Raw genomic sequence first — 140,156 nt, forward strand, 5'->3', positions numbered from 1 at the left:
TGTGGCTCCTGCCACCCCAGACATATCCTGTTTGCAAGCAAGGCTTGTTCGAGCAGGTCTCCGTGCTGGATATGCACACGGGTCCACCAGCATAGCTCAGTCCCTTCTATGTCCTGTCCTTTATTGTAGAGAGTGGAAGATGTATTGTTCAGACAATACAGATGTATTGTTCAGAACTGTTTGCCAGCCAGGATCTTCTTTAGAGTCCAGTAATAACAGGCACTCACAGAAACCATATTCCTATGGGAGCGGTGGGCAGACTTGAGGCCAATTCTCAATCAGAAAGGCCCTCTATCCACCTGACTCCACCAGGTCCCTGGGCATGCTGGAGCCAGCCAATGACCAGAGCTGATGTCGGCAGTGTCAGCCCATCCCCCAAAGCCCACCTGGCACTGTCCTGGGACACCGGAAAAGGTGGTCATCCTCCTGGCACTGGGGAGGGATATCTCTGCTGCCAGGTGTCTTGGAGTTGAGGCAGGAGGGTGAGCAACAGAGAGTCCAGCACAGCGAGACCCTCCCAGGAACATCGAAGACCCCTGGAAAACCAAGATGTGTGGATGTGATGGCCTCATCATACCAATTTCAATCCCCACTCTCCACCATTGTCAAGCCCCCCACACCCACAGGTCCCTTTGTTTCATCTCTCTTGGGTTTGTGGATCTGTGGCCAGGGTTCCCTGGGGCCCCTAAACCACCCCAATATACCTATGATCCAGCAGCAATAGGCCTTGCTCCAGCAGCTCCTCCACCTCCTTGCTTGCTCCAAATATGTCCCAAAGGGTCAGCTGGGGCTCAAACTGCTTCCAGTGCTGGGGAAACCAGAAGGCTTAGGGGTGCAAAGGCCACAAGGTGGTTAGTTGGTAGGGCTACTCTAGGCAAAGGGGTGCAGGAGGGACAGCCCAGCATAAAGGTTGCAGGGCCAATGGGCCAGCAGGGAGGCAGGCACCTTTCCCTACTCCATAATCAGGAAGAAACCCAGCTCCCAACCAAGCCAGGTCTCCCCCTGATCCTCTGGTCAGAGTATGGCCAGCCCCAGCCAGGGTTTTATGGCCTGACTACTCCCAGAACAGCTCTGAGTTTAGTTGATCATTATCTATTATATTTCCTGCAGCTTAAAAACATTTGAAATCCCTTAATCTAGTCTGTCCTCCCCCATAGCTGGGAAAATTGAGGTTCAGAGAGATGTGTGCCTAAGGATACAGTAAGAAAGGGACTAGAACCCCAGTGTTTGCAGCCCTGGCCCAGGGTTCTCACCATTGCACCACATTGTCCAGTGCTTCTGCCCATCAGACTCCAGTTGGAGCAAAGCCCCAGAGAAACAGGAGGGGTGGTGTGTGTGTGTGTGTGTGTGTGTGTGTGTGTGTGTGTGTGTAGAAGCCCTTGACTTCTTACCTGGTGAGTGATTCCCATGTCTGTGCGTAGCCCCATGGCCAACACTTCCTCCAGCCTGAAAGGAAATGCAGCAAGGGCTCTTGGAGAGATCTGTGCCTGTCCCACTGCTCAGCTCCGAGACAGGGATATGCACTGGGGGGCTCATGAGGAGCATGCAGCACGAGGTAGGGTAGAGGTAGGGTATGGCAAGAAACAAAGGTGTGCATGTGGAGGTATTTTGGGGAATGCAGGGAAACCCCAGATGAAGACCCCTGTGCCCCTAGATGCTCACAGCTCCAGCTTGCCCAGAGGGACACGCTTCCGGGTGCCATGACCAAAGAGCTTCACCTCTTTCATCCAGTTGTCAGGCTCCAGGGTCTGGATCCGAGCCTCGCGGGTGTGGCCCCCGGCCCCCTGGGGTATAAATCGCCCATGGGCCCCTGACAACAACAACCATGCCCACTTTACTATCAGCCAACACTGTACGCTTGCCAGGTATTAAATCAGCAGTTCTCAGAGTGTGACCCCTGGTCTACCAGCATCTAATATGCTAGAAATGTGAATTCTTGGGCTCTACTCCAGCCTTGTCCAGTTGGAAATTCTGTGGGTGACCCAGAAATTGGGGTTTTAACATATCTTCCACATAATTCTGGTGCACACTGAAGATCAAGAACCACAGTGCCAGAGCCAGACACTATATTAAACACCTCAAAATACATATCCAACAGCGCTATGAAGTAGGTATTTATTTTTTGTCTCACTTTATCTATCAGAAAACGTGAAAATAAGAGTCCAAGTAAGTGACCCAAGAGAGCAGTGACATCGCTGTCCTGAGTCACCCCTTCTATGGTTCACGGGGTACTCACCAGGCCCAATGCCAAGGTACTGACCACACTGCCAGTAATTCCAATTGTGGGTACTAAGCGCCCCCTGTGGAGAGGGAGGGAATAGTCAGTGCAGAGTGAAGGAGTGGGCCGGTTAGAATGACCCACCAACACAGTCCTTGAAAGCACCAAGCGAGACCCTTCTCCCCAAAAAGGCCCTAACTCCCCAGTCACAACTCGGCTTGCCACTGCCCATTTCACCCTTCAGCCCAGGACTCACATTCCGGGCGAAGTTGGAGACCTCATACTGGCGGAAGCCGGCCTCCTGCAGAACTGCCCGTCCCTCCTGGTACATCTCGGCAGCCAGGTCAGGGGCAGGGGCAGGAAGGGAGCCCTGCTGCACTCGGGTGAAGAGCGTGGTGCCCCGCTCCAGGGTCAGCTGGTAGAGGGAGAGGTGGTCGTCACAGTGGCGAAGCAGCTCCCGCAGCTGCCACAGCCAGGGTGCAACCTGCTGTGTGGGCAGCCCCAGCATCAGGTCCACAGACACACGGCCGGGGAAGAGGCGCCGGGCCTCTGCCAGCGTCCGCAGAGCATCGCCAGCCGAGTGCGTCCGCCCTAGCAACTGCAGCTCAGCATCGTCCAGGGACTGAGGAGAGAGGGTCAAGTGTAAGCACGCAGGTCAGCACAGTCAACTGACTTTAGTGTCATGGACACACACCCGGGAAAAGTCGTGAACAGCAGGGAGCTGGAAGGCAGGTGATCAAGCCGGATCTAAGGGCTGAAGAGTCACATGTCCAAATGTTTTCCTGCAACATCCAATTCATTCTTCAAACTGTCCAGTATTAGCTCCATGTTATAGATGAGAAAAACGAGGTTTAGAAATCTTAGGTAGCTCACCCAAGGTTATACAATTGCCAAGATAGATTAAGAATTTAGGATGGATTTCAAAGCCACCAGCCTTAAAATTTTACTTGTAATTTTGAATATTTCAAATCTACAGAAAAGTTGGGGGGGGGAGTCACAATAAACACTTCATCTGGATTCATCAACTGACATTTGTCACTTTTGCTTCCAAATATTATGCTGACTCATATGAGAGCAACTTATAGACAAGAACTATTTGAAAGAACTTTTTCTGGTAATGGAATATTCTCTGTCTGCACTGCCCAACACAGTAAGCACTGGCCACACAGAGCTGTCTGTTAAGTTAATTAAATTTAAATAACTCCATTTTAGGAGGGTTTCCATGATTTCATCAGATGAAGGTGTCCTTCCGTCTGTACTCTGAAAGCCCTTTATAGGCAGCCTTTACCATGTTGATCACCTGTCTGCCTCCTCCTGTGTCTCCAATCACATAACAAATCCTTTTTGAGTACCTACTATGTGCTAGGCACTACGGTGGGTGCTTGGAATGCAGTGATGAATAAAGGTACAGGATCCCTGCCTCATGGAGCAAGTGGTCTAGCCCAGCAGCAGACAACTACATAGTGACAAAAGTGTCAAGACACATTTTTCAGTACCTCCTAGGATCTGGCACCCAAAAGGAATCAATAAATGTTTGTTCAATGAATGACTGAATCTGATCAGAGGAGAGACAGCACTGAAGGGCTCAGTGCTCTGGGAGTGGGTGGGTAAGTTGGGTTACCTGGAGGCCAATGGACAACCTGTTGACCCCTGCTGCCCCAAAAGCTGCCAGCCTGGAGCCTGGGGCTGAAGTGGGGTTGGCCTCCAATGTGACTTCCGTGTCTGCAGGCAGGTGGACTGCCTGGGCCACCGCCTCCAAGACAGCAGCCACAGTGTGAGGACTGGCCAGGCTGGGAGTGCCCCCACCAAAGAACACAGACTCCACCCTGGGAAAAGAGGATGGAGGTGAGTCTTGTGCTTATCCAACATCCACACCGCCCCCCCAATAATTCCCAAGACCCTGCTTCCAGCCTCCATACCCACCGCTGCACCCCACTGAGCCGCAGCAGTGTCTGAGCTTCAGTCACCAGACAGCTCCGCATGGCTGCCTCATCCACTCCCCGGAGGATGTACTTGTTAAAGTTGCAGTAACTGCAGCGCTTCTCACAGTACGGCCACTAGTGGGGAGTGGGGCAGGGGTCTCTGAGTGGGACAGGGGCTGACTCCAGGTGGCCCTAGCTACGTCCAGAGTTCAGTCACACACCTCCCGGCGGCGCTCTTCCAAGGTCCATCCACCGAGGCTATGCAATCTAACCCCCACCCCCCCAGGGCAAGCCGGAATGGGATTACTAAATCCACTGCAATATGGGAAAACGACGTGCAGAAGGGAAATCACTAGGTCAGGATCACGGAACCGGTGAGACTTCAGATCTCTGAACCAAGGCGTTCCCTGCCTGGGCACCGCGACCCACCCGCCTCGTCTGCGGGCAGGGAAGGCGGGTTCGCAGCGGCCTGACAGCCGCCACGTGGGTCCGGGCCGCGCGCCCCCCCCCCACTCACGTGCACGTAAAGCGCCGCGCGCCGGCCCGGGGGCTCGGAGCCGCAGGCCTCGCTCGCGCCCTCCACGCGGCGGCGCGTCTGGGCCGCTGTGAGCGCAGCCGCGCAGCCGCGAGCCCGGGCCCCGGGAAGCGCCATGGCGCGTTACGCGGCGGCGCGCGGCCTGGGGCACCGAGCAGGATCCGAACTCGAGACGCGCCCGAGACGCTCCGGCGCGCGCAGGGCCGGCTGGGTGGGTCACCCCGGCGGAAGGAAGCGGGGCTGCGTGACCGCGTGCCGCGTCCTCCGCGCCCGGAGGCCTGGAGCCTCGGGTCTGCAGCGCCACCTGCCGGACGCCGCTGGGCCCACCGCAGCCGCGGCTCGGTGCCTTCCCGGGCTGCCGGGGGCGAGTTCCCCACCCTTGCAGGACTGGCTTCATCCTGTCAGTTCCTTCCCATCTTATAAGCCTGGCTCAGAACTGGGCGCTGGGGACACCTAGATGCTTAAGTCCAGACCCCAGTACAGATGCACGAGACAGGGGAGAGGCAGAGCCAGAAGAGACAGACGGCCACAGGTATTAGTCAGCACCTGAGGCCGGTCTGATAGGACGGCATGGAGCCAGTGACGAAGGAGAGCGCGCTGGGGCTGGATGGTGAAGGAGCAGAAAATCCCAGGGGTAACTGGCTGGCCAGGAAAGCGAGCAATCTGCCATCTCCTGGGCAGGTCATCCTGGATGCCCTCTGGGAGGAGAGTCAGAGAGCGTGTCTGTGGGAGAGGCAAGATGCAGGTGAAGGCCTGGGAAGGCAGGCCGGTGAGGACCTGTCACACAGGTGGAAGGGCAGGTGCTTTAGAGTCAGGCAGCCTGCCTTTATTCAGGGCTGAGTGGCTTGGGGCAAGATGCTGAACTGTTTGGGCAGATTTTTCACTAGGGAAGCAGACAGCACTCAGAGAGGAGGAGGTTAGCTCTTTATTTACTCTGGTGGCCTCAGAGGAGATCTCTCGCCAAAGTCTGAGCCCAGAACAACTAAGTTACAGAGTATTTATTGACTAAAGCAAGGGGTACTGTCATCTGAAATGCATGACTCAGGGTGCCTGTGGCCTTGAGGGCACTTATTTATCAGTTGTTCCCTAAAACTTTCAGTCTACAGGCTGTGCCCCAACTTCAGCTCATCAACAGGTCAGCCTGACATTTTCCACTTCAGAACCTCTCTGAGTTTACTTCACCACTTGTGCTAGGATAGTGGGGAAGATTTCAAGAGAAAAGGTTGCATAGTGCTTGGCACTCGAGTTTCCTAAGATTATGCCCCCCCCCTTTTTTTTTAAACAAGTAAAGAGGAGGGCACTGCTGCCAGGGGCAGACACACTGTGGACAGGAAGGAGGTCTCTGTCTCCATGAACTGGAAATCTGTGTGCTTTCTGGAACCCAGGGTTTTTTGTTTTTTTGTTTTTTGTTTTTTAATTTCTTGGGTCAAGCTATAGCCTGCTTGAATCTGGCCCTGCCCATCAGGGGTTCATGGATTTAAAAAAAAAAAAAAAAGAATGGGTTGGTTGGGGGAGGAGGGGCAGATAGCTAAAGGGCATGGAGTTTCTTTTTGAGAATGAAAATATTTTAAATTTAGTGAGTGTTGTGCATATCTGTGAATATGAGCACTTTAAATGGGTGAATTGAATGGTATGTGAATTATATCTCATTAGAGCTGTTTAAAAGAATACTCCTTGCTGGGCTAATCTGACAACAATGTAGAAAAAGAAATGAGACTAGCCTAAGAAAAATTGGGTTGGGATCTCAGAGTGCTTGAGTGAGGGTTACATTAAGTAAATAATGCATGCCAAAGTGCTCCGCATCCTCACTGACAAGGACAAGGAATACGAGGTCGGAAAGTGCTAGTTCCCCTTCTGTCTTTCCCTTTCTCCACCCCACAGTAGTTGCCAAGAGAGCACCCAACAAAAGTCCAGTCAAAGAAAACATGAAGAAGCTCTTTATGCCAAATCACAAGTACAGACAGGGCAGTGTCAGGGGAGGGCAGAGAGGGCCCAGGAGGACACCCCTCCCCTCTTTATTTACAGGTTTAGGTGTTGTTCCATCTGTTCTCGAAGCTTGTATTTCTGGATCTAGAGGAAAGAGAAGGGATTGAGAGCCAGGCTTGGTGCCTGTGCCATTAAGGGTGACCAACCCCTTCAGTTTGCTGGGACTGAGCTGTTTCTTAGGCTAATTTTCTTAGGGCAAACCAGGATGAGCTGTCTAGTTGGTCACCCAGCTGCCAGCCACTGGCTAGACTCTTCTTTTTTTTAATAGAAGATTTATTTATTTATGTATACAATAGCTGGGGTACAGGTCAGAGGTGTGGGGGGTGAGGGGATTCACCAGAGACAGAGTAGGGAACAGAACAGGCAGGTTGACTGAAACACACTGCTGAGGGGAGCAGCAGGAGAGTTAGGAGAGGTCTGCTGCGCCATGTGGGCAGCTCCCTGGCTGGGGATCGAACTCGTGCTGCAGTAGCTGCAGATAGCTTCATAGGTTGCATCTCAACCCCTTGTGCAACCAGGGAGGCCCTGGATAGACTCTTGGGTCCACCGTGAAGAAAGCATGCTTGGGACCTCTTGGCTTTCTACACCTGGGGCCCCAGACCGCTTAGCCCTCCCTGGCCTCCTCCACCTGGCATACCTTTCCGGAGCCAGTGAGGGGGTAGTCTGTGACAAACACGATGTACCGGGGAATCTTGAAGTGTGAGATCTGCAGACCAGAAGGAGATAAAGTGCGCGGATGGGTGGGGGGTCATAAGGGGAGGGGAGGGTACAGCGGGCTGTAGGTTGGCAGGGAGAACCAAGTAACATCGGCTGGGGTGGATTAAGCTTCCCACCTTCCCTTTGCAGAAAGCCTTGATCTCCTCCGCTGTGGTCTTCTCCCCCTGCTTCAATCGAATGCAGGCACAGATCTCCTCCCCCATCCGGTCATCCTTCACTCCCACCACCTTCCAGGGTCAAAGGCCGATGTCAGACATCCCCATCCCCAGCCGTACCCCATGTTTCCTGCTCCTGGGGGCTCACCAGGACTGGTGCCTCACCTGTACTTCCTGCACCTGTGGGTGGTTGTGAAAGAAGTCCTCCAGCTCCGCGGGGTAGATGTTCTCACCACCTCGGATGATCATATCATTGGAGCGGCCCACAATCTTACAGAAGCCTTGCTGATCCAGCATGGCGATGTCTCTATAGGGAAAGTCCAGGAATGGCCTCTCACCTCCACCTCATCGGGCTAGCTCGCTCACTCACTCACTCACTCACTCATCAAACATTTATCAAGCACCTACAATGTGCCTGGCACTGTTCTAGACTTGGGGAGGCACAGCATCCACATGTCATGTGGAGCAGACAGACAAAAACAAATAAGCCAAAACCTGCCCTTCCTTCTCACCCAGTCCGATACCACTTGTCCTGTCCAATTGCTTCCTGCGTCTTCTGGGGCTCACCCCAATAGCCCAGCATGACGCAGTATCCTCGGATGAACAGCTCTCCGGGTGTGTTCAGCTCTACCAGGGCTCCATTCTGCGTGTTCAGGATCTGGGCCTGGGACCAGACAGCTTCAGGATGCAACCTCCCTCCCTCTCATTTCAGGATGGGGAGGGCCTCAGGAAGCGGGGGGGAGCTTTGCCTTCCCTCTCCCCAATAATGAGACCCCTTGGACCTGTCCATCCCAATTCAGGGCAGAGGGACAGGCTGGAGTAGATCCACCAGCAGCCTGGACAGGAAAGGATGGAGGAAGCCCAGGCCAGGAGGGGCGAAGGAAACTGAGCGGGCAGAGGCTGCTGCAGAGGAGGCCTGTGGAGGGCCAGGCCAACTGAAGAATTATAAACTGTGCAGAAATAAAGGAGCAAATAAAGAAGCCAAATAGGGTGGTGTGGCAGGGCCACGTGAATGGGAGTAGAGAAGAGGCAGAGATGAAAGCCCAGCAGAAAGATGAGCCACGGCCCACATGCAAGGAGAGTTTACTTGTGTCCCTCAGTGACTGCATCTGTGAGATGGGGAGAACTACCCTCGCCCCATCTACCCTACAAGTGGGCACCCCTGTGAGCAGCAGTGGGCTGTTGGGTACATGGAGGGGTACACTGCAGGGCACACTCGCTGCCAGGAGGAGGCCTAAAGAGATCTCAGCATGGTGGCCGTGAGCCCTAGGGAAAGCGAATTATCGGGCACATTGGCATTGGCAGTAACCCCAGAGGGGCGAGGATACAGGAGGCAGAGGATCCGGGGGGGGGGGGATGGCATAAAGCACCAGGAAAGGAATCACAGCTTTAAGCAAAGAGGAGTGCTGCAAAACGAGGGGGGGTGGCGGGGGGGGTAGGAAAATACAGGAGAAAAAGAGCTGTGTAGGAAAAAATCTCTGTACCCTGGCTCCTCTTTGAGGCTGTCCTGGCTGCCCCGAAACAGACAGTGGGCTTGGCAAAAACAGACCTCAGACAGGAAGGGAGGCTGTGGAGAAGTTCAGCTGGCCGCTGCTCAGGGCCACTGCTCCAGCTCTTCCCCTCAGGCCTCCACCCAGAGAGTCTCGGCCAGGCCCTTGACCCCGCAGTGTCTGGAGGGAGCTGTTCGGGTCTCTCATTGAAAGCAATAAATGTTCTGGGGCGGGGGCAACCCAGGTGATGGTGGGAGGTGGGGTCTGGAGGGCTGGGCTGGGCTCACCTCTGTGTCAGGCATAATTCTGCCCACAGTTTCTGCCTTCTGCTCCAGAGTGTCCTGAGCAAAGTTCATGAAGGTCACAGGACTGTTCTCTGTGGTTCCATAAGCCACCTAGGGAGTCCAGAAAGGGTGTTTGGAGGGAGCTCGAGGACTGTGTAGAGATGGGGTGAGCTACCCTGAGGGAACACCCTGGGAAGGAGCTTGGGGATAAGTGGAAGGGAGCTAGATGGTGGGAAGAGACTTGCACTCGACAGGTCAGGGGTCAGAGGTGCTGGGACTTTGAGTAGACTGGCAGACTAGCTCAATGAGCAGGAACCCCAGGCCTGCAATAAAATTCAAGCAGGGAAGCCATTCCCTTCCAGACAGGGTCGCCCAGCTTCTGGCCCAGCCACATGCTCCAGTGTTATCAAAGCCCCCACAACCTCCACTGCCCCTCCCTTCGAAGCCCTTCCCCCATGAACGTGATGAGAAAGCCAGCCTGGCCTGGCCCAGCTGGGGCACAGACACAACCCACCCACCCGGCCCTACCCCACCTCACCCTTCTGAAACTCAGAACAAGAGTCTATCTTTGGGTGGGTGTCCCCAAGCTCTGGAGAATTTCCTGTAAGTTTATTTCCATCAAAATAAAAAGACAGCCAAAGCAAGGATTTAAAAAGCCAGTGGCACCCCCGCCCCTTCCAGTGGTTGGAACATCCTGAGCAACAGAAAACCAGAAGCCAGCCTTGGAGGAGGCTAAATACCATCAGGGAATGTTCTGGGCAACCATGACCTCCATCTAGAGGCAAGGGGCTAAAGGAGCTTAGGAAAGGGGCCCCCATACCTGGGTACTGGAAGAAGGGTGAGGGGCTAGCTACCCTCTATTCTAGGTTCCTTCTGGTCCCCCCATCATTAAGCCCCCCCCACCTCATTTCTCTATGTTAGCTGGGGTGAGTCAAGCACAGAAGGGTCTGGTTCTTTCCCCCCCACCCCCCCAATACAGGCAACAACCCCTACCAGGCACCCCAGAGCTGAGATACTATCTGCCCACCCTCCACTTCCCACAGAAATGGGGACACCTTGGTTGGTAAGTAGACGCAGAGGCCTGGTCGACGGAGGCAGGGTTGCCCACAGGACCTGGAGCCTGGCTAGCAAGCTGTCCGGGGCCAGCTCCGTGTAGCCAGGAGACCTGCCCCCCTCCCCCTCCCTCACAGCCCTGGGGCCACTGCCCAGGTGTGGCCTCTGCCAAGTACACCTTGGCGCCACTCTGGCCGCCACCCTGAGAGCCCCCTCGGAGGCGCGTCCTGACCACTGGAGGTGGGGATGAGGAGATGGGGCTATTTTAGGAAGATTAAGTAAGGGGGAGAAAGGGAAGCTGTCGCCGCTGTCCTCGCGCAGTTGCCCTGGCCCTGCCTGCGGTCTTCAGGTGTGTTTACGAGTCCTGTGGGTGGCCCCACCCCCTCGCCGCCCCAGGTCCCAATTTTCTGGTTAGCGTTCGGCCCTGGAAAAGGGGGCTGGGGCGCAGGGGACAGGAACCCAAGCCCGGAGCCGGGAGAGAGGAGCCCCGCAGGGCCGGCGGGCGCGCCCTTCTCGTCAGGCCTGGCTCGGGGCGTCGAGCCCGAAGGGGGAGCCCGACGCCAGAGCTGCTCGCACGCTCCGCCGGCGGCGCACAAGAGCCCCATTAAAGCGCCGCGGCTGGCGGACCGCGGCGAGACTCGTGTCCGGCTGTCCTGCTCCGCTTCCTCTCGCCGGGTCCAGGCACCCAGCCGAGCGTCTATGGGGGGGGGGTGGGGGTGGGGAAGGGGGTGGTGGCTGGCGGCTCATGCTTGAGCAAACAAATAAGTTCAGGGAACGCCTCCCTCTCTTCGGTGTAAACTCGGGGCTCTCCACACACCCATCCTTCCCCTCCCCGAAAAGTCTGAGGGAAAGAAGGTAGGGGGCAGGGGGAGAAGCAGGGTCTGAGAGCGCAGAGAAAGGGGGCGAAGGATGGGGGACGAGGTCCGGCCGCCGTCCTGGCCCCACACAGTCGCCGCCGTCTGGGGGCAGGGCCCGCCCCCTCCCCACCGAGGGCGGGGGCGCATCTCTGGGCGCGAGGGAGTTAAGCTGGTGCCTCGATGCTCCACGTAGGAGCTGGCTCGGCTGCCGGCTGCGGTCAGGGCCACCGTATAAATAGGCCAGGAGCCCCGAGGAGCTCCGAGGACTTGCCGCTGCCCGCACCCTGCCGTCGTCGCTGCTGCCGCCGCTGCCCCCAGCCCTGGCCCCAGGCGTCCTGGCCATGGCCCGCCCGATACTACTGCTCAGCCTCGGCCTCCTGGCCGGCCTCCTGCCGGTGCTCACCGCCTGCCCCCAGAACTGCCACTGCCACGGCGACCTGCAGCACGTCATCTGCGACAAGGTGGGGCTGCAGAAGATCCCCAAGGTGTCGGAGAAGACCAAGCTGCTCAACCTACAGCGCAACAATTTCCCAGTGCTGGCTGCCAACTCGTTCCGGGCCATGCCGAACCTCGTGTCGCTGCATCTGCAGCACTGCCAGATCCGCGAGGTGGCGGCCGGGGCCTTCCGCGGCCTCAAGCAGCTCATCTACCTGTACCTGTCCCACAATGACATCCGCGTGCTGCGCCCAGGCGCCTTCGACGACCTGAGTGAGCTCACCTACCTCTACCTGGACCACAACAAGGTGACTGAGCTGCCCCGGGGGCTGCTCTCCCCGTTGGTCAACCTCTTCATCCTGCAGCTCAACAACAACAAGATCCGCGAGCTGCGTGCAGGGGCCTTCCAGGGCGCCAAGGACCTGCGCTGGCTCTACCTGTCGGAAAATGCGCTCACTTCCCTGCAGCCCGGTGCTTTGGATGATGTGGAGAACCTCGCCAAGTTCCACCTGGACAGGAACCAGTTGTCCAGCTATCCCTTGGCTGCTCTGAGCAAGCTGCGGGTGGTGGAGGAGCTGAAGCTGTCCCACAACCCCCTGAAAAGCATTCCAGACAATGCCTTCCAGTCTTTTGGCAGATACCTGGAGACCCTCTGGCTGGACAACACTAACCTGGAAAAGGTGAGCTCCCAGCTCCAGACCTGTGCCCTGGCTCCTCTGCCTGGAGGCCTAGAGGTGCATGGCCACAACTGGGCACTATCTCCTCTCCCCTAAAGTTGCTTTTCCTCTGGCTATCTCCAAAGCGAGGGCATTACCAAACTCTGTCCCTTGTCTTCTCACATCCACACCCTAAACCCTGCCCTGCTGCCCGGTCCCCAGTCTCAGCCACTGCACCCTAGGATTCCTACTTATAAACAGGGCTGGGTCTGCCCTGATCCAACAGATGGCCTGGCCCCTAAAAGGCATCTCCAGCGTGCCCACCCCCACCCCAACCCCTGCTGTGGGCAGCAGCCACCTCTTCCTGTTGGGCCTTCTGCCCCTCCTCTGCTGTTTTTTCCTGTCTCCAGTAAACCTACTACCCCATAAAGGAAGGTTTGTTTATTGAGGAGCCTTCTAGAGGAGCGGGTGAATCAGGCCCACAAAGAGACCCTGTTCCTGATGGGGAGCTAGGGAGTGAGCGGGGAGCATATACCTGGGGAAGACCTCCTCCATGCCCCCCAGAGGCCCTAGCGGATGCTCCTCCACCCCCCACCCACCCACACACTCCACTGCATTCTCGGGTCCATTTCAACTGAGTGGGGGCCAGGAACCAGGGGCTCCCTGGGGCTGTAGGCATGGCACCAATGGGCTCCTTGAAAAGGAAAAAGCAAGTGCTGTGCACCATTGTCAACCTTCAACACTAGACCGAGGGTCTCCCCACAGGGAAGACACGCTGTGCATCACTGTGCCCAGACCACTAGCTGCCTTTTGCTCACCAGAGCCACCAGACCCTCTCCTGGCTGCAGCCTCGCTTAGTCCTGCCTCCCCCACAGTACCCAGCCTGGCCAGCTGGAGCTGTTGGGCTGAGGACAGAATCCTCCTTGGGACTGGAAAATCATTCTGGTACAGGGGCTTTGGCCAGGCAGTTTGGGCAGGGATCATGGCAAGGTAAAGGCAAGATGGCCATCTGCATGGTCTGGTTACAAAGACCATGTCACACCAGTCCCTGGTCACAGGCCTGAAGATGCAGGATCAGCCCAGACAGCAGCCAGCCTTTGTTTGGGCAAATGGAAGCTGCCCCCCGCCCCCCAGCCCATCTCCAGCCCCAGCTTCTCCCCAGCTGAAATCGGAGACCCTGTGGCCTTTCAATGGGCAGCAGAGCAGGGCATCAGGGGCTGATCTGGGGCAGGGGAGTCCAGGCAGGAACTGTCAGTCCTGGGCCAGGATGTGGGCATCAATAGAACGTTTCCTCTGGAGGCTTCCAATCTGGCCAAACGCCCCACCAAGGTGTCTCCACAAATAGCTTTTGTCAGGCAGTGAGGGAGCAGTGAAGACAGAGCTGGGTTAACTCCCAGGACCCTGGGGGTGTCGGGAGCCCGGGCCCACAGCCCACCCCACCAAACACTGACTGACTTCACTGTGTGCCAGCTTGGGCCAAACTCAGGCTGCCTCCCCATCCCAGTATTTGTGCAGGGAGGGTGGAGCCAGGGAAGAGGAGGCTGATGTGGTGCTGCAGCCTCCCTAATGTGTCCCTGGGCACGGGGCTTTGTTTCTATTCCCCCACCCACTCTCTGGAAATAACGCTGCCTGCCTGCATCTCAAAAGGTGGCGGTGTGATTAGATCATCTGAGACAATTCAGTCCCCAGTCCCCGTGAAATGCCTCGAGGTGCCACCGCTTTTGTCCAGGGAAGGACCCTGCCCCTAGGCACCATGGAGCTGGAAAAGTCTGGACCCTGGTTCTGAGGTGCACACTCATGACCACTTTACCCCCCAGTTCTCGGACGGTGCCTTCCTGGGTGTGACCACGCTGAAACACGTCCATCTGGAGAACAACCGCCTGAGCCAGCTGCCTTCCAATTTCCCCTTCGACAGCCTAGAGACCCTCAACCTCACCAGCAACCCCTGGAAATGTACTTGCCAACTCCGGGGCCTCAGGAGGTGAGAACACCCCCGTGTGCTCCCCAGAAGCCACCCTCATGTGATGGAGTGGAGACACATCAGGCCCTGCACTAAGACCTCCAAGCATATGTGCTAGATCTGCTCCCGAGTAGGTTCCCTGCTTGGGGTGGGGGTGTGGTTCCCCATTTTTGAAATGAAGATGACAGTTCCCCACTAACCTGAAGCTAAGCCGATCCTGGCCCCATGGCTCACCATCCCTTCCCCAGTACTCCCACATCCCTCCTCCAACCCCAGCAACTCTCTGTCTCTCCAGGTGGCTGGAAGCCAAGACTTCCCGCCCCGATGCCACCTGTGCCTCTCCCGCCAAGTTCAGGGGCCAGCACATCCGTGACACAGATGCCTTCCGAAGCTGCAAGTCCCCCACTAAGAGGTCCAAGAAAGCCGGCCGCCATTAAACAGGTGGGGGCAGGGTGGACAGGTCCCCCATGCTCTCTCGGCACATGAGGAGGGGTGGCCCATGGGGAGGGGTGGGGAGACCCCCCATTTTGAGAGGGGAGGGCTAGGATGCCTCTCCCAGGGGACACATGCCTGGGACTCCCATCATGTCCTGACATGGCTCCTTGCCTCTCCACAGGTCCCGACCCAGCTGGTCCTGGTGACTGGCCTCTGCCTTCCGCCGGAGAGACTACTGACCTTCCCACTCTGACCCGGCCTTCTCCCCACAGCCTCTGCTGATGCACAGAGCTGTCCACACCTAGCTGCGTCCTGGCAGGGGGCTCAGGCACTCCAGCAGAAACCCAGCTCTACCCAGCAGTGAGAGCGCCATCACACCTGCCCCCGCCTCCCAGGCTCTTCTGAAAAAAGCTGTTACTGAGACCCCCCAAGGCCTTCAGAACCAGAACAGAGTGGTCATCAGGATGGCCACTTTCCAGAATCCTCCCCTCTGCTCCCCTTGCCCTGCCATTTGGAAACAAACATCAACCCCTTGCCCCACCCTTTCCTTCCAGAAAGGGTCTGAAGCCCATAGCCCAACTCTGCCAGCCCCACCTGCCAGGACACGCCAGCAGGACACTGGTGCTTTGCTACATACCCTGTGCTGCATTTCCTCCCCAGATTTCTATAAATATAAATGTATGTATGTATATTTACCCCCCCACCTGGCCCCTACCTCCATGATTCACCAACTGCTGAGGTCAGACTGTATTTTCTTACATCTGCTTACTGGAAGGAGGGGGGAGGAGAGGGTCTTCCTTGGAGACAGCAGATGATAGCTCAGCCTTCACTTGTCAGTCTGTCTTCACCCAGGCCTAGCCTGCCTCCCACTCCCAACCTGGGCCCAGCCCCTGTCCCGGAGGCCACTTACCACCAGCTCCTTCATGTTCAACTTGTTGCTCATGGCTCGGATCAGCTGTGGGGGTACCGAAGACCCACCAATCACACCTGAATCAGAGAGCAGGCTGACACAGCTCCCCCCTTCTCCAGGCACAGGAGACCCCCTTCACCTACAGCTCTTTCTAGGGAAGAAATTCCCTTCTCTCCCTGACCCTGGATCTGTTCCTACACTTGGCAGCAGACCTTGAACTGGGAACACTGGGGATTTGCCTCCTCCCCCACCCACCCCACCTTTCAGCAATAACCCTTTTGCCCCCTAAATAAGAGTGGGTCCAAATCAAGCTCACCCGGGCCAGTGCTGGCCTGGCCACCCCATCCCACCTCCACACATGGTTGAGATGTCATAACTGGAGAAGTCTGGCTGGTTCAGAATGTCCAAGTACATTGTGGGGGTGCCATAGAGGTGGGAGCCTCTGTATTGGGGGGAGGGGAGAATGCATCTCAAAATCAGTCTTGGAAGTAGAAGGGAGCTCCTCACCCACCACCCGGAATCTGCAGAAAGGACAAGTCTGCAACCTTGGGGAGCAGACAAAGAGCAGAGAGGGAAGAGACATCTTGGAAAGGGATGGGGCCCAGGAACGAGAACAGAAGGTTCCCATAAACCTGTGGGTAGCTGCCCTTGATGCCCACCTCTCTTTGCTGATGGCCTCCAGCACCTTCTTGCCATCAAAGGCTGGAGAGGACAGGATGAGGGTGAGGCCATATATCACGCTCACCATTGTGCCGCCCACAGAACCCAGGCAGTGGTACAGGGGAGTAGGCAGGACTGCCCGCAACTCCTCCGGCGGCTGGAGATGAAGACAGGAGGCTGAGTCTATATTGGAGCCAGAAGCCCAGGAAGCCATTTCTTCCACTCTGCAGGGGGAGCCCAGCAAGTCCCCACCCCTGCAGGGTGCCCGTCAGCCTTGGCCTGGGTCAGCACCCCTTTACCTTCAGGTGCAGTTTCATTCGCTCCCCTAGTAGGCTGGCGTTGTTGACAATATTGTAGTGGGAGAGGGTGGCCCCCTTGGGTTTGCCTGTTGTCCCCTGACAAGAGAAGAAAGTGACAGATTGGTCTCCTTCTTTGTCCTGCACACAGGTCTCCCGTGTGCCTGCCTGACGCTAGCCGCTAGGATCCAGAAATGTGGAAGATAAGGTCTCTGTCCTCATGCATAAGGCGACTCAGGGAGCTCTGTGGCCCACCGGCAGAGTCCCTCTCGGCTCAGTCCCCCCAAATGAGGGGACAGGCGGGACCAACTCTGACATGTTTGCCCAGGACATCTGCCCCCCAGGGCAGATGCTAGGGACGAAAGGCCTAGGGGGCGCAGCAAGTGACAAGCACCCAGTGCTGATGTTTTCCAGGGCAAAGAGGACAGCTAAGGCCACCCCATGGGGAAGGGTGCCTATACTCCTGACCACCTTCGCTACCCCCCTACACTTGGGGAAGGGTCACGGGGCCAAGGGTCAGCATGCCAGTGTGGGCTCGGGGCCTGAGCACTCAGCCCTACCGAGGTGAACTGGATGTTGATGGGGTCATGGCAGGACAGGAACTTCTGGACGTGCCGGAACTGGGCCAGATGCTGCTCGGCACTGCCAGCTGCTAACACGTCGTCCAGGAGCAAGGTCCCTGGCAGAGGGGCATCCACTGAGATGACGGTGGTCAGGTCTGGGAGCCTGGGGCAGGGAGATGGTGAGAGTAGAGGCTGAGGTGAGAGTAGAGGCTGAGGGAGGGTAAGAGGGTTCTGCGAGATCCCAGCTTCATCCCTGGGGTTGGATAGGAAATGAGGGGCCGGGATACTGCACAACACTCTCCTCCCAAACCGGAACACTCCCACCTCTGACTCTTCAAGGCCCCGGGCTGGGATGTCTCCAGCTCTGGACAGATCTGCTTCAAGATGTCGTAGTACTGTTGAGTCTTGAACTGCTTGGGGAACACGAGGGCTTTGCAGCCCACCTGTGGAAGCAGAGGCCCCCACTTCTAGTCAGCAGGAAGCCCCAGACTGGTCTTTGGGGGGTCCTCAGGAAGAGTTGCTGTCTCTCATACATATCACCACTACCCTGATACATGCACATCACTTCTGGTCACACACCCCAACTCACACATACTACCCCCTACACACATGCGCATGCACTACCATTTAACACGTATAGACAAAGCCCATAACTACCCCCACAGACGCGTGTCACCCTAAGCACATGCACCAGCTGGTGTGCCCTATCCTCCCACACACAGCCCAAAGACGCACTGGTTGTCACCCACCTGTGCATGCCCTCCCCATGCCCTCAGCCCTCTATGACAATCGGAAGACCCCTGTGCCAGGCAGTGGCCAGGCGCCTCTCCCAGCAATGGGACCTACCTTCTTGAGAGCATACTCAAGCTCTAAAGACTGGTAGGCTGGGTTCACAGACACCTGGAGGAGATAGCAAAAGAGTGCCAGTGTCCTCTGCAGCCCCTGTCCCCCTTGATGTGCCTCCACATCTGGAGGTTCAGATGCACTGTGTAGACACATTGTGTAGACAGAGGCAGTGCCTACACCCCAGGGCCTCCTGGGAAGACTTCAGGAGAAAGTACTATCTGGTCTGAAACCAGCCAGGCACTGGTTTGGTTCTGGGGCCAACAGCCTGCGGGCTCTCCCTGAATAAGACCCCCCAACTGTGCCAGGCTGCCCCTCCTCACCAGAATGATGCCCGCCTTGGCAGTGGCCAACTGTATGAGCACCCATGCGTAGGAGTTGGGGCCCCACATGCCCAGGCGGTCGCCCTTGCGGAGGCCGATACTTAGGAGTCCAGAAGCAGCTTTGTTCACCTGGTGTAAACAGACAGGATGGACAGGGGAGATGCAGGCAAAGTAGAAAGGAACCCAACCTCTCACGCCAGCCTTTGGCCCAGGGGTTCGCATCAATACCACCTAGGAAGAAGGCACAGACAATTCCAAGGCCTTGGCACCTCTGGAATGGAGCCTGGGAATATATATCATAAGCAGTGCCTCAGTAGCGACTGACACAGGTGGCATCCTGACCACCTCTGCCTCAGCCCTTCCCCTTCTCCTGACATCCCTGGGCATCTCAGGCAGCTCCAGCACCCTGTCCCCAAAGCCAGGTGCCACCTTGAGGCTCTGGCCATTCTACCTGAGAGTTAGCACCTGTTTGCTTTGAGGATTCACGATCAGGACCTACCTCCTCCAAGAGCTGAGTGAAGTTCAACCTGACGTTTTCGTGGGAGACGATTAAGGCCTCTTGGTCAGGGAACTTCTGTGTTGTGTCCTCGAGGCACTGTCCCACCGTCTTGTTGATTAGTCGCAAACTGGTTCTGCCCCTGACGTAGCTGAGGCCTCCGATGGGCAGGGTTGCAGTGTGATCCTCCTCCCTGGAACTGTTGGGGACAGAGGTATGGACTTGCCTGTATCAGGCTGGCCACCTCTGACACCAGGGCTTAGCACACCCAGCTGGGAGGTTGGCTGCTCACATGTTAGGGACCACTCCAGAAACTGACCTTACCCCACCCCCAGGAACCATCACCATTATATTTAGAGGCTGCTTCATCCTTGGAAAAGCCAAACCCTGAGCTGATTTCCTGTTCTTTATCAGAGAGAAGATTCTTTTCCCCAAACAGTTTCTACCTAGAAGAGCCACCTGAAGTCTTGATACCGAAACCTCTTGAAAGGAAACTGAGTTAAATCTTGCTGCTTTGACCAAGCAGAAAGTTGACCTGTGGGCCAAGAAGAGACTCACGCTAGACACTGCTCCCTCCTGATAAAAAGGCCCCTGGGTATTTGACAAAACGCATGGGATTGTCCAACATGAGGACTAAACCTTACATCAAACCATGGAAATAGTCAATAATAACAGATGGTATCAATCCATTAACTAACAGCACGACACTAAAACAGTGCCACACACTATATTAATAACTGGAAGAATCGCCTGCCTCTGGTAGGTGTATCTATTATATGGACTATCATCGGAGTTAGTCTATAGCTCAAAAACCGTACTTAAAAAAAAGTCTACTGATTAACAAAAACAAAAACAAAAATTCCAACTATCACCTGCCAGCTTAGACTGTGTGTGCTCATTTGCCCTCAGCTGCTGACTCCCATCCTGCCTCTGTGGGAGTGCGACAGGTCTGTTCCTGTCAGAGAGGGTGGGTGTGCCCTGGTGGTTCCCATCTCTGCAGTGCACAAATAGCTTCAGGGCCAACCCCAATATCTCAATTCTGCAGTTGTGCTAAAAAGGCCAGGCCTATCTTTTGTTAATTGACCACATATGGCTTGTGGGAGAGAATTTCTAGAACATACAGATATGTGGTGGGGACCAGGGCAACAAAACAGGGTTTCTCTATACATGGAAGAGGAGGGTGAGTGCCAGTGTGGACTGGCAGGGAGGCTTGAGCACTGGGGAGGTGAGTCTGAGTGCCTGGGGTGAGGACACCTCTGCAGCACAGGCTGGGGTAGCATCTGTCTCAGGTCTCACCCCCGGGGGCTGTCAAATGTCAGGACACCTAGGCAGACACCTCAGTGTCCCAGGTCACATCTCTGCAGTGCACTGCTAGCTTCAGAACCCAACAGAATGCATGTTCCCTGGGGGTGCTGTCTGCTCAGGAACTTTCTCAGGCTTCCCCTTCTGCATTTGGAGCATCTGTGCCTTCTCAGAGGTCCCGATGGGTAATCCCGTGTGGGCTGGGATGAAGACTTTAATAAATCACCCCATATAGGCTTCTCTTCCTGTCCTGCTCCTCAAGTCCTTGTTCTTAGGAGAATCTAAATTAAAATAGGTCCTCCCTGCTGGTGCAAGGGGTTAAGACGCAACCTATGAAGCTATACACAGCCACTGCAGCATGAGTTCAATCCCTGGTCAGGGAGCTACCCACATGGCCCAGCAGACCTCTCCTGACACTCCTGCTGCTCCCTTCAGCAGTGTATTTCAATAGATCTGCCTGTTCTGCTCCCCACTCTCTGTCTCTGGTGAATCCTCTCACCCCCTGCACCTCTGGCCTGTACCCTGGTCTTGTATGCATAAATAAATAAATCTTAAAAAAAATAATAAAAAAATAAATTAAAATACAGGATCTCTTCTCTCTAGGCTTCAGCTTCCCACAAATAAAATTTGGGGGTTGGATCAGTGGTTATTTTCCAGTGAAAGAGCAGGGCTGTGGACACAACTTGCTTAAGAAGAAGCCAACACAGGAGAAAGTCAGGAGAGACGAAGAGAGGGTGATGGATTCAGAAACAGGGAGACATAGTGACAGATTTCATCCTGAGGCTGCCGAATCCCTAGGCCCGCCCCCCAGAGAAGTCTACCCACCTCTGGACTTTGTACTCTCAGAAGCCAATACATTTCCTCTTTAACTTTAAGACAGCTTGGGGGGGAAAGCCTAAGTCCATTTGTAACAACATGGAAGAAGCTGAACCACATTATGCTAAGTGAAATAAACCAGCACAGGAATACAAATACTGCTTGATCTCACTTGTGGAATCTCAAATACAGATAAATAAAATTTAAAACAGTTGCAGCTGGGTTCCTGAGGATAAACTGGTGAATTCCACCCTCTCCCCTAATCAGGACTTCATGTTTCACAGTTTCAGCTACTGTGGCCAAAGGCAGTCCAAAAAGATGGTGAATAGGAAGCCAGTTTGAGAAAGATCACATTCACAAAACTTTCATTATAGTATACTGCTAAAATTATTCTACTAGTTGTTAATCTCATCATGTGCCTATTTACTATTTTTGAATTTTTCTTTTAAATTTTATGTACAAAGAACTTTGTACTTTGTATGTTGCTTCTGCTATGAGGTAGTCGTCTTGGATAACTGATTCAAGGAAGTACATTCAGTGCAACTTAATGAAGTTTCTGTCCTTCTCGTGCTGATGGAAAACACTGGCAGCACATGTTGAGGCTGTGTTTCCAGGCTAGACTGAGGCCGCTTGAGCAGAGGAGGTAAGAGAGAAATCCCTGGCTGAATTTTCTACCACTTGTTGTTAATTCCATACTGTACCTATTTATTATTTTTGAAGTTTGTTTTTTTTAAAAGAATTATTCATTTAATGTAATATTTTTATTTCTTTTATTTATTTATGCATACAAGAACTGGGGTGTAGGCTAGAAGTGTGGATGCGAGAGGATGCACCAGAGAGAGTGGGGAGCAGAACAGGCAGATCGACTGAAATACACTGCTGAGGGGAGCAGCGGGACAGACAGGAGAGGTCTGCTGTGCCATATGGGTCAGCTCCCTGGCCAGGGATGGAACTCAGGCTGCTTTGCTAGGGGGGCTGGGGGGTGCATGTCTGGAAGGTAGTGCTGAGACTTAACACTTAGGCCACCAGGGTGGCCCTATTTTTGAAGTTAAAAAAAAATTTTATGTACAAAGAGACTTGAAGGCCCAGCAGGTCACCTTCTACAAGTCAACAGCTGGATTAGGAGACAGCAGAGTGCAGATCTCAGTCCCCAAAATGGTTGTGCTGTCAATAAAAGGCAGGGGGTTCAGCCTCCCAGCAGGCCTCTTCTGTTCTCATATTGACCAAGGCTTTTATTGACTTTGGAACCTAGTTTTACACTAATTTATCCTGGTCCTTGGGCTATACAGTGGCCTTCTGGATCCATCTGGCAAATCAACAGGCTGATTTACAGAGGGGAAAAAAATCCACTTCAATTGTCACCTGTGTTTTCTCTGATAAGTGCAGTGATAGAGACACTCAATGGTCTACTTGCCCCTAACAGATCCTCAGATATTTATCTGGCCACAGCCCCATGGAATAGATACCACATTTCCAAACTCCTCCAGCATATGGTCTGGCTCAGAGGTGAAGTTGTAGCCAAGGGATTTAAGGTTGTGTGTATGGTTTCTGAGAAGAATACTTAAAGGGGCATCTCCTCATTCTTCTCTTTCTTCTTCCTACTGGTTAGAATTTTGCCGATGGCAGGAAAAGAATGCAGCATCCTGGACCACATGGTGGGCCTGAGTAACAAGGCAGGGGCCTGGAGCCTCACAGCAGTGTCGACCATGCCAGCCACAAACTGGCTGTCTCCCAGAAAAAGAAACTCCCCTCTCCTTTAAGCCATGGCAAGAGTGGGCATCTCTAACAGGTGGCAATTCTGGACTTGCAGTCTCCAGGTAAGGAAGCTAAAGTGCAAAGAGGCCAAGAGGTCCATTCAGCTGGTACTTCAGCTGAGCCTGAAGCAGAGAATCAAAAGTAAACGCTCTGGGCCTCCCTGGTGGCACAAGGGGTTAAGACACAGCCTCTCTGCAGCCACTGAAGAATGAGTTCGCTCCCCCGCCAGGGAGGAGACCCACATGGCACAGCAGACCTCTCCTGTCTCACCTGCTGCTCCCCTCAGCAGTGTAGTTCAGTCAATCCACCTGTTCTACTCCCCACTCTGTCTCCGGTGAATCCTTTCACCCCCACACACCTTTGGCCTATACCCCAGTTTTTGTATGCATAAATAAATAAATCCTTAAAAAAAAAACAAAAGTAAATGCTCTGGCATTTACAGTTGTATCTCTTGACACCCCACCCTGAGTAGGATGGGTAATTCTGTTCTTTAGGCTTTGGGTGTATGCCTTATAAAAATCATAAAAATTGTATAATCTCAGTTTGACTTTGTCTACAATGTTTTACTAATTGAACCCATAGTAGTGCAGTTTACTCATAAACATAAGGACCACCATCATTTTGAAAGCCCAGGTATTAAAAGAGTACTGATTCTACTTTCTTCCTTTCCAGAATATTCTCCAAATGCCTGGGACAAAAGGGGCACCATTTCTTTTTCTATTTTTAAACAAAGTGGCGGCCATTCCTTTTAAATTTTAGGAAAATTTTTAGGAAAAGTTGTGGGGGGGTTGTTTTTGGGTTTTTTTAATGTGGGTGGGAAACTTAAGGAGCTGGAGTCTCAGTTGCTCCCAATTCATAGAACCAAAGTAAATATTTAGTGAGGCCTTCAGCTACTTGAAGTGAGAATTGTGAAAGGCAGGTAGGAGCAAAGCTAAGGAAATCAGCCAAGAAGGAGTGAGAGACCCAGCTCAGACCCATCTGAGGAACACGCAGAGATTTGGCAGGTGAGAATTCAGGTCAAGATATGCTGCAAATCTGATTTCACAAAAGAAGTCAGAAAACAGGATTTTTTTTTAAGAATTCACTTTTCATTGTTGGAAACTACTCTGTTCACTATAGTTGGAATGTTAGACATGCTTGACTAAATGACCAAATGGGTGAATTATACATAACACAAATAACGACCTAATTAAAAAAGATGGGTAAAGGACTGGATTAGACATTTTTCCAAAGGAGATACATGAAAGTCCAATAAGCATGTGAAATGCAAATTAAAGCTATAATGAGATGCCACTTCACACCCACTAGGAAGACTATAATCAAAAAAGCCAAGCAGCAAGGTTTAGTGAGCTTGGGGAGAAACTGAAACCCTTGTGCACTGCTGGTAGGAAAGTAAAACAGTGCAACTACTATGGAAAACGGTTTGGCAGGTCTCCAAAAGTTAAACAATTGCCACATGGCACAACAATTCCACTCCTAAGTACATACCCAAAAGATGTCTTCATGTTCATAGCAGAACTATTCACAACAGCCAAAAGGTGCAGAAAACCAAATGTCAGCAATGGATGAATAGTTTGATGAAATATGGAATATTACTTGGCCATAAAAAGGAATGAAGTACTGATACCGGTTACACCATGGATGGACCTTGCAAAATTAGGCTAAGTAAAAAAAATGAGGCCACTCACAGAAAATCACACAGTGTATCATTTCAAATAGATGAAATGTTGGAAACAGGCAAATCTGTAGAGACAGAAAGTAAATAAAGTAGTTGTGTAGGGCTGGGGTTGGGGGGAGCAGATGGGGAATAGGGAGGTTAGAACTAGGGCCTAGGTCTTCTCTTTAAGGTAATCAAAATGTTCTAAATTTGACTGTGATAATGGGTGCACACATCCATTAATTTACTAAACTTGAGTGAATTATACATAATTCCTTTCCTTCATCTATATCTAACAGAAATCATATATGTGCTCACCAAAAGACAGGGACAGGAATATTTGTATTATCTCCAATAGAGAAACTACTCTGATAATCATCAACAGTGGAGAAGATAATGAATGGAAATTTACTATATGCAATGTTGCATGGTAATAAGAGCAAATGAGCAATGACTACTCCCAAGGATATGAAAGAAACTAATTTTTTAAGTGTTAAATAAAGGGAGTCAGAAAGAAAGTTGTGCATATGGTCTAATTCCATTTATATGTACAGAATAGACATGTGGCCTGTGGCCAATGGTTACATAGGGTGTTCAGTTTCTCAAAAATTCAGCAAGCCAGCACTTAAAATTTGTGTACTTTTTCTAAATTGGTGGTATCCTTTAATACAGAATTTAAAAGAAAACGCTCCTAGGGCCTAAGCTAGAGTTGATATAGTCATAATTCATAAACTCAATTTAGTGATGGACTGGGACATTTAGTTACTATTCTGTCATAAAAATAAAAGTGATTGTATCACTTTGGTGCAAAATACCTACACACATTAATAAATAACACTGGGAAAGGCAAGCAGACACATCTGTTCGTGTTCTCGCTTTCAGAAATTATTCAAGAAAAGAAATAGTCAGTTTTGAATGTGACAGGAGTTTCCTTCAGAGAGGGCTGACAGATGCTGGAGAGGAGACTTGTCCTCCTCCCCCCACCCTCCTGTCCCCCCACTTCCATCCTCCATACCCCTCCACCCCCCATTCCCACCCACTCCCCACTCTCGTGCACCACCCCACAGTAAACTGAGATGATTGGCCCCAGCCACCCAATTTCATACAGTCATGTTCTCCAGGAGGGGAGCACACAGCAGCTTATGACTCTTGCCTATTCTTTACAATATGGTTCACTGGGCCTGAGGCTTTGGGCTAAAAGGCAGCACCCCCACACACACACCACCGCCCCCCTCCCCCCCATGAGGATACTGCACCAGTGGGAAACTAGAACCCACCTAGGAAGGATCTGCTTTACAAAGTAACTTCCAGATCTGTCTATAGAGACTTAATGACAAGTCTGGAGGGTAATGATTCTGTTTTATGAAAAAGATGGGCACTCTCAGTGGGGAAGGCAGGCAGGAGTCATTCCCCTGCAGGGAGTGTGGGCTGAAGTGGGGAACGCTGAGCACCTTCTAATGCAAAGCTGCCTTGCCGGTTTTGCAGGCAGATCATCCTGGGTGCTTTTATCTAGGTTTTGCAAATGGAGATAAGAGAAGTTAAGCACCTTGTCCAAGACGCTGGAATAAAAGTTGATTAAAGCAGTTTCATCAATTGGATCACAAACAGCTTTCCACTAAAACAGACCAAGTGACACACAAAACCTAAGTGAATAAATCTGCCTCAAAGTAACATTAGAAGGAAGACAAATGGCTAGTAAGGACAGGAGAGGTCCACGTCACAAACCAAAGCAAAACTGCCTTAAGGTATTTGTTCCCCTAGAGATTGACAAAGATGTAAACATTTATATTATGACGTCTATAACTTATTTTCAAAGGCAGCCAAAAAAAATGTGTACATGTGTGTACATGTGCGTGCATGCGCATATTTGCAGACAAAGGGCAGGGACAAAGAAAGAGCCCTACTCTCTGACCTGTTAGTAGCTAGTATTTAAAATAGTCTTTTTTGCTCATTCATCTATATTATTATGTCACCAAGTCCAAAAAGTTATGATTTCAAAAAATTCATTCAATCTTCCCAACACTGTCATAAATGAACAGCCACAAGAGAGGAAAATACAGCAAATCAGTAATCATCTGCCAAAACCAAAGATTGCTGCGGTCAATATTAAAATTCCAAGCGTACTCTTGCTAAGGAGTACTCAAAGGCATGGTGGTTATGCCTCACTTAGTTTCAGCTAAATAAGAGATTGTCTTTGCCACTGGAGCCAGCACCCTGTACTCTTAACTCCATGCACTCAGTAAGAGAGCTTATCCTGAGAAAAGGGGGATACTTAGAAGAGAGCACGTGGATTATAAGGCTCCCCTGGATATGCCTAAATAAAGCTCTCTGTTAATAAAATGGCTATTAATTTCAACATAAAAACAAAAATGTTGGCAAGAATGTGGAGAAATGAACCAGAGTATGAATGGGTCCAGGATTTTTTCTTAAGGTAATAAGTATAGAAGCTGGGGCCTCCCTGTGTGTGGGGGGGAGGTGGGTGCAGGGGTTAAAGTCTCAGTGCTATTGAGATATCCCCAGTCACTGCAGCATGAGTTCGATCCCTGGCCAGGGAGGTGATCCACATGGCGCAGCAGACCTCTCCTGTCTCGCCCGCTGCTCCCTCAGCAGTGTGTTTCAGTGGATCTGCCTGCTCTGCTCCCCACTCTTTCTCTGGTGATCCTCTCACCCCCTGCACCTCTGGCCTGTACCCTAGTTCTTGTATGCATAAATAAAAACAAATCTTAAAAAATACATATATAAGCCATGAAATGTATGAATATCATGCTTCAGGATTCCTCAACTCACCCTCATGCTGGAGTTCTGGAAATGGGAGAAAGGAGGCTGATTGCAGATCAAGAAGCATTTATATGTCAGCAATTCTGGTAAATTGCCTAAAAAATCTTATGAGAAAAGCAACTAAATCTTCAAGTCACCAACAATTTATAGCAAATTCTTTTCTAATCCTATACCAATATTCAATTCTCATTGGGTTTGGTATCTGTAATTTTATATTCTTTTTTATAGAGGATGTTCCAAATCTGGATCCCTTCAGATTTAATACCTATTAATGTTTGAATATACATATTCTTTGATTGGTGATTCTACTTTTAGGACTCTTTAATTTAAGAAACTTAATGAATGCTTAAAGGTATAAATAAGAACATTAATTGCTGCTTAGCAAAGAATTGGTGGGAAAAATTATTACTATTAGTAAGGAACTAAGTAAATTATGGGGCATCTATACAATGGAACACTATGTCATTAAAAAATAAAAAAAACTATATATTTAATAAATATATGGAAAACATCTATTATATATTGGGTTAAAAAGTACATTGCAGAGTAATATGTTCTGGTAAATCCCATGCCAGCTCTCTTCTAAATAATCCACACACAAGATCTGTGATTTGCATCACCCTCCAAGTCCAAGAAACACAGCCACTGTACACATGCAGGAATGAAGTTCAGTGAGCCCAGTGGCCAAGCTGGGATTCAAACCCTGCACAGCCTGGCTTCCAAGGCTTCCATCCAATACAGAATGAATCTACATAGCAGTTTATGGTTTGCAATGGGCTTCCATGTTCGTCTTCTATGAGCCTCACATTGGCCTTGGATCATCTATAAGAAGGATCATTCCTTTCTATGGATGAGGAAGCGAGAGATTCATCTTCATGAGATCCCAACTCTGGTGGGTGGCAGCCCTGGATCCCTCTCTGTATGTACTGTGGGGTCTGGAGCGGCAAACCTGAGGGTGATGGGGCCCTCTGAGTGTTACAGGCCCACAGAGCGTAACCTCCTGAAGGGTCGTATCAGTAGCCACCTCTACTGGGCCCCCACCTCTCAGCCCGCAAACATGCTAGTCCTTTTTGGTGATTTTCTTGTGTTATTGGATTCATTTCTTTGCTGCCTCTGACCTTGCCGGCCTGTTCTCATGGCTGCTGCTCATTTCTCCTGGCACAATACAACATGCATTAGTCTGCCTGGCCCCATGGTTACCCCAACCTGGAAAGCCTTGTGCCTGACCTGTCAGCAGGACCTGGACAGAAAGTATGGACTGGCTTCTCTGGGCAACTCCAAGTGCAACAGCTGTGGCATTTTGTGACATTCTAGAACCAGCAACAAAAGTCGGGGCTGCTATGGGCACCAAAGATCACACTGTTCTCACAGGGTCAGGCGGAGACCATTGCAGAGCTGTGCTCTGGAGGAGCCATGGAAGGCAGGGATGATGGAGACACCACAGCAAACAGGTCTGCAGAATCTACTTTGGGAAAAATTGTTTGTTTTTCCTCCTGGGTAGAGGCACTCAGGATCTGAGCCAAAATCATATAGGTGGACCCTGCACTTGCTGGAGGCTGAGATTATCCCAGGTCCTGGGCAAGTCCTCTTACTCCTTTCAAAAGCCACCAGGAAGGGAGATGACAAGATGCCATGGTCAGTGGAAGTGCAGGAACACCCCCATGCTGCAACTGACCACTGCTCCCCTGGGCAAGTTGCCATGCCAGGCACCAGCAAGGCAGCTTTAGAAAAGAAATTGAAAGCAATAGCTTGCTTTTTGTTCCAAGTGGTGTACAGGCTCTGCCCTTCCCCCACAGGCATTTGATTCCAGGCTGACTGTTAAGCCCTAAGGAAAACATAAACCATCAACAAAGCTAGAAGACAAGCAGCCAAATGAAATTGATAAATTTGATTTTATATATAATGGACAAGGGAATAGTATTTTGCCTGTATTTAAAAAAAAACAAATCAATAAGGACAAATAATCTAACATGATACAAAGCAAAGAACATGAACAGGATAGTCACAGAAGACATTTCAAAAAATGCTCAATCTCACTGTCATCAAGGAAATGTAAATTTAAAGCACAAGACACCCTTTGCCCCTACCAAAGTAGTAAAATTTTAACTTTCAGCAAATTCAGCAATACTGTAGCACAGCCATTTCAGGGAAACTTCTAGAAAAAGCTGAAAATGAAACTCTTTTAACACAGCAATGGCACTGCTAGAGGCATAATCATACCATGGACTACTCTACAGTAGGTAAAACAAAAACCCTAGATCTGTAGGTGTCAACATAAACAGATGCCAAAAGCATATTGCTGGTATAATTTTTGCTAAAATTATAAAAGCATCTTTTTTTTTAATAGTTTTTTTTATTTTTTTTTTATAGAGGCATTTTTTTTTTCTTTCTTTGTTTGTTTGTTTGTTTGTTTGTTTATACATGCACTGGGTACAGTCAGAAGCGCGGGAGGGTGAGAGAATTCACCAGAGCCAGAGCGGGGAGCAGAGCAGGCAGAAGGACCGAAGTACACTGCTGAGGGGAGCAGCGGGCGGCAGGAGAGGTCTGCACGCCATGCGGGACCCTCCTCTGGTGGCCGGGAAGCAGCCGGGGATCGAACCGGCGCCGCAGAGGCCCCAGGCAGCCTCGCAACCCAGCGCTCAACCTCTGCGCCACCGGGGAGGCCCTATAAAAGCATCTTAAGAGTTCTTTATGGATATAAAATATGGGAAACTACTAGCACTTATTGCTTGTATAACATGATCCTAAGCACTTTACAAATGATACAATATAATACTTCAAATGGATTCGAGACAATATTATATATTAGATGGATTTATTAAAAGCAAAATGCCTGTTCTGATATGACATGCATTAAATTTCTGATGGTGGCTCTGGTGAGGGATGGATTGGGGATAGTTATCAAGGGGACTTGAACATGACATTTTATTTCTTTGATTTATATTTCTTTGATTTCTATTTCTATTTTATTTTGGAGTGGTAGGTACACAGGTTTGCTATTTTATCATGGGATTGTATTGAAAATTTTTTCCAGATGAAATTTTAAAGAGGAAAATTTCAAGTGGTTTGATGATCTCCCAAGATGGGTACTGAAAATCCTCAAAAGATAGCGTGACTTGCTGGTACGGGCAGACTAAGACAACCTGTTATGTGAAGGACCAGAGCCAAGACTAACTTTCTCTAATAAAGAAGAGCCCCAGCCTGTCCCTGAATTTCATGTGCTACACTGACAGGCAAGCCTCAGTCCTCGGTCAAGAAAGAAAGAAAGAAGGAAAGAAGGAAAAGAAGGAAAAGCAAGCAAGCAAGCAAGCAAGCAAGCAAGAAAGAAAGAAAGAAAGAAAGAAAGAAAGAAAGAAAGAAAGAAAGAAAGAAAGAAAGAAAGAAAACTCTGAAAACTCAATAGTGAAAAGATAAATCAACCACGTGGAGAATGGGCAAGACTTTATGACTTGGCATTACCCAGACGAGGATATTCAGGGGGTAAATGAACACGCCACAAAGAACCAGTCCACACCACGAGCTGCTTGAGAAAGGCATATCTGATCAGCAGAAGTTATTACTCTACACCTATCAGGTGGCAAAAATAAAAAATAGGGACAGTGCCACATGCAGGCAAGAAAGCTGTTCGCTCAGACCTTTTGGTGGGAATGAAATAGGGAATAGTCAGTTTGGAAGTGTTTGTCCATTTCTGTAAAAACTGAAACTACAACATGAATCAGGTTAAAAATGCTCAGTGAAATAAGCCAGAAAGAAACTGAAAAATACCAGATGGCCTCATTCATAGCAGGAATTTATAAAACCTAAATAAGGGATCAGGAAAAAGACTAATTATAATACAGTAAAAATCAAAATCAACAAGCAACTCTAAACTAGAGACACACTATAGTGGGGGAGGAGGGAGTAGGATCAAAACAAGGGGGGTGGGAATTGTATGGGGACGATAACCAAGATGAAAATGCACACATTGTACAAAAATGAAAACTGATGTAAAAATATATAAAATTTTAAAAAAATGGAGTAAAACAGACCCAACACGGAGTCCTCCATGCCGCCCCCACCCAGACTGAATACCTATGGCAGTTTCGACCTGTCCCCAAAATGTAATCCTAAACCACTCCATGAGGAGTTTTCTAATTCTCACCAGTGAGATAATGTTAGGGGGAAATGATAAGTGAAAGGGGGGAATTGTTAGGGGGAAATGATGTACTAAGCTAATCCCATGCAGGCTTTGTGGACCCCACCCCTACTCCAGACTAAAGCCATCAAGACATTGGGAAAGACAAATCTCGTCACCACCAAAGGGAGGGTGGTTGGGACCTGAGGGTGGAGTTGGGCAGCCAGGTTGGATATAAGAACCAAACACATGGCCCTTGGGCTGGCTCACTATCGCTCGCCTCCTGGCTTCACGGCTCCTGGCTGGCGGCGAACTCTGAGAGCGCCATTTTGGGATTCCTGATTGGCGGATCGGGTAGGACTCATTTAAAACTTTGTCTCCCACTTTTCTCCCTGAGCTGTACATTTCCTCATTTCCCCTTCCCTTGTAAATAAACCTTTTATGAACCTTTCGCGTGTGCCTGCAGTAGAGCATTGATAAGTCCTTTTAAGCACGTGGGTGAGGACCCACAGTCAGGCACCCCGTTTTGTATTGGGGTTGCTCTGCAACAATAATACGCCTCAGAGCCTCTCTCCTTCTCTGGAGGAAAGCTACTTTTTTTTTTTTTTTTTTTTTTTTGGCTAATAACCTTGTTAAGCCCGCTTTCTGTCTAAAATTCCTTCCATTCTGTGTGAGCCTGTGTAAACCTACACATAATCTGCCCCATTCATGAACAGTTTAATAAAGTCAATAAAGCTCCAGATCTGTGAATTTTGTTTTCTAATAACCAGCAGTTGCACATCTGGGCAAGTATCCCAAAGAAATTAAGACTTGTGTTCACCCAAAAACCTACTTGCAGCACTCACAAGCCAAATGTCCTTCTTTTGGTCAATGGTTAAGCCAGCCATCCCTCCAAATGAGGAGTACTATTTAGCAATGAAAAGGAACTATTGATACACAAACAACCTGGATGAATCTCCAGAGAACTATACTGGGTGAAAAAAACCCTAAAAGCTACACACTACATGACTCCATTTATATAACATCTTGAAATCACAAAATCATGTAAACAGATAACACATGGCTGGAGATTAAGAAGCAGGTGGGGCAGGAGGGAAGCAGAGAGGGCTGTCAAAGGGCAACATGAAGGATCCTTGTGATGGAAATATACTGTATCTCCATTGCCTCAACGTCAACATCTGGTTGTGATACTGAACTACAGTTTTACAGACTCTCATCACTGGGAGAAACTGGATAAAGGGTATATGGAATCTGTCTTTGTATTATTTCTTTTTAAAAAAAGATTTATTTATTTATGCATACAAGAACTGGGGTACAGGCCAAAGGTGGGGGGGGTGAGAGGATTCACCAGAGACAGAATGGGGAACAGGCAGACTGAAATACACTGCTGAGGGGAGCAGTGGGCGAGACAGGAGAGGTCTGCCACACGACGTGGGTAGCCCAAGATGGCTATTTCTTGTTACTTTTTTAAAAAATGGCTACTAGAAAACTTAAAATTACTTATTGGCTTACATTCTTTTTCAATTGATCAGCACTTTTTTTCCTTGATAGTTCAGAGGTTGCCCCCCTGCCTTGCCCCCAGTATAGATCATGCCACGAATCCATAGGGAGTGGTTCTAGTGGCTCAGGACCTTCCCAGGGCTCTCACAAGGTGCGCTTCCCTGAGTGAGGCAGATTGGCACTTCAGCTGAACCCAATTCTCTTTCTCTTTGGCTTCCTTTTTTTCTCTGATAATTTTCCTTAAAATAGTTTAGGAATTTATCTCAGCTCTTAGAGTGCTTAATATGCTTAATACATTCTCTTGGCAAGAACCTTGCCCTTTATTTACAATGATGCCAACTGCATGCTGGTTAACTCTGTAGCCCAGTTTTGCTATGTTGGGGCATTTCTTTTGAACAGTGCCCATTCCCTTGATGTCTACATTACATTTTTGGTAGATTCCCATGTTTGTAGCCAAAGAAACAACTCTGTGTTTCTAGAAAACCCACAGAGTCTACCCCATCTCTTTGCCTTTGTGTTGGTCATTCTGTCAACTTACTAGATGATATCAGTTCCAGATAGATGGATGAATAGCACTATAATAGAGCGATCAACAAATTCTTTATCTTGGGTTGTTGACTAATAATGGGTGTATACCTTTATTAAATCCATGAAACTGTACACTGAAGATTTATGCATTTTACTGTATGCAATTATACCATAAAGTTCCATGGCCCTTCCACACCCAACCTAACCTCCCTGAAGGAATTCACAGCGTATAGAGAACATAGCTTACAAGGAGTTCCTGAGTGGTAAGAGCTACATAAAGATTTAGCCAGGTACTCTGTATTGGCAGAAGCTTCCATTTTCATATGTGCTTGTGGGTATGTACAGAAAGTGCACAGGAATTTGTGTGCAGCAACTCTCATTAAGATGAGGATAATTCTGAAAACCTGAAATAATGGGATGGGAGGCACCCATGCTGAGGGTTTTTCCCTTGGGACATTTGTACAAGCATGTGGGAGTCAGGGGCAGAGGCTGATTCAGGACACTTGCCCCTTGGTGGGATCAGTTCTTAGCTTTCTAGGGTCCACACTCTCTCTGTTCTCACAGAAGACTAGAGAGGATCAGAGTGTCGGGAGGTTAGGAGGAGTTCATTATGGTTCCAGCAAAGCAGGACTTGGGGTAAACATGAAGGCTCCCACTTGACGACAGCCCTCTGGCAGGCTCAAAGATCAGCTTCCTTAGCAATTACATCAGCAGAAATGAGTGCTTCCTGGCCATGTGACCTTTTTGACCAAGAACTCAAGGTGGAGTGACTTGCCTCAGCCATACCCAGGTAGAAGTAGTCAGGTGAGGCTTCCCTGCCACCTGATTCTCAAACTGAAAAACAGGAATGCCAACAAGGTTGACAAAGCATGATTTGTCAGCTAGAAACATTTTGTGTTTCTAGCTGAAGTGACAGGTATCTGGCAGAATTGTTGCTACCTATTATTTATCCCCTACAAGCAAGAACCACTCAAGAGCTGAGACTGCATACTCTACTTTGGTTTAGTCAACCTATGATCAGAAAATAAAAAAGCTGGGCCTCCCTGGGGTTAAGTCTCTTCACTATGAACCTATCGGTAGCCATTGCAGCATGAGTTTGATCCCTGGCCAGGTAGATCACCCACATGGCACAGCAAACCTCTTTTGTCTCACCCACTGCTCCCCTCAGTAGTATATTTCAGTAGCTCTGGCTGTTCTGTTCTGATGAATCCTCTCACCCCCCACACCTTTGGCCTGCACCCCGGTTCTTGTATGCATAAATAAATAAATCTTTTTTTTTTTTTTTAAAGCTGCCCTGTATCCCAATGCCAGTTTGTCAAGCTGGACCTGTTTAGTTTCCCCTGATAAAACTATCTTCTTTTTACTCTCCAAACAGGATCCTTAAACTGTGAACTGTGGGTTTTGGGGTCAGCTCTGAAATGTGCAAAGAAGGCCAGTATTGCATAAGCACTATTTGTAGAAGAGCTCATCACTGTGAGGGGTTGAAGTTCTCCTTGGTTTCAAGCTGTGGGTGAAGCAGTTTCTTATGTGACCTCATTTAATCCTCACCACACTATCTTCTCATGAGAAAAGTCAATTTCAATAGAAGTTCCAAAGCTACCAGCTAGAAAGTGGTTCATTCCAACCCATCTCTGTCTGGCTCCAAAGTTTCTGTCTGTGGATTGAATAAATAAAATAATGTGGGGGACGTGAAGAGGGCTTCATACCCAGGACTCATAAAGTTTAAGCACAAGAAAGATTGCATACAAGTGTGTAGACCACACTTCAAACTGCATGGTTGGAGGACTCAGGTTCAAATCCCAACCTCCTTAAGAAGTCTTCCCAAATTCCACTCCTACCCATCAGACTCTTCCCTGATTTGACTGACATCCCTAAATGGCACAGCACCCTCTCTGCCTTGAATCAAGGGGCCTATGGGCTTCCGCTGGAGACCCTTTTGGCGTCGAAACAGTGAAAATAAATTCAACCATCTTTATATTTCCCCAATATACGGGAGACCTACTGTATCCAAGACAGGAAAATCAATGTGTCATTTGCTGATTACAAAGTCCAATTCTGTAGCTATCTATGGTCACGGTTTATCTATTTTTTTCTATTGTTAGATTTAGATGGGAGGCTCCCTGGTGGAATGCAGAGGGATGTCATTACCAAATCATTTGTTACTCATCTTTTTAGGATAATGAAAAGTGCTTTTTGTTAACTATGATGGCTTCTACCCAAAACATTTCCTGGCGGGCATCCCTGGTGGCACAAGGGGTTAAGACGCAACCTATAAAGCTGCCGCAGCACCAGTTCAATCTTCGGCTGGGGAGCAACCCACATGGCGCAGCAGACCTCTCCTGGCTTGCCCGCTGCTTCCCTCAGCAGTGCATTTCAGTTGATCTGCCTGTTCTGCTCCCCACTCTGTCTCTGGTGAATCCTCTCACCCCCACACCTCTGGCCTGTACCCCAATTTTTGTATGCATAAATAAATAAATCTTTTTAAAAAAACACAAAAAACATTTCCTGGCTTCATACATGCTGTCCCCCATATAGGGACAGCATCTAATAGTTTCTGATGCTGGTCCCACCTGATTACAGTCATCCCCCTAGATGGTGATCCATGAAGCCAGCTCACTCCTCTACCCCAACCAACTGCATCAAATTACAAGAACCCCAGATCTGAGCATCACGACCCAATTCTGAGAGACTTAAGCCGCTCTCCATCTTTCCAAACTCTGAGTGCCCCCAACATCCCACATACAGCTGCCTGGAATGTAGTCCCTGGCCAACTTTAGAGGCAATCTGGAGAAAGCCTGCCCATCTCAAGTTCATCAAGCAAACTGCATTGAATTCCTCCTTCCAAGACTACCTAAAGTGGGCCTCCCCGGTGGCGCAGTGGTTGAGCGCTGGGCTGCTGCCCGTAGCCTTGCAGCGCCAGGTCGATCCCCGGCCACTGGGCGAGGGTCCCACATGGCGCACAGACCTCTCTTGCTGCCCGCTGCTCCCCTCAGCAGTGTACTTCGTCAGTCTGTCTGTTCTGTTCCCCGCTCTGGCTCTGGTGAATGTTCTCACCCTCCAGCGCTTCTGACTGTACCCAGTGCTTGTATAAATAAATAAATAAATCTTTAAAAAAAAAAAAAAAAGACTACCTAAAGCCCCAGACTAGCCCATCCCCCTTCCTCAGGGAAGGAGGTATGTGGACAAAAATAAAGGAGTTGGGGTTAGGGAGATCTGGAAAGCAATGGTCAGATTCTTCTTTCCTTCTGGGAAAAAGGCCCTGGACAGTTCTAATGGGGAGGGGAGTGTCCAGCAGAACCAGGGGCTGGCTTGTGGCCAGGCAGAGGCTACCACCTTGACAACTATCTAGGAGAGAAAACTAGGTATAAGAAAGAGGCCACTGAGGAGAAGATCCTCTCCTACTTTCAAATCAGTTGAAATTCCTGCCCAGACACCATTTGAAGGTTCTCAGAGGTGAGCAGGCTCCAAGAGAATGGCTGAGGAGAAGAGCAAGACTTTATCCATGCAGTGAACAGGTGGCAGTATTAACAAATACTCAACAGACTCAGAGGTTATAAAATACGCTCACAGCAATACGCCCACCTTGATTAGGTGCAGGCGCCAGGGCTTCAATCCATGACACTTTGGCTTTAAATTTCTTGTTCTTTCCTAACAGGCAAAACTGGGGAGCTGAAAAATAATAGGCCTAAGGTATTGGACAGCAAGAAAGCAGGTTATATGTCACAGATTAGAAAAAGAGGGGAATAGAAATTCAGGAACTTGGGCCTCCCTGGTGGCACAAGGGCGTAAGTCTCAGCTCTATGAAGCTATCTGCAGCCACTGCAGCACAAGTTCAATCCCCGGCCAGGGAGCTGACCCACATGGTGCAGCAGACCTCTCCTGACGCACCCACTGCTCCCCTCAGCAGTGTATTTCAGTCAATCTGCCTGTTCTTTTTTTTTTTTTTTTAAGATTTTATTTTATGTATACAAGAGCCGGGGTACAGGCCAAAGGCGCAGGAGGGTGAGAGGATTCACCAGAGACAGAGTAGGGAACAGAACAGGCAGACTGATGAAATACACTGTTCTGTTACCCACTCTGTCTCTGGTGAATCCTCTCACCCCCCTGTACCTCTGGCCTGTACCCCAGCTCTTGTACGCATAAATAAATAATTTTTTTAAAAAAAGAAAGAAAGAAATCCAGGAAATTTCTCTTAGGGCACTTAGAATGAGTAGTGATCACTTTGACTTATCTGTCCTCCCCACCAGACTGCAAGTTCCTGGAGGCCTGGGTTCTATGGCTCCTCTATCCACAGCACCCACCAGGTACTTGATATATGTTCTCAGGAATGTCTGCTGAATGCTTAAAATTCTTGAGGGTTTCTGAAGGGAAAAGTAGGAAAGAATCAGGCCAAATCACCATAGCCAGCAGGTAAGGATTCAAGGGAAGTAGAAAACGTCAGGCTGACCTGTTGATTAGCTGAAGTTGGGATATAGCTTGTAGATTGAAAGTTTTAGGAAACAACTGATAGCACCCTCAAGGCCACATGCACTGAGTCATGCATTTCCAGATGACTGTACCCCTAGTTTTAGTCAATACTCTGTAGCCTACTTGCTCGGGCTCAGAATTTGGAGAGAGATCTCCTCTGGGCCTGCTGGTATAAAGCTGCAAAGCCCAATGGCATAAATAAAGAACTTCCCTCCTCCTCTCTGAGTGATGCCTGCTTCCCTGATGGAATTCTGCCTGTTATAACACAAGCACAAAAGAAAGTAAGGGTTGAAAAGAATTAGGCCAAATACTTGGGAAATCTTATCTCTGAACAATTGGACAGAGTCAGAATTCCTCTGAGACCTGGGGCCCTACCCCCCAGAGATCACAGACCTATCGTAGGTAAGGAATCTGCTTTGATAACATACAAAAAAGTCAAAGGTCAGGACTGTGACCTGATGTAGCATCAAGAAACATGGTACAGGGCTTCCCCGGTGGCGCAGCGGTTGAGCGCTGGGTTGCGAAGCTGCCTGCGGCCCCTGCAGCACCGGTTCGATCCCCGGCTGCTCCGGGAAGGGTCCACCGGAGGAGGGTCCCACATGGCGCGCAGACCTCTCCTGCCGCCCGCTGCTCCCCTCAGCAGTGTACTTCGGTCTTTCTGCCTGCTCTGCTCCCCGCTCTGGCTCTGGTGAATTCGCTCACCCTCCCGCGCTTCTGACTGTACCCAGTGCATGTATAAACAAACAAACAAACAAACAAATAAATAAATAAAGCATGCCTCTATTTAAAAAAAAAAAAAAAAAGAAACATGATACATTTGGGGGTAACTGCCTTGGAGCCCTCAGTCTAAGGGAGCACCCAGGAATATAGAGATGGGGCTTGGGGGCCAGGGGAGGGGGATGATGTTTGTTCATAGAGGCACTGGAAGGTAGTGAGGGAACTAGCTAGAAAAGATGTAACTCTCTTCACCACAATCCCATCCTCGGATCCACCGTGAGCCACTGGGATTTCCTTGAAAAGGAGGCATGTGATGTGAAAGCACTGCAGGCTTCCTAGCTTTCGGGAACCAGCAAATTAAAAATGTTGTGCTCTCAGTGTTCCTGCCAAAAGAAGCGTTTACTTCCCTCTCCAACTTTTTGAAAAAACCAACTGAGTTTCCTAAGATAAAAATTCAGCTCAGAAGTCTCCCTTTCCATTCCCAAAGCCCACACCCCATTTGATGTACCAAATCATCTCCTGACCACAGACTGAATACCTGACTTGGCTGTGATGGAAGCTTAGAGTAGAGAAATTTAGGATGGAATTTTCATGGAGACAGAGGTGGGGACAGAAAGGAAAATCAGGTGGGTTATAGAAAACCAACCCAACACCAAAGGAATTATCCACAAAAGAATTCCAAAAGGACTAAATTCTATCAAAGCGCATACACACCCACCACACCACCATGTGCCATGCAGGTCTCTGCCCACCTGGGTCTACACAGGCATTTCTTCTAAGTCTCCTCATCCTTTATAAATTTGTCCTGTGCCACTGAACCAGAGATTCTGCTCTATTCATTCTCAGAGGGAACCCAGGAACCCCACTCACCAAACCCAAGCTGGGGGGCAAAAGAGGAGGTTCAGTGGTACCCAGGCTGCCCCAACCCCAAAATAATCACACTGATAATGTCCATGGGAACACAACTCTGCTTAAGCAATACACTTTCACATTCACAGTCTCATAGGAAGGCAGCATTATTTAAGATACTGCTGTAGAGGCAGCAGCTATGGGGACTCATGTCGTCCTCCTGCCAGCCCCATCCCAGTGGTGGCCCTGAGATCAGAACAGACCAGGGTAAGTAGGTAACAAGGAGCAGCTTAGTATTTGTCAGCAGTGAGCAGGAGAAGGGAAGGCTGTTGCGCTTAGTTGCCCCGTGTGGGGAACAACGGGCAGAAAATCCCCAAGTTTATCTCTTAAGAGAGTGCAGCTGGGAGGCAATATCCTGGAGAGAGAGCCCTATCTCCCCTGGCCCCCCGCATCTCCCCTCAGGCCAGGCTCTAAAGGCCCAAAGTTCCGGCCCTCTGTGTGCCCAAGAAGGAAAAGAATCCGGGCCAGAAGGAGCACAGGGTCGCTGTCGGCCAGCAGCAGCAGCCCCCGTCTGAGCCCGCCAGGCCAGCTTTTCCTGTTGCCTGGGTGCTACGTGTGGGTCACCTACTCTCCAGAGCGTCCAGAGGTGCTCCCCACTCACTCCCTGTCGGAGTGGGATCGGGGCCCCTTAGAAAACTTTACAGGGTCACCCAAAGTCCCCCCTCGGGGCCTGACCCGCCGCCTTTCTTCCCGCTCCGGGTACCTCAGCAGACGGACGCCCTGCAACCTCGCTTTCTGCCAACCCCGAGTGAGGCTGGCCCGGGCGCCCAGCACCCCCGGGCTCGCGGCGCACAGCCTCCCCAGGCGGAGCATCCCGATGTAGACAGCCATGGCTCGCTACACCCCGCTTCCCGGCGCGAGCCAACTTTTAAAGAGAGCCGAGGCGGGGCGAGCACGGAGCTAGCAGGGAGGCGGGGAGGGTCGCCTCTGCCTATGGGGTGCAGAGGACTCGAACCCACGGGGCGGGGCGAGCCGCGAAGGAAGCGACTCGGCTCCTGGCCACTTTCCCTTCAGACCCGGCCCTCTCCCTCTTACCCTCCAAGAATCGCCCTGTTTGCCCGGTCTCGCAGCCCAAGGCAGGTCCCCCACCCCCCTGGAGGGCCTGAGCGAGCGGGCGTAGATTTCCTAGAGGAGGAGCCGCCGGCCCTGACCGCGGTGGGCGGCATTTACTGCTCGGGTCACGCGCCCCACCCCCCTCGGCGGCGAGTCAGCGGCCCAGGGAGCCTGGGGTGGGGGGGCTGCCCCCCTTCCCAGGTGTGCCAACTGGAGCAGAGGGCGTGTGGGGGTGGGGAGACAGCCGAGACAAAGGGTCGGAGACAAAGCGTGCGGTGGGTGACCCGCTTCGCCACACCACCGAGATGCAGCTGGCTGAGACCCGCAGCTCTGCAGTTGCAGGAGAGACGCGGGTGATACTCCTGTCCCGTGCAGCAGCCTCCCTCTGACCTTTCGCCTCGGCCTGCCATCCAGGGTTTAGGGCATCAGGGACTGGAACCTGTTCCTCAAGCCATGTCTGCCCAGCTAGTTCAGGGTGTCCAGGGCAATACCTGGACACTGCCCCCCGGCACGTATGGAAAGAATGGGACCCTGCTCAGCCCACTGCCCTTATCACTCACTCTTTCCTGCCCTTCCTCCTGGGTCCCCTGAAGCCAGGTGTGGGTGGGGTGCTAAGAGCAGAGCAGCCTGAAGGACTGAAGGTGACTGCCCTCTCTGGTTCTTGCTGGGAAAGGTGGTGCTGGGAACCAGTGGCAGATGTGCCAGGTCCTGTCTGGCCTGGCCCTGACTCTTTCCCCAGAGGAGAGGAGAGCAATGGGAGAAAGGCCTTGGCAGGACAAGGCCTCTCTCCTGACATACAGCCCATGATGTAAGCTGGGGCAGACAGAAGAGGCAGAGACTCGCTGGGCCCGGCCTGAGAAGACCTTTACCCCCATCTGTGGACTTTGACTCCACTGAGGTCTTGAGAAGACTAGGAGCCCTTCTTTATGTTCTGAGTGATCTCTGCATCCTCCTGAAACCCTGGCTCCGGGGGCGGGTCTCCACACTTCAGATTGCGTGGGGATACTGCAGGGAGACAGAGAAGCAAGAATAAGAGAGAAAAAAAAGGGAGGGGGGAGCAAGAGCTTCTAGGAAGGAAGGAAGGAAGGAAGGAAGGAAGGAAGGAAGGAAGGAAGGAAGGAAGGAAGGAAGGAAGGAAGGAAGGAAGGAAGGAGAAAAGAAAGCTTCTGACCAGTTGGATCTGCAAGGATATCTTTCCTAATGAGACTAACTCACTGACCCTGATAGCCAGGTCCAGGGAAGTGGGGTGCTGTGGAGCGTCCCAGTCCTAGGGGCCAGCCCTGAATGGCAGTCTCTGCCACTAGCTTGCTGTGTGACCCTAGAAAGTCGTTCTCTTCTCTGAGCCTCCACAGTAAGTGAGAAGTTGAAACTGCTCTCACAGGCACTTCCAGCTCTGAGGGGCAGTCCTTGGGGGAAGAGAGGGGTAAGTTCCTCCTTCCTGACCTCCCAGCACAGATACCCTGGAACCACAGCTGTGGAGCCACATCTCTCCCACAAGCCCGGCTCCGAGGGTGTTCTGTTGGGCCCTTGTATTCACCTGCAAGGAACAGGCATGTCATGGACTGTCTTTGTGTTTCTGGATGAAACTGAGACCTAGAGAGGTTTTGTTACTTACCCAAGGTCAAGGTAGGCACAGTGAACACGGGTCAAGGTTCTATCCATGCTCACTTTGTGACTTTGAGCAAGTCACGGGGTTTTTCTTACCTCTGTGGTCAGCTTTAAATTGGGGATAAAACAACAGCCTGATGCAGAGGTGTGTGGAAAGGCTTGGGTATGGAGACCCAGAAGCTGGTACCAGGCCCAATGTTGGACTTTCAGGTTGGAGGTATGAATGAGATGGGACACTGTGTGGTGGTCAGCTTCATAGAGGCAGAAAGGAGGTTGCTTCCTAGTGGTGTGGGGAGTCATTGTGACTGAGAGTTTTAGTTTGGGAAAATGCAAACATTCTGTAGATGCATAGAAGTGATAGCTTCACAATGAGGTAGATATATTTATTTTTTTAAAGATATATTTATTTATGCATACAAGAGCTGGGGTACAGGCCAGAGGTATGGGGGGGTGAGAGGATTCACCAGAGACAGAGTGGGGAACAGAACAGGCAGATTGACCGAAGTACACTGCCAAGGGGAGCAGCGGGCGAGTCAGGAGAGGTCTGCTGCACCATGTGGGTTGCTCCCTCGCTGGCTGGGAATCAAACTCATGCTGCAGAGGCTGTGGATAATTCATAGGTTGCGTCTTAAACCCTTGCACCACCAGGGAGGCCCGAGGTAAATGTATTTCATGCTGAAACAAGATGGGGTTGCCAGACAAGAGGGCAGCCAAAAGCCCAAAAGCCAAACCAAGGGCTACAGCAATATCTATACAATAGGGAATAATAACCATTCAAAGGTCAGTGCCCAACAGAGGACAGGTCACCATCTGTGGGTTCCCTCATGTGCACTCAATTGCAAGATACCTCAGGCTCAAGGAGCAACAGCAATGGGGTTTATTTGGCAACAGAGGAAACAAAGAGCTTACTATAGCCACAAGTGGCTGGCTGTCTCACCCAAATAGTGTCCACCAGAAGTACAGATGTGCCAGTCACCTGTCAACAGAACTGGACAGCACAAAGCCAGTACTGGCGGTCACCAATAGTCACCAGGAGTGCTGCACAGCAATGGTCAGCAGTGATGATCACTACTAGTCACCCAGAGGCCATGACAGAGACACCAAGTGTTAACAGCTCTTTGTAAGTTGTTGGGCTACACCACCAACAAACAGCTCTTTGAAACACCAGGTCCAGGGCCTTTGGTGTACCTTTCAGGAAATATCAGATATTACACTTGATCTTAGCCAAAGGCCGAGAAGCAATTCAGGAAATATCAGAGACAGGATAGGAGGCCCAGTCTCTGGCAAAGGTCTTCAGCTTCTCTTCCTTCCTTGGAGGTTGAGTGCTGGATAATGCTTCTTTCTTCTTTATAAGTCAGCACCTGATCCTTCTTCTTTCTTCAGAGGCCAGGAACAGAGTCTTCTCTTTCCTTTGGAGACTGCAACAGTGTTCCCTTCTCTCTTTGGAAGCTGGAACAGTGTTTTTTCAGCTCCCTCTATCCCTGCTTTTATGGTCTTTCGGGGTGCCCCACCTACAAGTCTGATTGGACTATTTTTTTAATCCTATGGCTGATTGGACCATTTATCACCAATCAGCTCATAGCTTGCATCTGATTGATCCATTCTATGATTCCAGCACCACCTATAAAATGGAGGTTGCTGGGCTCCAAGGAGTCACAACCAGAACTGGCTTGTGGTGGAGCAGCAGGGTTGAGAGATAACCACTGCTGCTGCCAGCTCCCGCTGCTGGTATCTCTACCACTGAACTGTACACCTAAAAGTGGTTAAAATGGTAAATTTTATTTTGTTTTATCACAATAATAAAAATAATTTCTATTTGGAGCATGGGACTGGGAGGCAGGGGTGGGACAGAGAACTGATGCCTTTTGTCAAAAAGCCTTTTTCTTATCTTATTTTTCTAAAACAGGGTACATCGATCATTTACAGAGATAGCATGTTTTATAAGATTATAAATTTGTGAGACTGTAAGTTAATGAGTGCAGAGGGGTTATTTAAGCCTCTGGTCAGCCTCAGAGTCAGAGCTGGAAGATTCTAGCTCTGTTATTTTTTCTCTCAATGACCTTATACAAAATTTTTTTTGGTCTTTTGTAATTTTCATAGCTCTCTGTCGTAATTGACTGTTTCCAAATAGTATGTGAGGATGTTCCTTTTGAAGAATTGCCTGCTTTCTATGTCTGAGATGGGAGTTATTTAGTAAGGAGTGCGAGTCATGGAGGAAGGGTGGAGAAATAGGAGAAATGGCTGCAATCACATCAAGAAGAGGGCAGTGGGAGGAGTTAAGAAGAGATGACAGTGATTTGGAGCATAATACTCTGCTAGTCAGAGCCAGTAAGCAATATCAAAAAAAAAAAAAAAAAAAAAAAGGCTGACAAGAACTGTTTTTAAAAACAGATGTTTCTGATTTTCAAACTGAAAATAAAAATAAGGAACTTGTTCTGAGCTGCTTTATAAAGTAAAATTATTTTCATCACAACTAATAATTAATGGCAGACACAGGCAGATGTAGAAATACTATAAACAACCAGTATTTTCTGGCTGACAGCCCAAAATTGAAAAACTACGTAAGCCACTATCCTAGCAACTCCTAAAAGTTGTGAAAGCCTTGCTTTCATAGAGTTTAGAACAAAAATCTTTCTTTGGATGATAACAAATTTTAGCTTTTCTTTGGTCCAAGTCAAAAGCTAAACTGTCTAGGGCCTCCCTGGTGGCTCAAGTGGTTAAGCACCACACTCTGAAGCTATCTGCAGCCTCTGCAGCATGAGTTCCATCCCTGGCCGGCCAGGGAGCTACCCACATAGCGCAGCAGACCTCTCCTGACTTGCCCGCTGCTCCCCTCAGCAGTGTATTTCAGTCAGTCTGCCTGTTCTGTTCCCCACTCTGTTTCTGGTGGATCCTCTCACCCCCCACATCTCTGGCCTGTACCCCAGCTCTGGTATGCATAAATAAATAAATCTTTCTTAAAAAAAGCTAAACTGTCAAGTCTCAGATAAAGCACCATTATCTTGGTGAATTGGACAAATGCCATTGCCCTTGTTTTACTCATTCCTTGATTCAACAGACCTTTATTGAGTGGCCACCATATGAATGACATAGGCCATGTCCTCGGGATGCTCACTGTCCAGTCGAGAAGGCTGTCCCTGAAACTGACGTTGGCATGCAGTGTGGCTGCTGCTGTGGGAGAGGGGGATCAGGGGGCAGGTGCCTACCCTAGGCATGTCCCAAAGTTCTCCTGGTGTTCTGTGCTGAGTCCTGAGACATTTCTCTACGTGTTGGTTTTTTGGGTTTTTTTTTTTTTTTTTTGCTTTCTTTTAAAAATCTTTAAATTTTTATGTATTTATTTACGTGTTTATTTCAGTGTGTTAGTTTCTTATTACTGCTGGAATAAATGACACAAATTTAATGATTTAAAAACAATAGAAATGTATTCCTTGACAGTTCAGGAGGCCATCAATTGGAGGTGAGTCTTATGGGGCTAATATCAAGGTGTTGGCAGAGCTGGTTCTTTCTAGAGGCTCCTGGGGAGAGTTGTTGCTGGACTTCTCTTGCTTCTGTTGGCTCCAGGTGTTTGCTCCTTGGCTTGTGGCCACATCCCTATCTCCACCTCCGTGGGCACAATGCCTCCTTCCCTTCTGCACTCAGTCACTCTGCTATTCATACAAAGGCTCTTGGGACAATATTTAAGTCCACCCAGATAATCCTGGGCTATATTCCCACCTCAAGATCCTTAATTGAATCACATCTAAACATTTCCTCTTGCTATATAAGGTAACATGCAGATTCCAGGGAGTAAGATACAGACATGTTTGGGAGCCGGTATGCAGCCCACCATGGATAGGACTGGAGTTAATCACAAATAATACATACATCTTGTAACAAAGATTCAGGGTAAGGGCCTCCCCGGTGGCGCAGCGGTTGAGCGCTGGTTTGCGAAGCTGCCCGCAGCCTCTGCAGCGCCGGTTCGATCCCTGGCTGCTCCCCGGCCACCAGGGGAGGAGGGTCCCGCATGGCGTGCAGACCTCTCCTGCCGCCCGCTGCTCCCCTCAGCAGTGTACTTCGGTCCTCCTGCCTGCTCTGCTCCCTGCTCTGGCTCTGGTGAATTCTCTCACCCTCCCACGTTTCTGACTGTACCCAGTGCTTGTATAAATAAATAAATCTTAAAAAAAAAAAAAAGATTCAGGGTAAGCAAGGTTAAAAGTGTGGCTATGCTTCCAAACCTCTCCAAGGCTCATACAAACATGTAAATAAATAAATGTGTTTGTCCATCCACCCTTTATATGCTTTTTCCAAAAAAAATGAGATCATGCTGGACAATTGATGAAATCTGAATAAGTCCATAAATTAGATAGCATTGATCAGTGTTACTGTGTTGATTTTTTTATAATTGTATTGTGGTTTATAAAAGACTTCCATGTACTCGGGAGATACACACCAATGTACTTAGATAAAGGGGCATTGTGTCTGCAGAATACTCTAAAATAATTCAGAAATCTGTATATATTTCTGTAGTTGGAAAATCTGGGAATTCTTACTTCTATGCTTGCACTTTTTCTGTATGTCTGAATATATGTCAAAATTTTTTTAATGAAAATTCTTTTTTTAATAAAGATTTATTTTATTTATTTATGCATACAAGAAGTGGGGTGTAGGCCAGAGGTGCCAGGGTTGGGGGGATGAGAGGATTCACCAGAGACAGAGTGGGGAGCAGAACAGGCAGATCTACTGAAATACATTCCTGAGGGGAGCAGAAGTGGAGCTAGGAGAGGTCTGCTGTGCCATGTGGGTCAGCATCCTGGCCAGGATCAAACTCATGCTACAGTGGCTGCCCATAGCTTGATAGTGCTGAGACTTTAACCCCTGCATGACCAGGGAGGCCCTATGTCAAAAATTTCATATTGGAAAGAGAGATCACACTATGCATCTTATTCCGTGACTTGCACTTTTAACTTGATCATATACAACAAACATTTTTTCCAGGTCAATACATATAATTCTACTTATTCTTTTAATGGCTGCATAATGTTCCACAGAAGTTGCCATTGTATAAATGCATTCTAATTTATTCTACCACTCTCCTTTTGATAGATTTGTCTTTAAATGCAGTCTTAATAATATATTAAGAATTTGTATATACATTTGGATCTGCTTTCAGACTCTCTGTGGTTCCACTGATATCTGCTTATGATGATGCTATCCTGTTGTTCTGGACTTTATTATGAAGTCTAATATCTGGTTCAGCAGGCCTTTGATATTATTTTTTAATTTCATGATGTGTTCTTGGCAATTTTTGTCAATGGTCCTTTTTTCCCTCAAAGGTCCATTTTCTGGTCATGGCACTCTAAAAAACAAAAACCCTATTGGGATTTCTAGTTGTAGTCACTTTACATTTGTATTGCTAGTTAATAAATACCAATGATTGTATTGGGATGGACTGACTGACAAGAACAAATCTGTCTTCATGAGAAGTATTTAAGTAAATCTATGTAAATAAATCAACGATTTTAACAGAGATCATTTGCACTGAGACTTACGCTGGGAGATCCAGTCTTCAAGGGCTCCTCTGAGGAGTGCATTTTAAATTTGCCTCCTGTTATGGGGACAAACCTCTGCTGTGCTTAGGAAGGCTAACCTGGGCCACAAGGTGCTTCTTGGCCCTTTCTCATAAGAGTCTCTCTGAGCCCTTGACACACTTTCCCATTTAATGATTCCCATTCTGCAGAAGGAAAAACAGACGCCTGGGTGGCATGAGACTGGGCAGTGACAATGCTGGTCTGAGAGCCAAGGTTTTTCCAGGAAGCTTTTCCATCCTGTCCTGGTCTTGATCGTTGGCTTCACCGGGATTTCTGATACTTGTGTTCTCTTTGGCAGCAATTCACAGAACCTCAGACATCAAGGCACAAGGTGGCATTTGGTTCAGGGGGTGTTCCAGTCTATTGTTCCCAAGGAAAAAGTTTTCAGCAGATGATAGACTTCACTTTCTCACAAAGCTATGGGTTTCCAGTTAAATAGTTTATAGTTAAATAGTTCATTTCTCTTTCTGCAGTCCTCCTGGACTATATCTCTGCCTGTCTGAAAAGGACTCATTCTTCAAAGCCCAATTTAAATGCTACTTCCTCTGTGAAGCCTTCTCTGATTTCTCTCTTCCTCCCAAGCTCCATCTCCCTGCCTTGTTGGGTAGGACCCTCCTTGTTTGGAATGCTTTCACTTGTTTCCAGGCTGCTGCTAAGTAGATTAACAGTCGACCTCTCTGTGCCTTAATTATTTCCTCCATAAAACTGAAAAAATATCTGTCTTATAAGGCTGTTGTGAGTAAAAAGAAATAATATAATAAATCACAACCCTAGACACAGAAAATGAATGACCTCCCCCATGTTAGTCACACTCAAATGTACACCCACACAGTTTTGCTCATCCACACAGATTTTATCTATATGTACACCCACACAGTTTTGCTCATCCACACAGATTTTATCTATATGTATTAGGACACTATCATTTGTACCTTATATAATATCAGCCTTGACTTTAGGCTCCTTGGTGGTAGAGAAAATAGGATGTAGTGAAAAAGAAATAGGATCTGGAATCAAAAGATTCAGGTCTGCTCCCCCAACCCCAGCTATGTGACTAAGGACAAGTTACTTCTCCTTTTTAAACTTTCTTTCTTTCCAAAGGGGTGCTAGTAATAGAAGGTGCCTCCTAGTCTCTCTATGTATAGTATGTCCTTGCTTAATGTTATTGATAGATCTTTAAGCAAAACCAGTTTTACCATAAGGTAATTGATATAAACAAGAATTAAGTTCTGGACACAAAAACATCATTAACCACTAAATAATGACTCCCCCAAAACTCTTCTAATATTAAACACTCCTTTGTGTTTATTCATTCATTCATTTTTCCAACCCAGCTCTTCCAGTCCAGGGTGGCTGATGGCGGGCAGCTCAGGAAACTTGGACAGGACACCTGTGTTTCATTGCAGGGCACACTCACACCCACTCTGACTGGGACAATTCAGACTCACCAATGACCTAACGTACAAGTGCACATCTCTGGGTTGTGGGAGTAAACCAGAGTATCAGGAGAAAATCCACACAGACACCAAAAAAATGTGTAAACTCCACACACAGCAGCCCTGGCTGAGAATGGACTTTCTCTCCCCCCCTCCCCGCATCAACATGATAAGGAAATTACTTTGAAGGAAACAATGTTATTTGAGGACCTGCTGCATTTTATCAAAATAAATGGATGCCCAAGGGCTTTAGAGATTGTCAAGCGCTAATGTATTACTGCCAAGTTACCCTTGTCTATTTCCCAGAAGGGGAGACAGTGCCTAGATGTGGGGGCTGCAGGGAGGGGTGTGCACAGTGGTTTGTTAAATGGGTAGGCCATTGAACTGACTTTATTTGTCTTTACAATTGTCTAAAATCAGCTGTAACATACTCATTTCAAAGATGAACAAACTGAGGGGTCTGGAGTGGATAAAGTGTTTCATTCATCCATCCATCCATCCATCCATCCATCCATCCATCCATCCATCCATCCATCCATCCATCCATCCATCCATCCATCCATCCATCCATCCGTCAGCACGGCTCCAGAAAAGGGAAAGATAGGGAGGCTTGAAGTCTATATAGCATCCTAGGCAGCGGGGGAGTGACTGGAGCTTGTGAGGAGGCTACAGACACGGCAGGGCCCAATGTAGAAAGAAATATGGTTCATTTCCTAGAGGTAGCTGGAGGTTTGAAGAGTTTTAGGCGGAGAAGAGACTTTGCTAGATTTAAACAAAAATCATCAGAGCAGCTGGGTGGAGTTGGATGGGTAGGAGAGGGACTCAGTAATCCAGACAAGCGCTGACTGCGGCCTGGACAATGGCTGCGCCAGTGCGGAGGAGATAAGAGAGATTCAGAAACTGATTTTTCCAGATGATGATGATTTGGGACTTGTTAATAAAGGAAGGACAGGGAGCAAATTCGAAACTTACTCAATTTCTGCTCCTATTCCAGGAGAACGGGAGTGTTCTGATGAGGTCAGTTTTGGATGCGAATCGAGGCCTTCTGGCCCAAGGCCCGTGCGCTTTCGCCTCCTGGCGCTGCCAGAGCCGAGGACCGATGACCGTAGACGAGCCGCGGTGGTCACCGGGGTTTGCTGGGTGGACACCTGAGCTCCTAGTCTTGAGCCGCCCGCTCCGGCTGTGGCGGCGGGTGCAGTGTGCCGCTGTGGGCGCCAGAGGGCGCGCCCGGACGTGTGCGGGCCGCTCTGGCCCAGTCCTTCTCAGTGGTCGCGGAAGGTGACGTGGACACGGAAGTGGTCGTCGTCGCGGCGGCACCGGTGGGAGCAGGGCGCGGGGCTCAGAGTGTGCGGGAAGGAGGACGGGCAGCCGCGGTCTCGCACCTTCGGCGGCGGAGGAAACAGGCGTCGTCGGTTGGGTGCGAGTCAGCTGAACCGACGAGCAGGTTTTCAGCCCGTTCCCTGCCCGTCGGTGCCTCAGAGCCGGGATCCGTTCTGCCGGCGTCACCATGACCAAGGCCGGTAGCAAGGGCGGGAGCCTCCGCGACAAGCTGGACGGCAACGAGCTGGACCTGAGCCTCAGCGACCTGAATGAGGTCCCCGTCAGGGAGCTGGTCAGTGCTGTCCCGCGAGGCCCGGGCGCCCGCCCACGACGGGCGCGGGCCCCCGCGGGGGCTGCCCCCTTTCCCATGCCTCAGTTTCCACGTCTTATCCCAAGGGGGTGCGGGTGGGGGAGGGAGTGGGGCTTAATCTCCAGGGAGGCGGTGTCCTGCCCCCGTGTTCTTCCTGGATGTACACGTGTCACTTTGGCGCGGTTCCAGAAGATGGGGAGAAACTGATTGTCCGGCCTGGGGCTTTTTACTGGCCTGGAGTGAATCCGTCCCGTCCGACTCCCCAGCCCAATTTGAGGAAGCTTTCACGGCGCTCAGCTCCTTGCCCGAACCCTTTGGAGCGGTTGAGAGTTGTCCTTAGAGAATGAATGAACGAATGAATGAATGACTTGGTCGAAAAGTAGGCCTTCGGGTAGACCTGGGTGTGGCCCAGAGCCGGCTATTCTAGGAAGTCGGCAATCTTTTTAGTGGTTGCTCTGGCCTGAGGCGTCCTTTCCTGAATGGGAGAAGTCCGCTTGGTTGGCAAGGTTTCTTCCTAAGTCATCTGAAACCAGTAGGAATCTCCCTGAGGCTGCAGCCAACCCCTCTGCCCAACTCCCACCCCCCCACCCCACCCCCAGAAAACCGAGATCTGAGAGCCGGGCAAGATTCCACAACTAGTTTGTTGCCAAAGTGGCGATGGATCTTACAGCCCTTCTTTTCCCATCGGGTTCCCACCCACAGACTAGCCTCCTTTTGGATGCCCTACACTTTCATCACTGCCTTTAACCAATTACACTTGCCTTTGGCACTTGGCCCAGTCTTCCCCCAGCCTTGGCGGTATAGTGTGGAAGCTAGCGCGGCCTTCCCAGTTCATATCCCAGCTCTTACAGCTGAGTGCCCTTGGCAGGCTAGTTAACCTTTATCCCTAGACTTGCTCTCTTGTAAAATGAGATGGTGCCCATCTCATAAGGTTGTCATGATGATTAAATAAGACTGTAATATTTAATACTTTGTAGTTAGCAAATGCTAATGCATGCATAGCTACTATTGTAGCGTTCTTTCCACTGTAATATCTAAAACTTTTTTAGGTGTCAAATTTCATTCTTCAGACTTTCTGACCATTGGAAAGTGCAGGTTGACCCAGGTTCCTTAACTAAAGAGTTGCCTCCTTCCTGACCCGAGGAAGGTGACTGGCCTCATTTCAGCCTGACCCTAGGACTGCTGCCCAAAGCCGTTCACTCCAGGCATCTGCTCAGTGCAGCACTGCCCCAAGGAGAATACCAGGGAAAGTGGAGATGGACTGTGAGGGCCTATTTGCACTCAAGCTATCACTCATTCATTCATTCATTCATTCACTCATTCACTGAGCCACAGTTCAGCCAATGTGGATATCGGAAAACTCTGTCAGGCATGGTCCCTGCCCCAATAAGGAGGGGTGCTAGGAAAATGTTAAATGCTGTGGAGAATTTCTAAGAATCTGAGTTTTTCTTTCTTGGGTGTTCCACAGCCAACCCCCTTGTCTTTGTAGTCTCCTGGGATTCCTGGTTGACTGGCTTATTTTTTCCTCCCCAGGAATATTATTCGTTAGTCCCTTTATTTATTTATTTATTTATTTATTTGGCCTTTCCTAATCGTGGGACCTTTCTTTGGAAAATGCTTCATTAGGATATATCACTGAACTGTTCCATGTGTTGGTTTGACATTTTGTTCTCATTCTTTTCCTAGGCTGCCCTCCCAAAGGCCACCGTGCTGGATTTGTCCTGCAATAAACTGAGTACTCTACCGGTAAGATTGGCAAGCAAGTAGGATTCCATCTAGAACCCTGCATGCTTTTCCTGTTTGTGAGAGTTGTGTAATAGGCATTATTTCATGATAGGCTGTAGATGGATTATAACTAAACCTGAGTATAGGGGGTGGGGTAATTCTCAGTGGGAAGGGCAGCAAGGTACAGGCCTCATTCTTTAGAGCAGTGGGAGAGTCAGGTCACATAAAACAAAATCAACAGGATTCGGACTGAGTTATTTACTGGGTTCATCTGTTTTTTCTTGCTCTATTTTGTTCTTTTGAAAAATAGTTTCCCTCCCTCTTGCATAAAAGAGAGTAAGGGCCATTTTGTAAGTTGCTCTGCATTCCAAGGTAAAAGCTGTTTGTGCATCTTTTGATGGGGAAAAGAAAAAAATAGGGCTTTATGGAATTACCGTATCATTAGCCTCCCAATCCTTGAATTACTTGAGATGCTTTTTTTGCTCATCACATCCAGTCTGTTTAAATTCTTTTGATTTTTTTCCTTCACTGCTTCTCCCCAGTTCTCCCTTTGCTCCACCTTAGACATTAAAGTCATTTAGCCCTTTAACTTCTTGTGGGTAATAGCTAGTCTCTCCTCCACAGCAGTATCAGACCTAAATTTGTTGTCGTCTCTGCCTTTTCCACCCTCTGGTCTGGTCGCCCTCATGCCTTGCCATACTCTGTTGGACTCTAGCTCAGGGATTGAGTCTCAGAAGTTGACAGTTTCTTCTCTGGATCATTAGTCCTTTCCCCTCTCAGTATTCTCCTGGGCCTTACTCATTGTTTGTAGCCTCTTCCTGCAGCTCATCAAGAACAGTTTCTAACATTGAAAATGCATCTGAGAGCCCATTTCTTCCAGGGAGTATTTTGTGTCTAATTACAGAAGGGTAGCACTTCTTTGCACCTGACACCTGCTGTCCACTTTCTCAGCACCCCCAAGTGCACTTTCCAATCTGTTTGTTATCCCCGCAGTGCAGCTCCACTGGTGTTTGCAAGTCCCCCAGGGAGTCCCCAAAGAGTCCCCTGATAGCACCAGCAGTGCCTCATTAGCTAAGGCTGAGCATCCCTTCAGATGGTGCTGAGCAGAAACTTATTGACAAGAAGGATGTTTTGAACTGTGCTGAAGAGCCAGGACATGGGTGGGACAGACCCCGCTTAGCCAGCCAGTTAGTCACTCAGAGAACACTTATGAGCACCTGTGCTAAGCACTGTGCCGGGGTCACAAAGAACAAAGCATAAGAGTCCAATAGATACGGCAAGGCATGAGGCGGCCAGAACAGTGGGCGGGAAAGGCAGCAAGACAACCAACAGGCCTGACGGTGAACGTGTGCTGGCGTGGAGGGGAGTGGAGATTAACGGGAACGGGTGCTCATGCTGTGTTTTGACAGCTGCTATGAAAAGTAAACATAGGGTACTTGAGGGGGGTAGGCAGGTCCTTAACCACTCAGTAGCAATGTGGAGGATGGATTGGTTGGAGATCTGAGGATGAAGGAAGATTCTTCTGTTGCGCCCCTTTTGCATTCAGCTCCTTTACATGCACACCTCACTACTTAACACTAGGAGCAGTGAGCATTTGCTCCATCTTCGTTCTTGGAACTCCTCTTGGAATAGCTGGTATAAAAGGTCAAGTCCAGATTTACACATAGGAGTGGGGCTCCTTGGTCTGTTAACCAAAGTGTGTGAGCCCGAGGCTCAGGTGTTCTCCCTTTGGGTCCTAGTCGGATTTCTGTGGCCTCACACACCTGGTAAAGCTGGACCTGAGCAAGAACAAGCTGCAGCAGCTGCCAGCCGACTTTGGCCGTCTGGTCAACCTCCAGCACTTGGATCTCCTCAACAACAGGCTGGTCACCCTGCCTGTCAGCTTTGCTCAACTCAAGGTAACAACTCACAAACCAGTGTATCGTGGTCATTGTGGCAAGCACTCAGGGGCTGATGGGACATGTTTGTGGGAAAGGCTGACAGAAATGCCACATCGTTGGCACTGCCTCAGATGACTTTTCTTGCAGCTGTCACACAGAGGGCCTTTGTTGCTTCCTGCTCATTTGTCCCCCTGGAGGGACTTCTCTGTCCACTAGAGTCTTAGCCAGTCTCTGCCCATCTCTAGAACCTGAAGTGGCTGGACCTGAAGGACAACCCCCTGGATCCAATCCTGGCCAAGGTGGCAGGTGACTGCTTAGACGAGAAGCAGTGTAAGCAGTGCGCCAACAAGGTAAGCATGAAATGTTTCCTTTGCACACCCCCGGGACTTGTCTCAGCCTCCTCTTGTTTTCCCCACCCCCAGGGCACCTGTAGCTTTGTGTTTATGAAAGCACTAAGGTCCCAGTGATCTGTCTATGATGAACCTGTCAAGCAAAGGGACCTTTGTTTCTATGTTTACCTGGCAAGTTGTAAAACAATCCGGTCCCTGCTCTGCTGAGGTACCTCCAGTCTTAAACCACAGCCGCATGATCCATCAGGCACGCTGCCAACACCTGTTTCAGTGGGACAGGAGAGTCAGGGGCTGTGGCCTGAGTCAGAGTTATTGTAGGAATTTGATGAGAAAGGTGTCAGTATTTGTAGGTTTATAGCACTAGTCACCTCCTCTGGGCAGATGTAGCTTTTGGTTTCAGTCCACTGTGGAAGGCGCACCTTGCAAACGTTGCTAAATCCTTGAGACACCTCAGGTTCCTTCTTGAAAACAGCACTGCATCCATCCCTCAAAAACTCCACTGTAGTCATTTTCCCCTCCAGCTTTAGAACATGTTGCTACTTTTTCTGCAGGGCACCAGATGACTATGTCTAGGGGACATGACGAACAACAACAAAAAAAAGACTTCCCTCTGAATACTAAAATGAGTGTGAATGAAATGTGCGTGCAACGGGTCTCCATGTAAACCTCGAGAGTAATGGCCTTTTCCTGTCATTAGCCCAGAGCTTCTCACATGGCCTTACCATCCGTGCCACCCATTGTTAGATGGAATCAAGCACAAAGTCAGTGAGGGCACATCACCAGGGCAGCAGTTTCCCCTTAGCTGGGAACTGTGCAAGTGACCGGTGAAATCTTGTTTTGTAAACTCGGTGCTTTAGCAGTGACGTCTGTTCTGAAGACGGACAGCAGCACCACGCACTCTTCTTCTGTCCCGCACGCTCTGTGTGTTTCACCTCATCGTCCTCATAATCCTGGGAAGCAGGCTTCACTTCCGTTTCTCAGACATCTGGCATTTATTCACCCAACAAATATGTTGAACCATATGAAATTGCTGACATTCCAGTTTTTACCCACAAAAATAATTTTTATTGAGTGTAAAGGTCTTTAGTGATCACAAGTATATTCCAAAGCCTCAGGGGGCACTGTGCCCTGCCCAGACTTCAGCTGGCCCCCAGCATGCTTAAGGTGTGGAAGCAGAAAGCCCTGGCCATCCAGAATGCGGTCACTTGTCTCTGGGAGTTAGTTGAGATCTCACCATTCTGACTTTGTGCAGGCCTGGGTTAGAGTACCCAGTCAGCGTGGCACATAGTAAAAGCACCTATTAAAAGTCGTTTGTTAATCCACAGTATTCATCAAATACTTATTATATGTGGTAGATAGGGATAGGCAGAAAAAATCTCCCCTCCAGGGACTCATGGTCTAAATTAGATGGGAGTCTCTCCCATTTCTGAACTTGCTGGGTTTTCAGTAACTAACACATGGTGTGCTAACCAAGGTAAAAGGGGCGGCTCTCATACCTCCCAGCTCTTTATTTGGCCAGCTATGTGCCCCCTACCACCAACCAATGGTGCTTATTTAGAATTCAGAGTTCAGAGAGAGAAAGAGACTTCGATCTTGAGCTACCTCTCTCCATTGTACATGACTTTCCCGATCCTGCCACGGCTCATTGAGCAGCCATCTGTGTGAGCAAGGCCAGCTCCTTCCAGAGAGGTGCCCATAGATTTAAGGCCTGGCTTAGTTAGGACAGGGTTTCTAGTGACTTTAAACCAGGTTCTTAGAGGGATATGCTTTTGCCGCTCTTATGATGTCTGAAGGCATGTCTGAAGTTTCCACCCAATAAATTCATTACATCTAAATAAACATCTGTCCTGCAGGTCATCTAGGATGGTAGTGAGCACAGTTTGAACTATTAATTTAGAACAGTTTGGGTTTCTTCTCTTACACTAATGCAGAAAAGAAGATAAAGTTAAAAAGCAACAGTATTACTGAGCCCATATAATGGCAGGGATTATGTTACTTTTCACAACAGGCTGGAGAAAACCTTATCTCTGTTTTCCACATGAGAAAATTGGCTTAGGCTAGGTCACAAGTCTTTTACCTCCTCCCCTAACCATGCTTATGGCAAGAATCTGTGTGAATGGTACAGAGGTCATCATAGTTGGACAAAGATTTGAGGAGCTTGGTGCCAAATTGTGGTATTTGGGCCAGCTGGCTCTTTCCCATTCTCTTAGAGCTCTCCTTCCTCTGCACTGAAAGCAAGTGGAGCCAGCTCTGGTCTGGGAACTCAGAAAACTTGCCCTCCCAGCTTGCTCTCTAACCTTGTGAAGTGGACAGGTCACCTTATCAGAATCTTGGTTTTCTTCCTTTTGAAATGGGAATCAATCCATCACTATAAGTACTGAGTGCTTATAATTAGTGAAGCTCTGAGCTTACCTGCAGACAGGACAATAGTCCCTACCCTTCCGAAACTTAGGAGTCTGAGGACTGGGGACAGGGGAAGCTGGGGGACCTGAGGGAAATCAAGGAGGTCAGCAAAGCATCTTGGAGATGCTGTCCCTGCTCATTAGAAAAAGGTACTGGGAGGGCCTCCCAGGTGGCACAAGGGGTTAAGTCGTAGCTCTATGAAGCTATCTGCAGCCACTGCAGCACGAGTTAGATCCCTGGCTAGGGAGCTACCCACATGGCGCAGCAGACCTCTCCTGGCTTGCCCACTGTTCCCCTCAGCAGTGTATTTCAGTCAGTCTGCCTGTTCTGCTACCTACTCTGTCTCTGGTGAATCCTCTCACCCCTTGCACCTCTGGCCTGTACCCCACTTGTATGCATAAATCTTTAAAAAAAAAAAAAAAAGAAAATGGTACTGGGAGAGTTCTATGACATCATGCAGGAGAGAATGTACACAGCAGGACTTTTTACAGACTGCAGTTGGCGTTGTGTTTCACAGACTTCCAAACAACTGTAGTGAGCTGGGTTCAGAACTTTTCTGCAACTGAGGTTGGTGTAGTAAGTTAAGATCCAAAGGTCACATTAACTGCATTAGCTTTGCAGGCCTCTGGGCGGTGATCAGGAATCCCAAAGAGCGCTGTCTCTTGAGATTCCCCTGAGTAAACCTGTGCGCTGTCAGACTTACCAGTGCCCCCTTTCTTTGCAGGTGTTACAGCACATGAAGGCAGTGCAGGCGGATCAGGAGAGAGAGAAGCAGCGGCGGCTGGAAGTCGAACGAGGTGGGTGGCTGTCCCTCCTCCAGACGTCTTCCAGGTACTCGTCCCTGCCGGTAATCCTCATGTTTCAGGTGTTAGAATTGAGAGGAGTCGTGAAGAGCGTGGGGAGCAGTCTGCTGGTATCATTTTTCCCTGACAAATCTCCTTCCAGTCCTGGCTTTTCTACCAGGCTACCACGTCGGATTCGGCCTCTTATTTTTTGTCTGCTGGGAGGGTTACCAGGCATCTCGAATGACACCTAGTTGAAACAGTCCCTTTGCACATCCCAGTGTTTCCCAGTGGTCGTCACCATCCCTGCAGTTATTCAAGCCTGGCACTGGAAAGATGTCCACATTTCTTTCTTCTGCTACTCCCATATCCAGTCTGCCAGCAAGTTGAGCATGTGACTATTTCTCCATCTCCAGCGCCACCCCCATATCAAGCCTCCACAGACCTTCTGACATGATGTCCCATCTCCATGCATGTGCCTTCTCCACACAGCAGCCAGGGAGATCTTCTTAAACTACAACAATTATGTCACTGTCTACTAGAAGCTTCTTGTGGGTTCTAATTGTACTTAGAATGAAATTCAAACTCTATAACATGGCTAGCGTGGCCTGCCACGGGCCAAGCCTCTGTTTTCCCCCTGGCACATACCACTGTTGTTTTTACTGTTTGTTCACTTTTTTATTGTCTGTCTTCTCTGGAAAGTAGGTGACTTGGGTCCTAGAACCTGAATGGTTCTCACTGCTCTATCTAGGAATTAGCATAAGACCTGGCACACAGTAGACTGGATTGCCTGGCTGACTTTGGAGCCCCCTTGCTGGGGATGCCTGGGGGGCGGGGGGCGAGTGGAGGGGCGGGACCGACGTGCTGATTGCAGTCCCAAATCAGAGCTCCTGCCTTTGGACTGTCCCTCGCCACACGCATGGCTACCCCGATGCCCTGCGGACTCTGGCCACTGCTGCTGTCGCTTCTCGGTGGCACGCGCTCTCTGGAGGCTGGGTGTGGCATGTTCTTTGGCATTCTTAGCACCCAGCTGGAACATGGAGTTTGTCCACAGAGAAGCAGTGGAAAGCTACAGTGCTTTTAGCTCTACTATTCAGCTACATAAGGAGCTAAAGAGGCTTTTAAGCCGCAAGAGGCCATTTAACCACCATTTGTGGCATTCTGGCTTTGGAAAAATATACTTCAAGCTTCCAATAACTAATTTGGAAATGCAATTTAGAGCAAATAATTTGTAAGTTGGGTACTCCACGTAAACATACTTGAGCTCTGAAATCAGTCTGAATGTGTCACATAGATTCCCAAATTGATATCTATAGAGATTAGCCCTCTGATAAACTGTTGTTTTCCAGAAATTTCTATCATCTCTAACCCTGAACTTGAGTGTTCACTGTCTTGCTTGCCTCCCCATATCACATTCCTTTCTAAAGCTTGGGGAGATAGGAATCCCATAGAATCAACACCTGTTGTTCCTTCTCTTCATGATGGGTTGTACAGGGCTGTCAATTGCTGTGCCTTGTGAATTTGTACCTAATTCTAGAGGAGCACCGGACTTATCACCTGCACCTTTCTCATTCCCCCTTGCTATGTTACTCTCATGTCTCTGCTGCTGTGGCTAGAGGCTCCTTACTAAGCATCAACTCAGCAAACCCTGAGAGCAGCTTCACTTCCTGGAAAGCAGAAAGAAAGTCTCTCATGTGCCTCGTGGCATAGAAAGAGAAGGCAGGAGCCCTATTTCTAATCACCTGGGGGAGCACACTGGTGGGTCTATGGAAGGTAAGTCATTTGGGGATCTATTTTTTGTAGAAGCTGAGAAGAAGCGGGAAGCCAAGCAGCGAGCTAAGGAGGCGCAGGAGCGGGAACTGCGGAAGCGGGAGAAGGCAGAAGAGAAGGAGCGCCGCAGAAAGGAGTATGATGCCCTCAAAGCAGCCAAGCGGGAACAGGAGAAGAAACCTAAGAAGGAAACAAATCAGGCTCCGAGTATGTTTTCTCCTTTGCAGGTTCCAGAGGGGCTGTTGTGGGAGAGTCACGTCTGCAGGCGCAGACGAGGGTGAACGAGCTGGCAAACCTTAGGCAGTACAGTATCCTCTAGGGAGTGGGAGTAGCTCTTGGAGGGTGACAGATAATGGGGGCTCCCCTAGGGACTGAGGGCCCCAGCACCACGCGTTTATGTGCAGGTGTTTTCAGGTGAGTGCATACCCGGAGCAGGGAGTTGCACTCTTGTAAGGGTTAGAGTGCTGGCCTGAGAGGGACAAAGACTGTGTATGGTCAGGTTCCCCTTAAAGGCCCCTTGCGTCATCCATGAAGGGCACTGCACGTGTTGAGCGCATGGCAGTTTCAACAAGGCCGGCCCTGCCTGTGGTTTTCTTTCCAAGTTGGAACACGTCACTGTTTTTGCTTAAATACCAAAGGAATCACATGGCCTGTGTTCCAGGAGCCATGTTATAAAGACACGTTAGCGTTTTGCCTGACTCTGTCCAGTTGAATTTCTGTATTGATGCGGCTGCATGGGCGCAGGAGGGTTGCGTTCCCTCTGGCCAGAAGGGCCCGAGAGGGCAGGATTCTGTAGGGAGGCTGGAGGTCAGCTTGCCTGTCCCCGCTTACCCTCGGTTGCCGTGAGCAAGTTGTTTAACCTCTCCTTTTTGTTTTCTTGTGTAAAATGAGGCTCACACCCCGTTACCCAGGGTAGCGATGAGATTGAGCTGAGTAAGAAAGTCTCAGTGACAGGATCATGCAGTTCTTGGCTTGTGGGTGCTCAGTCAAGTGCCTAAAAATCTCAAAGCCAGTTTTCCCCCCTTATTATAGATGTAATATTATCACTGTAGAGATTTAGAAAAGTTCTATGTATCAGAAAATGGCAGTCATCTGTAACCCCCACCCCAGGTTAATTCCTGTTAACAAGATAAATCTTACCATAATATCAACAATACTATTAATAAATCTCAAACCTGTTTCTCCCCAAATGGGCAGCATTCTAGCCACGTGTACCATGCGTGGTGCCTCCTGATAAACTCCTTCCCTTGATCCCCAGGGGCCTGGATTATTACCACGCAACGGAGAATTTAAGTGTTAGGGCCTGTGGGAGCTACCTGAGACACCCAGAATGAGTCCCCGTCTTGAATGTACCCCCTTAAGATCCAAGGGAGGTTTATGTTTCAGTCTGCACAGTGAGGTATTTTTAAGAGTTTGGGTGTTCTTAAAAGTTTTCTCTTTAGAGCCTGGGAGTTTGCATTTGAGAAGAGGGGTACAAGTGGCTCTATGTTGAGACCAGCACTGATTGGTAGAATGCTAGTGGGTCTCCCCAACCTGACTGAACTTTTTTGTCTACTGCGAATCTGTCCCTCCAGAATCTAAATCTGGCTCTCGCCCCCGCAAGCCGCCACCCCGGAAACACACCCGGTCATGGGCTGTGCTGAAGCTGCTGCTGCTGCTGCTGCTGTGTGTGGCTGGTGGGCTGGTGGCTTGTCGGGTGACAGAGCTGCAGCGGCAGCCCCTCTGCACCAGCGTGAACACCATCTACGACAACGCGGTCCGGGGCCTGCGCAGCCACGACATCCTCCGGTGGGTCCTGCAGACCGATTCTCAGCAGTGAGCTCGTTCTCAACACACCTGCTGCCTCCCAGCCTTGGAGCTTGGATTCCTATGGAATTGGGTTCTGCTGGACACAACCTCTTTTTAGCGTCAGACCTACCTGCCATCATCAAATGGCTGCTGATTGGTACTTGAGACCTCCTCTGTAGGACTTCTTTGTTCCTTAGTCAGGGTTCCCTGGTGGAATAAGGTGAAATGGGAGGTGGGGACAGTTACCTGCATGCCTAAAGGAATAGGCTTGGGGGTGGGGAGAGGAAAAAGCAGCCTTTTCTAGTTGTTCTACAAAGCTGTGTAAAGGCAAGGCTCGTTTCTACTAAACGGTCAGCTGTCACTACATTTATACTTTTGTATGTCACCAACCCTTTCTTTCATTCCTCCCTGGGCGGCCAGGGCAGATCAGGAGGCAGCGTGTTATTGGGGACCAGGGGATTTCCACACTCAGCAAATCTGGCATAAATTGGGAGGGAGGGGCATATCTATTTTCTTAAGGACCTCAGACATTCAAACCTATTAATGACTATACAAAATCTCAGCCCATCAAAGGGACTCCAGAACCATTCATTCCAATCTGACACTTGAGACAGGGGAACTAAGGCCTTCCAGGACTTGCCTGTGGTCTCCCAGTTAGTTTGAGGCACAACTGGACACCCACTGTGGAATTCTCGTAACATCATTTTTTCTTTTACCACATCCCGAGAGAATAGAACTCAGACCAGATTGAATCTCTCAGTCATGAGTCTTGGGCAGCTTCTGTGGAGTTCTGCCTGTCTTAGAGCATTCACTCCGATTGCCAATAAATAAGGAGGCACTTCCACCTGGCCAGGCCACACTGGGTGACAGCGCTCTTAGTAGCTGGTGTGAATACATACCTCAAAGGCAGCCTAAAAACTCAAGCTTCATAGAAATTAAGATTTAAATCATTTTCTAGACCTCGAACTACATCTGCTCAAGGCGAGCCAGTGGCACCATGCAGTTTATAAGTGGTGCACTAACTCTCATGACTAGCAGGGAGGGGCAGGTGGCTGTTCTCGTATCTGCCAGCTTCAGCATTTTCCTGCCTCGTGGCCTCCTTTGCCTCATCTTTTCACAACAGCTAGATGAACCTGTTCAGAGGCAGAGAGGGTGGGTCCAGCATCTCCTGAGTGGCCCACCTGGACAGGACTGCCATGTGTGACTGTCCTGATCCTAGAAGAAATATGTTCTCCTCTCCCCGAAGATAGCTCTGCTGCATAGGCCCACACCTTTCTCAGAGTCACTACACATCCCTTTAGTCTTCCTCTAAACTCCAGAGCCATTGGTACAAATGCTTTATTGAAACTAAACAGACAGTACATGAGATGAGATTGAGAGAACACAGAAGCTGGCAGTGATCAGGTCCGGTTCCTGCCGACATGCCGAAGGCTGTTCACTTGTGCTCTCCAGATTGGATGCTGAGGTTCTTTAGCATTTCTACATTATTAAATATGTGTCTGAGTGGTCTGGCTTTGTTCCTTTGTGTTTGGGGGGCTGACTGGGGAAAGGTGGCTCCTACATGGCAGCTGATTTTTGCTACTAGAGGAGGAACATTAAATGCTGTGAAGGTAAGGAAGTTCTGCCTCATGTTGACATTAAGGAGACTTGCATAAATAATGATGCCCAGGAAAGTCTCGGGCCAATTCGGAAGTAACTTCAATCTTGGCCCTGGGGGCTAGCGTCAGTCCGCACTGTCTAAAGAGAGATCTGGCTGCAGAGTGGTCAGCTGAAGGTAGATACGCCTGGACAGCTCTGGTCCAATGCGGCGGGAGGTGGATGTCACACCTTCCCCGCGACGCACCTTTATGTCTGCAAGCAGATTCTGGCGCTCTTGCTCCGAAAAACACCTCCTATAAGCCTGAAAGTGGCAAATGACCTGTTAACACCATCCAGTCACCTCTTGTCCATGAACGAGGACAGCAGGAGGCCATAAGCTTGGGTTGGGGGATGAGAACCTGTCCTCCTTCCCTGGGTCAGTGTTAACCACTGATCTCAGCAGACCTGCCCGGGGCCCTCCCAGAGCCATCCATGGAAACCTGGAGTCAGGCCACAAGACACAGGGCCGTGACCTTTGGGGCCGCATACCTGGAGTAGGAGCTGTGGGGAGGGATAAGCATCCACAACTGCACTGGCCATCTCCAGGCTGACACGGTTCAACTGCTGAATCTGTCTCTTCCATACTACTGCAAGTCCCCTGCCAGCGCGGTCCACTTTTGCCCCTCCAGCCCAGTCACTCTCCAGGCAGAAGGAGAAGCTGGTCTGGTCTCGGAGCTTCCTGCAAATAGCACATTTGAAAAACTGCAGATACTCGTTACTCTCCTGCACCTGTCCCTAACTGGGAACTTAAAAACGCTCCCCAACACTGACCTTGGGTATGGGGGCACCGTTTCTAACCTATTTGCGTGCTCGCTTCGTTCCCAAGCAGTGCTTGTTGCTAAGGCAGAGTATCTCAAAGGGACTGGTGTACCATTCCCAGTGTGAGGTCAGTGCCTTCTGCCGCAAGCATGAGACAAAGGACTGGCAGCAGGGTACAGGGGGAAAGGACATCTCTGGGTACCAGAGCCACCATACAGACAGGGTTAGGCAGTGGAGCTGGGACTCGCTGGGGGTACTCACTTGAAGGGTGTCTCAGCCACAGCCTTCGTGAATGCACATACCAAGTCAGCCAGCTCTTTCCAACTCTGCACAATTCGAGCCTGGGTTTCTGTGTATAGCTGCAGATCCACCAATGCCTAGAGACCCCGAAGCAGGATGGACTGGGTGGAGAGACCAGTCTGAGGGTCTCCTCTCACTGTTCATTGAGCTGCACCCCAGCCCCTGGGCTCCCTGTTTAGGCCCTTCTCTCCCCAATCCAGCAGGCATTTTACTTTCTCAGTAGGAGATCCAACTCTGGCAGTTCTTACCTCTTCCATATCCACCCTGGACACCACGGGCCCTGTGTTGGCCTCTGGCCGACGCTGCTGCTGCTTCTCCTTGGCCTGTTCTCTATCTGCCATTCCCTGTTTCCTTCTCTTTGGAAGCTGTGGAGCACTGAAGCAGGGGAGAGAGAGTCAAGAGCAGCAGTTCCAGGCTGAGCTGAGGCAGAAGAGAAAGAAGACAGGCCCAGAGCATCCCACGGGGCTTTTCAGGGACCCAGATCTTAATTAATCCACCCCTATTGATCCAAGAGCTGCCTCCTTTAATGCTAAAGTCTCCATGACACATGCAAACCTGAAGTACTTCTCCTGGTCCACAATCACCAATGACAGCGCTTTCCCTGCTGTCCTTGCTGTGATGTCAGCTACAAAGCTCCGAAGTGTTTCCTTCCCTTTCTCGGTGCTGCTCAGACTTCCCTGCATGAAGGAGCAGAATTTGCAGTAATGCTTTGCTCCCTAGCCAGAGCTGGTCTGTCCTGGGTCTCGGCACTCACCCCCCAGGCTCTGCCCACCTGCTTGAAGTAGTAGATCATGGACACAAATGCCTCTACCAGGAGCAGCACCAGGACCGCCGGCTCTTCCACCCAGCCCTCCTCTCCATCCTGCCAAAGAATCCGAACCCAGCAGAGGGAGGCAGGTCAGCAGGTGCTCAGCACCTGTGAGAAAGACCCAGGCCTTCTGGGTGAATGAACCCCCCACATCCCCCACCAACAGTCAGCCTGGCCCATTTAATGGTCTCCTTTTTCTTCAGAATGAAATCATGGTGGCAAGAAACCACATCACAGCTCAGAGGCAGTAGGAAAGGAACACAGCAAGCTGAAATGGGCTGAGAAATAACTGCCAATTTCCCCCCAGTTTGAAATGGGGAATGGGAAAAAAACAAAAAAGGGGGGGACTGGAAGGAAAGGCAGTTCCTCCAAAGGACTGGCACAAACACTCACTCCGGTTGTGAGAGCAGATGCTCACTATGAGCTAGGGGGCCCTTACGAACAAGCATTTGTGAGCTAAGGGTAAGAATCCGAGGGGAAACTTCAGTCTATGCGGGCACGCCCTCTTCACCATAGCTGGGATGTAAACACAGCCAAGGCTGCCTCAAGGTCAATTATCTCGCAGCAGGAGAGTATCATGGAGTGACTGGGGAACTGAACTTTTACAGGAAGTTGTTGGTTGTGGGGACTGAATAAGATGAGCAGCCACAGAGCACACAGCAGACACAGAAAAAAATCCCAGGCGCATGACACAGTGAAGAGGGAGTGGGAGGAGCTCTGGGTTCTACTTCCGGCCCAGTACTGACTAGCCACGATCCTTAACCAGGCTTTCCACTTCTCTAAGCCTCGATTTCCCCACCTGTAACATGTGGCTCACAATTCCCTCCTTATAGGATAACTGCTACTGAAACATGAAAGAGAATGTAAAAGTGCTCTAAAAGGCTAACCTGCTATGTGGATACAAAGGTCTGCCAATACTCCAGATTAGAAAGGTGTTTAATTGCTCTGAAAATAAGGAGACCTAACAAGAGAGGGGAAAAGCCTTCACGTTTCATCTCTGGGCTCCTGCAGATGACGGGTGGAGTGTTTGGACTCTCAGGCAAGAGGAGTAGCAGGCACGGGAGGCCGCAGCAACTGGGAGGCCAGGTGGGATTCAAACACAGCCCGCTCATTCCCAAAGCTCGGTGAGCAAGCGCTAGGATCCTGGGCACTGTCTTCCCTCTGGCTGGGCGTGGCCTGTGGGGAGCCCAGCAAGAGACTGGAGGGAGAAGGAAGGGGAGTAAAGGCAGGGTATTGCCTTCCCTGGCTTCCTCCCAATGGGGCTCCCTATGGTTGCCACACTCCACTGCTGGAGATTAAGCCCCTTTCAAGGTGGTCCTCTCTACATTGGCTTCTTTCTCCTGCGTTTTGTAACTACTTCCTCCCATCATCCCTTCAGGCCTACACATGGCTACAGCTAAGCCGTGGTTCTCAACCAGGGATGATTTTTCCCACAAGGGATGACTGGCAATATCTGGAGACATCTTTAATTGTCACGACTGGGAAGGGTGCTACTGGCATTTAGTGGGTAGATGCCAGGGATAAACACTCTACCATCAGCAGACAGTCCCCAAGACAAAGAACTATCTGATACAAAACAGCAACAGTACCAGAGGCAAAGAACTGGAGTTATGCTGTTATTACCCTCAAGTATTGAGCTGACCCTTATAGTTTTCTGTACCCTGCCCACACCTTGGAAAGCAGTCCCCTTATTAAATCCTCCTCCAAATATCCTAAGTGTGCCATCTGTTTTCCTGCTGGGGCCATGACTGATATACATCCTTTTGAGTAAAAGCGTATTTCTTCTGTAACTCTAAGAGGGAGGAGGAGAAAGGCCAGCTCCTACCTCAGCCGGCCCGGCCCTTCTCCTCCAGGTGACACTGCGAGGCACTTCCTGCGCCTCAATGGCACAGCAGCACCCCATGGACTGCAGCGCTCCCAGGAGCTGGCCCCCACCTTCCATCTGCAAAAGCACTGCAACAGATGGGGAAGGGGCTGTCAGTGGGTGGCCCAGAAAGCAGGTAACACAGCCCCAGGTAAAGACAGATGCCGGTAGAACCTGGATCAAGCACCACAACGATGTGCTTTAAGCACTCCTCTGGCCTCTGGGCTTTTAGCCTGTGAACCAGTGCTGCCTCCTTCTTCCCTTCCTCTCGTCTCAGGGCGCCTTTCTTCACGCTTGCTTGTTCCTGGGTCTGGTTTCCCTGTGTGATTCTCCTCTGCGCCTTCTGACGGGGCTTGGTTCTTTTCTGAGTTGGGGGGGGCTCGGCATTTGTGTTGGTCACTGTCAAGCTTTGGCACTGGACAGGGCTGGTGGTTTGGCAGGCTGGAAGCTGGTGGCATGGATCAACTACTAAAGAGAGCTTGTTATTGAATGCAAGTCTCTCTGAGGTGGCATGGAGGGGAACATCAGGGCTCTTTGGAAAAGTCTGTTTTTTCCAGTCACATGCTGCTCCTTCATTATTTTGATGACCCCAGACACTTTTAACCGGGGAGTCAGAATCATCAGGATTCAGTTGCTTATGGGTCAAAAACTTACAAGTAAGCCTCTCAGCCAGGGGAATAAATTCCTCCTCACTCTCACTTCCACTGCTTAGCACCCTGACTGGCTCTCTTTGTGTGACAGTTTGAGATACGTCTAGGACAGATGGTGGGTTTTTCAACCTTGGTGATAGAGGACAAGAGGCCTCAGAATCTGAGGTATCTACTACTACAATCTTCTCTTCCCTCTGAGGTTGGCTTCTCTTTGTTGAAGCTGGTTCCTTCTTTAGAAAGGTAAATACTGGCAACTCCTCAGAGTCACTATCACTGGATTCCAGCGAGAGTGGTGACTTCTTCAGAGCCATCAAATTAATTTCCTAAAAGAAAAGGAGATGATACAAAGACTGTAACATTGAATTCAGTCCCCTGGACATGTTCTAAAGACAAGCTTTACAGAGAAAAAATTGCGATAAAGAGAAACAGAAAAACAGGAAAAGGGTAAGGTTCCAGCATATTCGATCTAGAACTTAGAACAGTCATGCCCTGTATTCTAACAGAAGCCCTCCTCAAGTCCTTTCTAGGTAAAGATGAGCTATAAACAAAGTGGAGGTTACCACTGCAAACTTTTCAATGGGTAGTAACAACACTCAACACCACTCATTTGTTGATCTCTGAATTTGAAATGGAGATGCCAAAAATTATCCTTAAGTGAGAAGCAACCTGAATACCACAAAATTCACTTTAAATAGTGGTTTTTAGTTTATTCACACAGTTGTGCAACCATCACTACTACCTAATTTCAGAATATTTGATGACCCTGAAAGGAAATCCCGTAGCTATCAAGCAGTCACTACCCATCCCCCTCTCCCACCAACCCACTTCAACCTCGAATCTACTTGTCTAATATGGATTTCCCTTCTGGATATGCCACATTAATGGAATACACAGTAACATGCTTACAAGTTCCATTTATGTCATAACATGTTTCATTATTTGGGTTTTATGGCTGAAAAATATTCCACTGTATAAACATGCCATATTTTGTCTACCACTTGATGAGAATTTGTTTACATTGTGGGACTATTCTGAATAATAGTTCTGCTTTGAACATTCATGCACAAGATTTTGTGTGGACACGTCTTCATTTCTTTTGCATATACACCAAGGGGTGCTGTTGCTGGGTCGTGTGCAAGAGTCATTCTTTAACCAAATATTTACTAACACTGTTGGTGTGTCCCGGCATAAGCCGGGTAACATTTCTGGGCTTCGGTTTCTTTTTCAGTAAAAACAGGACAGTTACTGTTGTGAGAAATAAAAGAAACGACGCGTCTTTTACAGCGCTGAGCGGAGTCTCTGGCACATCACAAACGCTGAGTAATAATATATAATGGGCGGCCAGGAAGGGAGCCCATCCTTGTCCCCGCCAGGGCCTCGGTTCATTCAGTGCAAAACGAGGGAGCGGGACTACCCAGCCCCGCGGCCGGCTCCGCGCCTGCCAAGGCCGCACCAGGGCGGGGCGGCTCGTCCACCCTCGGCGCCAGACCCCGGCTCCCCGGCACCGAGCCCCGGCCGAACGCCTCCCCAGAAGGAAAGCCCGACGGCCCGCCGCGCCGCGCCGGCACCCCGGGACTCACCTGCAGCTTCTCCCGCCGCGCCTTCAACCGCTACGCAGGACCCGGAAGTGAATCTCAGGAAGCGGAAGTGACGTTTGCCGACGCCGGAAGCAGGCGCACGGCAAACATGGCGGCGGCGCTACTGGCCCTGAGGACGAGCACAGCTGGTAAGCAGACGCCCGGGCCATTGCGGGGGGAGGGGTGGAGGCGCGTGGAGGCCCGTGGGAACGCGGGGGATGGGGATGTTCTCTTCGAAGACCTGCTGGGGTTGGTGGGGCAGCCGGAGCGGATCACGTGACCCGTCTAGGCGGCCTGAGCGTGGTAGTTCGGGGAGCACGTGCCCCTCCCCTGCTTGAAGGCCAGGAGGTTACCCTAGAATTGGTGAAATTGATGGCTGGGAAACTCTGCCGCTCTCGGCGGGGTGGGAAAGCGAGGTTTGTCCCGAAACAGGGAAGCTGGAGAGACGGGGACTTAGGTCCTCAAGACACCGACTCAGTTTTCTGGGCAGTGTGCTCGGGTTTTTGTAGCGGAGCGCGGGGCAGGAGGAGATAGATGGGTTTTCGATCTCAGCTTCTCCTGTTGCGGGAAGTCCCTCCTGCATGGACCTTTCAAAGTTGCTTTTCCGTCACCTGTGAGGCTGGTGGTCGTTGTGTCAGCCTGTCCAGAGACGGCGTGACCAGAGTCGTGGTGGTTCTGTGACGGTTCATACTTTATCAATTCATCTGTCGACAGAAGCAACTGGGAAGGAGTGAGGTCAGTGCTGGGAGTTTCGTCGAGGCGGTTTTAGGGAGCTAACATGTTAGCAGTTGAGAACTGTAACTGTTCTCCACGAAGGTTACAGCAGTGGCTGGCTCAGGCACTGTTCTGTGTTTTCAGAATAAGCTCCCACTTCTCCCCCTCTGGGTGTGTTTAGATCCCTTTACATCTAAAAATGGGTTACTGATATTGGCACATTGGAGCAAAAGTTCACCCTTTGGTTCCACAAATTGACCTCTGTCTTTGTGCCAGACAGTGGTGGGGGATGGGGATCCCAAAAGACGGTTTCTACCAGCTGGATGATTCTTTCTATTGGATAAAGCCATAAATAAGCACATACGTAATAGTAAAAAAATGTAATGTGTCTTTTTTAATGTTGGGTGGTTAGGAAAGGCCTCTGAGGAGGCCACGTGGAAGTTGAGACCCAAGGGCTGACAGGAGGCCTCTCCTGCCCAGGAGGAGACAGCAAGGAGTGACTTCACCCAATTTCACATTCTGAGAAAGTGACTGTTGGTCTTATGTGAATTGAAAGAGGGCAGGCATGAAAATGAGGAAACCCGAGGGGAAGCTGTGATAGCCCTGAGGAGAGATTTAGCCAGCAGGTTAGCAGTGACTGTGAACTTGGGAGGAAAATGGATGCATCTGAGAGCTGTTCTGGAGGCTGACTCCAGAGTTTGCTGGTGAGCTGGGTCCGTGAGGTAAGCAAAGGGCAGGGATCTGCAGTGACTCCCTGGTTTCTGCTTGAGCAACTGCCTGGGGGGTAGCACTGTCTCCTTGGAGGAAGAGGAAGGGAAGTAAGGTGAAGGGCAAAGATTTGCAAATAATTTTGGTAAAGCTAAAGTGCAGTTCCTGCGCAGAGGGAGTGAGAGCCTGGGTAAGTGAATGGGTGTTTAAAGGTAGGAAGATCCTAGTCCTGGGCTTTATATTTCTCTGTGAGTCATTATCGCTGGTCCTTTCCCCATCCAGTCTCTGTTCGCATTAGAAGTTCAGGAAGCGAGGCTTTGGGCTCTCTGGGGTTATAGTGTCCAGAGACCTACGGGCTTTCTAAGGCCCTGATGAGCCAAAGAGGGGCGCTGCCCAGCCCTGGGCTTGTCCTGTAGCGGTGGGCTTTTCTCTTGTTTCCTGTGCGTTTAATTCACTTTTCTTTATAACCTGATCACCACTGAGCACTTTGGGACGAGCATGCAGAACAGCTTGACAAGCGCAGGGTATAGGTCTCCTCGGCTGCACCTCTGTTTGCTGGAAAAGGCCCAACCTTCTGAAATGGCCAGGAGCCTGTGGGAGCCACCCCCAGAGAAGCTGTCGCCTTTGTTGACAAGTGTCTGGGGTGCAGTGGAGGGGTGGGAAGCTGAGAAAGTGGTGGGTGTGGCTGAAGCAAGGCTTCTCTGGGTGTTCTGTTGCTGGCTGCTGTGGTCTGGGCCCTGCACGGCCATGGAGCCTTGCGGGCATGGTTGTGAGTGAGGCTCACACAGCCAGTGTGTGGTGTCCTCTGCTGGCTTCTGTGTCTGTGGTGTGTGTTTCTTGACAACACTGACTGTGTCAGGGCCTGGGGTACATGGTCTCTATCATTTTTCCATTAGTACTTCACTCCCCTCACCCTACCCCCGCCCCAGGGCCACACAGCACACACGCACTTCTTGCAGTGCTTACACCACGGACAATACAAGGAATGACTTGTCCACTGCCCTGGAAAAGGCCAGTGACTTCCAGACACCCCTGATGACGAACACAGTCAGTGGCATTTCTGTGCCTACATTTTCCTCCCCTCCCCTGTCACTCTCAGTGGGGCAGATGCTTGGGATTGGGAGCATCTCTGCCTGAACATTTTTCTTGTTTCTGCATTTGTAGCCCTGCTGAACCCCCCTCAGGCCGCAGCTCTGGCTGTCAGATATGCATCCAAGAAGACAGGAGGCAGCTCCAAAAACCTTGGTGGAAAGTCACGAGGCAAACGCTATGGCATCAAGAAAATGGAGGGTGAGGCTGTGCCTTGATTTCCGGCTCCCAGCTGCACGCTGCTCTGCTGACCCCCGTGTCCCTTTGAGAAGCAGGAAAATCACGCCAGTGCCTGATCCTGGGCTCTCTGCTTAGATCCCCAGAAAATCTGGCTCTGGCTTAAAGGGACAGAGGCTGGTGGGGGGCCTGGAGAAGATCAGATAGATGTGAATCTTCTCTCCATGGGACTGAAGAGAAGGGGTGTGGGGTGGGGTGAGGGTGCTGGGAAGACCCTCTGGGGCTTGGTTTTATCAGGGGCAGGCTTAGGGGCTGGTGTGCAGCCTCTGGGCCAGGATCATGCAGGCCGTGGTGTTTTCTCAGCCGTTTGCTGTGCCACCCCTTGGGACTCAGCGCCCGCACTCCTGTGGACTCTCTTCTAGGTCACTATGTTCATGCTGGTAACATCCTTGCGACTCAGCGCCACTTCCGCTGGCACCCAGGTGCCCATGTGAGTTGTTTTGGGACCCTCCCCCAGTTTTCCTTTTCTAGGACCTCCTCTCCACACACCTAAGCACAGTAACAACAGTACCGGTTGCCTTTATTGGGTGCTTGCCACGTGCAGGCATCGTGCTGGTTCCCGGGCCTCCCTCCCATTTCCTCCTGCACCCATCCATGTAGGTGGGCAGGTACCATCTCCGTTTTACAGATAAGATGCCCGAGCCTTGGAGAGCAGAGCAGTCTGTGTGCCAGTGCTGGGATTTGAACCAGTCCTGCCTGACTCCTGGTTAGCCTGGAAAGGCATTAGCCTGATCTCTTGGTTCTTTACAACCCTCAGTGTCTGGAGGAGGAGATGAATAGTGATTCAAGATATTTTCTCAGTCTTGGAAACAAATTTCAGTTTATTCCATTTTCCTTGTTTCTAAAAAGTCCTTTGCATCAAGTATTAGATGGGTGAAAGAAAGCTTAAATCCTTATAAAATGGAATTCCCCAAAATGAAGTCCATACCAGGCGGGGATTTCAGTTTCAGCTGGTTGGAATTACTCTCTGAGGTAGGGAAGTTCTCTGTTAACATTGATCTATACTATGCTCACACTATTTAAATGTTGGTTTAGTTTGTTTTGTAATCAGTTCCCCCTCCACTCTGGTTTTGGAAACCTTAATAGGTACAGAACGACTGATAGTGACTATGATTCTTTCAGAATACTCATCGTATGTGAGTTGATTGCATATGTAATAACTTTATCTTTTAGCGGCTATGTCAACTATCTGGACTTGCTAAAATAGTACTAATAAAAGCTAATTTGTTTGGACTTAGGCAATAATCTAGGCTCTTTGTGATCATTACTTGTATGATCCTCAGGATGACCTATTAAAGTAGTTAATATTGTTCCTTTTGCAGATGAAAAAACTGAGATGCTTCAAAGTTCATTATTTTCTCCCTATCATATAATAGTAAGTAGTAGTGCTGGGACTTGAGCCAGACATCCTGTCACCAGAGCCCACTTTTTTAATCAGGAAAATGTTGAATAATGCTGGACTGCCTGGATGAAAATTATTACACATGCAATCTCAAATTCTAAATAAGAATTGCTATAATACAGTTAAAAGACTGTCTATACAATGCATAGTTTATTTAATCACATTGCTCATATTTCTTGTCTGAAAAACAGAGGTTTAGAAATGGTACCTGCTTTACATGATGAGAATTAAATAAGTTACTAGATATGCAAGGCACACTATATTCAATAAGTACTAGCTGGTATTGTTACTTTCTTATGACACATCATCCATACAGCATTGGTATGTGCTTTCCATGGAGCCTAAACTTCATAGACCGCTTTGTAGATGAAAATGAAAATTAAACTAGAGCTAAATCTGTGAATTTCAGTGTTTTTTAATTCTAAATGAAAACAAGTTGCCAGGGCATTGATGAGGGCATTTTGCTTAGTGATGACAGGATTTGTCTGGTGGCGCTTCTGGCCTGCTCCACAGACTAGGCCACCTTGTCAGTCCTGAGGTGCTGAACCTCTACCACGTTTGGCTGTTAGAGTATTTCCCACCTTCTGTCAAAGTCAGCCTGGAAGTACAGCCAAGGAAGCGCCAGTAAGTGGGGAGGGGAACCCCAGTTGATGCTTTTGAACCCTGTCCTTCAGCCACAGACCTGGATCTTTGTGAGACAACTATCCTCAAGCTGACGAGGTTTGTATGTTGCAGGTCGGGCTGGGGAAGAGGAAGTGCCTGTACGCCTTGGAGGAGGGGGTAGTCCGCTACACCAAGGAGGTCTATGTGCCTAGTCCCAGCAACGTGGAGGCTGTGGATCTGGTTACCAGACTGCCGAAGGGTGCAGTGCTCTACAAGACCTTTGTCCACGTGGTTCCTGCCAAGCCTGAGGGCGTCTTCAAGCTGGTGGCTATGCTTTGAGCTCTTGGCTGAGGCCATTGGACAGATTGGAACCCAGTTGACAAGAGACGGTGGCACTAGAAGTCAAGTACTGGGGTGCCAGCTTCTCCCACAGAAGAAGTCTGATGGGAAGACTGATGTGACTGGCTATGAACCCTTTGGGAGACCTGACTTGGGGCCAAAAATAAAGTTAGCTAGGCTCATCAGTCTGTGGTACTTGGGGGGCAGACCTAGAGGGAGCTGCTACCTAATTCGTTGGTCCTTATCCTTGTTCCCTAGTGCACACCCAGGGGAACCTCACAGCAGGCAGGACTTTTAGCGAGAAAATAAGAAGAGGGAACTTTGTTTTGGGTGGGGATTGGGGAAGGAGGAGGAGCATATTGGGTCAGGGAGGCATTGCTACTTCTCTTGAATCCCACATAGTCAGGCCCTGGGAAAGTTGCTTCCTTGAGATTGGGAGAGGAAACAGTATGTCATACTCCTTTCCTGGAGGCATAGTCACATGGAGCTGGTCAGGAGCCCTGGAAATGACCACATGGCAGCCCCCTCCCTGCCTACCTCTATTGGGCCAGGACAGAGAGACCGCATCTATCCTGGAAAGACATAGGTCCCTCCAGTGCCAAGGCAGAATATGAACAAATGGGTATCCATCCCCGCCAAGTGAGACCAAGCTTATATTCTTTCTGATTTATCTCAAATCATAAGCAGCAGCAAAGAGTCTGGGTTCAGGAATACTCGGTGGAAGCCTAGAGTGGGCTGGCATCAGGCCTTCATCGCCACCCAACCTGAGGCTTGACTTCAGGTAGAAGAGCGAGGAAGAAAATGTCAGCTGGCTCCAAGGTTGTGGCTGGAGGTAGGTGGTGTCAGCACAGCCCCAAGGAGGGTCGTGTAGGATCCAGTGGCTTCCTCCATGGACTCCTCGCCTGAGGGCAGGAGCTCAGAGACCAGGGCAGAGAAGCTTCCCATTCCAGGAGTCTGCTGTGAACCCCTCACCTTGTTAACTGGGGCTATGACCCCAGGCCCCACCTCCTTGGTAGAGGTACTGGGCTTGTCGAGGTTCGCCTTGGCGAGCTTCTCACAGGGTCTCGTGTCCCAAGCTGGTTGGTGGGTGGGGGTCTCTCACAGGGTCAGTGCTGTGGCCTCCTGTGCCCTGCAAAATCAGGAAGGGGCAGGCTGGAGGAGGTTACTCCCTGCTGCAGGGTGGTGCTTCCAGGGCCAGGACAGGTGACTGTCCTTGGATGGGTGGGCAGAGCCCAGGTGGTCCCTGCTGTGGCCTCAGAGCCTCCTCAGCTTGGTGGTGGCTGGAGGCATTAGTAATTCCCTGGGGCCCAGCCACCCATACATGTACTCCCTGCCTTTGGGCTGCCCTTCTGCTGCTCCTCTCCCCACTGGTGGTCCTTCCTGGACACCATTAACCTCTCTGCTACCTGGGCCTCAGCTGGGCATCCCCTAGTGCTGACAGGGAGTGGGCAATCCTGGGGGTCCTGAGGGATGAGGACTCAAAGTGAGGCTCAGGATGAAGTTCAGGGAACCGGACAAAAGACTCCATCCCCATTCAGTTGCCCACAACCCTCTGCTCGGCCCTCTAGTTTTCTCCCCCAAGCCCAGGGCACGAAGCTTAGACCCTCCACACTTCTGAAATGTGCTCAGGTATGAAGAGCTTCCCCTCCTTTTGGCCAATGGCTCATTTCTCAAGTCTGGCAGCCAGCTCTGATGTCCTGGGAAGTCAGGGACAACCTCCTGTCCTCTCTTTATGCTGTCCAGGCCCCAGAGATGGGGCGGCAGAGCCTGGAGAGGCTGAGGTCAGAGATGTGTTATGCCTTCTGTGCCCAGGATCCCATATGGCACCCTGTCCCTGGGGAGAAGACTGACAGTGCTGTGGTTGCTGCTGATGGCCTTCACCCCCCAACTGCCAGGGCTTTGGGCTTCCCCGGGGAGCTGGGGAGAGGGTGGGCCTCCAGATGCTTGGAGAACTGGGAAAAGACCACCATCTTCACTGAGCAGCTTCCTGCTCTGGGTCCTGTTAGCAGTGGCCAGGGGTGAGGCTGGCCAGGATGTTATTGGTCCTTTGCACGTGCTGTCCTGGCCCCAAGCACACCCAGGCTGCATCCATGGAGCAGACTCCCAAGGCCCCTTCACGCTAGATAGCTGCTTCTGCTTGGCCAGCACTCAGGTTCCCTTTTGCTGGGATGAAGTGAGAGCACCTGAGGGTAAGGGCTGTTGGGCAGAGATGCTTTAATTGGCTGGGACTCTGGCACAGGTGGCAGGAGCAGAGGTCCTGGCAGCCTTGGTGCTGGTGCAGCAGCAGCAGAGTGGCCTTGGTGAACACCAGTGATGAAACTGCCCCCAGCGCCCCCAGCCCATGTTACCTCCCCAGATTGGAATTTCAGTCCAGAGGTTGGCTCCCACTTGGCTGGGATAGGGTCAGCTGGGCATACTGGGGAAACAGAGGTGTAGGCGGCCCCCTTTTCGCTGCTGCATCACATGCATGTGGCAGATAAGGTGAGGGAGGGAGAGCAGAATAGCTTTACCATGTGTCTCCTGCCGAAGGAAGGAGTGATGTGGGGAAGGGGAGTTTACAGAGGGACAGATGCAGGGAGATTGTGGATGACAGACACCCTAGAAACTGGGTTGGGAAGGGCCCATGAACTGAACTCAGACTCCTGGTGCCAGCCCTCCGTTGCAGGCATGGCGTCCTAGAGCTCAGCACCGCGGGGAAGTGACCTCAGGCAGCACAGATGACCCCATGTCCATCTGCAGTCTGCACCGTGGCTTGCTCTAATGACCCCATAGGTGAAGAGGGACCAGGACAGCACTGCCTTCAACCCTCACCTTGGGAGAGCACCAGTACTCACTAATGGCCACAGCCAGGAGGCAGCGGCTGGTAAGCTGTGCACATGACGCGGCAGAGGCAGAGGGGTGCCAGGAAAGGGTACTGTCTCCATTGAGGACAGCCTGCAGGTCACAGAACTCACCCCTCTGCCATGCTACACACTCACCCAGGACCCCTGCTCCAGGGGAGCACCTTCATTCAGAGCCAGGGGAACTGAGCAGCTGTCAATTCTCAGGTTTTCTGGTTAATGCCTTGCCACCACCCATAGATGGCGCTCCTCCATCCTCCAGAATCCCCCTCAACCTCAGGAGAAGGGGTGCAACAGGCTCAGCTTCTGCTAAGCCCTACAGCCAGGGGAACTCCAGTTGTCCAGAGCCCTGCACTTCTCAGTCCCCGGTCCCCTCCCAGCAGACTCTGCTCCCTTCCACCCCCACTGCCCCATCTCACTGGGCTCCAGATGTCAACCAGCTGCTCCTGGTCTGGGCTCCCACTATTTTTTTTTTTAAAAGATTTATTTATACAAGAACCAGGGTACAGGCCAGATGTGCGGGAGGGTGAGAGGATTCACCAGAGACAGAGTGGGGAACAGAATAGGCAGACTGACTGAAATACACTGTTGAGGGGAGCAGCGGGCGAGGCAGGAGAGGTCTGCTGCGCCATGTGGGATTCTCGCCGGCCGGCTGGGATCGAGCCAGCACTGCAGAGGCTGCGAACAGCTTCACAGCACAGCGGTCAACCGCCTGCGCCACCACTTCTAAAGGAACTGAGGTGTCCAAGCTTCCCTGGAAACTGGGCATGAGGGCCATTAAAAAAAAAAATAGGTCTTTGCCCAGGCTCTCCCTCTCTCTAAAGTAATTATTGGGCTCTAAAGGCCCGGCCAGTTCCCCACCCCTGGAGGATTTCAAAGAAGGCTCAAGAACCCCAAACCTCCGGGCTAAGCTTCCCGGCTGAAAATGGGGTTGAGGAACAAGGTGGCCAGGCAGAAAAGCTGCACTCATGTTCGCCTTATAAGCTGGACAGGAGAGCAGTTGGGAGAGAAGGGCCTGTACCCCCAAGCCTGCCCTTTGAACATGTCAGAAGCCCAGGAGCCTGCCACTGGCTGTCCTGCAGTGCTGTTAACTCTGGGGCCAAGACAGTTCCCCCAGAGCAGTGGGGTGGGCTGGGCTCTATAAATTAGAGAGCTTCTGGGATCTTTGAACATAAGCCAGTGCTAGGCTGCACCTCACACCAGTGAGCTCAGAACCCTCAGCCCAGACCCCTTCCCACTGGGCAGTGTGTAACAAACCAGTAACTAGGTCCAGGTGTGACAGAGGAGGCAGGGCTGAAACTGAGCCAATGTCCTCCCTAACTTCAAAACAAGTTCCAGGCCCTCCCTGGTGACCCAGGGCTTAAGTCTCAGAGCTACTGCCGGGACCTCACACCGCAACCCTACCAACTGAGTTAGATCCCCACCAGGGAGCTGACCCACTGGTGGCACAACAGACCTCTTCTGTCTCACCCACTGCTCCTCTCAGCAGTGTATTTCAGTAGATCTGCCTGTTGCTCCCCACTCTGTCTCTGGTGAATCTTCTCACCGCCACCAGCAACCCCCGAACCTCTGGTCTACACCTCAGGTCTTTGCAAAAATAAATAAAATATTAAAAACAACAACAAAGTTCCCGTAGGACTGTATGGAGAGCTGCCAGCCTCTCCATGGCGCAGCACTGCTGGGGTGAGCTGTTCACCAGCAGACCTTGCTCGGATACTGATTGTGCTTAATCTCTCCGACACTGTTAACTAATATTTTTTTTTAACCTAAGAGTTGTTAGAGAAAAAATTCTAAAGAAGCAGAATGAATTTCAGGTATTCCCCACAATAGAAGCCAGAAAAAGGATTATCTTCATCCTGGAACCCAAACACTATTTCCCGGGGATGGTCACTGCAGTGACCTAGTGGCCTGGAGCCTGCTGCCACCACTTTGTAGCTGTGATTTTTGGCCCATTTCACAACACTAAGCCATTCAGGTTCAAACCAAAGGACTGAAGAAAATTGGCAGAGCCCGCAGCAGGGGATGATCTCCTCAGAAGTCACAGCCCAGGGGAGACGGCGGGAGCCGAGCAGCCACGGCTGGGAGACTCAGTGCCACCTCCGTGGTGAATTTTTAGAAAAGGAGATCTAGTATTTTTCAATTCTCAGGAAGGCATCACCTTGGCAGAAATAGTTCATAACAGGTTTGGGGGCTCCGGGGCAGGAGGGAGGCCTGCTTTTCTGCTTCGTGGAACAGGGACTGCTCAGGGTTCCAGGGTAGCTGATCAGGAGTGCACGTGGGTGGTCTGGGAGTTGCAGGTGTGCTGAGGCAGGAGGGAAGCTTCAGGGTGCACCCTTGCCCCAACATTCCTGGGGGTCCCCTGAGCGACCTATTAAGGAGCTGAAAGGATTGGCTCAGTAAAGAAAAGAAAGGAGAGCCAGGCTATGTTTCTCACAGGCAGGAAATTTATTGCGCCCTGGGGCGAGGTTGGTGACCCCCACAGGGGTGGGAGAAGTCTCGCCCATTGTCGGGGAGAGATGTCCTTTTCTTTTCTAGGGTGAGGAATGGTTAGGCGGGAAACTGGGTATGCAGACCGAAGTTGTTGTTTTTTGGCACTTTCTGGTTGATTGCTATCAGGTCCTGTTTGTGTCGGGTGGAGGCCTCCCGTTCCAGGAGCTGAGGCGAAGGTGGGATTCTCTCTGCAGTTTCAAGGCCCCTCCTTGTGCCTGTGGCCTGGGGCCCTCACCAGCCCCCCTGCACCAACCTTACAGGAGCCTTCTCTGCTTTATCCCGACTGGGGACCCCTGTCCTTGGCGTGGCAGCCCACCTTCTCTCAAGGCTCCTGTTTTGCCCCTCAGGGGCAGCCTTGCATAAAGCCCTGCAGTTTCCAGGGTGGGGATGATTCATTTCCACTCCTGATGCAAGTCTTCCCCCTTTTCTTTTTTTTCAAAGATTTATTTATTTATGCATAAAAGAGCTGGGGTGTTGGACAGAGGTGCAGGGGGGGAGGGAGGAGGTGAGAAGATTCACCAGAGACAGAGTGGGGAGCAGGAGAGATGGCTTTACTAAAATACACTGTTCAGGGGAGCAGCAGGCAAGACGGGAGGTCTGCCATATATGGGTTAGCTCCTTGGCCAGGGATCAAACTCAGGTGATAACTCTGAGACTTAATCCTTAAGCCGTCAGGGAGGCCCCAAGTCTTCCTCCTTTACTTCCCCCTTTACACTTTAAGGGTGTTCTGTTGGGAAAGGATGGAGGGGGAGGCCAGGAAGGCCATCAGGGAGCATTGTCTATGCCTCCCTCCTGCCAGTCATTCCCAGCCAAGATTGACTCACTTATTCACAATTCTTAGTTCTTTTTTTTTTTTTCTCTTTCTAAACTGTATTTTATTTGTAATGTCCTTGTGGGGGAGCAAAAAAACAGGTTCTTTTATTTGATGCAATGACAACAACACTGGCGATATTGAGAAAATGGTGCTCATGTCTTCTGAATAGTAAATCAAGCATTCTTATTTCTATGTGAACACATTTTGCCTTATTCTTAACATTCTACATTTTAGGCATTTGGGATCCTTTTGCTCCCAAGAACTGTCATAAGATTTTCTGATGATTAAAGGTACTGATAATGGTGTCTGTTGGAGGAGACACGCAGGCCTGGATCACCTCTGAATGTCTCGCCAGTTGTTGGCTGGTGAGCACTACCTCATCCTCGAATGCAGCTTGACGTCCCCCTCCATTCTCCCACTGCTGGCTGCTCCCCTCTTTCCACGCAGAAGCCACCTCGTGTGCCCCCACCCTCCCCTGGACTTACCCACCTCCCAGTGTGTGTGAGTATGTTGGGCTTTGTTCCATTCTCACTCTATTCTGATTTTAAAAGACTTCTTCCTCCGCTTTGATTTCTGATTATGGAAACACCTTGAGTCATCTTCAGTGCTTTTAACATTTTAAAAATCATAGCAGAGAGCCTAAAAAAGCCATTCCCAGCTAATCAAGCTCCCTGGGTGTTTGTGAGTGTGGAGATAATGCAGGTGAAAAGCACTTCCCAGACAGGAGGGCCCCGGGCATTGCTGTAATGGGGTGTTCTGGAGGCCTGGAGGCCTTTTAAAACCTCAATGGCTGCCAGGCCAGACAAAAAAAATTGTCCTTTGAAAAGCAAAAAAGTGGGGGAGCTTGATTCACCTACCCATGGCTGATTCTTATTCCTTGCAAAACACCAGGAGTGGAGTAATCCAGATGACCAGCAAGCTCCTAGGGAGGACCTTTGAGCCACTGACCATCCCATGCCCAGAGCAGGAGTAAGTGGGCTGTTTCCAAAGTTAATGGGGTGCGTGTGTGCAAGGAAGTGTGCCTCTCCAGACTCAGGAGCTTCTCAGAATAGACTTCCATATCTTGGTGTGTGTGTGTGTGTGTGTGTGTGTGTGTGTTTTACACCCTCGTGGATCGGGCACTGAGGATCTGACCCCATCTTCACTTTGACTGAATGGAAACTGAGCTGCTCATCCCCATCAGTCCTTTTCTCTGGGCCTCTCAGTGGCCCTTGGCCATGGTCCCTTGAAGAAATGTGTACATATCTTCATGTTCCAGGGGGCCGCACGGGCGCTGGCTTAGTTTTGATTCAGCATTCATTCCCCCAGGGTGCTCTGATCCAACTAAACACTGCTTCCGTTGTCACTGAACAGAGCTGGTCAGGGGCCTCCTGGAGTCGGGGGCCAGATTTCTCTCCAGGCACTGGGAGTGAATTTTCATAATCCTTGGTCATTCCAAGAGGGTTTGTTGCAAGCTGTCTGAGCTCCCCCTCTGCACTGGCTGTGTGGTTTGGGGAATACACCTGTTATGCTTTCAGCCCCACAAAAGCATGCACACACACACACATTGAATAAATGACTCCCTAGGGCTGGGGGAGCTCCTACAGGCATGCAGCAAGGCGTGCTTGGCTTACAGTTCACCTTCCAAGAGGAGGAGGATGCAGGTCGGTTCCCAAAAGGAATTCTTGGCCATAGAACCAGGGTCTGAGTCTCCTTCCCAGCCCACAAGCCCCTCACTCATTCTTGATTGATGGGTGTAGGGGTTGGGGGAGATGGCTTCTGGAGTTAACCCCAGAGCTAAGCTGCCATTTCTCATGGTCCAGGGTAAAAGGAGGTGGGAACTTGCTGTAACAGGGTGGTCCCCAGGAAAGGGGGAGGTTCCCTGCCCCACCCAAGGGAGGGTGGAGCTGAGCAGGAAGAGGAGAAGCTGGAGAAGAGACTGAGGAAGGAAGCAGGATGGAGCCAGGAGACCTGGAGGAGGCGCATGGAGCCTAGAGACACGTGAAGAAACTGTGCTTGTCTTTTGGTCGTGGACGGGGTGACACAGATGTGGGTGAGACCCGTGGGGAGGTGACAATGGCAGCTTTTATCTTGATGTTGATTTTGCTCTTTTCCTTCCGGGCTTGTCTGGTTGTTTCTGGCCCTTTTCTGTGGGTCCCCACTGGAAGATGCTTTAGACTTGTGGCAGGCTTTGGGGCCTTGCTCTGCGCCATCCCCATATGGATGGACTTTTACCCACGAGGGGACGGGTAACTTTGGGTGCTTCATTTAGAAACTAGACTCTTTGCCTTTCCTGTATTGTTTCCTAGTTTCATTAAAGTTCCTTCCCATTAAAGTCTCCTATGTTTTGTGTTGATGCGGCGGATGGCAGAACCCATTTAGAATAGGCAGGTTTGCGGGGCTTGGGCTGCCCCTCTCCCTGTCCTGTAACATTGCCAGTTAACCATGCAGGGAGATTATCTTTTTTTTTTTTAAGATTTATTTTTATTTATGCAAGAACTAGGGTACAGGCCAGAGGCGTGGGAGGCTGAGAGGGTTCACCAGAGACACAGTGAAGAGCAGAACAGGCAGAAGTGTTACAGGACAGGGAGAGGGGCAGACTTTAATGGGAAGGAACTTTAATAAAACTAGGAAACAATACAGGTAAGGCAAAGAGTCTAGTTTCTAAATGAAGCACCCAGAGTTACCCGTCCCCTCGTGGGTAAAAGTCCATCCATATGGGATCGGCGCAGAGCAAGGCCCCAAAGCCTGCCACAAGTCCAAAGCATCTTCCAGTGGGGACCCACAGAAAAGGGCCAGAAACAACCAGACAAGCCCGGAAGGAAAAGAGCAAAGTCAACATCAAGATAAAAGCTGCCATTGTCCCCTCCCCACGGGTCTCACCCACATCTGTGTCACCCAGTCCACGACCAAAAGACAAGCACAGTTTCTTTACGTGTCTCTAGGCTCCATGCGCCTCCTCCAGGTCTCCTTCTGGCTCCATCCTGCTTCCTTCCTCAGTCTCTTCTCCAGCTTCTCCTCTTCCTGCTCAGCTCCACCCTCCCTTGGGTGGGGCAGGGAACCTCCCCCTTTCCTGGGGACCACCCTGTTACAGAAGGACCGAAGTACACTGCTGAGGGTAGCAGCTGGCGAGGCAGGAGAGGGGTCTCTCCTGCGCCATGTGGGTCTCTCCCTGGCCAGCTGGGAATCCAACCCACACTGCAGAGGCTGGGACAGCTTCACAGCGCTGTGCTCAACCGCTGCTCCACCACGGGGGAGGCCGAGCTTATTATCTTAATGAGCAGGTCTAATTCTCCCCTTCCCCAAGGCTTAGCAGAGACAAAAACGGCACTTGGGAGCCATTATCCTTCCAAAGTGTAGGTTTCCGGGGTGCAGCCAGAGGTAGAGAGGGAGACACCTCCAAGAGGAGGGGTGGGGAGAGTCAGGGGGAAGGTTGTGGGAGAGGGGAGGGGGGCAGTGGGAGCAGATGGAGCTGAGTCACTGACTCGGGAGGGCTGAGCTAAGCCCAGGTCAAGGGTCTTGACAGTCCCCCTGCCACCTGTCCCCTCCCTCTGGAGCTCCTGTCCCCAAGACTTCCTCGCCCTCTCTGCAGCCCACTCCCACCCTATCCTCAGAGTTCTCTCTGAGACAGGACGCTGCAGCCAGAGAGGAAAAACAAGGGTGGGGTCTGGGATCCCCCAAGCCCTCACTTTCCAGCTCTGCTTCTGTTGCAAATGGGCTCCACTGCCCGCTGCTTGTGGGCTCCTCTGCTCACATCCCAATGCTAAGGGACTGAGGTTAGACTTCAGAGGCACTTCCCACCCAGAGAAGCTGAGGGCAGCCAGTGGAAGCCCTCTGTGGGCTGGGCACAGTGGCAGGAGGGCCTCTGGGGGGCTGGGCTGCAGACTTGAGTTGCAAGCATTTCACAGCGGGGGGCCTCTCCAGGCTGACCAGCTCCTAGGGACCTGGGATGAGGCAGGGAAGGAGCCCTCGGAGGGCGGGGCTGGGCCACGGTGCTGGGGAAGCCAGGCGGGCAGAGAGCACATTCTTCGGCAAATCGCAGCTTCTCCAAGCAGCCACATCATCTGGCCGCCGGCCCAGGACAGACTTGGCTGCGGTGCTGTGCACGCACACAAGTGTGGGGTGTGCCATGTGTGTCTGCATGTGTGTCAGACATGGATGCCTGTGTGTGCGCAACTCCCAGCCTCCCGGGCTAAGGTGGCAGTGCCCCCTCGCCCCAATCCCTGGCTTCTTTGTCTCCAGGCTGACCTGTGGAGGGCTGGCTCCAGTACCCCCTCACCCCAGGGGCCCTGTAAGCACCTCACAGGCCCTCTTCCTGCCCCAGCCCCTGCTGTCCCGCGGGACGCCCATGGCTGCCAGCCCAGATCTCATCTTCCCACTGGACTGCAGGTTCTAGTTCCTGAATCTTTCTTCTCCTCCCCCTAAGCCCCTCCCTCCCCACCCCCTCGCCCACTTGGAGAGCTCCTGTGCTGAACAAGGGGTCCTGGGATGGAGTCAGTGTCCTGAACCCCCCCATCAGTCCTCCTGCTGGAGGGTGGCAGGGGCAAGGGTGGGATGGAGCCCTGAGTAGGGGTCAAAGCTTAGTCCTGTGCCAGCTGTGCCACCCTCGTGGGGGTAATGTCCACCCTCTCTGTAGCCTGAGGGGCAGGGAGTGGCCCCTGCAGAGCTGCTGTGCCTGCCTGAGCCTGGGCTGCCGAGTGGGCCAGGGTGGTCCTGTGCCCAGAGCCAGGACGCAGGTTTGCTCTGCAGAAGGGCCCCTTCCCTAGCGGCTTTGATGTCTGCAGGTTAGTGGAGGATGTTTGGCTTCAGGGCCTGGCGCCAGCATAAACTCTCTGTGCCTGCCGGGCCAAACCACGGCCTCCTCCCGCCTGGCTCGCCTACCTCCCCGGCACGGCCCGGCCTCCCCCATGGCCCGTGCTGTCCTGCCACCCTCTAGGTGGGCACTGAGTGGCAGCCACTGCCCGGGAGAGCCCCAGGGGTGACGGGTGTCCTGGGACGCCCACCTGCTGCTAGGTGACAGGGGGCCGATCCTGGCGGGGGCTGAGGAGCCGAACCCTGGCTAGTCAGGAGCAGGGTGAGATGGAGGTGGGGGCGGGTGTCCACGTGGAGCTCCCTGCACAGGCTTCATTCAGCTCTTCCAGATGTGCAGAGGCTCCAGATGTGGGAATGACTCAGCCTGGAATGAGGAAGGGTGGTGGGTCCATGGGAAGAGGGGGCGAGCAGGGGAAAGTGAGGCCTGAACTACTGCCAGCTGCTGTTCCCCTTCCTCTGTGGCCCCCAGCCCCTGGCGCGGGCCTGGTGGAGGGGCGGCTGCCGGAGCTGTGCAGCCCTGAAGCCCTGGAGTTTCCCCGGGTGCGCAGAGAGGAGACAACGAGGTCCCAGGGCAAGGGCGCGGCTTGGATTCCCCCAGAGACTAGAGAGAAGCAGAGGTGGGGGTGCAGAGAGGGAGAGCAGCAGCGGGGGGTGGGGGGGGAGGGACAGGAGAAGCTCAGGACTGAAACATCGACCCCCTTGGGCTCCTGTGGGGGTGTGTTCCTGGGAGGGGGGTGTACGGGTGCCAAGGACGTGTGTGTGTGTGTGTGTGTGTGTGTGTGTGACCTCACTGCTGGAGTCCAGATTATACGTGGGGAAGTGAGGGTATCTTGGGGTGTCCTACCTGTAGAGACTGCGTTTGGGAGCCAGTATTAGCAGGTCATGTGCTGTGGGGGGGTCTCTGTGTCGGTGGGATAAGAGGTGGGGGCACATCTGAGCAGCAACTGTCTCACAGTGGGGCGTGATGGTGACGTGGACTCCAAGTCCAGGTGCCTGTGGGTGCTGAGAGCGAGTCCCTCGACCTGGGGAGCAGGCGGCATCCGGCACACCAAAGCAGGGCTCCAAAGACTCAGGGGTCCTCCACCTCCTCCAGCCACCCCCGTTCCTAAGGGGGCATCCAGCACCCTCCGTGGCAGTTTCTCCCTCGGTCCCGTGTGACCGCCTCTCGCGGGGCGGCTGAGAGTGCGGGGCTCTGGGGGGCTAGTCCCCGCGCCCTGCAGCGGAGCACAGGTGGGCAGCGGGGCCAGATGTCCCCGCCCTGCCCAGCTCCCCTAGCCACCGTCCTGGCCGCCTCTGCCCGCAGGTGGGTGTGCTGGCCGCCTTCTGGCCGCTCCCGGGAGAGCCCCACCTGTGCCAGCCGCCCGTGCCAGGGTAAACAGGCACTAAGTGTCTGGGCTGGAGGCTGCCTGGAGCTGGGCACGGTTTTCTGCATGAGGCGGGGCCTCCTGCTCCCGCTAAATGACAGGTCTGATGGCCCAGGCCCATAAACAGTGTTTTCTGGGCAGGTGGGGGCCGCAGAGACCTGGTGAGCAGACGGATAATCAGGGCCACTGGGAGACACCACCTGTGGGGCCGTGGGGGCTGTGGGGGCTCGTGTCCCTCCCCAGTGCTGAGGGGTCCCTGCCCCTCAGGCAGTGCTGGGGAATCCTCTCTCTCTCTCTCTCTCTCTCTCTCTCTCTCTCTCTCTCACACACACACACACACATGCGCACGCGCACACACACCAGGCTGCTCCCCTCAATGGAGGGAGGCTGGCCCCCATCTTCTTGTCTTGGCTCGCACTGTCCTGTCCCCTTGTCAGGCTCCAGGTCCCGGTGTCCAGCGCCTCCTCAGGCTTTTGCAGCCTCCACTTCTCCCCCTTTTCTCAGCGCCTGCCCCCTCCCCTCCCCTGGGGCTGAGTCTAATTCTCTGCCCTCCCTCTGGACTCATGAGGTGGGGGGCATCTTGGCCCCAAGACACCTCCTTGGGGCTGTCTGGGCCTTGGGGAGTGGAGGAGGTTCTGGAAGGAGGAGGCTGAAGCTGAGCGTCCCTGTCCTGGGGCAGCACCTCCTGCCAGAGGCCAGGCGTCCAGAGCCTCAGGGCCATGAGGTAGAGACAGGCTTGCCCCAGGCCTGGGGCTCCCGAAGTGCCCCCTGCATTGGGTCTGTTTTGTCTGTGTGTCCGTCTGTTTCTGTGCGTATCTGTCTCCCACTTTCCTCACTCTTGTCTTTCACTGTCCCCCCTACATTTTTTTGTTGAGGGGAACAAATGCACTGTCTGGAGCCAGGTTCCCAGAGTGGAAGGTGGCTTTGTGCAGGGCAGTGCTTGGCCTAAGTCCATGGTTTCAAAACATCCACTTCCAGCTCCCCCTTTCTTTGTTCTGGTGGTCTCTGGAGATCTCCAGCGTCCGATGGCAAGAGCATATATCTGGAAGCATTCCCACCCACCCTGCTCTCGTACCTCATGACTTGCTGTGTGACCCTGGAGAAGTCCCTTTCCCTCTCTGGGCCTCGGGGCCATCTGTGAAACGGGAGGGGTGGTAAGGTGAGCATTTCAGACTGGGCTCTGCAGGTGTCTGGGCCTGGGCCCTGCCTTCCCAAGGCCGCTGTCTCTTGGGCACGCCCCTTCTCTGCCTAGCCAGGGACTGGGGTGGCCGGGACAGTTACAGCCCATCCCCGAAAGAGCACTGCGCCCCCTCTTCCTGCGGAGGGGAGCCACCAGGGCCAACTCACATTTTCCTGCGCTCCGCTTTCTCCATTGCCCATAATACGCTCCAGATGGTTTCTCCATCCGAAAGCCGAGGCAGCAGATTCCAGAAGGAAAGTGGTTGGGCTCCTCTCTGGGCTCCTCTTTCCATCAGGCTGAGTGGGGGCCAGCGCGAGGGACTGGGGGTGGCTGGAAAGTTGGAGTGGGGGTGGCGTGAGGTCCACAAGAAGAGGTGCGTGGAGGGGAGATCTCCCGAAGACCCCACTGCTCAATGAGGAACTGCGGACAGAGGGCGAGCCCTAGGGCAGGGCAGCCCATCTGCTCCTGGGTCCTGGCAAGGCTTGCCCCCTGATGGGCAGCCCACCCGGAAGCTGCTGTGTGGGCTCCAGACCCTGGAGGGAGGCTATCGAGTGATTCTGGTGTTGGGAGAGAGCCAGACCCCGGGGTTCAAATCCTGGCCCTGCCACTTGGAGACTGCAGCGCTGGGTGGGTGCTGGTCCCTGGAGCCCAGGCCCCCACCTGACAGATGGGCGGCCAGTGAGAGCTTACCTCCTGGAGGTGACATGGAGGACACAGGGCACTGTCCTGGGGTGCTGCGGAACCCGAGCACGGGGCTTGCCTCCCCCTAGGAAATAGCCCTGTGTGGGGAGAGGGGCTCCTGCCTGACTCCTACCACCTGCTGAGGCTTTCCCGAGGCTCCTGCTAAGACCCCAAGGAACTTTAGACGCCCCACCCTCTGCAGACTGTTCTGGGGACAACCTGGAGAGAGGGTGCCAGCGGCCTGAGGCTAACCCAAACCCCCTGTTTGCCTCCTTCCAGCCCAGCCCCTCCACCTCAGGCTCCCAGGACGTCCACCCTGGGCCCAGAAGCCACAGCCACGTAGAAGCAGAAGGCTGGGAAGGGGCCTCTCTCCAGGCCCAGCCCCGCCTGCCCCTTGGCCTCCCTGGCAGGACAGCCTCCCAGCCACGCTCACCCTCTCCCCTCAGCTGTACCAAGGGGTGTGCTTCGGTTTTTCCACCAGAAGAGCCAAGAGCACAATGAGGAACAAACCCAGCCTGGGGCTCCTGCGCCCTTGTCTGCACCGTGGAGAGAGGAAGGGCAGAGAGAGCTGGGCCCCTGGGGGGAAAGGGAAGGCCCAGCTAGGGAGGGCTCTGGAGGGACCCCAGCTTCCCCATGCCCACCATAGGCATAAAGTATGGGGGGCTCACGGCTCTGTTGCTCCCCACCCGGGTCCTGGAAAAGAAGGTGCTCAGAGGCCCCCTCCTCACTTCCCCACCCCAAGGCTCTGGGGGGGGCCCAGTGTCAGAGGGAGGACAGTGCCTGCTCCCAGGTGTCCTGTCTAGACTTAGAGGGGGGCCTCTCCATTTAGTAAGACCCTCCCTCTCAGCAAGCTCCCTCCCCACCAGGGCGCCTCCCCTCACTGAGCTCCTCCCCAGTAACCCCTCCCCTCCCCTGACTGAGCCCCAGGCTCCCCACTGGCTCCCATTCCTTCTCCACTCCCCTCCCTCTCTTCAGTGATTTCATCTCTAGACTCACACAGGTGCTTCCACAGCCACAGTCCTGCACCCTGGCAGCAGTGTGTATGTGTGTATGTGTGTATGTGTGTATGTGTGTATGTGTGTGTGTATGTGTGTGTGTTTCCTCTCCTCATCTGTAAGGTGTCACCCCCGCCAGTCCTGGACTGCCCCCCCCAGACTCAGGGCCCCCTCCAGCACCCTGCCTGCCCCTGTTCTCATGGTGCTGCCCACACCCCCCACTTGAGGGGCCTCCTTGCCACCTGGTGTCTCAGGAAGTGCACTACTACCAGCTGTCTCTGCTTCACCCACTCCTCAGCTGTCTCCTGTGACCTCAGGCTTACAGGGGGAAACACCACACCCAGGAGTAAGGGTAACAGGACAGAGACTGGTCTCACAAGCAAAATGATTTATCTGGCTGGGTGCCAGGAGGAAATGTTCTCTGTGGAAGAAGCAACATCAGCCAGGGCCTCTTCAACCTGTCACCTACCTGGTCTTCCTTTCAAAACAAATGCCAGGGACCTCCCCTGGTGGTGCAGGTGGCTGAGTGCCATACCATACTGTGAAGTTGTCCACAGCCTCTGCAGCACTGGTTTGATCCCAGCCTGCCGGGGAGGGTCCCACATGGCACGGCAGACCTCTCCTGTCTCAACCGCTGCTCCCCTCAGCAGTGTATTTTGTCAGTCTGCCTGTTCTGTTCCCCGCTCTGTCTCTGGTGGATCTACTCACCCTCCCGCACTTCTAGCCTGTACCCCGGTTCTTGTATAAATAAATAAATAAATCTTTTAAAAAAAATGCCAGAAGTCTCTCTTCCTCTTCTTCTCCCTTTTCTCCCATCCCCTCCCTTTTCCCCCACTTCTCTCCCCTTCCCTTCAAGAACAATTCAGTCCAGAAGCTTCTAGAGGGGCCGAGCCAGGTAGGCATCCTATGGGAGAGAGTGGGGCTGGTGGAGAAATGCAGGGGTCCAGCACAAGGTCTGGGGCTCAAGCTGAGGGGAGGCCATCCCAGGCAGAGGCAGACTGGCGTGGGGGGTGCAGCCCACGCAGAGAGGAAGGAGGCCAAGTGGGGCCAGCTCAGCAAGGGGGATTGATCCCTGCAGGGTCCAACCAGGATCTTGGCCAGGCTCTGGAAGGGGTGTCCAAGGGAGGATGAGAAGGCTCCCTAGAGGGGGAGGGGCAGGGAGGCCAGAGGTAACATGGGTGGATGTTAGAGCCTGTTGAGGCACAGTTTACATATATGGGAGAGTGGGGGGTGTCCAAAGAGAGGTGGCCCATTTGAGCAAAAGTTGACACTTTGGGTGGTTCTTTCTAGTCATAAGGCCATAAATAAGCACATACGTAATAGTAAAAAAATATGATGTGTCTTTTTTAATGTTGGGTGGTTAAGAGAGGCCTCTGAGGAGGCCACGTGGAAGTTGAGACCCAAGGGCTGACAGGAGGCCTCTCCTGCCCAGGAGGAGACAGCAAGGAGTGACTTCACCCAATTTCACATTCTGAGAAAGTGACTGTTGGTCTTATGTGAATTGAAAGAGGGCAGGCATGAAAATGAGGAAACCCGAGGGGAAGCTGTGATAGCCCTGAGGAGAGATTTAGCCAGCAGGTTAGCAGTGACTGTGAACTTGGGAGGAAAATGGATGCATCTGAGAGCTGTTCTGGAGGCTGACTCCAGAGTTTGCTGGTGAGCTGGGTCCGTGAGGTAAGCAAAGGGCAGGGATCTGCAGTGACTCCCTGGTTTCTGCTTGAGCAACTGCCTGGGGGGTAGCACTGTCTCCTTGGAGGAAGAGGAAGGGAAGTAAGGTGAAGGGCAAAGATTTACAAATAATTTTGGTAAAGCTAAAGTGCAGTTCCTGCGCAGAGGGAGTGAGAGCCTGGGTAAGTGAATGAGTGTTTAAAGGTAGGAAGATCCTAGTCCTGGGCTTTATATTTCTCTGTGAGTCATTATCGCTGGTCCTTTCCCCATCCAGTCTCTGTTCGCATTGGAAGTTCAGGAAGCTAGGCTTTGGGCTCTCTGGGGTTATAGTGTCCAGAGACCTACGGGCTTTCTAAGGCCCTGATGAGCCAAAGAGGGGCGCTGCCCAGCCCTGGGCTTGTCCTGTAGCGGTGGGCTTTTCTCTTGTTTCCTGTGCGTTTAATTCACTTTTCTTTATAACCTGATCACCACTGAGCACTTTGGGACGAGCATGCAGAACAGCTTGACAAGCGCAGGGTATAGGTCTCCTCGGCTGCACCTCTGTTTGCTGGAAAAGGCCCAACCTTCTGAAATGGCCAGGAGCCTGTGGGAGCCACCCCCAGAGAAGCTGTCGCCTTTGTTGACAAGTGTCTGGGGTGCAGTGGAGGGGTGGGAAGCTGAGAAAGTGGTGGGTGTGGCTGAAGCAAGGCTTCTCTGGGTGTTCTGTTGCTGGCTGCTGTGGTCTGGGCCCTGCACGGCCATGGAGCCTTGCGGGCATGGTTGTGAGTGAGGCTCACACAGCCAGTGTGTGGTGTCCTCTGCTGGCTTCTGTGTCTGTGGTGTGTGTTTCTTGACAACACTGACTGTGTCAGGGCCTGGGGTACATGGTGTCTATCATTTTTCCATTAGTACTTCACTCCCCTCACCCTACCCCCGCCCCAGGGCCACACAGCACACACGCACTTCTTGCAGTGCTTACACCACGGACAATACAAGGAATGACTTGTCCACTGCCCTGGAAAAGGCCAGTGACTTCCAGACACTCCCTGAAGACGAACACAGCCAGTGGCATTTCTGTGCCTGCATTTTCCTCCCCTCCCCTGTCACTCTCAGCGGGGCAGGTGCTTGGGATTGGGAGCGTCTCTGCCTGAACATTTCTGTTGTCTCTGCACTTGCAGCCCTGCTGAACCCCCCTCAGGCCACAGCTCTGGAGCACCCCATGTGGGCACAAAAAGCCCTGCCTGAGGCCTTGGACACTGCAAGAGGGTCTCTCTGCATGCCCCTGCCAGTCTCCTGGTATGTGCTCTGGCCCCCACAGGCTTCCTTCCCATGCTTCTTTCCTCTTAGGGGTTAACCTCCAGGCAGGACAGAGGGTGGGAAGAGAAGGGTGGATCTGGCACTCTGCTGCTCCCTCCAGGAGATTCCAGGGTGCCACTGATCAAGGTCTCCAAACTGCCCACAAAGGACTGGCCTCCCCACTCTCCTCCCTTGTGCCCCCTGCCACCCCAAGGGTGACAGAGCAGGGAGCTGAACTCTGCTCTGGGGAAGGCAGAGGGAGCAGGGTGGGGAGCCAACAGCCAGCCCACCGCCCTATCCAGTCTCTGCAGCGCTCAGAGACCTCAGCGCCAGGGCAAAGCATCTGCAGGCAGCATCTTCCGGAGGTGGCCGTGGGTGTCCTGTCCTCCCGGACAGGCAGTCAGCACACCCTGGAAGATGCATCAGGGGTGGGACTTGGGGCACAGTGAGCCCTCCCTAAGTCCCCCACAGTGTCTGGGTTCACCTCCCTGCTCACGCCCCAGGCAGCCAGAAGCTGACTCTCAGCAAAAACCGGCTGGAATTTAATGAGTACATGGTCCTGGGAGGACAGTGACACCCCATGGGGGACAGAGGTTTCCCCTATACAGGCAGAAGTGGAAGGTGCTCGGGGCTCATCCAATGCGATCCCCCCAGGACAGAAGTGCCCCCACAATGGCACAGAGCTGGTGTCCAGTCCAGAGACGGGCTCTGTCCACTCCGAGTTCCACGGTCAGACACCTCCCACTGCTGGAGTTCTCCTCCCAGCAGCCTCGTAGCTGACACTGTTGCTCCAGCCCTCAGGACAAGAGAAGTCGCTGGGGCAGGGAAGGCAGTAAGTTCAATCCAGGAATGGACGGGGGTAGCAGGAAGACGCAGGCAATCCAGGGGCCCAGGAGTCTCTGGCTGGATCCAGGAGGACCTGGCGGTGGGTTCCAGGCGGGAGGTGGCTCAGAAGGCTGGGTTGTCGATGCCCCTGTGGGCTCCAGCATGTTCTTCGGACCTGAAGCTGTAGGGAGGGGGTGGCTCTGTGGGGAGCAGGACAGGCTTCAGAATAACCTGCAGGGAAAGGAGGGGACACAGACTCCTTAGGGCCTGGTGCTGGCCATGGCCACCCAGAGCTGACTGTGACACGCTGGCCAGGGAGAAGGTGACCCAGGCTGCCTCCCTCGGGGCCAGAGGCTGGTGTGAGGAGACCTCCCACTGTCCCTTAGCTCAGGGCAACAGGGAGGCACAGTCGGCCACGGAGCAGCACAGGGATGGGGCAGACACCCACCTCATTGTAGGGGGGTGGGGGCTCAGGAATGGATACCCCCACCCTCTCTGGGGGGGCCATGGAGGGCCTTTCTGGGGGTCCCAAGTGATCCATTGGGATGTCCAGCTCTGGCTTTCTGCAGCTGCGACAGTAGCGCTTCACCAAGCCACAGATGCACATGAAGGGGAGGAAGGTAACCAGGAAGGTGATGATGAAGACCCTGCAGTGAGGAGGCACCAACACCCGCTGAGTCTCCAGGCCATGCCCACAGCACCTCCTGCCCTGGCCCACATCCGACCCCCTTGGCTGGAAGTGCAGCTGCCCCAGGGGACTGAGCTGGAGAGGCTGCCCAGACTCACCTCAGGGGGCCAGAGAAGATGTCCTGCTCTTTGCAGCAGTGGTTGCCACAGCATATGAATCCTTCAGGGCATTTTCTGGGGGGGACAGAAAGGGGCTGTTGGCATCAAGTCCTGCAATCTCACCCATAACTCCGGGCAGAGTTCAGGCCCGCCCCTCACTCCCCTCAGCGCAGTGGGAGAAACTTGCACCCAGGACCTGGACCTGCGCTCCTGGGTCAGTTATGCTCCTCACGTGGCCGCAACCCACCTCTGTAAAATGGGCGCGATGTGAGTCCCCTCTACTGAGGGCCGAGTCACTGCCCCCACTGTGGACAGGCAGAGAGGCTTCACCAACACCCTAGGGAGATGGGGGGGGGCGGTGGGAGTGCCCAGCAGGAGTGGGAGGGGCCTTGCTGTTGCCCCTGCAGGGGGAAGTGGGAGGAGAGGGTGTTCCAGAGCTTCCAGGACTCACTGGTTGCCCAGCAGCATTTCTACTGAAGGTGTTTGTCCCACTCGGGGTCCCTCAGAGGGGAGATGGCCTGAGACTGCACTGAGGTCTGGCTGGGCTTTGATTCCCTGCAGCCTGCAGGCTGGCTGGCTGGTGGAAGGAGGGGAGAGTCCCCTGGGGGGAAGTGCGGGGGGGGGGGGGGGGGGGGGAGGCAGTGGGTGTCTGTGTGAATGACTGATGAGGTGCTCCCTCCCCCCATGCCCTGAAGGCAGGTAGGGCAGGCTTCAGGGTGTCTCTCCCAGACTGGAAGGTACAGCCCACACCCCAGACTTACGAGATGATCCCACATTGGGCTGCAGCCTGGGGAAGGAAAGAGGCAGAGGTTAGAGGTCTCCCCCAGGAACAGGGTCTCCAAACAAAGCTGCCCATTCACCCATCACCTGGCTTCATCTCCCCCAGGCTACTCCACCTGGTGGGGGGAGTACAGTTTGGGGGGGTGGGGGTGATGAAGGGGGGTTATCTATCACACACACCTCGCCCCTCCCAGCCTCCAGTGCAAGCAAGCAGGGCTCAAGGATAGGTAGTCACTTGGGCAAAGCCACTGTGACTTTCTGTCTTTACAACCACAAGGATGACAGCAGCATACAGCCAGGGACGCCCGTGCAGCCAACAAGAGAACGCTCTGCTGTGCTCGGCTCCATGGGAATGTCCTTCCCAGCCAGGAGTGACCGGAGCAGGGGGGAGCCCCTGCAGAAGCCCACAGAGGGGAGGACCAGAGCCAAGAGGGCGACTGCAGAGCTGGGGACAAACCACGGGGCTTGGGGAGGACGCAGAAGTCAGGCCCTGACCCTCAGATACCAGACGCGCCTCCCTCTCCTGGCAGGTTTAATAAATGGGTGCTGAGTTCCAGTTTGGGGCAGTGGGGGGGGGGGGCTTCTCCAGATACTCTCCCTCCACTCTAAGGGGGTGGTCTTCTCGGAGGCTGTCCACAGCCTGCTTTCTATCCAGTGTCAGGGATCTTGGTCTTGGGAACCCGGTTTATTTACACTCATTCGGGAACATTAACAGCATCTGGCCCTGCAGTTGTTGGAGGAATTGTTAGGGGGAAAAGGATGTCCCAAAGCTAATCCCATACAGGCTTTGTGGACCCCACCCCCACTCCAGACCAAAGCCATCAAGACATTGGGAAAGACAAATCCCGTCACCACCAAAGGGAAGGTGGCTGGGACCTGAGGGTGGGGTTAAGCAGCCAGGCGGATAGAAAAGGCAGACACGTGGGCTTTGGGGGTCCCCCATTTTGGCTCTCCGCCAGCTTGCAGCATCCGTCCGTCCGGCCAGCTCTGAGAGTGACTTTGGGTTTCCAGGTCGTCGGATCGGGTAGGACGCATTAAAGACTTTATTTCCCTATTTTCTCCCTGAGTTGTACATTTTCCTTATTTCCTTTCCTCTTGGAAATAAACTTTTTATTAACCTTTTGTGTGTGTCTGTAGTAGAGTATTCATAAGTCCCTTTAAAGCGCGCGGGTGAGGACCCACAGCCAGGAACCCGTTTAATATTGGGGTTGCTCTATAACAGAATAAGAAGAGGATGTTCGGCCTAGTGAGTGCCGGCACCCCCTGACCCGGAGAGCCCTGGAAGGACCAGCGCCTCCTGGGCAGAGCTTTCTGAGAAGGTCTGGTGGTGGGAACCTGCCCTGTTCCGGGGAGCAGCCTGGGACTTCCCCGGGACAGGACAAGCTCCCATCCCTGGACTGGTCACACCTCCCCCAGGGCTTTTAGGGTTTATGTGGGAGCAAGGGGTTCCTCTGGCCAGAATCATGACTTCAGAGGACACTGCGGCCTGGGGTCAGGCAGCTGGGTCAAATCCTACCCCAGGCTGGACTCCTATCTCCAGTCCCAGGAGGGCAGGAGAGCCTCCTCTACCCCAGGGCTCAAGCAGAAAAACACAGCCCCAGAGGCCTGGGACTTCCCCAAGGTCACCCAGCCCTGGAGGAGCAGAGCTGGGGAGACAGGCTGGCCAGGTGTGCAGACCTCAGCCCCCCACCGCTGGCTTTCCCAGCTTTCTGACTGCGCAGAAGGAAGAGCCAAGGCTCCTGTGGGGTCAAAGTCCCCACTCCAGAGAGGTGCTGGGTGTCAGATGGTGGGGCGCTGGGCGGCGCCCACCCCAGTCCCTGCAGCAAGCAGCCTGGGTACTCAGGACCACCCATCCTGTCCCCCCTCCGCAGCAAGAAGAGAAAGGAGGCTGCTAACAGCGCGTGGTGGGGGGAATCCTGACAAGGACAGGTAGTGACCCGGCTCCAGAAGCGGGTTCCTGACCGCGGAGAGCAGATCCCGAAGGGCGAACCCAAAGCTCACCTGTTGGAGGCCGGCCAGCAGGCCGAGCAGCAAGGTGGGCCGGAGGCCGGGCACCCCGGAGTCAGACATCCTGGCATGGGGGTCACTGAGCTTCCGCGTAGTGGGGGAAGGAGGGGAGAGGTGGGGGCCTCTTCCAGGTCCCTACACCTGCAGGGCCCCGCCTCAGGAGGGAGGCGGAGCTTTGCGCTCCAAAACCAGCTAACCCGGAGCCCGAGCCTGAGGGGTGGGTGCAGGGAGGGGATTTGGTTGGGTTTGGGAATTGGGAGGTAGAATCTATTAACTGGGGGGGAAATGTGTGGTCTGTTAGGACAGCCTTGCTCTGCCTCCCAGCCCGCAGCTCCCCACCTCCAGTCATTCCTGGCCCGAGGGGGGGCGAGCTGCGCCCCGACGTGCGGGGAACAGGGGGGCGGGGCGTCCCTTCTCCCCCGACCTCTGCGGCAGAGGCGCGGGAAGGGAAGCCGACCCCTGGAGGGGAGTGTGAGGGGGCTGTTGGGGACGTCACCCACTGCTTTTATTTCGCTCCAGGAGGAGACGCGCGGCTGGTTTCCAAGAGCCCCGAGATCTCCAGGCCTGGGAAGGAGGGTCGGGAGCGGGGCGCGGCCCCTCCCGGTCCCCTGAGCTCCCCTGAGACCCGGGGCGGGGGCGTCGGGACCCCCACACGACGACAGGGACAGGGGGCACCCGGGGACCTGGGGCTGCTCCGGGGTCCGCGGCGGGGCGGCGTCGGGACGCGCGGGGCGCGGGCGCGGCGGGCCGGGCTCCTGGAAAGCCCCGCGCGGGCCGCGGCGCGGGAGCAGCCGGATTCCGAGGGGGCGGCCGCGCCCCAGCCCTCGGGACGCGCCCTCGCGGCCGGCCGGCAGGGGGCGGCAGCCTCAACGCGGCGCCCCGAAGCCCCGGGCGCGGGCCTGGGACCCCGAGGCGCGGGGGCTGGGACCTCGAGGCGCGGGGGCTGGGGCGGGCGGCGGACGGGGTGCAGGGCGCGGGGTGGCGGGAAGCAGCCGCCGAAGCCGAAGCCGGGGAGACGCGGAGGCCGTGGCGAAGGTGGACAGAGGCGGCCCGGCCTGGGGGGGGGCGCGATGGCGTGTGGGGGCGGCTGCTCTGGGAGCTGGGGAGAGGGGGGTGCTCGCAGGAGAAGCTCCCAGGACTTTAGGAGCCTCCTGCCAGAGCTGCCTCTGTCACTGTGCATACCCCCAACCTAGCAGGCAGGAAGCCGCTTCTTGGGGGTTTGTTTTTTTGTTTTTTGTTTTTTTATCCCCACCTTCCTCTCCCTGAAAGACCAAGTTTATATTCCTCTGGTTTATCTCAAATCATAAGCAGCAGCAAAGAGTCTGGGTTCAGGAATACTGGGTGGAAGCCTAGATGGGCTGGCATCAGGCCTTCATCGCCACCCAACCTGAGGCTTGGCTTCAGGTAGAAGAGCGAGGAAGAAAATGTCAGCTGGCTCCAAGGTTGGGACTGGAGGTAGGTGGTGTCAGCACAGCCCCAGGGAGGGTCGTGTAGGATCCAGTGGCTTCCTCCACGGACTCCTCGCCTGAGGGCAGGAGCTCAGAGACCAGGGCAGAGAAGCTTCCCATTCCAGGAGTCTGCTGTGAACCCCTCACCTTGTTAACTGGGGCTATGACCCCAGGCCCCACCTCCTTGGTAGAGGTACTGGGCTTGTCGAGGTTCACCTTGGCGAGCTTCTCACAGGGTCTCGTGTCCCAAGCTGGTTGGTGGGTGGGGGTCTCTCACAGGGTCAGTGCTGTGGCCTCCTGTGCCCTGCAAAATCAGGAAGGGGCAGGCTGGAGGAGGTTACTCCCCGCTGCAGGGTGGTGCTTCCGGGGCCAGGACAGGTGACTGTCCTTGGATGGGTGGGCAGAGCCCAGGTGGTCCCTGCTGTGGCCTCAGAGCCTCCTCAGCTTGGTGGTGGCTGGAGGCATTAGTAATTCCCTGGGGCCCAGCCACCCATACATGTACTCCCTGCCTTTGGGCTGCCCTTCTGCTGCTCCTCTCCCCACTGGTGGTCCTTCCTGGACACCATTAACCTCTCTGCTGCCTGGGCCTCAGCTAGGCATCCCCTGGTGTTGACAGGCAGTGGGCAGTCCTGGCGGGGTGGGGCGGGGGAGTTCCTGAGGGATGAGGACTCAAAGTGAAGCTCAGGATGAGGTTCAGGGAACCTGACAAAAGACTCCATCCCTTTTCAGTTGCCCACAACCCTCTGCCCAGCCCTCTAGTTTTCTCCTCCAAGCCCAGAGCACAAAGCTCAGACCCTCCACACTTCTGAAATGTGCTCAGGTATGAAGAGCTTCCCCTCCTTTTGGCCACTGGCTCATTTCTCAAGTCTGGCAGCCAGCTCTGATGTCCTGGGAAGTCAGGGACAACCTCCTGTCCTCTCTTTATGCTGTCCAGGCCCCAGAGATGGGGCTGCAGAGCCTGGAGAGGCTGAGGTCAGAGATGTGTTATGCCTTCTGTGCCCAGGATCCCATATGGCACCCTGTCCCTGGGGAGAAGACTGACAGTGCTGTGGTTGCTGCTTATGGCCTTCACCCCCCAACTGCCAGGGCTTTGGGCTTCCCCGGGGAGCTGGGGAGAGGGTGGGCCTCCAGATGCTTGGAGAACTGGGAAAAGACCACCATCTTCACTGAGTAGCTCCCAGCACTGGGTCCTGTTAGCAGTGGCCAGGGCTGAGGCTGGCCAGGATGTTATTGGCCCTTTGCATGTGCTGTCCTGGTCCCAAGCGCACCCAGGCTGCGCCCACAGAGCAGACTCCCAAGGCCCCTTCACGCTAGATAGCTGCTTCTGCTTGGCCAGCACTCAGGTTCCCTTTTGCTGGGATGAAGTGAGAGCACCTGAGGGTAAGGGCTGTTGGGCAGAGATGCTGTAATTGGCTGGGGCTCTGGCACAGGTGGCAGGAGTAGAGGTCCTGGCAGCCTTGGGGCTGGTGCTGGTGCAGCAGCAGCAGGATGGCCACGGTGAACACCAGTGGTGAAACTGCCCCCCCCAAACACCCTGGGGTGGGCACAATCGGGTTCGGCCTGTACCCGGCATGCCCCAGCCCATCTCACCTACCCAGACCTGGACTCCCACCTCTAATGGAACTGAGGTGTCAAGCTGCCCTGGAAACCGGGCATGAGGGCCATTAAAAAAAAAAAAGGACTCCCTGCCCAGGAACCCCCCCACCACAAAGTAATTGGGCTCTGAAGGCCAGGCCAGTTCCCCACCCTGGAGGATTTCAAAGAAGGCTCAATAACCCCAAACCTCCAGGCTGAGCTTCCCGGCTGAAAAATGGGGAGGTGGGTGTTGAGGAACAAGGTGGCCAGGCAGAAAAGCTGCACTCATGTTCACCTTACAAGCTGGAAAGGAGAGCAGTTGGTAGAGCAGCACCTGCGCCCCCCCTCCTGCCCTCTGAACGTGTCAGGAGCCCAGGAGCAGCTAATGGCTGCCTCACGGTGCTATCAACTCTGGGGCCAAGATAGCTCCCCCAGAGCAGTGGGGTGGGGTGGGCTCTATAAATTAGACAGCCTCTGGGACCTTTGAGCCCAAGCCAGTGCTGGGCTGCACCTCACACCAGTGAGCTCAGAACCCTCAGCCTGGGTCCCTTCCCACTGGGCAGTGTGTGGCCAACCAGTAACTAGGCCCAGGTGTGATCGGGCAGGGGACAGGGTTGAAACTGAGCCAATGTCCCCCTAAGTTCAAAACCAGTTCCACTAAGACTGACCAGTGAGCTGCCAGCCTCTCCAGCACACAGCACTCTCCCTCCCCCTGCCTGCTGGGGTGTCCTTTGCCGTAAACCCTGCCCTGATACTTACTGCTTGTGCTAATCTCCGGACACCGTTACTGACATTTCTTCTAGATCTAAGAGATGATGTAAAAAAATATCTAAAGAACCAGAGTTAATTTCAAAATAGGATCCAGAAAAGGAATTATCTTCGTCCTGGTACCAAATACTATTTCCCGGGGGTGGTCGCTGTTGGGAGGATTGCAGTGACTGAGAGGCCTGGTGCTTACTGCTACCACCTTGTTGCCATGACCTTGGGCTTGTTTCACAGCACCTAGCCTCAGATTCCTGCTATGGTAAATGATGATAACAGGCGTGTCTGCCTCAGGGCCTGCAGAGATTAGAGGATTAAATCTGATAGTGGACACAGGTCAGCAGTGGCACCCCCTGTGCCATATTTTGGTGGTTAGTGGTGCCTCCTGCTGGTAAGTGGGAACACTGGCCGGGTGGCAACCTGAGGAGTCCCTTTGTACCCCCTGCTGAGTGGACTAGACCAGCAGGACTGGCAGAGAGGGTGATGTTAGAGGCCTGGGGAACCTTCCCAGGGCTCCACATTCAGTTGGCACACAGGGCTGTTAGAGAGCCAGGCTCACATGGCGTAGGCAGTAGGGCTTGAGAAAAGAAGGGACTGAGTGAATCTTTCCAGTATGGCACCCCAGGGCAGTGGCCAGGACCCAGGCCACTGAGGCATGTGCCACTCAAGGAACAAGTTCCAGGGGTGGCCAGTGGGATGTGGCTGGGGTTGCCTCCAACAGTCAGGGCTGGGTAAGAAGGGAATGAGCAGGCTTCTGCGATGGGCCCTGGTGATGGCAAAAGGCAGGCAGCAGCTGCTGTGGCCTGGCAGGATGGAAATAGTGGGTCAGGGCGCTCAAGGACTAACTCACTTCCTGGCCCCCCCAGTGGCCCACTGGGTGGAAATGAGCAAGTCTCTGTTTACCTGTCAGAGAGAGGGAGAGGGATTAGGTAGACTGTGTCCCCTCTGCCTCTTGCACGGATTGTAAACCATCCCCACTCTGCAGGACCAAGACCGTCACCTTCTCACGGCTGCCAAAGTACCTGCCATGACTTCTAAAGAAGGCCCAACAGAGCCCGCTAGAGAGGCTCCCTGTCACCAGGAGGAAAAACACAGAGGCTCAGCTTAGAGAGATAGAGATATATTTCTTCTGTTGCATATTTCAGACTTCGCACTGAGCTTCAGGCACGACGCTGCTCCAGGTCCTTCTGAGAGCCCTGACAGATTCTCCCCACGCTGCTCACGTGGGCTTGTCCCTCCAGGGCAGGAGCCCAGGCCCTACTTGCAGTTCTGGGTACCTGGGAGACCCTGCTTTGGTCTCAGTAGGTCCTGATGCCCTGCCTTTCCATCAAGGGGCAGCAGATGCTGGAAAGCCCTGGAGCCAGCACCACCCCCTCTTCTACGGTCCCCTGGCTACGAGGGGAGAGTCTGTCCGCTAGAGTCCAGCTCTGCAGTGCTCCCCCAGAATCACCTGTTCCCCAAGCCTCAGGGCCTGGCATGGTGCTTGCATCCCTGCAGAGCCTCGGCCGTGATCACCACGGGCCCAGGCTGGGGACAGGCCCTGGAGAGCCAGTCCCGCCTCCTCCAGAGCAACAGCAGATGGGCTCATCAGGCCCCTGCTCCCCAGAGCCATGGCCCACTTCCTGGGGCTGCTCCGAGCCCTATTGCACATCTTTTGTTTCAGTTCCTCCCCCCACCACCCATTTTCCTCTCTGTAAAAACAAACTAGAGGGGAAGGTGTGGAAGAGCGGAAGAGCGGGGTGTGGAATGTTGGAGCCCTTCTCCCCACCTTCCTGCCCACCCTCTGGTCCCCACAGGCCACCAGCAGTAGTAAATTCGCTGCCCCCTTCCCTGCCGTCTGTGAGGGTTCTTGAGGGCTGACTCGGTGTTCGCTGCCCTCTGGTTCTTGCTTGGGGTAGGGGGATGCCCCTTCGTCGTCATCATCTGTAAGGTGCAAGTCCCCCGTCTTCCGGAGGTGCTGGCTGGGCCCTGCTACCTGAGTCGTCCGTCCGCTTTGACAGGCCCCAGCTCAGATTTGGGGTCAGGGAACCGTGAGCTCCAGCTGGTCAGTCTGCAGAGCTCCAATGAGGGGCAGGCAGAGGGGCCCGTGGCACACAGTCCAGCCACAGACCAGAAGCCGCTCAGTTCCCCATCTGTCCAGGCCTCGAGTGCTGGGCCTGTGAGCTCCGCGTGCCGTCGGGCAGCCTCCTCCGCGGGCTCTGGCTGAGGCAGGTTCAGGATGCCACTCAGGCCCTGGAAACTCTGCTCCATATACTCGTTGTGGGGTGGCCCGGCATGCAGCCAGCTGGCATCATCTGGGGGTATAGAGCATGGGGTAAGCACACAGTTAGTTGTATCAGTCCCCCAGTGGGAACCTGCAGCTGCACCTGGGCTCCATCTGCTCCCTTAGCTTTAGCTAAGTGGGTGGGAGGCCCCGGGACCCATCCACGTGGCCACACCATGGACTGGGATGGCCAGATCTGCTGTCAAGAATGTGGAACTAGGGGGCTAAGAAGCCCTGGTCAGCCTTGATTGCACCAAGAGGACTTGTGTCATGGATGGAGAAGCCAGAGCCTGAGGCTGACATGCAGAGAGGACAGAAGGAGGAACGAGATGCCCCAGAGAGAGAGAAGGCACCTCTGCTTCCCAGGGCGGCCCGGGGCATTTCTTGGGTTCTGTGGGGGAGAGCCCTACAGCCTTCCGGTCACATCACCTTTTTCACTCGAGCTAGAGTGGATTAGCATGGGGTAAGCTGTGACCCTGTGACCAGGAGGATGGCAAATTGCTCCTACTTTACAAGGAGTAAGACTGAGGCTTGGGGAGCAATTTGCCAAGGAGAAAAGTCCAATCAAGTTGTCAGAACTGTGTTGCGGAGTTCCGATGATACTACATGATACTACATGATACTACATCTGTCTGATGATTCACAGTGCAGGCCCTGGGGTGCTAAGGGAGAGATGGCACCAGCCCTCCCCCATTTTAGGACGGGGGTACTGCCTGGGGCCACATGTCCAATGAATCCTATTCTCTCTGACTTTCTGGCATCAACCGGGTACTAGAGTCTTACCTTTCCTGAGAGGTAGTTTGCGGTTGAAGGTCAAGGGCAGCACGAGGAAGCGGGTCTCACCCAGGGGTTCCCAGAACTGAAGCAGTCGAACAGTCCAGGCCCCGGGCCGCAGCGGCCGGCTCAGAGGGGGCTTGTACTGCGTGACCTCTGTCTCTGCGTCTACTGCGATGTCGTAAGACGTGGCCACCACGTAGGTGGGGTCGATCCACACCACAGTGGCTGTGAGGTTGGGGCCCCGGGCCCAGCGCTGCATGGCAACAGGCTCATCCAGTGGCCCCAGCAACCCCCCAAAGTTCCGGAAAAGACGCTCTTTGGGGTCCCATTCGGTGCCAACCTGTAAGGAGGGAGGCAGCTGGGTAGAAGTCTGGGGGATGAGTCCTCTCTACTCTGCTGCTGCCTCTAGCTCCCTCGTGACCTCAGGCCAGTCACTATCTCTTTCTGGGCCTCAGTTTCCCATCTGTAAGTTGAATATTTAAGGATCTTTGCTATTTACCCTAGCTGAGCTTTGTTCTAGGCTCCTGTTCTGAGCTGCCTGGAAATGGGGGTGGTAAGGTAGAGATGAGGTTCAAAGCCCTGGCCAGAGACCATCCCCCACGAAGCCAAGGTCTTTGAGAAAGAGAGGTGGGATATTAAGATCCCTCTGGAAGAAAAGCCCCTGTGGTTTAAAAGACTGGGCTTGTGCTGTACTGAAACTGTAGTCCCTTCCCTGCTTACTGCTCATCCTTTGTGCCCCCCCAAGTGGGAGGTGCTCCCCAACGTGCGCATGCAAGGGTGACATAGGCAAGTCCTCAGGGCTTGCCAGGTTGCCAATAAAGGGAAGGAAGAGCCCAAGAACCCAGTCCTTACCCTCCCCTGGTGTCTGTCCCTCTCCCCACTACCCTGAGGCTTGCCGGGGGTCAGGAGAAAGCAAGGGGAGGACCTGTCCCACCTCCAAACTCTGGAGCCGGCTGGCCTGGTCACTGCGCCCCAACAGCTTCAGCGACCCCTGGGGCATCAGCCACATCTCAAGCGTCTCTGCCGGCCCCTGGGCTGAGGGCTGCACTGTCTGTGTCACCAGGTAGCCCTGGAAATGGTCGTCATAGAAATACAGGTGCACGCTGGACGGCAAGCCCCTGGGCTCAAACCTAAGAAGGTTCCAGCAGGGAGAAAGGGAGATGCCATCAGCACACCTGACTTGGTCTGGAGCCCCAGAGAGGGGCTCTGGGGAGTCCCATTCCCAGGCACTTCCTTCACTCCCAGTCACACCCACAGCACCTATGTGCCTGGCTTTCGCCTTGTTTCCCTCTGACTGGGGATCCTTTGGGAGCAGAGGGCTGTTTCTTTCTTCCAGACTGGCTCCCCATAGGGCCTCACACCCTGAGGGGCTGCAGTGTCAGAAGGCCTTACCTGCAGAGCGGGCCAGCCAGGGGGGGCGCAGCTGTGGTGGCATGGCGCAGGCCAAGGCGGGTGAAGGCGGTGTAAGCCGTGAGCATGACATCGCTGAGCCCGCCGGGGTCATCGGCCGCCTCGTAGGTATTCTCCCAGTAGGCCTTGAGGGCTGGCGTGCCGGGCGGGTAGCTGCCGTACAGGTGGAAGTCCAGGATTTCTAGTACCTCCTGGTTCACCGTCGACTCGAACTTCCGGGCAAAGAAGGTAGGTCTGGAGACTTGCTAGAGCGAGAGGCAGGAGGGTGAAGGTCTGGAAGTTCCAGAGAGCAGGGCCGGGGGTGGCCTCCCAGTACAGGAGTGCCAGTGAAGGCACCCCAGATTCTCTGGGCCATCCTGAATCCTTTCCTTCCCACTCGCCCGCCCCCAGCTGTAACAGACACACCGTGTAAGCGGAGGCATTTGTGGGATACATGCATGTGATCACCGCTACAGCACCACCCAACACCTCTGCCATTTCTTTTTTGTGGTGAGAACATATCAGATCTATTCTCTGCCTGGATCCTTTCCTGTCCTGGAGAGCTGGGGTGAGGCTCCAGCAAGGGGCAGAGGTGGGGGGTCTCAGGGGCACACCTGCAGCCGTAAGAAGTCCTGGGGCTTGAAGTCATTGGGGGAGCAGCCGCACCAGTCCACGATGTGCTTGTACTGGCACTTGCAGCCCAGCTTGCGGTTCCAGTTGGTGACCCGCAGGTTATTGTCCACGAGGCTCTCACAGGCTGGGCTGTTCTCCAGCACCGTGTGGAAGAAGGACTGTGGGGCAGGGAGGGGTGGAGGCTGAGCATGCGCAGCCCCCACCCTGCACGCCCCCCTGGCCTGGGCAGGGCTGGGGTCCCCACCTCAGCGGGGAGCAGCGTGTATGTGTAGAACTGGCGTAGCTGGGCCACAAGCGGGTCATCCGTGTACACCACGTACTCCACGAAGCTGCGTGTCAGCACAAACCAGTCAGAGCCGCCGTCTACCACGATGCCCGCTGGGATCTGCCGCTCACCCAGGCGCCACATGTGCGAGTCGCACTCATGGAAGAGGCGGTCCAGGCCCTGTTTCTTGATGAACCTGTGAGTGGCAGATGCGCCGTGGCTGAGGGCCCTACAGGGAGGGGCCAGGCTCTCTCACCTGCCCGGAGCCAGCACTCCATGACCCGTGATGAGTTTGGAGGCTTTGCAGCCCGCTGGGCGTCCCCCTCCAAGGCAGACGTGATCATGACACCCCTGCCAGGGATCCCCGACTGGCGCACCTGGAGTTGTCCCGGCCATGTGACTTCAAGAAATTCTTGTCCCGGTTCTTAGACAGGAAAGCCACCAGCTCCTCATTGGTCCTGGAGAAAGAATGTGGTATGGGTGGCATGTGTGAGGGGGACTCGATCTCCAACCCAGAGCAGACGCCCTCCAGCTTCACCCCGAGAACTGTCTGGCCATGTGTCCTATCCCTGGTCTGGTTGAAGCCCTGGGGTGGCCGATAGGAAGGAAGGCCCCAAGGAAGACCACCTGTCCTTCCCCCACACCTTGTTGCCTGACCCAGCACCCCAAGTATTGATTCTCCCCCTCCCCATCTCTTGTCGCTCTCAATCTTCAGCTCATCTTTCAGCGACCATTCCTCTAATACATGTCTAGGTTATGGGGATCCAGGTTGGGGTCAGGGAAGGAGCCCATCAGAGCCCTTCAACCTCAAGTGCACAGATGGGCCCCCATCACATCTGGGAAGGTCAAGCACCACCCCACACCTGGTTGGGTAGTCGGTGGCACTGAGGTTGATGAAGAAGTCCCAGGCCCAACCAGGCACCTCCAGCAGGTCCTGCATGCTCCGCAGGTACATCCTCAGCAGGCTGGCCCCGCCCCAGATGGTGACCATGCGCCAGGGTGTCACCCGCACGTTGTCATACTGCCGGGCCAGCTCCATCACCTCCCGGTGCAGGTAGTTGGAGCGCTGGGGGATGACGGGTAGGCGTTCAGCAGCCACAGCTGGATGCCCAGGGTTACAATTCCCCCAAGCTTGGGACAGAGTACAAGTGATATGGCATAGAGGCAGCATGGGCAGGCTTCTGATCCTAACCACCCAGCTCACCTTGTACCAGCTACCCCCCCACCCTAGGCCTGTTTCCCTAGCTCACGGCCTTGTGAGCAGGTCAGAGAGCCTGTATGACCTTCTGAGTCTCTGCTCTGCTCACCCAGGTCCCCTGGGTCTCCTCCCAACAGTACCTTGTCCACGTGGATATAGAAGAAGTGCTGCTTGTGGTAGACAGCCTTGAGCAGACGCCTGAGCTGGCGAATGGCCCGGCCATGCACCACCAGCATATAGGCGATTCGTACTGGGGGGCCATCCATGGGCTGTTGGGCCTGGCTCTCGTCCCACTGGATGCCGGGGCTCATCTTCCCTGAGTGAGAGGAGAGAACAGGGCATGCTGAGATGGGGAGAGGGGCCATCTGCCTTCTAGAAGAAGAGCCCTGGTTTGCATGTCTGCCACACCTGGGTCCAGTTCTGCAGCTGCTACTCAGAGCACTTGGCAGCACTTGGCCAGAAAGGTGGGCTCCCCGAGCTTTCTTTGAGAAATGGGGTGAGGACGCATGCCACGCCACCTCCCAGGGCTGTCCCCTCTCGGCCTGTGCCCGTCCCTTACCAGCCAGCTGGCAGTGCCGGGGCACGGTCTTGGGCATGAGGTTCCCAGCCTGGTGCAGGCACACCACGTTGGCAATCTCCTGCTGGCACTGCTTAGAGCTGGCCCGGGCCAGCGCCGACAGCGCATCCTTGCCCACGATCTCACACTTGGGGGTGAAGCCGTTGTCCGTGGGCTGCGGGGCACCCTCCACACTCCCTGTGTCTCCATGGGGTGGGAAGCCGGCTGCACCCACCAGTGGCTCCCCAGCTGCTGCCCCACTTAAGTTCTGGCGGCCTGGGGCCTCCGGGGGAGGTGCTGGGGGTACCCGTCGGCTGGCTCTGTGCCGGCTGGTGACTGCCCGGACCACCTTGGCCACGGGCACACCTGGGTTCTCGGCGCGGCCCCGCCAGCGCCCGTGCCTCCTGCCCGCACTGCCACGCCGCCCTGCAGAGCTGTCTGTGTCCTTGGAGCCCTCGCCGGGGTCAGGTGGCCGTGGCTTCCTCTGCCTTCCTTTCTGTCAAAAATAAGTAGACACTGGTCACTGTATGGTCACTCTCCTTTGCTTCTCTGCTGGCCAGGGGCACCTCAGGCATTGAAGCCCCCGACATCCTTTACCTGCAGACGCACGGGCTCACTCACCGAGGGTTCTATGCAAATTGCACTTCTGAGGGAGGCCGCTCAACCAGCGAGGAAGAGGCACCCCCCTCCATGGCACCAGGGCGCCCATGTCCCCACCAGCACGCAGGGTAATATGTCTCTTTTGTGCTTTCGACTCAGATACCACTTTCTTTCTTTTTCAGCAGAAATGAAAATGAATGTCTATATATAACCTAAGAGATGGGGGTGGAGACCCTGTGGAGGACACCAGTGTGTCCACCTAGCACCCCACCCCATCCCAGCGGGGGAGATATGATTCTCTCAGAAGGAAAGCATTCCAAGGACAGCATTGCCACATGGGCGTGCAAAGGCTCAGTGGGAAGGACAGAGGTGAAACCTGGGCCCCAGCCTTGGTTGGGATCTCTGGGGAGCAGAGTCAGAGTGCAGGCACTCACTGGGGGTAACACCTGTGGATGGGGAGCAGAGCAAGAGTCAGCACAGGCTTCAGAGACCAAGCCGGCCTGATCCCTGGGCAAGGAGCAGGGGAGGAAGTACTTCAGGCCACCGTACAGCTCAGAGAGTCTCAGCCAGCTAACAGGAAACTCGAGCGCAGACAGCCTGTGGATACCGGCCCGGGGCCACCTGCCTGGGCAGCCGCGGCTGGAGGGCCGAGACTGAGCCTGAAGGCACCGCAGCTGCAGGTCAGCAGCTGACTTTCTCAAGGCAGGTTCTCCATGGCTACCAGGCCTGTTTCCTGGCCTCTGCTGCCTCTTCTCAAGCTCTGGCACTGCCCCCCATGGCCAGGTCACACTTGAAAGTATATACACCCAGCCGCCTCCCCAGCTCTGCCTGGCCCCTCTCTCGGCCCCCTTCCCTGCCTGACCAAACCCCATCCATTCCTCAAGATCAGCTCCAAGTCCCCTAGTGTGAAGTCACCTCACGGGCCCCAGGCTGGGACGTCCTCCAGCAGTCACTGGGTTCCTTGAGGAGGGACTATCACGTCAGCCTCATCTTCCCAGCGCCTGCTGGACGAGATGGAGGACAGAGAGGCACTGTGCCCATACTCTGGGGTCTCCAGGGCTCCAGCCTGGTCTTGCCTCTCCCCACAGTCTCCGACTCTCTCTGAATTGTTCCCTAGGCTGGACAGGGCAGGGGGAGGGGTGCAGTGGGCTGGAGCGTGCGCTAATGCAGCGAGAAGGAGCAGCCTCCACCATTGTCCCCACTCCCGTCTCGCCATCCTCTGTAAACCTCCCTCCACTGCTCCACACATCCTCTTCTTATCGGGCCTTTCAGCAGCGCCTTCCTGGAACACTCCTTCTGGAAGTCCCCTCCTCCTTACTTGGCTTCCAGGATGCCTCTGGTGTTCCCCTTGCCTCCTCAGACTTCTTGGCTGACCCTTCCTAAGCTCCCAAGGGAGCAAGGGGCCTTTTCCTTGCCCTAGCTTCCTAGGTGACCTCATTCACTCTCCAAACTCCACCCACGCCCAGATGCCTCTCCCTGGCCTGCACTGCGCCCTAGATGCTTCAGGAGTTGCACTGTTGCCTCCCCTGGCATCTCCCCTGGGACCTCGATAGACGATGTGGATCAGTCCAGAAGTGGACCCAATCTCCCTCCCCACCGCTTCTTCTTCCGCCTTCCCCACTGGGGCGAACAAGGACTCCATCCTTCAAGCTGCTCTGGCTGAAAACGTTTGGGAGTCATCTTTGACTCGTTTCCCTCACAGCCTACATCCAGTCTATTATCAGGGGGTCCTGGGGGGCCACCAGCCGGACATCCTAAATCTGACCGCACCTCGCTACCTCCAGCACTAGCCCCCCGCCTGGGAGCCCTGGTCACCCTGCTCCACCTGCGGCTTCCGTAGAGCCAGCGGCTTCTTACCACTCCGCCACGGTTCCTGTTAAAACAAGTCTCACTCACCCACCCTGCTCAAGAGGCCCCCATCTGAGGATGAAAGCCCAAGCCTATCCTCTCCCCCAGAGGCTGTGCGCTGCATCGGCCAGCCCCTCCCTTTCCCGACCTCACCTCCTGCTAACCTCTCCTCAGGCTCATCCCTCTCCAGCCACAATGGCCTTCCAGCACCCCTCCACCCCGCAGGCTGCCCCCTGTGCCTCCCTCCCACACATCCCCGCTGCTCGTTCCTTGCCTCCTCCAGTTCTTTGCTCAGATGGCACCTCCTCGGGACAGCCACTCGGCCACTGCACTGAGAACCCCAGCCCTTACCCTCTGCTCTCGTTCCCCCAGATTGTGAATTACCATCTCTCATCCCCTATTTGTTCATATCGTGTTACTCTGTGTCTCCCCCCTTATAAGAATGGACTGGGCTTCCTGTTGTTTTGGTCATGAAGTATTCTCAGAGCCCGGAATGCCTGTAGTGGGAGACTCTCAAAACCACTTGTTGAATGAATGAACGAGTGAATGAGTGAATGAATGTAAAGCTCCCGGCAATGGCCCAGTATTCATTAATGCTGCCTCTCTTATCACTGAAGGGGAGCAGCAGACAGTCAAACAGGCCCCTGCACTCAGATGCTTTGCTCTCAGTTGGGTTGAATTCCCTTCCCCCTGCCCCTGGGGAGCATGGCAGACACCTCACCTGCCAGGCTGTCAGCCCCCTTAGGGCCACAGCCCCAGTCCACACCCTAGCGTCCAGGCCCTCTGTGCCGGCACCCAGCTAGTTCTCTGGGTACCCCTGAGAGCTGGGGTGTCTATCCTTATCTGAGGAGACACCTGCAGGGTGGGGACGAGGCAGCAGACCCTACTCTGTACCACCCCAGGGTAGGCACCTTGGACTGGGATGCTCCCAGGAAAGGTAAATGCCACCTTGCTGAGCATGTCTGGTAACATCTGACCTGGTCACACTGGTCAGGCTTAGGTGGGCAGAGGCAGCAGAGGAGCTATAGGCTCTCGGGTAGAAGATGGTGTCAGCGAGTCAGGAAGTTGGGCAGGAGGGCAGGGCCTGGGGCACTGGGCCAGGCTGGCTGCGGTGGGGGACAGGATGTGGGAGGAGATGGGCATGCTGGTGCCCTGCACTGCAGCAGGAGCTGGCTGACCCTGAGAAGGACAATCCCAGAGGAGGCCGGGGGACCAGGAGGCAGCAATGAGGAACCAATCCTGGATGGTGGGGCAGCCAGCCCCACCTCCACTCCACAAGCACGGGGCTTGTGCCCGTAGGAAAGATGCCCTAAGAGGCCCTGAACCAGGGTCTCCACTGATGACTGAGGGTGGGGACTGGCCCTCTGGCTTCCAAGGTACCCTTCTCCCCACTGAGGAGGCAAAGTCCTCCCCCACTTCCTTGCTCTGCAGCAACACCTTGGAATCCCCTGAATTTGAGGCAGTGAGCAGAGATGCCTGCCCCCCACCCTCACCTTCAGACTTCTCCAACTCACTTAACGTAAGTGGCGAGATGATGTTTGTGGAAGCTTTGAAAATTATGAAGCACTCTCTGGATGGTAATGACCATCGCTGGTCTCCACTCCACCCGCTCCGCAGATGGGCAGGCTGAGCATCTTCTGCACACATCTGATCCCCCTGCCACTTAGCCCTCCTCGGAGCTCACCCACTGCACTTAGAATAAAACCCCAGGCCCTCATTGCGGGCTCTGGGATGTGCCTGGAAGAACTCTTAAACTCTCTTCCAGGGGACACACCACACCTCCCTTCCATTCCTCAAGGCCCTGCCAAGCCCATCCCCCTAGGGTCTTCTGCTCCAACCCTCTGCCCACCTCATCCCCAGGCTGAGTGGACCCTTCAGCTCACATGCCACTTCCTGTAGTTCCTGCCTGCCCCTCACTATTCTATCAAGTTTCTTTTCACTGCCAGTCTCTCCCTGCACACTGTCCATGAGCACCGGAACCTCGTATACTCTGTTTCTCTATTCCCATTATTAGCATAGTGCCTGGTACCAAGTAGTAAATATTTGTTGAATGAATGAATGAATGCATGAATGAATGGCTATTCCTAATGTGCAGTGCTGTGCTAATAATAAGAGTTATTTACCGACAGCAAATGCCAGGAATTCCTGCAAAAACTTCACAGGCACAGTTTTCATTTAGTCTTTCCAATCGCCCAGGCACTATGATTATCCCCATCTTGAGGCGGGATACTGATGAGGACACAGAAAGAGGTTAGGCGACTTACTGATGGCCACACTGCTACTTAATAGCAGTGCTGAAAGAGGACATGGGGTGCCCTGTGAAATGGGGCACCCACTTCAGCGCCCACATTCCAAAGCACTATGTTATGCTCTGGACAACCCCAAAGTCAGGTGAGGGGGCAGCTGAGGGGCCTACACATGGGCGGTTGCTTGGACTGTACAATCTTCAGGTCACAGATGCTCTTTGAACATTCCAGTTTGGGGATCCCCCAGCAGTTGTGCCGGGAAACTACAGGAGGAGGTGGGGAGGCCCAGCTGTTTGCGAGATTCCCATTCTCCACCCCAGGCTGTGGACAACGCAGCAGCGATGTGAGGCCTGGACAATCTCAGCCCACCCAGAGACCTATTTGAGAAGCCTCAGAAGCTTTGTTATGCCCCTCCCCAGATGGTCGCTGGCCTCCACTCATATACTCCAGGTTCAGGGGCTCCCTAGCTGCCTCACAGCCCACCACACCTTAGAATGTCTCAGCTGCCCAAAGAGTCTTTGTACATTAATACCCAATACTCTCTTCCTCTGACTTATCAGTTCATGCAGACAAGCTTACTCCCTTCAGATGCCACAGAGCCAATCCTTTCTGGAGTTGTGGTCTCACATGACCCCATTCCTGGTTCCCTCACTAACCAGTCTCTCAGTTCCCCCAAAAAGGGCAAGGGCAGCGCTTTCCCTAGTCTCCACACCAGGCTTTCCATCCCTCCTGGAGGCAGGAAGGAAAGTGGCATCAGGGCCCCTGGGTCTTCACTCTACCAGGTGGACAAGCCAGAGAGGACATGGGAGCAGAGGGCTGACCCAGAGCCCTAGAGGTACCAGAGGCCAGGGTTGGGGCAGGGTGGAGGGTCACTGGCGCACAGTTTAGGGTCAAGGTTTGGACCATTCCTGATGACACTGGGGACGATACGACTGGGCATCCGGGGAAACATGTCAGCCAAGAGCCAGAGAGATGGTGGAACAGAGACCTGGGGGCTGAGGAGGGCAGGGTTCGTTCCCACTCAGGGCCTGGCTCTCTGCTAACAGTTGCTGCTGTCCTGCTTCCTCAGAGCCAGAGGGGCCACTCCCCAGTCCCCTAATGTCCTGGGGTCAACTCACCTGCTCACCTCCCCCTGCCACCCCCTTCTAAAGGCCCACTCCGGTTCTTCAGCCCTCTGGCCGAGCTAGCAGGCTTCGGGGACTCTCCTGGGCTTTCTGTCGAGGTCACGCACTCCCGTCCCCTCCGCTGCTGGACAGAGTTCCACCCTCGGGCTCCACTTCCCGCCCGCCGAAGCCTCTCGGCGCGGCCGAGCGCCGATGCCCGGGGTCCCTCAGCCCCACTCCCCGGCCCACGGCGCGCACGCCCCTTCCCCCGCCCAACTTCAGAAAGTTTGGCCTGGGGCTCCCCACCTCGGAGTAGGCTCAGGCCCAGCCCCGCCTCTGGCCGGCTCCCGGTCCCTGACCTTCACCGCTCCCGGGCCCGCGACCACCCCGCCAAGCCCCGAGGCTCGCGTCCTGGCCCCCAGCCCTCCCGTGGCCCGGGCCTCCGGGTCACGCTCCGCCCCCGAGCGCAGCCCTCCGGGCCCGCCCGGCCAAGGGGCGCCCCGGGTCTGAAACCCGGCTTCAGCGGCCGCCGGCCCCCGACACACGCGGCCGGCGTCCCACTTGCCGGCCCCCGCCGCCCGCGGCCCCGCCGGGACCCCGCGCGCCCCCGCGCCGGCCTGCCCGCCCGCCGCCGGGTCGTCGGAGCACCTCGCCCGGCTCGTCCTCCTCCAGGCCGCTGAAGCTCCACACCACCAGGCCCTGCAGCAGCAGGATGGCCAGCGCCGTGGCGATCGCCAGCTTGTAGCGCCGCACCAGCTTCTGCACCCGCGCGCTCGCCACCATCTTCCTGCCCGGGACGCGGGGCGCGCGCCAAGCCCTGCAACCCGGCCGCGGGCGCGCGCGGGCGCGGTCCGAGCCTGCTCCCCCTGCGGGAGGCGGGCCCGCGCGCGCCGGGGCGGGGCCGGGGGCGGGCCCCCAGGGCCCCCAGCGCCGCGCCCGACAGGTCAGGGGTGGAGCCTGGGCCTGCAGTTCCGCCTGCCCGGCCGCGGTGGGCGTGGGGCGGGCCTCCGGCGCCCGGCGTGCGTCTGGGGCTGCGCCTTCCCCGGCTGGTGCGCGCCCGGCTTGCCGCTCGCGCTCTCCGGCCCGGCGAGCCCATGGTACCCGGGGGCGGAGAGGTCTGCGGCCCCACCTCCCTGGCGTGCCGCCTGTGTCGCGGGCGGTGGGGAACTCAGCCCCGCGCGGACAAGCTCTGGGTGCCAATGCGCAAGACAATGCTGGCGCCCCCAGAAATGCGGAGTTAGGAGAGAGTGTAAGTGCCACAGGCCCGGTAGGCCGCACCTCAGGGGCGAAGTACAACTCCCTTGAGCGAGGTCCAGGCTTGGTAGTCTCGTTTCCTCTCTGCCCTCCCTCTCAGCCTCAGCGTCCTCAGGTCGGCTGGAGCCTTCTCAAACTCCAGCGTGCGTCAGAGTCACCTGGAGGACTTGGCAAAACATTGCTGGTGTCACCCCCAGAGTTTCTGCTGTGGTCAGTGCGGAGTGGGGGGCCCCAGGACTACAATTTCAGCAAGTTCCAGGTGATGCTGACGCTGCTCCCCTGGGAGGACCTTGGCGCACCGCCACCCCGCCCTCTGCCTATGTTGTCCCTTTTGCCAGGTGCAGCAGCAGTTCCTCCCCGCCTCTGCCCCACCCCCATCAGTGGCAACCTCCGCAGGAGCTCTCCAGCCCTGGATCCTGTATCTGTGGGATCCAGGAGCTGTGGGATCTTGGTCTTACTAACCTTGGAATTGAAACCTCAGCAATACTCAGTAAATGCTGCAAAACAACGAGCGGGTGAAGCCCAATTTCCTGTTTAACCAGCTGACCCTAACATTTTTAGAGAACCTGGTGATTTCAAGTAAGGCAAGGTCTGAGTCTCTGCAGCCTCCTGGCAGGTCGCTGGAGAGAGGGAATGGGGAAAGAACAGAAGTGGTACCTCCCTGCCCCCCAAGACATGTGCATGCCTACCTAGCCCTAAAGCGCCAGAAGGAAGAACATAAAGAGCGAAAGCAAGACTGAGGATGTATAAGGAATACTTTAAGAACCACTACAGAGAGGTCTAGAAAAAGGAACAGTTAAAAAAGAAAGTTTGATGCCGCCCACTGCTCCCCTCAGCAGTGTACTTCCTCAGCCTGCCTGCTCTGCTTCCCGCTCTGCTGAATCCTCTCACCCTCCCGCGCTTCTGACTGTACCCAGTGCTTGTATAAATAAATAAATACATCTTTAAAAATTTTTTTTTGAAAACAGTGGTAAAGAGGGGTTAGAAGTTGCCAGAAGATTAGCTTGGTGAGGGAATTCTAAGCTGTGATGAGTGCAGGAGATCCAGTTATTTGGTGGCATTTAAATAAAACCTCCTTTAATCATATCCTGCACCTTTGGTATATGTAATCATCCCATTCTGTAGTGTTAGTTAAATGGGAGAACTGTAAACAGGGTTTCAGATGACAGTTTAGCTACTTAAGAGAAACTACACTTCAAGGATTTTGGAAAACATCAGTTGACATGCCAGCAATTGATATGCTAATTAAATATTGATCCTGTGTGCTCATTATCAGGTCCCCTAGGGACCTCTACCTGCCAATATTCCCCCTCCCAGCAATGAAAATAGCTTTATTTCCCTTGGATTATTTAAACAATATATACACGTTATCTAACATCAGAAACAGAAACACATAAGGAAAAAGATAAAATCCCACCCTCTGAGATAATCATCACTATTTTGGTGCCCGTCTTTTCCCCATCTCTTGAAGTGTACAGAATTTTGCATGTATGGGGGGGGGTCACATCACATCCATTTATTTTTTGAATATAGAGACTTTTAAAATATTTTTCTTTCACTCCATGTTAATAGCCTGGCTCACTCTCTTGCTTTCTTCATAACGTTCTTCTTTTTATCTTTCTCTGTAATAATTCTCACATACACACACGGGTTTTTTCACTGGGGGGAGGAGTGTCACATATAAAAGTTTGCCTCATATGACATATACTCCTTTGCCTTTTACTTATCTCCCTTAACTATAAGCACATAGTAGAAATTTCCCAGGGTAGATGGGACAGATCTAACTCGGTCCTTACTCTTTTTAATGACTGCATAATATTCCACTGCCTTCTTGACAGGCACTCACTTCCCAGTTTTTGCCACTACCACAAGGCTGTAACAAACATGTTTGGAAATATATTCCTGTGCACTTTATTTCTATGGTAGAGTTTTCCCCAGAAATGGATTACTGGGGAAAGAGGAATTAATTTTTTTTTTAATTTAATAGCTATTGTGAAGTTGTTTTCCTAAAATGCTGGAACAATTCACATTTCCAACAGCAGTGTTTGAGAGCATTGTTTTCCTGCATCCATTCCTGCAGCAGGTGTTATCACTGTTTTTAATTTTTGCTAATCTGAAAGGTGAGAAGTGAACTCCGTGGTGTTTTAATTTGCAGCTTTCTGGCTGGAGAGTGTCTGTTAATTGGTTTCTTGACTGGATTTGCTTTTCCCAGAATTGACTCTTCAAAATCTTCATGAGTTTATATATTGCTATTGCAGTACTTGTCAGTCTCTCATGCATTTTAAGAGTTTTTCACTGTTTTAAAATTTTAAAAATACCTCCACTGATCACTGACATTGGACTTTTTAAGAACTTTCTAAAACTTTTAATATTTTGTAATTAAATATGTTCCTTTTATTTTATAACTTCTTGTTTTCTGGTATGGTGTAGTAGATTTCCCAGTTCTTTTTTTTTTTTTTTTAAATAGAGGCATGTTTTATTTATTTGTTTGTTTGTTTGTTCGTTTGTTTTTTTGTTCATACATGCACTGGGTACAGTCAGAAGCGCAGGAGGTTGAGAGAATTCACCAGAGCCAGAGCGGGGAGCAGAGCAGGCAGAAGGACCGAGGTACACTGCTGAGGGGAGCAGCGGGCGGCAGGAGAGGTCTGCGCGCCATGTGGGACCCTCCTCTGGTGGCCGGGGAGCAGCCGGGCATTGAACTGGCGCCGCAGAGGCTGCGGGCAGCTTCGCAACCCAGCGCTCAACCGCTGCGCCACCGGGGAGGCCCGATTTCCCAGTTCTTGATGAGATATAAGGGATCACATATTTTCTCCTACACTTTCTCTCCTACATTTTTACTTTTGAGTCTTTTTTTTTTAAGATTTTTTTATTCATGCGTACAAGAACTGGGGTACAGGCCAGATGTACAGGAGGGTGAGAGGACCCAGCAGAGACAGAGCGGGGAGCAGAACAGGCAGACTGACTGAAACACACTTCTGAGGGGAGCAGCAGGTGAGACAGGAGAGGTCTGTCTCCCCATGTGGGTATCTCCACAGCTGGCCGGGATCGAACCCGCACTGCAGAGGCTGCAGACAGCTCCATAGTGCTGTGCCTGCGCCACCAGGGAGGCCCTACTTTTGAACTTTAATACAGCTGGAATTTGTTTTTGTATATGGTAAGAGGCAGAGGTGGGGAGTCTTTAATCAGCACTTAATCCTCACCACTCTGTCAGTATCCAGTCCAATTTTGCTATTTTTTCTTTTTTTAGTGTTCCAAGGCTTTGACTTCTTTTTTTATATTATTTTTTTATTTTTTACATCATTGTTCATTTTTAAACAATATTTGCTTCCCCCCACCTCCTCCAATTTTGCTGTTTTTTTTAAACAAATTTGTTATTGAGGTATAACTGGGATAGATAGGCTTAGACCTGACCAAATAAAAGGCAAGTTTCATTGCTCCCCACTGTGTTCTCTTTGGGTTCCCCTATAACTTCCATTGTGCTTTTCTCTCCTTTAATTGTAGAGTTTTTTTTTTTAAAGATTTATTTATTTGTTTATGCATACAAGAGTTGGGGTACAGGGCAGAGATATGGGGAATGAGAGGATTCACCAGAGACAAAGCGGGGAGCAGAACAGGCAGACTGACTGAAATACACTGCTGAGGGGAGCAGCGGCTGAGACAGGAGAGGTCTGCAGTGCCATGTGGGTTTCTCCCTGGCCAGCAGGGGATAGAACTCATGCTGCATAGGCTGCGGATTGCTTCATAGTGCGGTGCTTCACCCCTTGCATCACCAGGGAGGCCCAATTGTAGAAAGTCTTGAAAATACAAAATGGCGCCTCTGAAAATCAGACACTGAAAGCATGTGTTAGTTTTAAATGGGCTGCTTGTGTACTATGTTCTTTCTCATGGGAAGGCTTTATCCTTATGGTCTTAGTTTTAAGAGAGATTTTATGAGACATGAATGCTGAATGTTTTCAACTGTGCTTTTTGCAGCTGGAGTTCAAACTTGGCTCAGAGCCAGAGGGCATGGATGCCCCTGCAGTGAAGCTGGGAGGCTGCACCTCCAAACATCTCCCCAGGCTTTGTCTTATTGCCTTCATCTGATTTCTGCTTCTCTATCCAATTGGACGGTCACTTCTCTGGGCCATCTGCTGAGTTATGTCACCTCTAGCTGCTACCCTTTGGGATACTCTCTGCCAGCCCATACCCAACCTCTGTCCTCATCTCTGGGCCTTTGTTTGTCTGAAAGTAAATTCCAATGTCTATTGAAATGATCATGTGTTTTTCATATGTGGAGATGATGGAATATTTTAAAAATAATCTCCATATAGTAAAATATTTTTGTATCCCTTAGCATAAATGTAATGTGATCTGAGTAGACTTTTTATTGTGTTTTATTTTTATTTTATTTTTAAAGATTTATTTATTTATACAAGAACTGGGGTACAGGCCAGATAAGCAGGAGAATGAGAGGACTCACCAGAGATTGATTTATTTATTTATACAAGCACTGGGTACAGTCAGAAGCGCGGGAGGGTGAGAGAATTCACCAGAGCCAGAGCGGGGATCAGAGCAGGCAGAAAGACCAAAGTACACTGCTGAGGGGAGCAGCGGGCGGCAGGAGAGGTCTGCGCGCCATGTGGGACCCTCCTCTGGTGGCCGGGGAGTAGCCGGGGATTGAACCAGTGCTGCAGAGGCTGCGGGCAGCTTTACAACCTAGCGCTCAACCGCTGCACCACCGGGGAGGCCCTGATTCAGTACAATTTTTAAAAATTGTCACGTAAGTTGAATTGTACTTGCTAGTATTTTATTTGAGAATTTTACATCTGTTTGTAATAGAGATTGACGTCTGTCAGATGATGCAAACTGGTGACTCCAGGCACTTGTTTACTTGTCCTGCACGGGGTTTAAGGCGTTTGATTTTGTATTCCTGAAGAAGAGATACATGCCCCCCAGTTCCTGGGGCTGCCGCTCTCCCCTGTCACTTCACACACAGATCAACTTCACCCCTTTACGCTACTTTCTGGTTCTTAGAGACACTGGAATTTGAAACCATATTGGCCTGTGGTCTTCCTTCCTCTCTCCTTCCCTCCCTCCCTTCTATCACACCAGTTGACAACATAACTTGAGGAACTTTCTCTCTATATTCTGTGTTTTTTATACAATAGACACTGTTGTTCCTTAAACATTAGAGAAACCTTACCAGCAAAACCATCTTAAGGAGGCCTTCACAAAACTAATTCTTTGCTAACTTCTATACTTTTCCCTCTTGGCCGTAGGTCTACTCAGAATAGTGTGTTTCTTTTTGGGGGGTTGAGAACTGAAATTGCATTTGGGGACTGCTCTCCCTGCTCTGACAGGAAGGAAGTTCAGAGCCCCTGCACAGACCAGGGGCAATTGTACCTGGCTGCTCTGTGATGGAGACTGTTGAGAGGAACTGCAGAAAAACCCATAGCCTGTGAAGAAATGGAATCATCAATGTCGCACCTGTGTTGCTGAGCCAAAGGCAGTTACAGGAAGATAAAAACAACCTGAAATCTTCTAGGTGGAGATGGGATAAAGTTTACCCTGATGTCTGGCCTCCAGCCATGTGCAAACAGCAGTCTGAGTAAGAAAAACCATGAAAGTTGGACACATCAGAGTCTACAAATGAAAACCAGAAACTCTTGTCAAAATGTATTGTTTGACCACTGTACTCTCTGAGGTAAGAAAATGATTATTCCCCTCTTTCCTAAGGCATATAGGAACCCATATACTCAAAGGCATGACAGGTGGAGTAGTTCTGTAGAGAGTAAAATCTGTTACACTCTCCCTGGGTTCAAATCCTCACTTTGATGATTTAATACTCTTTGTATAATTATCACTATCATTGGGATTTTTATTTCAGTCCACAGAGTCAATATTGAAATTTATGAATCTTTTTCTGGAGAAGAATTTGAACACTCCACAATGACTCTCTTATTTTCCTTCCTCAGTTATATTGTTTATATTGTTATGTGAACAGTACAAATTATTCCAAAAACAAAAGTGTCACATCTCTTTAATTTTTTTTTAATTTTTTTTTATTAGAGGCATGCTTTATTTATTTATTTTATTTGTTTGTTTGTTTTGTTTATACATGCACTGGGTACAGTCAGAAGCGTGGGAGGGTGAGAGAATTCACCAGAGCCAGAGCGGGGAGCAGAGCAGGCAGAAGGACCGAAGTACACTGCTGAGGAGAGCAGCGGGCAGCAGGAGAGGTCTGCGCGCCATGTGGGACCCTCCTCTGGTGGCCTGGGAGCAGCCGGGGATCGAACCGGCGCTGCAGAGGCTGCGCGCAGCTTCGTAACCCAGCACTCAACCGCTGCGCCACCGGGGAGGCCCTGTCACATCTCTTTAATTTTTCTATTTAGCTTGGTGTAGTATTAGCTTTCTCTTTGGTATCTGAGTCTGTGGTGAGCACATGCAGCTTACAAAGGGGGTGTCAGCAGGGCTGGAACACCACCCCTTCCCAGCAGGAGAGCCCTGGGGCTGGAACCTTCTACTCATGGAAGTCATTTTATAGCCACATGGGGCTGCTGTAGGGAGCTGGTCCTTGCGGGTCTGGACTTTCACTGGTCTCCCTGACTAGCCCACTGAGCTCAGATAAAATGCACCATTACTTGAACTCCTAGCAGTGTTGGTGCTCAGGTCTTTCACCCCCAAACTCTATTCACTAGTAGGTTTCCACTATGAGAAGCAGGAACTTTATCCCCAAGTGACTTAAACATTAACAGAGAAAGATTGTCAAGTTCATGTTTTGACACACCCTCTATACTCCAAACAAAACAATCAGAAAAAGTTTTAAAAGACATTAGTAAGTCATAAACAGGCTTTTAAAAAAAGGATAAACATCTCAGTGGAAGAAAGAGAACAAGAAAGTGAGGTGGTGAATAGGGCCAAAGTTAAGTGGGAACTAAAATGTTCCACATGGAATAAAGGATAAAGCCTTTATTCTCAGGCTGAAGCCAGGGACTGGAGTGAGGACTCTCACTTATGAAAAGAGGCTGGAAAAAAAAGCAGCTTTGATCAAAAGTGTGTCTCAGGAGGCAGCGAGGCAGAATCACAACCAAGAATTGGGTCAAGCCATCCCCTTTCCCTGTGACCAGGTTTGCAAGATTCCTGACCAGTAAAGAGCACAAATTCATAGCTGCCATCACAAGACCAGTTCTGGACTAGGGCATGGTAACTACAACCACAAAAATGATATCCACCAGACAAGAAAGGCAGAAGAAAAATAAAGCACAAAGCAAAACACCCTCTTTCCCAGCCATAACAGGCCTGTAAACCCAAATTCCAAAGCATGTGATGTAATCAAATGCTACAAAAGACAGCCAACTCAACAACAACAAACTCAACAACAAATGAAATTCCTTTTTTGGACTAATCTGGCAAACACTTGAAAATACAGATGCTCGGAGAGATAAATGAAAACATAGTTTTATGAACTGGAAATTATAAAATAATGCAGATGAAAAGGAAATTAACATAGAAATGGGAAATATAAGAATTATAAAATTCAGAAATAAAAAATACAGTAATGAAATTAAAAAGTACCTCAGAGGAGACTTGATACAGTTGAAGATGAAGTTAATGAATTGGAAGATAGCTCTAAAGAATTTACAAAGAATGCAGCAAGGAGAAACAAAGAGATTAAAAAAATCAAAACAGGGGCCTCCCCGGTGGTGCAGCGTTTGAGCGCTGGGTTGCGAAGCTGCCCACAGCCTCTGCAGCGCCGGTTCGATCCCCGGCTGCTCCCCAGCAACTGGAGGAGGGTCCTGCATGGCGCGCAGACCTCTCCTGCCACCCGCTGCTCCCCTCAGCAGTGTTCTTCGGTCCTTCTGCCTGCTCTGCTCCCCGCTCTGGCTCTGGTGAATTCTCTCACCCTCCCGCACTTCTGACTGTACCCAGTGCTTGTATAAATAAATAAATAAATAAATAAATAAATAAATAAATAAATAAATCTTAAAAAAAAATTAAAACAGTTCAAAGAGCAGGAGAATACATTGAGAGTATGTTGATAGCACTTGTTGTGGGGAGGGGGGAAGAAGAAAAGAACAGGAAGGTAATATTGAAGGTGTGATATGTGAAATTATTCTAGATTTGAAGGAAAAGTTGATAACATCCAATAGGATTTTAATTTTTCTTATCCAATGTGATGATCTATGTTCTCCTAAGTGTGTTTAATCAGATCACATTTATTGCCACTAAGGAGTTATTTGGGCTTTCTTTTATTATTATGCTATGTTTCCTGCTCATCATTATCTTTCTCTACTTTTTTCTTCTTTCTTATCATTTGTTGAATTGATCAAATCTTCTATTTTCCTATTTTCTCCCAGCAATACCTGAATTGGTGCTCTTTTGGTGATCTTATATGTATATGTATATGTATGTATGTGCATGTATATGTATGAGTGTGTATGTATATACGTAAATATATAATCTCCTTGTGTTTTAATTGCCTCCTATTCATTTCTGGAGAGGAAGGTGTTCCACCCTAGGATCATGGGAATGACTGAATAATGGCATCCAGTTCTGAGCAGCCAAGAGCAAGAGTGGCTTCTTCATCACACACACTTGCTGCCCAGGGAGGAGACTGCACACCAAGCATGACCACAGGGTAGTTGCAACTCAAGAACAGAGTGAACACCCAGAGGCTGTGGGAGGCAGGGCTTTTATAGCATCAGAAGTATGGGGTGACCCCCTGGTTTTCATGGGAGAATGTTACTGGTGTTTGAATATCTATATAGAATAGCACGGAACTGACACCCCCTTCTGAGGACGTGGTAGGAAGTGCTCCTGGTTCCCTTGATAAAGTGGGTTGTTTGATTGGGAGACCTTTTCCTAGGGGCCAGCACAGGAAGGGGAAGCTGGTGGTTAGCCCTCAAGCTCTTCCTGACTTCATAGGTCAATGCAACAAGATAATACATATCTTGCTCTTAGTGTTCTTTCTAGTGTTGTATAGACTGTTTACTGTAATCCTCAATAATTTAGAAGGTAAGAATTAAAATCATTAATTCTACATGTGTTTACCTTAAGGCTTTCAGATGTTTTAGATATGATAGTCAGTGACCATAGTCCATATAGAACTTTAATTTTTACTCTCTTGTGGAAAAGAAAAGGTTTTCCACATTTATTCCTACTTTTCCTAACTTTCACCTGGGATTATAAACTTTGACATTCGGTTTATAATAATGAATCTCTTTTAAAGAAATAAATATGTTTTTGAATCTTTCATTGGAAACAATTTTTTAAAACAATGACGGTAATTCTTGTATATTAAAATTTTAAAGTTGTATAACTTCTAACTTTAAGTTAATTCTCTTTACCAAGTAAATCTTTTTTTTAAAGATTTATTTATTTTTGCATACAAGAGATGGGGTACAGGCCAGAGGTGTGGGGGGTGAGAGGGTTCACCAGAAACAGAGTGGGGAACAGAACAGGCAGATTGACTGAAATACACTGCCAAGGGGAGCATCAGGCGAGACAGGAGAGGTCTGTTGTGCCATGAGCGTAGCTCCCTGGCCGGCCAGGGATCGAACTTGTGCTGCAGAGGCTGCAGATTGCTTCTTAGTGCAGTGCTTAACCCCTTGCGCCACCAGGGAGGCCCAAGTAGATCATTTTTTAAACTGGATTCATAAGTTCAAAATAAGTCGTATTTATTGTAAAAAGTCAGTTCAAGAATATTTCACAATGGCCAGGGATTCCCCTTTTTCCCCCCTTCTGCCCCTACTCTTTAGACTTAACCAGTCTTGACAGTATACTTTGTTCCTTCCACATCTTTCTCTCAGCTCATATAAACACATGCAGATGTCAACCCCATTATAAGCCATTATTTTTAAAATCATGAACATTCCTCTCAGGTTTTTTTCAATCACAGACACTCTTCCAGGTTAATAGCTTATTAGAAATAGCTACCTGGTATTTATTACTTTAGCACAGATGCATCAGCATTTACTAAGCCAAGAACCTGTTATTGGACATGCCGGTATTGCTATTTTTTTTTTTTTGCCACTGTACATATTGCTGCAAGATGCATCTTAGCCCATATATCCTGTATACTGGTGTCTTTGTTTTTGTATAATAGGTTTCCAAGAGTAAGAAGAGCAATGTGCATCACCCATGGAGAAGCTGGACATGGTCATCCAGCCCGAGATGGAGGGCAGCATAGTGGGCATCAACAATGGGAAGACCTTCAGTCAAGTGGAGATCAAGCCTGAGATGATTGGCTTTTACCTGAGTGAATTCTCCATCACTTACAAGTCTGTCAAACAGGGAGGGCCCAGTTTGGAGGTGACCCATTCCTCCCGCTCCTTCCCCCTCAAATAGATTTATTTTTATTTATTTATGCATACAAGAGCTGGGGTATAGGCCTGAGGTGCATGGGGTGAGAGGATTCACCAGACAGAGTGGGGAGCAGGACAGGCGTTATCTACTCAAATACACTGCTGAGGGGAGCAGCGGGTGAGACAGGAGAGGTCTGCTGCACCATGTGGGTCATCTCCCTGGCTGGGGATAGAACTCAGGCCTCAGTGGCTGCCAATAGCTTAACAGTGCTGAGAGTTAACCTTTGTGCCACCAGAGAGGCCCCCCGGGCTATTTTTAAATACTACTTTTAAACTACTTTTAAAAAAGAAAGAAAATAAAGAATGATATTGACAAGAATAGAAAATATTACAGTAAATCTAGTAAGGATAAAGATTGCAACATGAAATTTCTAATGATGAGTTGAGGTAAAAGAAAATATATTGATATTTACATTGATGCTCTCCAGTTGTGAGAAGTCAGATAGTTTTAATTTAGGCTCTGTTTGCCACCCCCTACATTTGATTGTAAGATCCTTATTGATCACCCCTTGCCCTGATTTAAGCATATTTTAAAAATTATATCCATGTGGGTTTTTTTTAACAGAACAAAAGATTTAAAAAGAAAAGTAAGCTCTCCCTATTCATTTCCCTTTTCCCTGTGTACATGTTCTAGAACTTTTCTTAATGTTTTGTAAAGAATTCTACCATATGTGTTCAAATGTGCTCCTCTTGCCATTAACTTTGCTGGGGACTTAAAACATACTTTATTTCCCACTGAGTCCTTTCTGTGTACCAGAGACGTGTTCTCCACCCAGGCCTTTGATCACTGCTTCCACAGTATCTACTCTTTTCTCCCCGGAATGCCTATTATTCCCAGGTTATATCCCCTGTGCCTGACCGCCTACCTTTTTCCTATCATCCCTTTATCATTTTCTCCTTGACCATGTTAATTTATTTTCTCCAGTGTCTTGTCTGCTATTTACAGCCTCCATCGTGGGTTCTACCCCAGCTATTGTGGTTTCTGCCTCCCTGCTCCACTTCCTGCTCTTAGATTTCTGTCTGTTTATTATGTTCTTTTCTAGTTTTTAGATCTTTCCCAGGGTCCCTTGGAATCTTGTTGAGATTTTGAATCAGAATTTTGAAAAAAAACTTGCAGTCATTTTTCTTTGAAACCTCAGAGAGACAAAGACCTCAGAATCTTAACGGGATGTTTGTTTTCTCAGCTGCAGAATCTTCGCGGGTCCTGTGAGCGTTGCTTCGCCTCATCCTCATGAAGGATAGTCTAAACCAGCTCAGTATGGCTGTTGGGTTAGCATCTTATTTTCCTGCTTTCATTTTTCCATGTAAGGGTGAGATGGAGTTGGGGGAGGCTTCCACTCTGGAAGCTCCTTTGTTGCCCACTCCGCAGAGGACTATCTTAGCTGATGGTGAAGGAGACTTTTCAGGCCAGCTCTTTGCCTGGCAATAATCGGAGTGGCCCTGCAGAGGCGGTGTAGGGGCCAATGGCAAGTGTCTAATTCCAGTGTGAACACCTAGGGAGTCCATTTGTCTAAGGAGCTACAATCACATCCTCCAATTCCCTTTGTCAGCAATAAACCTGACATTTCGCTCTCTGGTTGCCTAATTCCTGTGACCTGTTTCTCAAATGACCGCCACTTAGGAGGGGAAGGAAGTGGTATCATTTTTTGCCTATCCAACAATAACTCTGAAAGACAGGGAGCCTCATTCAGTGGGAGGTGGTTAGAGTTCCTACCTGAATTTTTCTCAGAGCGCCATTCAGGTTCTAACCAAAGGACTGAAGAAAATTGGCAGAGCCCTCAGCAGAGGATGATCTCCTCAGAAGTCACGCGGCCCCGGGGCAGTGGGAGACGTCGGGAGCCGAGCAGCCACGGCTGGGAGACTCAGTGCCACCTCCGTGGTGAATTTTTAGAAAAGGAGATCTAGTATTTTTCAATTCTCAGGAAGACATCACCTTGGCAGAAATAGTTCATAACAGGTTTGGGGGCTCCGGGGCAGGAGGGAGGCCTGCTTTTCTGCTTCGTGGAACAGGGACTGCTCAGGGTTCCAGGGTAGCTGATCAGGAGTGCACGTGGGTGGTCTGGGAGTTGCAGGTGTGCTGAGGCAGGAGGGAAGCTTCAGGGTGCACCCTTGCCCCAACATTCCTGGGGGTCCCCTGAGCGACCTATTGTGGGGCCTTGTCTGCTTTGTCCTGGGGTGGCAGCCCACCTTCTCTAAAGGCTGCTTCCTGTTTTGCCCCTCAGGGGCAGCCTGACATAAAGCCCTCCAGTTTCCTGGGTGTGGATGATTCGTTTCCACTCCTGATGCAAGTCTTCCCCCTTTTCTGAGGCCATGTCAGGGGTGTTCTATCGGGAGAGGATGGAGGGGGAGGCCAGGAAGGCCATCAGGGAGCATTGTCTATGCCTCCCTCCTGCCAGTCATTCCCAGCCAAGATTGACTCACTTATTCACAATTCCTATTTCTTTTTTTTTTTCTTTCTAAACTGTATTTTATTTGTAATATCCTTGTGGGGGAGTGAAAAAGCAGGTTCTTTTATTTGAAGCAGTTGACAGGAACACTGGCAATATTGAGAAAATGGTGCTCATGTCTTCTCAATATAATCAACCAACTGTTCTTATTTCTTTTTTTAAAAAAATATTTATTTATGCATACAAGAGCTGGGGTACAGGCCAGAGGTGTGGGGGGTGAGAGGATTCACCAAAGACAGAGCGGGGAACAGAACAGGCAGACTGACTGAAGTACAATGCAGAGGGGAGCAGTGGGCGAGACAGGAGAGGTCTGCTGCGCCATGTGGGTAGCTCTCTGGTGGATAGGGGATCGAACTCGTCCTGCAGTGGCTGTGGATAGCTTCGCAGTTTGTGTCTTAACCCCTTGCACCACCAGGGAGGCTCACCGTTCTTATTTCTATGTGAACACACGAACACAAGAAGACTCAGTTTTGCCTTATTCTTAACATTCTACATTTTAGGCATTTGGGATCCTTTTGCTCCCAAGAACTGTCATAAGATTTTCTGATGATTAAAGGTACTGATAATGGTGTCTGTTGGAGGAGACACGCAGGCCTGGATCACCTCTGAATGTCTCGCCAGATGTTGGCTGGTGAGCACTACCTCATCCTCGAATGCAGCTTGACGTCCCCCTCCATTCTCCCACTGCTGGCTGCTCCCCTCTTTCCACGCAGAAGCCACCTCGTGTGCCCCCACCCTCCCCTGGACTTACCCACCTCCCAGTGTGTGTATGTTGGGCTTTGTTCCATTCTCACTCTATTCTGATTTTAAAAGACTTTTCCTCCACTTTGATTTTGATTTCTGATTATTGTTTCTGTTATGGAAACACCTTGAGTCATCTTCAGTGCTTTTAACATTTTAAAAATCATAGCAGAGAGCCTAAAAAAGCCATTCCCAGCTAATCAAGCTCCCTGGGTGTTTGTGAGTGTGGAGATAATGCAGGTGAAAAGCACTTCCCAGACAGGAAGGCCCGAGCATTGCTGTAATGGGGTGTTCTGGAGGCCTGGAGGCCTTTTAAAACCTTGATGGCAGCTAGGCCAGAAAAAACTGTCCTTTGAAAAGCAAAAAAGTGGGGGAGATTGATTCACCTACCCATGGCTGATTCTTATTCCTTGCAAAACACCAGGAGAAGTGGAGTAATCCAGATGACCAGCAAGCTCCTAGGGAGGACCTTTGAGCCGCTGACCATCCCATGCCCAGAACTGGAGTAAGTGGGCTGTTCCCAAAGTTAATGGGGTGCGTGTGTGCAAGAAGTGTGCCTCTCCAGACTTAGGAGCTTCTCAGAATAGATTTCCATGTCTGGTGTGTGTTTTAAGCAGGTAGGACCTAGTTTTCCTTATTGTGCTGAACTCTTGGAAGGGTCTAGGCCGGTGCCTGGGATAAGGAGGGTGAGTCTGAGGGAGTCAGGGGACAAGAGGCCATAGAGAGAGTGTGGTGGACAGAGAAGTGGAGCAGCCGAAGGGGGAAGGAGCTGGGTGCAGCGACTGGGCACATGTCGCAGGAGGGACACCCAACATTCTGGATGGATCCCAGGAGACTGGGGAAGGCAGGTTGGATTCATCTATTCTGAGTATCTGGGCCATTTGGTAGGCCCAGGCCAGTGAGGCCAAGAATGCTAATAATGCCCAGCCTCTGTCCTAGCTTAGCTTAGCTTAGCTGGGTGTTGACAGGGGCTCCACTAACTCTTTTTCTGAAGTGATACACCCAGGGACTCCGGCCTTGGGCCAACCCTGTTTGGCTGAAATTTACCCATGAGGGGATGGTTAACTGGGTATTTCATGGGGAAACTATTTTAACTATATTTGTACTTCCTTTCTATTGCACATTAATTGTATTAAAGTTCTTTTCTATTGAAGGTCTTATGCACTAAGGGCATGTTTGTCTTTATGCAGTGGATGTCAGAACCATTTAGAGGGTGCAAGTCAGGGGGGCTCAGGGTGCCCCTCAGTCTGCCCACTAACAGTTTTAGCCAAAGTAAGTGGGACCCTTACCATTTGAGAGGCGGTGAGACAACACCTTCTCCTTGGACATTCAAGCCTCTTGTCAGAGCCTCATGGAGGGTGTGGAAGAGCTTCGGAGCCCACTGAGCCCCACCCACAGGTGACAGGAGCTCCCTCTGGTCTCTCCTGCTTCCCTCTCCCCACACCTGCCCCAACGTCCCCCCTCCCCCACGCTGCCCCCCAGTGAATTTCTGGTCATTTTATCCATCTGCTTCCCATCTGAGGCTCTTAGTCAAAAGATCCTTTCTGATGTTCCTTCTCTCCATGGAAGCGGAGGTGGTCTGTGTGAGGGAGAGGGATTTAGTTCCCTCTGAGGGAAACATTCACAATGGTTCTTTCTCTTACTAAAACGCGTCTTTCCTGCAGCATAACTTCACTGGACTATTTTGCTAACAAAACTCCCATCCCTTCTCTTTTATTTTTTTTTTAGAGGCATGTTTTATTTATTTGTTTGTTTGTTTTGTTTATACATGCACTGGGTACAGTCAGAAGCACGGGAGGGTGAGAGAATTCACCAGAGCCAGAGCGGGGAGCAGAGCAGGCAGAAGGACCGAAGTACACTGCTGAGGGGAGCAGCGGGCAGCAGGAGAGGTCTGCGCGGCAGGAGAGGTCTGCGCGGCAGGAGAGGTCTGCGCGGCAGGAGAGGTCTGCGCGCCATGTGGGACCCTCCACCGGTGGTTGGGGAGCAGCCGGGGATAGAACCGGCGCCGCAGAGGCCGCGGGCAGCTTCGCAACCCAGCGCTCAACCGCTGCGCCACCGGGGAGGCCCACCATCCCTTCTCTTACAAAATACTTTCTTCTCTATTCTAGCCTGGTATGGAGCCCACAGCTGGGGAGGGCCAGCCCCAGCCTGCCACCTGAGGAAACTCAGCTGAGGTGGCAAATGCCCTGGAGCGAGACAGGGACCTTGGAGCTTCCTGTCTGAAAGCGTTCCCAGCAAGGCTGGTGGATTACCTACTTTTGGTGAGAGACTGGACAAAATGATCTCTCCACTCCATTTTAGAAGTGAGAATCCAGGGGAAACTTCCCTTGGCCATCTGTTCCCAGAATGCAGCTGTCACCTAGCGGAACTCTGCTGTTTCTGCCTCTTCCTCCTCGTTTGTCCCTTCTCTCTGGCCTGGGAGTCTGGGGTGACTTCACTCCAGCCCCTGGGTGGCTCCTATTGATTACACTAACCCGGGATGTAACATTTTCTTACACCGGGCCCACCCACAGACTGCCTTTTTTCTTACTGTGGAACCAAGCTTAGCTGAGGTTTCACCATTTTGTATATCCTCCACCTTCATATGTTAGTCCTTGTCCAGCCGCATTCCGGAGATAGTTTCAGCAGTCACAACCCTCACTCCACTTGGTGACGAAAAAGCAGACCACCCCAGCCGCCAATGAGGGCAGTCCTGTCCATAAATGGGACAGCATCTCTAACCGTCCAATCAGTTTGAAACTGTAACCGCGCGCGCCAAAATGCCTTTGTAGTAGCCAATGAATAATTGCCAGCTTCTTTCAAAGTTCCCGCCACTCACGACCCTATAAGATATCCCAGCTTCCTCTGTTCGGGGCTCTCGACCTCTGCCATTGCATCTGTGCGTGTCGAGGGCCCGGTCTCGAGCCCGTAATAAACTCCTTTGTGCCCTTGCATCTGTTGTCTCTGTCCTTGGGGGCTGCACTGGTCGACGTGGGCACAACACTTACCTTCAAATGAATGTTTCTCTTTCCCATCTCTGTCCAATCAACCAAACCAGTACCCCCAAGTCCAAGTACATTCTTACTGCAGACCTCAAATTTAAGCAAGTACCCTGCGTTGACCAATTACTGGGAGGCCACCAAAGCTCAGGAGAGGCAGAAGACAGTGTTTGAATGGAGTAAATAAAGCCTGAGCTTTCATTTATATGGGACAATACCTGGAGGACTCAGTGGTGAGCTGTCGACAGCCAGTCCTGACAACATAGGAGATGAGCTCTGGTCCTGAAAGGGAGAGAGAGGTAACATTCTCCATACCCAAGGCCCTGAGAAGAGGAGGAGCCAACAGAAGGCAGAGAAGAGGCAGAAAGATACCAGGTTCTTGGTGACATCCGTTGAGCTGCTAGATGAAGCCATGCCTGAAGCCACATTTCCTTTGTACAGTTAAGCCTGCAAACAAATTCTCCTTTCTCTTTAAGCCACATGAGTTGGACTTTCTATCAGTTGCAACATCCAGATGGCCCATGAACTATGAATCCAAGCACAAATACTAGCAGTTTATTGCCTTTTTAAAAACTAGAAGCTAAGATCAAAACTGTGAATTGGAAAATTTACTAGTGAAAAAAGGTTTCTGTTTAAATTAATGATAACTCTCTTTTCTGGACTGCAGTGCTACCTGAATATGGAATGGGAATTACTTATGGAAATATTTACAAGCTTATACTGCAGTATAATTGGTGCTTGTTTGAGTGCTTCATTAATATTTAATTTTGCATCATTTCTTAAACTAATTTATTGGCACATTTTCAGCATTCCACTGAGAGACTGAACGTAAATCACATTAATAATAAATGACACGAGAGATCTTTATATTTCTTTTCTGAGCTATCATTTAAAGATAATTTTCTATGACAGGGCATTCTAAATGTTCTATTGAAGATAAGCCTGTTGTTTAAATGTCTGCTTCAGCAACCAACGGGAAACCCAAGGTGATTTTAATTATATTCATGTCATGGATTTTGACACAGTGCTTTCTGTTATCAACTCTTGTGAACTGTACCTTCACAAAGTGTTTTCAGCCATCCATGAAAAACCGGGTTTGCTCAGACAAGTACTTGAAGCCAAAATGAAACTATAGAGACAAGATCATCAGTTGATGCATCAAGTTTCCTTGGGGGATTGGGGGCACGTGTTTGTCAGAGTGATAAGCACCCAGCTTCTTCAGGTGGCCATGGTGTCTGTGGCCAGAAGGTGGCCCCATCCACTTCCTGAAAAACCCTTGAACTAGCTCTTCAAACAAGTCACCTTTACCAACAAGTAATTCCAAAGTTTTATGTGGGAGAAAATATGATAAACCACTGAAAACCTATCTTTAATTGAATATCAATAAAGAATTAAACTTTCAAAACAAACAAGTCTTAAAATAACTTAAAATTCTTTTTAAAAACACTTTTAGCAAAGCACATGGATATTTAAAATAAAAGCAAAAATGATTTTTTTCCCCACTGCTTCTATTATAGCTGTTTCTTTGGGTTGCAAGAAGTCCAGCATAGAGGGCAGTGGGGATTAAAGTAACCAGAAATGGGGCCTTCCTGGTGGTGCAAGGGGTTAAGCGTCAGCACTATGAAGCAATCTGCAGTCAATGAAGCATGAGTTCCATCCCTTGCCAGGGAGCTGACCCACATGGCACAGCAGACCTCTCCTGACGCACCCGCTGCTCCCCTCAGCAGTGTATTTCAATAGATCTACGTGTCCTGCTCCCCACTCTATCTCTGGTGAATCCTCTCAACCCCCTGCACCTCTGGCCTATACCCCAGCTGTTGTATCCATTTGAAGACGCTAACAACACCTTATTTAAAGGGGACACTTTCACCATAACTGTTCAACATGGCTCTGGAAGTGTTCTCCTTTGCACTCAGGAGGGGGACAGTGTGGCATGGCAGGAAAGCCTCACAAAGCCCCACGCCCCTCTGGAAGGGGCTGCCCTTTGTTTCCATGCTTGTATCCGCCAGGGAGACTAGTTGGAAGACCCCTAGTTGCCAATGTATTCTGGGCAAAATTACCACTGCTTCCATCGTCTTTGCCTCATTCTACTTTTCCCCTCTCATGGGCCCTTATAGGATAGTATTGGGGTGGGAAGGAATAAAGTCTGTGTATTTCCTACTATGAAACATTAGGTGAAGCATCTGGTTCAGTCTGGAGAAGGACCTGGCCACTAAATTGCTTCCAAATGGGGACCAGGAGGGAGATGCACCTGTGGCCTTCCCCTCTGAAGCCTGAGCAGGAGGGAGGAGGCCACGGCATGTGACAGTCTTGGTGGAAATGACCCATGGAGCAAGGGGCTCAGGTTTCATCTCGTAGTAATGGAATCTCCAGAGAAGCCTGGGCAGCAGCAGTGGTGCGATGTCCCAGCATTGGCCAGGATAATGTGGTACCTAAAGTAAATGAAGCTACGTTATCCGTGTCTACTGGGCAGACACAAAGCCCCAGTGCCAGCCAGTTGCATGAGAAAATAGCCACTCACCTCGAAAGAACCAGTTAGTCCTGGACAAGCTGCCAATGACTGAGCCAAAACCACCCAACGGAGAGTCTCCATTTTGGAAAGTGACAGAATAAGGCCATGAAATCTGCTCTCCTTGAGAAGGTTGAAGGTGAGAAGAAGAAAGACAGAAAGAGGGTGTTTGACAAGGCTGTGAGAGACCTGAGTGAGGAAGAGAATCTGGGCTGCATCCCGGGCCCTGCTTTCCTAGGATGACAAATACCCGGTCCCCCCATTCCTTGAATTTTGCCACGTCACCGCTGCTCCCCGTGAGAGCACAGGCTTAGTAAGAGTTAAGGAATTTTCCTTGTTGGTCCAGATCACCAGGCATAAGTCACCTTGTACACAAGCTTCTTGCCTAGAGGAGATAAGAATGAGTCTATGACAAACTTTCATGTTTCCCTGAAGGCGTGTTTTTCCGCAGACCTCCCCAGTGAAAATAAGGCGTGAATGCAGACGCCGGGAGCAAGGAGTGGAGAGAAGGCTCCAGCACCAGGGCTAAGACAATCCTGAAACTGCCTGCCATACTGAGCAACACTGTGTAACTTCACCTCATGTCCTCTCTACAGGAGAGTTTCTTTGGAAGCACTTCTTTCTGGCCCCCTTTCTTGCCCTCCATGCTCTCTGTGTCTTGTATTCTTCCACCCAAGAGAAAGATTCCATGGAGTTTGGACCCACCTGCCTCCAGAAAGAGCAGAACACACACCTTCCTGGTCTCTTAGCCCCACTCGGAAGCGGACGTTGGGCTTGGCTGGGCACCGCTCCTCCCAGAAGGCCCTCTGGCGCCAAGGCCTCCCTGGGCTGGTTTCTAAATGTGCACCCGCCATCTGTTGGGTGATTCACGCACCCGGCTGGATGCAAAGTCGAGGCTCAATTTGGGCCTTTGGGCTTGAATTCATTCCAGAATGGAAGGTGCCAAGCTTAATGGCCTTAAAATTCTGGAATCCTCTTGGGATATGAGGATCTTATACAATGTCTTGACCTGTTTGCCATTTTCATAAAATTATGAAGAAGGTAATCCACACGATGGAATATGATTCAGCCATAGGAAAGATGAGATATTGCCATTTACAGCAAGACGGGAGGAGTTCGAGGGGACTGTGTGGAGTAAAGCAGGTCAGAATAACAGAAACAAATACTGGCCATTTACATACTGGACAATTCCACAAAGCAAGATCCTTATAGAAACTAGTGGGTGCTAATAAACGACTTGAGATTTCTATGGTTAAGGCGGGGGCGGCAGGCTGGTAAAGGGCTGGTGGTAGGAAAAAATAAATAAAGCAAAATTTTAAATAAACATTTAAAAAGAGGGCCTCCCTGGTGGCGCAAGGGTTAAGTCACAGCACTATGAAGCTATTTGCAGCCACCCTAGCACCCACGTAGCATGGCATGAGTTCGATCCCAAGCCAAGAGCTAACCCACATGGCGCAGCAGACCTCTCCTATCTCGCCCGCTGCTCCCCTCAGCAGTGTACTTTGGTCAATTTGCCTGTTCTGTTCCCCACTCTGTCTCTGGTGAATCCTCTCACCCACACACCTCTGGCCTGTACCCCAGTTCTTGTATGCATAAATAAATACATCTTTTAGAAAATAATAAATTTTAAAAAGAAAGAGACACACTAATCAAGAAACAAACAAGAGAGCTAGACTGGCTACACTAATAGCAGACTAACTTGAAAGCAAAAAAAAAAAAAAAAAAAAAAGTTGCTAAAGATAAGATGTTGCTAGAAAGAAGATTCTGAGAGGCCCCCGAGCCGCCCTCTCTCTCTGGGCCTGGGCCGCTCTGGAGCAGAGGCTGTGCTCCTTGAACAGCTTCTGCTCACACTCGCAGGCCCCCTTCCTGGGCCAGCTGGCTGGTGGGCTTCCCTCTGTTATTTTTATTTCTGCCTGTTACTAAACTTCAGGTGCAGAAGTCTGTTAGTCACAGGCACTCTGTCTGCTTGTCCACACCAGGGGCCTCTTGTTTGTCGTCATCTATTTATCCTCTTTTATCCACATTCCTCTTTGCTGCTCACCACCTCCTCCCCTGCCAGAGGCAAATATTCCAGTAAGTGAATCACTTGTTGGCAGGTGTTCCTGTGAGGACAGTACAGCTGTTTCTCTTTTCAGGCATCTATTTCCAGTGTTCTCAGTGGCGTGGGGGGACCCATGTCATCTGTGGGTCCTACGTCCCCACACCATGTCAGATCTGTTCACATGTCTGTCTGCATCTAGCCCCTTCCCCGCCTGCACAGCTCCCCCTATGGTGAGCCGGGCTCTCCCTTCACCCCTTGTTCTGTGCTCTAGGAAGCTGTGCTCCATGGAAGGTGTCTACCAGCCCATTTTCTCCTCTTTCCCGCTGGGTTTGGCCCTTGGAGGCACCATCAGGAGATGTGAGGGTAGGGGAAGGGTGAGGTGGGGCAGTTTTGGGACCTGATCTGACAGGCCCGGGGAGTGTCCTCATCTCTCAGCAGTGGCACGAGGCCCCCACCCCCACCACTCCCCTGCCCTACAGGCAAACAGCCCTCTCGAGGATGGGAGCTGACAGGGCTTGGTGTTGGTATCTCCAGAGGTTGCCCATGCCCTGTCCACTACTCCAGCACTGATCCCCTCGGCTGCCCGGACTGTGCCTGGGTTCACACTTGTTCCTCTCAGCTCCCCACCGTGGTGGATTCCTGCCTGGCCCCCAATACCTGGCCTCCACAAACCTGGCTGTGACAGACACCTCACTCTTCTCGCTGGCCCTCTCCCTTCCAGCCCCAGCGCATCCCTGTGCCCTGGGCTGGAGCACCCAGATGGGCTTCTTCCTCCTCTTCTGATCAGTTAGCGCAGCAGGACCTGGGGCAATTTCACCCCATACCCCCACCCTGGGACCTGGCAAAGTCTGAAAACATCTCTGATGGTCCTGATTGGAGGTGGGGTGTGAGGTGTGAGGGAAGGTGTAAAGCAGCTTCCTCCGGAGCCCAGGACAGCTCCCCACCACAAAGAATTATCAGGTCCCCAAAGTCAGCAGTGCCATGCATGGTTGAAGGACCTGTCTTAACATAATAACACAATCCACTTTGCACTTAGACTTAACCTTTGTTGGGGTTTTTATTTGTTTCAGGAAGGAGGTGAGAGAGTTCCTCAGGGGCTGGCTTCTCTAGTGTGAAAGGAGCTTTGCTGCTCCCGGTCTCTACCCTTTCTCTGGCTCGCCCCAAGGCAGGAAATGGGACTTACTTGATTGTGGGTGGGTCCTCTCAGCTCCTACCATTCTCCTGGGGAGACCAAGTCTGCTTGGTTCCTGTAAACCCCACCCTAAATTGTCAGGCTCTGCCTGTGCCTGGGGAGCACCCTGTCCGCTGCTGCTTATGCCTGAGGTGAGTCAGTCTGATTCTGGGGTACATATTGGGAAATATGCAGTTTTACTCCAGCCACGCTCTCTTCCAGCTGCCACCATAATAAAGCAAATGTGTTGGTGGCCTGTGTGCCCTCGAAACAGAAGAAGAGGAGAGGAGGTCCTGGCAGGGTGGAAGCAGATGCTGGGCCCAGTTGGACCTGCAGGGGATTTCCTGGGGCAATTATCTGGGAAGGGTGCTTGAGCATGGAAGGGGAGGGAGCTAGGATGGCACAGGAGCCAGGTGAGAAGGGATAGCTCCCATGCACCCCCACAGCCTTCCAGCTCTGTCAGTGCTGGATGTGGGGCCCGGCCGTGCTCCTGGCCAGGCAGTGTCTCAGCTGGGGCAAATCCCCAAGGAAAGGATGATGCTCCCTGCAGCTGGACAGCTGGTCCTGGCCCAAGGGGAACAGAAGTCAGGGGCCCTGCCTCTCTCCAGTCACTGGCCCCAGCTTGGAGAGATGTCTCCTCGAAAGGAAGATTGACCTTTCACTCTTTTGTAGACTTAGACTTTTCAGTGACTAATGTGGGATGGGAGGAAGGATGAGCAGCATTGCTGGGGCCTGCCTGAGTTTTCAGCCAAGACAGGAAGAACTAAATAGTGTAGGCTGGATGAGGCCCCGAGAAGCTGCAATAAAGCTGCTTTGGAAGAATTGTTTCTTAGGAGTGCTCTTCTTCAGTTCAACAGGAATAGTGACATGTCTCTCTGTGGCATGTGTGAGGCCCTGGGGTGGAAGCCCACCAGCTCTGACACACTGGAGCCAGCCCGACCAGTCTCCCAGCAAGAGAGTGCAGGGACCTCTGAGCAGAGATTAGCTGAGGGAACTGTCTGGGCCTTTAACTAGGAAAGGCATAAAAGGGAGGAGGGGCGTGAGAGTGGAACTTTAACCCTGCTGGGAAGATGTTCAATCCTCCTATTAAGACAAAAAAAGATAAAAGGCATCATTTCTGCAAGATTCAGGTGTTTTTCAGGAAAGGGTCACCAGGTTCCAGGTGCCACTGAGAGTTTCCCTAGGGCAAGACCAGTCCTGAGTACTGTCCTTGGTGTGATGTTTAAACTGGGACCCTGCTTAAGATAGTTTGACTTGCCGCAGCCTCTGCAGTATGAGTTCAATCCCGGCCAGCCAGGGAGCTACCCACATGGCGCAGCAGACCTCTCCTGTCGCCCGCTGCTCCCCTCAGCAGTGTATTTCAGTCAGTCTGCCTGTTCTGCTCTTCAATCTGTCTCTGGTGAATCCTCTCACCCCCTGGACCTCTGGCCTGTACCCCAGTTCTTGTGTGCATAAATAAATAAATCTTCAAAAGAAAAATAAAGGTCTCTGTTGCTTCCAACCAAAAGCAACACTCCAGAGTGGAAGAGCTGAATGGAATCTGTTCAGGACCCCTAAGCTGGGAGTAGGGATAAGAACTACCATGGCAATGTTAGGAGACAACTGTATGGAATGTGCTTAATTCCTCAGGGCACCCCATATTGCCACATTGAATGGAAATGCTAAGCATTTCCTGGCCACCTCACTTGAGGTTCTGCGTGAGGGGCTTAGAATGCAGAGAGGGTGGACATGGAGTGAGAGTGGGTGATATAACTCCACTTTCCAGCAGAAAGTGGTGGGAAATCACTTAATTCTAAAATCTCCCTTTTAGAAATCTGTTAATGTTGGGTGGAACACCGAGGACATTTAGGGCAGTGTCGCTATTCTGTATGACACTGTAATGTAATGTTATACATGTGTCCAAACCCATAGCATGTACAACACAAAGAGTGAACCCTGATGTAAACCTGGACTTCAGTTAATAATGATGATGTGGGGGGCCTCCCCGGTGGCGCAGCGGTTGAGCGCTGGGTTGCCAAGCTGCCTGCAGCCTCCGCGGTGCCGGTTCAATCCCCGGCTGCTCCCCGGCCACCGGAGGAGGGTCCCACATGGCGCGCAGACCTGTCCTGCCGCCCGCTGCTCCCCTCAGCAGTGTACCTCGGTCCTTCTGCCTGCTCTGCTCCCCGCTCTGGCTCTGGTGAATTCTCTCACCCTCCCGCCCTTCTGACTGTACCCAGTGTTTGTATGAATAAATAAATAAATAAATCTTTTAAAAAAAATGATGACGTGGGAACAATATTGACTCAATTGTCAATAACACACCAAACCTGTGCAAGATATTAATAGTAAGGAAACTGGGTGTGGGTTGAGGGGTAAAGGGGGCAGGGGGCAACCCCTGTACTTTCTATATAGTGCCTGTGTAAATGTACTACTCTTCTAAAATATAAGTCAATTAAAACAAATCCATTAATACAAGATCATATGTCTAATCTCTTCCAATTAAAAATCATAGTGCATGGCTACATCTGTATTTTCTGGAAAAAAAAAAAAAGATGTAAGCCCCATTTTATCACCCCTAATACCAGTTACATAGACACAAGCTTGAGCTGACACAAACCCAGGACTTAAGTGCCAACAATCTCCCAAAGTTTGCTCAAGTGCACATTTTTTGTGTCAACAATTTACTTACTTATCTTAGAAAAATACCTGAGCGCTGGACAAATAAGTCATGTTGAAAGCTCTGAGGAACGAACTCACCTAAATGCTTCTATCGCTAGGCTGGCTCTTTTCCCAAGACAAAGTTCTTTGCCAAATAAGTCTTGATTCCAGCTTGGAAGGGGGGAAGTTTATAAACACACACAGAGAAGCACAGATGCTTCCTGGGATCTAACAGTTCCCCAGTGGAGTCCGGGCTGCCTGCCACCCTCCCCAGATCTCTACCTGAATTGCTTCACCCTCCTTCTTTCAGATTTGCCTCCAGTTCACATTCACGGGGCCCCCTCCTCCAGGTAGGCAGCAGGGTCCTGCGCCAGGGGAGGGACCTCTCTCCGTGCTAGGTCAGCTTGCCTGTGCCTCTCACAGACTGGGTTGGCGCTGTGTCCTTTGTCCTCTGGGGGACAGCCTCCAGCTGCCAGCTGTCACACAGCCCAAACCCCATCAGCCTTCCTCACTTGTAACATTTTGTTCTACAGCCACCGATTCCGTGTTTCCCCGGCTCTGTCCTTGTGCAGCTGGCAGGCTCCCCACCATTCATTTGGGGTCCATACCGTTCTGCTGCTACAGAAAGGGCCAGCCCTCTCCCAGCCCTGCAGAGGGGCAGAGTTGTTCCTTGTCTGATGAGAAAGATCCAAGAGCTGCATCCCCGCACCCCCAGCAGCATTTCCTTATTGGAATCAAAGCCCCGATGTCAGGATCCTGCTGCAGGTACCCACCTCTGAGGCCCAGTCCTGCCTCAGGTCTGTCCACCCTCCAACCTTCCTACTACCACATCTGGGACCCCACAGGCCACCGGGTTCCC

At 51.8% G+C, this 140,156-nt stretch overlaps 7 protein-coding genes across 11 annotated transcripts; 3 read left to right on the forward strand and 4 right to left on the reverse strand.

Moving 5' to 3' along the window:
* Positions 1 to 418: 418 nt before the first annotated feature.
* RSAD1 (radical S-adenosyl methionine domain containing 1) lies at positions 419 to 4,978 on the reverse strand (the record flags this gene model as incomplete). The annotated part of the gene is made up of 9 exons (XM_084237380.1): positions 4,658 to 4,978; positions 4,142 to 4,275; positions 3,840 to 4,044; positions 2,475 to 2,840; positions 2,237 to 2,300; positions 1,663 to 1,810; positions 1,392 to 1,446; positions 705 to 808; positions 419 to 536 (listed from the first exon to the last, which is right to left on the reverse strand). The coding sequence occupies exons 1-9, from the start codon at positions 4,790 to 4,792 to the stop codon at positions 419 to 421; spliced, it is 1,329 nt and encodes a 442-aa protein (XP_084093506.1). The 5' UTR covers positions 4,793 to 4,978.
* Positions 4,979 to 6,617: 1,639 nt separating this feature from the next.
* On the reverse strand, positions 6,618 to 40,168 carry ACSF2 (acyl-CoA synthetase family member 2; the record flags this gene model as incomplete). Of its 3 annotated transcripts, none has more annotated exons than XM_084237717.1 (16): positions 6,618 to 6,745; positions 7,299 to 7,367; positions 7,495 to 7,605; positions 7,699 to 7,840; positions 8,046 to 8,197; positions 9,311 to 9,418; positions 15,614 to 15,690; positions 15,964 to 16,055; positions 16,273 to 16,430; positions 16,573 to 16,668; positions 17,130 to 17,295; positions 17,457 to 17,575; positions 17,979 to 18,008; positions 18,314 to 18,427; positions 18,798 to 18,993; positions 40,041 to 40,168. In XM_084237717.1, the coding sequence occupies 16 exons, from the start codon at positions 40,166 to 40,168 to the stop codon at positions 6,695 to 6,697; spliced, it is 1,809 nt and encodes a 602-aa protein (XP_084093843.1). In that variant the 3' UTR covers positions 6,618 to 6,694. The 3 variants fall into 3 exon arrangements, with proteins under 3 accessions (XP_084093843.1, XP_084093842.1, XP_084093844.1); XM_084237716.1 differs by having other exon boundaries at positions 17,979 to 18,032; positions 18,299 to 18,427; XM_084237718.1 differs by lacking the exon at positions 18,314 to 18,427 and having other exon boundaries at positions 17,979 to 18,032.
* On the forward strand, positions 11,559 to 15,302 carry CHAD (chondroadherin; the record flags this gene model as incomplete). Of its 2 annotated transcripts, XM_084237720.1 has the most annotated exons (4): positions 11,559 to 12,332; positions 14,126 to 14,289; positions 14,564 to 14,709; positions 14,885 to 15,302. In XM_084237720.1, 3 exons carry the CDS (start codon positions 11,559 to 11,561, stop codon positions 14,703 to 14,705), a joined length of 1,080 nt encoding a protein of 359 aa, XP_084093846.1. In that variant the 3' UTR covers positions 14,706 to 14,709; positions 14,885 to 15,302. The 2 variants fall into 2 exon arrangements, with proteins under 2 accessions (XP_084093846.1, XP_084093845.1); XM_084237719.1 differs by having other exon boundaries at positions 14,564 to 15,302.
* A 10,340-nt stretch (positions 40,169 to 50,508) lies between the features above and the next one.
* On the forward strand, positions 50,509 to 61,360 carry LRRC59 (leucine rich repeat containing 59; the record flags this gene model as incomplete). The annotated part of the gene is made up of 7 exons (XM_084236467.1): positions 50,509 to 50,613; positions 52,318 to 52,377; positions 54,096 to 54,254; positions 54,482 to 54,586; positions 57,714 to 57,786; positions 59,575 to 59,748; positions 61,116 to 61,360. 7 exons carry the CDS (start codon positions 50,509 to 50,511, stop codon positions 61,358 to 61,360), a joined length of 921 nt encoding a protein of 306 aa, XP_084092593.1.
* A 1,692-nt stretch (positions 61,361 to 63,052) lies between these two features.
* Positions 63,053 to 67,659, reverse strand: EME1 (essential meiotic structure-specific endonuclease 1; the record flags this gene model as incomplete). 2 transcript variants are annotated; one of them, XM_084236876.1, is made up of 8 exons in its annotated part: positions 63,053 to 63,229; positions 63,457 to 63,646; positions 63,988 to 64,103; positions 64,275 to 64,401; positions 64,582 to 64,703; positions 64,799 to 64,888; positions 66,660 to 66,787; positions 66,873 to 67,659. In XM_084236876.1, the coding sequence occupies 8 exons, from the start codon at positions 67,657 to 67,659 to the stop codon at positions 63,053 to 63,055; spliced, it is 1,737 nt and encodes a 578-aa protein (XP_084093002.1). The 2 variants fall into 2 exon arrangements, with proteins under 2 accessions (XP_084093002.1, XP_084093003.1); XM_084236877.1 differs by having other exon boundaries at positions 64,275 to 64,391; positions 64,572 to 64,703.
* Positions 67,660 to 69,034: 1,375 nt separating this feature from the next.
* MRPL27 (mitochondrial ribosomal protein L27) lies at positions 69,035 to 74,308 on the forward strand (the record flags this gene model as incomplete). The annotated part of the gene is made up of 4 exons (XM_084237963.1): positions 69,035 to 69,074; positions 71,512 to 71,637; positions 72,036 to 72,103; positions 73,811 to 74,308. 4 exons carry the CDS (start codon positions 69,035 to 69,037, stop codon positions 74,015 to 74,017), a joined length of 441 nt encoding a protein of 146 aa, XP_084094089.1. The 3' UTR covers positions 74,018 to 74,308.
* A 27,961-nt stretch (positions 74,309 to 102,269) lies between these two features.
* XYLT2 (xylosyltransferase 2) lies at positions 102,270 to 113,959 on the reverse strand (the record flags this gene model as incomplete). The annotated part of the gene is made up of 11 exons (XM_084237381.1): positions 102,270 to 102,592; positions 103,345 to 103,678; positions 104,273 to 104,468; positions 104,731 to 104,993; positions 105,342 to 105,518; positions 105,605 to 105,821; positions 106,003 to 106,083; positions 106,489 to 106,691; positions 106,964 to 107,139; positions 107,383 to 107,875; positions 113,825 to 113,959. 11 exons carry the CDS (start codon positions 113,957 to 113,959, stop codon positions 102,270 to 102,272), a joined length of 2,598 nt encoding a protein of 865 aa, XP_084093507.1.
* Between the last annotated feature and the right edge of the window lie 26,197 nt (positions 113,960 to 140,156).

The sequence above is a fragment of the Talpa europaea genome, assembly GCF_964194135.1.
Source record: "Talpa europaea genome assembly, chromosome: 7".
Lineage (NCBI taxonomy): Eukaryota > Metazoa > Chordata > Mammalia > Eulipotyphla > Talpidae > Talpa > Talpa europaea.